General features: G+C 35.5%; 3 protein-coding genes, 3 long non-coding RNA genes, 1 other non-coding gene and 1 pseudogene across 20 annotated transcripts; 4 read left to right on the top strand and 4 right to left on the bottom strand.

The window, feature by feature from the left end:
- Positions 1-12,101: 12,101 nt before the first annotated feature.
- Positions 12,102-14,241, bottom strand: LOC105421014 (cytochrome P450 86B1 pseudogene; annotated as a pseudogene).
- Positions 14,242-40,474: 26,233 nt separating this feature from the next.
- On the top strand, positions 40,475-56,971 carry LOC18438715 (E3 ubiquitin-protein ligase RGLG2). Of its 4 annotated transcripts, none has more exons than XM_011626809.3 (12): positions 40,475-40,528; positions 42,055-42,351; positions 51,260-51,344; positions 51,452-51,592; positions 51,690-51,803; positions 51,928-52,025; positions 53,687-53,766; positions 53,841-53,946; positions 55,200-55,327; positions 55,492-55,693; positions 56,131-56,187; positions 56,273-56,971. In XM_011626809.3, the coding sequence occupies exons 2-12, from the start codon at positions 42,151-42,153 to the stop codon at positions 56,351-56,353; spliced, it is 1,293 nt and encodes a 430-aa protein (XP_011625111.1). In that variant the 5' UTR covers positions 40,475-40,528; positions 42,055-42,150; the 3' UTR covers positions 56,354-56,971. The 4 variants fall into 4 exon arrangements, with proteins under 4 accessions (XP_011625111.1, XP_011625112.1, XP_088727107.1 ...); XM_011626810.3 differs by lacking the exon at positions 40,475-40,528 and adding an exon at positions 41,008-41,122; XM_088870981.1 differs by lacking the exon at positions 40,475-40,528 and adding an exon at positions 41,008-41,198.
- On the top strand, positions 49,653-49,738 carry LOC148781792 (small nucleolar RNA snoR118). Its single transcript, XR_016058680.1, has one exon. It is a non-coding gene; the product is annotated as a small nucleolar RNA snoR118 (small nucleolar RNA).
- A 5,202-nt stretch (positions 56,972-62,173) lies between the features above and the next one.
- On the top strand, positions 62,174-64,118 carry LOC18438714 (aldehyde oxidase GLOX). Its single transcript, XM_006848899.4, has one exon. The coding sequence runs from the start codon at positions 62,315-62,317 to the stop codon at positions 63,941-63,943; it is 1,629 nt and encodes a 542-aa protein (XP_006848962.1). The 5' UTR covers positions 62,174-62,314; the 3' UTR covers positions 63,944-64,118.
- Positions 64,119-75,060: 10,942 nt separating this feature from the next.
- LOC148781791 (uncharacterized) lies at positions 75,061-80,045 on the bottom strand. The gene is made up of 2 exons (XR_016058624.1): positions 79,779-80,045; positions 75,061-75,583 (listed from the first exon to the last, which is right to left on the bottom strand). It is a non-coding gene; the product is annotated as an uncharacterized LOC148781791 (long non-coding RNA).
- Positions 80,046-89,282: 9,237 nt separating this feature from the next.
- LOC148781790 (uncharacterized) lies at positions 89,283-93,451 on the bottom strand. The gene is made up of 2 exons (XR_016058623.1): positions 91,678-93,451; positions 89,283-91,035 (listed from the first exon to the last, which is right to left on the bottom strand). It is a non-coding gene; the product is annotated as an uncharacterized LOC148781790 (long non-coding RNA).
- Positions 93,452-94,382: 931 nt separating this feature from the next.
- Positions 94,383-100,637, bottom strand: LOC18438712 (uncharacterized). Of its 2 annotated transcripts, none has more exons than XR_016058620.1 (4): positions 100,305-100,637; positions 94,875-95,003; positions 94,728-94,761; positions 94,383-94,629 (listed from the first exon to the last, which is right to left on the bottom strand). It is a non-coding gene; the product is annotated as an uncharacterized LOC18438712 (long non-coding RNA). The 2 variants fall into 2 exon arrangements; XR_016058621.1 differs by having other exon boundaries at positions 94,875-94,998.
- Positions 100,638-105,829: 5,192 nt separating this feature from the next.
- On the top strand, positions 105,830-140,311 carry LOC18438711 (uncharacterized). 10 transcript variants are annotated; one of them, XM_088870980.1, is made up of 8 exons: positions 106,097-106,233; positions 109,888-110,074; positions 110,160-110,256; positions 110,683-110,871; positions 119,631-119,720; positions 119,931-119,989; positions 139,443-139,587; positions 139,748-140,311. In XM_088870980.1, the coding sequence occupies exons 4-8, from the start codon at positions 110,683-110,685 to the stop codon at positions 139,814-139,816; spliced, it is 552 nt and encodes a 183-aa protein (XP_088727106.1). In that variant the 5' UTR covers positions 106,097-106,233; positions 109,888-110,074; positions 110,160-110,256; the 3' UTR covers positions 139,817-140,311. The 10 variants fall into 10 exon arrangements, with proteins under 10 accessions (XP_006848959.2, XP_088727099.1, XP_088727103.1 ...); XM_088870979.1 differs by having other exon boundaries at positions 139,728-140,311; XM_006848896.4 differs by having other exon boundaries at positions 105,830-106,233; positions 109,888-110,256.
- Positions 140,312-144,179: the final 3,868 nt, after the last annotated feature.

The raw sequence follows: 144,179 nt of genomic DNA, 5'->3' as shown, positions 1-144,179 counted from the left end.
ATATGTAAGAATGCGGTCCAACCCGCATGAAACAATTTTCCTTTTATATATATATATATATATATATATATATATATATATATATATATATATATATATATATATATATATATATGGACACACACACATTAATATTTTAAAAATCGAGTCGAATCTGGATTGGATCCACTTATACCTAGATCTGATCCGATCCGAATTTCGGATCCACACCTGCTCTGAATAGGAATCGAAATTCGGGTTTCAGATCCATATCAAGTAAATTCTTAGCCCTATTATTTTATCATCGCCAGATAAATTGTAAGGTTTTTGGCAACCCCTTGTTTGTGGAATTAAGAATCCCAAATACCAAGATCCCACTCGAAATCGTCTATATGATTGGCTAAATGCAAATATATAAAATGTGACTATAAATCAAGTGCAAGAAATACAACAATAACCAAAACCAAACTATATGGCACAAGATTACATGGTTCATCCCTAAAGTTTATGTCCACAGCCTTGGTAAGTAGAAAGCCATTGTCATAATGAAGATTATAGTTTTGGGTTACAATAGATATCTCTCTCTCTAAACATCGGCAAAAACCTCATTGATCTTCCTTCTAAACCCACTTTACCGTCTGAGCAACATTATCAATTACCCCATCTTTCCCACCATTATACCGCTACTGGAAAGAGAACCTTGCGAACAACTGAGAGACTTTCTCCTACCTAGAAATGCAAACTAAACCAACCCAAAATCTCATAAGAAAGCCACCTCTCTCTAGGAGGCTATGTCTCTCTCTTGGAGACATGTCTCCTTCTCGGAGATCCCTTCTCATGACCCAAAGGAGTGATCCTTCAAAGAATGTGTATTATGTTTTTTTCACCGCTTTTAATAAAGATCGCCAGGGTTTCTTTCTTTTCCAAGAAAGCTATATTTATTTTTTACTATTGGACCATCAATCTATTGTAAAAATATAGGTGCGATGATTTTGTCTATCACCAAAGATAACATAAATAATTTTTAAAAGGCAAGATCCAACCATGAAATAGATGACCGGCGTTGAGTACATTGAAACTATATTTTTGGGGATGCCTTATATTCTTTTTATGGAAGCCTAGAGAAACTTCTACACCAAGTTTGAGAGGACATGCTCTTAAATCAACCCAATATGGGAGATGGCAGACCAATGAAACGATGGTCGGTGGGTCGACCCGACCCAATTGGGACCCCTATACTTTATTAAAATACGAAAAAATAAATTGAAAAAACAGAGCAGTCCTATCGACAAAAAAAAAAAGGGTCTTATTGCCACAAAAATGTAACTAATAATTTTCTAAGGGTAGACTAGAACCAAAGACAGAATGTCTATTTATGTATTTTGCATATGTAAATTAAAAAAAATAAAATAAAATGTTAGGACAACAAACTTTGAACCCTTAACCTCCTTTACCCATACCGATATATATATCTACCACTGAAACAAAGCCAAAGGTACAAACCAACTCTCTAAGAAAGTATATCCAAATTCGACCCGACGTTTGGGATGCCCCTGAATTGTGGGTGGGAATGGGTTAGCTTGGACCCTGGTGGACCTAGACACGGATCGGACCCGGTTAGGTTTAGGGTAGACCCAAACCTGACTCGTGTCCAAGTTACCTGATGCATAGGGTTGGGCTGGGTCTAAAAAACTAAAGATATAAAAAATGTATTATATATATTTTGCACTATATAGTTATTATATGTAAAGAATACATATAAATATTGTTGGGTTTATGTGGCCTTTAAAGGCCTTATCAGAGCTTGTATGAGTATTTTATATAGTAAAACATAAACTCAGTGGGAGTGTGGTCCTCTTGTAGACCATACTAAGCAAATGCAATTTGCCAATACTCAGATTAGGCTCGACGTGCTAGGCCAGCCAAGTTTGGAAAAACCCAAGGTACCTGAGCATAGGGATCTACCGAGAAGGGTTTAGTGGGTTAGCCATTGATGAGGTCGGAGTATGCCCAGATAAGAACCAAGGGACTGTGTGGCCCTTCCGTATGATGAATAGCCTTTAGAGACAAGACTAAAACCTCATCGTTATATCATCACATAACATGTATATAGATAGCCATTTTAAGATTCGTCAATGAGAGTGAAGCGTGTATATGTGCGAGAGATTACCCCTATGCACTATAGAGTCATGGTTGCATCATACTCTAGACTGCCATGTTTTTTTTGTCTCTAGGGGAGAACTTGAAGTCCATAAATTGGGATTGCGTCCCTTAGTCTATTGACTTACTTTAGTGGTCCAATCATGAGCTCCTGCAGTGGACTGTGGATCATGGGAATTGTTGAGTCAGTTTGAGAAAGCTACGTGGATCGTGGTCCTCGGTTAAGGTGGAGTGCTCTTGTATATTGATAAATTCCTAGATCTAACGGATCCGATTCCCATAAAAAATTAATTAGTTTCAATTAATTTTATGATATATGATTTTTTAAAATGTTTATTAGAATTTTATATCTTCTGATATTTTAATTTTGTCATTTGGATTTATAAATTAACAAAAATTAATTTTTCAATGTTTTAAATAAAATATAAGATTTAAAAATTCTAAATATGAAATAAAATATTTTCTAAAAATATATGGCCTCCATAAAATATTGGGCCCAAAATTTAAAAACATTTGGATTAGGTGGGGCCCACACTTGGCCACCAAAAGGGTGGCACGCCCCACCCATCCACATATTCCTCTTGGGAAGAGTCTTTATCCCTTGTTTGTTGACTTATCTTTTGGGGATAGCCAACTTACATGATAAGGTTGAATATTTGAAATATTTAATAAATTTTTAAATCAAGATTGTTTAATCCAATAAATAAAGATTGGATATACTAAAATAGAAAACAAATATATATTTTCTTTATTTAAAGATTTGATGGGAATAGATTTAGGAAAGGGAGGATAAGGCTCTAGTTCATCTCTTTGAATCTAGATGGTGGGTCAAACAGATGGATGGCTCAAATCTCTCACCCCACAAGTCTCCTTAGATCGACAGTCAATATTTAACCCTACGAATTGAAGCAAACCCCAAAAGCATAGAAAATCTATAAAATGAGATATCTCCTTTCATAAAATGATGTACATATTATCTCCTCTCTTTAAGAATTCTCTCTCTACCAAAATTTAATTCTCTCTCTAGATTATCAAAGGGGAGACACGCCCCAAGTTTTATCTTCTATCTCTCTCAAGTTTTTTTTCTAAGAGGATACGCCCAAATCATCTTTCTCTCGTTGTTTCTAGATGGCACGCCCAAGCTAAGATTAGCTTGTGGTGGTTTGATTTTTCAATAGTAAAGAGGAGGATTCCCTTGCTAGTAGATCTCTCCCTCTCTCTTTGATCTATCTCTCATCTATCAAAAGATCAAGCTAATGGGGCTTAAACAAGACTAAGGCATTGAGGCGGCCTTAGGCAGTTGGTTCTAAATCGAGATCTATATGTCGTTGAGAGGGTTTTGCCATATGTAGGATAATCAAATAACCGATCATAGATCCCGAGCACCATCGGAAGGAGGAAACTCGGTGTGGGATATACTAAGCCTGGTTGAGGTAATCTCTCGCACTCTCTTTTTGTTTCTTACCATATTTAATTATATTGTGTTTATATTCTCGGATATTTTCTTTATTTAAAGAAAATTGGTTTAATGGCATGAAGGTTTTTAAGATCCTAGATTTGTTAGTTTTATTTTCTTTGAAGTAAGAGTTACTATAATAAGACTACTTGTAAGTGACCTTTGCCAAAAGAAAAAAAAATAAAAAGGGGTGAAAAGATGAAAAATAAAAATAAAAAATATTCACCAGCAATATTACATTAGACTTTCTTTCATTGGTATCAGAGCTATTGATACTTGATGCCATTAGTTATCTTTCCTCTTTATTGAGTCTAGATCAAGCTTAAGAATAAAATATAAGAAAGTTAATGTCCTTTGTGGTCACCTAATACAACCATGGTTAAAAATTATTGGAATTTTCAAACACACAAAAAGGCACTCTGTATAATGGGTATTCTTGGCTATTTTGGAGCAGTGATATGAAGAAGATAATGGTATACTTTTTCCATTGCATACTTAGTGATATTGTGTATCTTTGAGAGTTGAATCTACCTGCAAAATTTTAGTGGGAGATCCTAAGGGAATGAAGAGTTATGATTTAATTAATGAAGGGTATTAGTTCTAACTCTACAAATTTTAGGAACTGTCTATTGAGTTCCGTGATTTTTTCTACCAATCATATAATTTTATTTCTAGCTGAAATTTGATTGCAACTCATCAAATTGAGTCTAGTTTCAAACAAAAATAATTTTATCAAGAGATTCGTTGTAGTTTGAAAGACATGGTCTATTTATTGAAGGGTGCGCAAGTGATGTTTTATATAATAAAAACTATTTCAATGACTTGGAAGTCATGCTTTTATTTTCATTCTTAACAGAATGTTTTATGGCCTACACTTAGCTTGTAGACCTTTATTTTGAGTCTATTTTCTAATCAAATTTATTTGAAAGAGAAATATTTATGGGAAAAGATGAATAAAAATTTTGGATTGAAAAGAGATCATCCTGAATTTTCTGCAATTTGGTATGGTCTTCATTGATAAATGAATAACTGTATTTATCAAGCCTATTTAACATAATGATATGAGGCTTGTGGAAATATATGTATTACCATTATGTATATACTTTCACACAAAATTAGTTTGAAAGAGAAACTCTATGAGGGTAGAGTGAAAAGATAATTTTACTAGATAGTGTTTATCTTAGAATTCTGCAGTGTGATTTATTTTGTGAGGTGAATGTCACTTATTTATTTTTTCTGAAAAAAAGTATTATTTGGGATTCACACTATGATGTTATGATTTAGTTTTGAGACTAGTTTTCAACACAAAAGATTTCAAGAAAAAATTCTTTGAAGATTGAGATAAACAATTTTTATTGAGCGGTGCTCAACTTGATTTTCTGCTGAGAAAATTGAATTGTGACGTAAATGTTACTAAAATAAAGACTTACTAAATGGTATGATTTAAGGATGAAACTGTGCACCATTTTATATTTTTGAGTCTATTTCAATACTCAAAAGAATTCGGGGATAAACTCTTTATGAGTTGAGAGATATCATATTTTATCATGGGATGCTCTTGTTCGATTCTGCAGTAAATTAAAAGTTGTGGCATGTTAAGCCACATATTTGGATTCCTCATAATAAATACCTTGTTAAGGCTCATTTAAAAAGTTTTATAATATGCTATGAGTATGGTTTATTATAATAAAAACTTCAGAGAGAGGTAATACATAATTGGCAAGATATTACATTCTTTGTGAAGAGTATTCGATTTTGGAATAGCAGAAAAAAGAAGAAACACAATACCTATAAAAGCATCTTGGTTTCTTCGAAATGAAGAGATACATAGAGAGACTTGGTGGTAGCATAGAAACGCTAAAGATCATTGGGAGAATCAAAATTGTGATATTTGAAATAATTATATGAATAAGATTATTTATTCACGATGTGAAATAAAGAAAATCTAAGTACCAAAGGGATTGACACTTCATGACATGAGAAACCAATGACCAATATATTCTTTATCAGTTGAGTGCTCTTCCAAGATCACAAAAGTTTGTTAAACAAGTAAAGCAATGAATCAAGAAAGCATAGGTACCACACTACATAGTTTTGGGGTATGAAATCTATCTCACATTACATGATGAGGTCATATTAGGAAAGAGGATTCAGCAACCCTTTTTTCTAAGTTTCATATACTTCTTTGATTTGTTTGGCTATTTGTTTTATGAATATGTATGGAGTGTATGGACATTAAGTGATAGATGCTAACAACTTTGAAAGAGCCAATTTTGAATACCTTGTGTTTTTATGCCTCCTTATGATTGAGTATAAACTACTTGAGGGAGTGATACACATGGAAATGTGGCTTGATCGAGGGCTTTGAGCTTAAGTATGAAACATGAGAGATCGTGTGGCTTATTCAAATATGTAGGCATGAAAGGAGTGTTCTGATGGAAGCATGAAAGGAGTGTTCTGATGAAACTCGGTCTTAGTGACCATCCTCCTAATAAATATATATAATATGATGTATTACATGTGATGACGAACTCTTGATAAATTCTTCATATTTGTCAAAAATGAAGTATTTTGTCAAGGCTTTAATAATCATTCTTTAGTCGTGTTTTATTTTGGATAAAATTATAAAATAGTATTTATGATTTGTTTTTTTTTAGCCATGAACTTGACTTGGTAGGAAATTAAAGATGAATGCGATATAATGATTTATGAAGGCTAAACATGTATTTTAAAATTAAATTGAATTATTTGAGAAAAGCCTAAAGTCTATAATATGGTTTTTTTTTAGAAAACCACATAGTCTTGCAAGGTCAACTAAGTCTTTATGAAAAAAAAATCATTTTAAAGCGTCATACTATTATCTAACTGTTACCAGTGAATGTATATGTATACCAAGTCAATGTTTTTTTTAAAAAGATAAAAACATGGTGTCTTGAAGGTATTTATAAAAGTGAGAGGAAAATTGTCATGCACTGGTTTTTAAATACCCATATGTTTTAACCCATGTTTCTAATTATTTGGAATCCTCGATTACATAAGACCTTTAACCATAGGAAATATTATAGGAAGGACATCTTGCAATGTCTCCTTGACACGTACTGTGTGGATTAGACAACTTGGTTTGTATGGGTTTACAAGTAAGAGACTAGTGTGGTTGAAACCTTTGTGGTTCGAAAAATGGTTTTACGAAACCAAACGGGCATTGAGTTATTGTTTAGCATGAGACTTGCTATACTATCTTATGACATAGGCATGATAATGCTGAAATAATATTTCTTATGTGTTATGTTCAAGTGGGAGCTATTAACAATCCCACGATTATTTTTAGCTGCTTGGATATTCAGTTATACAAGTATCCGGTTATGAAAAGATCCAGAGAAACTCAATATTCCAGTTGGAGCACCAGCTTGTGTTTGATAGGCCAACTAGAACGACATACCGTTGTTCACCCATGGAACCTGGATGCATGGCACTAGTTGTATGGCTACAGAAGGGAGCAACTTGATTGAATAAATGTTTTAAGCTAATAAAGATACGACCTCATGTGATGAGGGTACATAATGATCTTCTGCGACAACAAGTCTATGATTGATGCGATATAAAAGATGGATTATGATCACTTTCATAATGAGATCCAAGCATCAAAAAGAAAGACACACTACCTCTATAAATCTTGTGTGAAACGGTTGATGGCAAAAGCCATGATTACTATAATAAGAAAGAATAAGTGAAAAATGATTGAGAGAAAGATTGTAATTGGGGGGATGAGAATGTGAAAAAGAGAGATTGTAAAGCCTCCAAAGGCCAAGTGGGAGATATTGGGTTTATGTGGCCTTTAAAGTCATTATGAAAGCTTGTATGAGCATTTTATATAGTGAAACATAAACTCAGAGGGAGTATGGTCCTCTTGTAGACCATACTAGGCAAATGTGATCTGCCAATACTCAGACTAAGCTCGACGTGCTAGGCCAGCCGAGTTTGAAAAAATCCAAGGTTGGGTATAGGGATCTACCAAGAAGGGTTAGTGTGTTAAGCCTTGATGAGGTCAGAGTATGCCCAGATGAGAGCCAAGGGACTGTGTGGCCCTTCCGTATGATGAATAGCTTTTAGAGACAAGGCTAAAATATCATCGTTATATCATCACATGATATGTACATAGATAGTCATTTTAAAATTCGCCAATGAGAGAGAAGCGTGTACATGTGCGAGAGATTACTCCTATGCACCATAGAGTCATAATTGCATCATGGTCTGGAGGACCATACTTTTTTTTCTCTAGGGGATAACCTGAAATCCATAAACTGGGATTGCGTCCCCTAGTCTATTGACTGACTTTGGTGGTCCAATCATGTACCCATGCAGTAGACTGTGGGTCAATTGTTGGGTTAGTTTGAGAAAGCTAGGTGGATCGTGTTGAAGGTGAAGTGCTCCCGTATATTGATAAATTCTTATATATAACGGATCTGATCCCCATAAAAAATTAATTAGTTTTAACTAATTTTAGGATATATGATTTTTTTTAATGTTTATTAGAATTTTTGTGAATCTTTGATATCTTATTTTTGTCATTTGGTTTTATAAACTAAGAGAAATTAATTTTTCAATGTTTTAAATAAAATATAAGATTTAAAAATTCTAAATATGAATGAAATATTTTCTACAAATATATGGCCTCCATAAAATATGGGGCCCAAAATTTAAAAACATGTGGATTAGGTGGGGCCCATACTTGGCCACCAAAAGGGTGGCACGCCCCACCTATTCAGGTATTCTTCTTTGGAAGAATGCTTATCCCTTGTTTGTTGGCCTATCTTTCGGGGATAGCCAACTTACATGATAAGGTTGAATATTTGAAATATTTAATAAATCTTTAAATCAAGATTGCTTGATCCATTAAATAAAGATTGGATATACTAAATTAGAAAATAAGATATATACTTTCTTTATTTAAAGATTTGATGATAATAGATTTAGGAAAGGGAGGATAAGGCTCTAGCTTATCTCTTTGAATCTTGATGGTAGATCAAACAGATAGATGACTCAAATCTCTCACCCCACAAGTCTCTTTAGATCGACGGTCAAGATTTAACCCTATGAATTGAAGAAAACCCCAAAAGCGTAGAAAATCTATAAAAAGAGGTATCTCCCTTCATAAAATGACGTACATATTATCTCCTCTCTCTTTAAGAATTCCCTCTCTAACAAAATTTAGTTCTCTCTCTAGATTACCAAAGGGAAGGCACGCCCCAAGTTTTATCTTCTGTCTCTCTCAAGTTTTTTTTTAAGAGGGTGCGCGCAAATCATCTTTCTCTTGTTGTTTTTAAATGGCATGCCCAAGCTAAGGTTAGCTTCTGGTGGTTTGATTTTTGAGCAGCAAAAGGGAGGATCCCCTTGTTAGTAGATCTCTCCTTCTTTCTTTGATCTATCTCTCAACTCTCAAAAGATCAAGATAATACGGCTTCAACAAGACTAAGACATTGAGGCCTTACGTAGTTGTTTCTAAATCGATATCCATATGTCATTGAGAGGGTTTTACCATATGTAGGAGAATCAAGTGGCCGATCATAGATCTCGAGCACCATCGGAAGGAGGAGACTCTGTGTGGGGTGTACTAAGCCCGGTTGAGGTAATCTTCGGCACTTTCTTTTTGTTTCTTACCATATTTAATTATATTGGGTTTATATTCTCAAGCATAAGAATTGTGGATATTTTCTTTGTTTAAAGAAAATTGGTTTAATGGCATCAAGGTTTTTAAGATCTTAGATTTGTTAGTTTTATTTTTTTTGAAGCAAGAGTCATTGTAATAAGACTACTTGTAAGTGATCTTTGCCAAAAGAAAAAAAAAATGAAAAGGGGGAAAAGAAAAAAAATATATTCACCGGCAAGATCACATTAGTCTTTCTTTCAAATATCAGGTCGGGTTGACCCTAAACCAGGCCCGACCTGACCCATTAAGGGTTAAAGTAGGTCTAGGCATGCACACAACATGGTCAAGTGGACCTAGACCCGACTTATCCATACATACCTACATGTCAGCCATCACGCCCGCAAGTCGACCAACCAATTTTCCACCCCTACATTGAATTTAGCCTTGTTGTTATCTTTTTCCCACTTTCCAATAAAGTTTTTTATCAATTTTCCCAAAAAAAAAAGCAAAGTGACCTTATCAAATCCATACAAATGGCTCAATATGATGTGACGATCCTGATTGGAAATTGTTAATCCAAATTGAAATCAACTGGGACTGAACCCTTATCGGTGCCAGCATGGTCACTCTAAAACCTCCTAAATCCCTAAATCCCCTCTACATAAACCCCTGTTTTCTTTTTTTATTTTTAAAAGACCATAAATGAGATCGATATAAAATATTAAAATGAGTAATGATCCTATAAGACCCTCCTTCACCCATATGTGTAGGACCTCAAAAGATTATCATTAAAGTTGACACGGATCTCTAAAAAAATTATTACATGGATGTGAGATTTGATTTTTCTAGAGATTTGTAGCAACTTTAATGGTGACCCTTTGGAGGTCCTACACACATAGGTGAGAGAGGGTCTTATAGGATCATTTCTCTATTAAAATAGCATCAAACTTAATAGCTTTCTACTTATGTATCCAATTGTTTTTATTTGCATTATTTAAATTTTAAAGCATTCTAACAAAGTTATACATTTTCATTTCCTTTCAAAATGCGCCCATGTTTCACTCATGTTACTTATACCGTGGCATTCATAAAAGGGGTGGTATAACATCTACATAATGTGGACGCACGAAGGGTGCACAATTCTTATTAAACCATGCCACGTCAACGGTTGAAGTATTTTTGTATTTTTTATTTTTATTATTAATTTAAGAATTAATTTTACCAGATATTTAAGAGATATACACATCAAAAAATAATAAAAAATATTTTGAATAAAATAAATTGGTCAAAATACTCTTCAAATTCCTAAAGATATTTCAGTCAATTATTTTATTAAAAGCAAATTTTTTATTATTTTTATATATGGTGACTAAAAAGAATCTATGCCTTAAATTTTGGGTTAAAAAATATATTTTAAACTAAAATATCATAAAATAATAAAATTATAGGGAGGAATTGTTTCGATTCGGATCTAAACCCGGATTTCATACTTTATTTGCATCTGGGTATGGATCCAAAATTTGGATCAGATCTGAATTGAAATCCATATTGGATATAAGGGCAGTTATATCTGATCTGGATCTGACCCGATCCGACTTGTCCTCACCGCCATAAAATTGTATTTTAATCATTAGATGTGGCGTGGTTCAATCTAAAATGTAGGCCGTTCCACATCATGTGGACGGGAGAGTTTTCCTTCATAAAAGGCTTTAATACGTTGTAAGAAATTGATTTTACCATCATCAAATTATCATTAAATCCATTTTTTTCACTTTTCAGGTGGTAAATGCTTCTCAAAAACTGTAATAATAATCAAACTGTTAGAAATGAAACTGAGGTACTAAAGTTTTTACCTTCTTAATAAGATCGATGGATAGATTGAGATGCCCATGCAAGTTTTTCTTCCCTTATGAGTAAAATGTATTAGGAAAAGAGCCAGAGCTTAATTCATTAGCGCTTGACGATTTACAACGTTGTCTTAAGCTCATTTCCAAAAAAGGTTGGGCCCTCTAATTCATTAGTGCTTGACGATTTACAACGTTGTCTTAGGCTCATTTCCTCAGAAGGGTAGGGCCCTCTTTTCTAAAAACGGTAGGGCCCTCTCCTCATTGACTTACCAAAACAAATAGATGCATTCATATTTGAGAACGCCAGAAAAGGATAACTACAAGTTTGATTTATGAGGTGGAAAGCCGCAATTGGAGGATTCGGGTAGCATAAAATAAAGATAAATTTGTGGGAAATAATTTTCAACAAGGTAGTTAGCATATATAACTCATCCATAAGTGCCATTTTGCACTTATCACGGGAGCTTTCAAAGGTAGATATAGCGAAATGTGGAGAAATTACCTTCTCTTTTCTTCTTCTCTTTTTCGTTTTTTTTTTGTTTTTTTTGAAAAAATAAAAAATAAAAAAGAGTGATTTACATACGGTTCTTAAAATTTTAGATAAAATGCAAAATGCTCCACTTACATGCAGGAATTACAAAGAAAGTCAGGGTAACTCACTTTCTTTCTATTTTTTTCAAAAATTGCCCCTCGGTCGACTTGAATTTTGTTTTTCTTTTTAGTTTTTTCGTTAATAGGGCAGTGCCCCAAGCTTTAAGGCACTATCCTACTAACGAAAAAACAAAAAATAAATAAAAGGAAAACTCAAAATTTGAGTTGACCAATAGGTAATTTTGGAATAAATTAAAATAAAAAAAATTTGGGTTGATCGATCTTCTTTGTAATTTATGTATATAAGCATAGTATTTTGTATTTTATCTAAAATTTTAGGATCCATACGTAAATCACTCTGAAAAAAAAAAAAAGCAATTAATATGTCCCCTCCTTTCAACTTGAAACTACATACTTCACATTTGATGCTTTAAGTTACTATACTTCATCTCATTTTTAAAATTTAGGAAATTACAGTCTCACATTTGATAACTGTGAGTTACTAAAATACATGGAATATCACTCGACTTTACATTTGCACACACACATCACGTTAAAGATTGCCATAAGGAGCACCAACTCTGCAATGACTACTTGTATTGCAGCCCTAAGAGACTACTGTCTCTCTATTGAAGGTCTGGACCCTATTCTGAGACCTAAAAACAGGACTATTTTTTTATGGAAAAGTTGAAACTCTTGGGTGGAAAGTAACTAAGAGGCCATGCTTCATGTACTGTGTGGTAGTGAGCTTAGGAACCACAGGATGGCCCTTCACGACATGCACAGAGTACCTCAAAAGGATGGAGTCTGCCACCAGCTTCATCTGTGTATAAGCAAACTTCTTCCCAACACAGAGCCTTGGCCCTGCATTGAAGACAGCATACTTGAATTGGTTTTCACTCTAATGCACCGTCTTTCATTCACCTCTCAGGCTTAAACTCACAGCAATCCTTTCCCCAAATCGATTCTATCCTCGCCATGGAAAAGACTGAGTAGATGATCTTAGCGCATTTCTTGACGGGCCTCCCGTTTGGTAATATATTGTCCTCAAGAACTTCCCTGAAATCGATGGGCACAGACGGATACAACCTCAAGGACTCGGATAATGCAGCTTGGAGAAATTCCATCTTCTTTAGTTCATCCGGAGTAAAGATGACATTGTTGAGATGTTCGGGACCCAAGTTATTTCTTTTTTTGGTAATGGCTTGGATCTCGTCGAGAATTCGGGCTTCAATATGAAGATTCTCATGGAGTAGCCAGAAGAACCAGGCTAAAGCTACAGAAGCTTATGCAGAAGTCCTTCAAGAACTTATCCGAATAACATGGAGAATTATCATCGTTTCGCACCTGAATCAACCGTGTCAAAAGGTCGGATCGATCGAGAACACCGCCACTCTTCTGACGCTCGAACCTCCTATCTGACACCGTCTTCTCGGCAAACTTGTGAACCACCTTAATAACTTCTCTGAGCCGCCTCTCGGTGCCGATGTCAAAGTATTTCATGGGTTTCCACACAAAAGGAGGCACCAAGAACCTGAACAATGTGAGTTCAGTCACCTGCTCAAACGCCCTCGTGAAGGGCACATCCGGCAGGTCCAACCCCAAGCACCCGAGATCGACCCCAAATGCGGCCATGCATATGTTATCGAATGTAAACGGCAGGAAAACATCCTGTAAATCCACCATTTCAAGGGACACTGCAAGCTTCTCAGTCAATCTAATAAGCTTGTTACGCACCAAATGCTCAATAGTCTTGAAAGAGAACTCCACAAATCTACTACAATTCATTTCAGCATTAGCCGCCCTGCGCTGTTTCTTCCAAACATCATCATCTGCATTAAAATGCCATCACCCAAGAAGTCAGAGAACCTCTCTCTGTAATACTTACCTTTTGGGAATTTCTTGAACTTGGATTTGAGAATGTATTCGAGGTTCGCGGGATCGGCGGTCACGACTCCATAGAGGCGGCCAGGACTAACGCCTCGGAAGGAGAAGGTGCCTCCACTCTGTCGCAAGGCATTAGGGGCCTATGCATAGACGTTGTCTATGTGAAGGATAAGGGAGGGTACAACGCCGAGGAAGCGCCATATAATCGGGCCCTTGTGGCGGAGCCTTTGGGCGAGTGACGCCGCTGAAGATGAAAAGGCCGAGCAAGGCCACTGCCAAGTCCCATAGCCGAACCTGTACTAACAGGTCCATCACTGTACCTTCTAGCCTCCACATTCTCTCTCTCTCTAGGAACAACTCTCTATCTCTCTCTAAGAACAAATCAGCTGCCGAAGATACAGAGTGACTGGTACAGGGCTCAGTTGTAATGAATTGTTCTGGTTTTCAAATAAACCTGAGCTACGTTTAAAATATACTTCTCAGAATGTATGGTAAATGCCTCTCTCTCTGTGGATGTGGAGGACTCTCACCAAATCAATTGACCTTTTATTCCTCGCGTTTAGTTGCGGGGTCCCTACAGGTGCACTTGCTCTTGTTAACACTTACCCCAGATTAATAGTTTTTTTTTTTGAGCAATTGCCCCGGAATAATAGTTTCTCTCATCATTTGTTGCTTCCAACTAATTCATGGTGCTCTCAGAGTGCATGGCTAGTAAGGAACAGGCGGAAAGATTTCCTGCACTTGCTCTATGTTGTTGCCCGATTTCCTAAAGAGTAATTGGACTGGCTTCGTAAACCGGCGAAGGGTTGGGTCCAAGTAATCGACAAACCTGGTTCAACCGGTCTAATCGGGTAGGTCCCGGCATGTCCTAAAAATATTAAAAAAATTTTAAAAAAATATAAAAAAAAGTCAAAGTAGTATATTTACAAGGTTATTAAGAAAAGCACAACCAAATGAAGCTGAAAAGTAATAAAAAATAGATTTTAAATATCGTCCAGAGGTATTTGTTAAATTTTTCAAATAAAATGGAGAAATATAAACTCATTCATGTCAAAACACTTTAAAATTGTTCCATGCGGACTTTAAAATTGTTCCATGCGGGCGGGATCGCATTGCTACACATACCGTCCAGAAAGTGTAAAGCAGGTGTTCCATCTTAAAAAAATGGAAACTAACTGTCCAAATGTTTTCTTACCAGAACTATTATTTTAATTTTTATATTTTATTTATTTATTTATATTCATGATCTCCATGTTAGAGACTATGTCCTAAAAAATTAAGGCTTAAAATTCATTTCAAAATTAGATTTATTAAGAGACCCGCATTTATACATATGCGACCTTGGCCGCATAGGAACCAGGTCCTTGTTAAAATGATAAAAAACTTCAAAAACACATTACAAACAGTTGCTTATTTTTTTTTAGATTTTGTTTTTTTTTTTGAAAATTTTGTTAAAATGATAAAAAAAAATTCAAAAACACATTACAAACAAATCCATTTTCTTTTTTTTTGAGATTTTGATTTTTTTTTGGATAAAATCACAAGAAGAAAAAACAAATGTACGGATACGAGGATTCCAGCATGAGCCCATAAACACAAAAGAATAAACAACACCTACAAAAGGGTCTCTCTCTACAATCTCAAATATCAACCTTTTTCATTAACAAAATTCAATTCCCCTCTCCTCAATATATTGTACGGCTTCCCTTTTATACATTTTTACACCTTTCATTTGAAAACTCCTACTAAAAGGACGCCATTATCCAATATAAGAAAACATGGAAAGCCTTTATCCCATAAAAAAGGAAATAATTTATTCAAGCATATATTCTCACGTGACTCAAAAGATAACTTCTAATATATCTCCCCACAAAAAATAAAAAGGGAAAAAATTTATTTAAGGATGCTACTTTATAATGTAGAACTACGGATGCCCATCAAAAATCCATCGGAAAAGGTAGTTTTAATGTTGAAAAACCCTTTGATTGATCATCTCGATATCGAGATGTATGACTATGAAAAATAAAAAGATTTTAAGTCTCAGAAATAGTGCATTTTACAACATATCATCTACACCGTTCATTTTCAAGATTTTCATATGTTTGTAAATATACTTTATTTTAACCATTTTTTAAATTCAAAATTTTATATTTAGATATAAAAATAGATTTTGAGATAATCCTAAGAACATTTTACATCAAAATTATACACCATGATAGAATTTGAAGGTGCACCTTACCTCTACGCCTACGGATGCATCTATATGGAAACTGCACCTAATAAAAAACGATAACTAATTAAACTAAATTTACATTTAGATTATTTCCATATTTTTCTAAAACAAAGCTTTAGGTTCCTAAAAATTTGCTTACTAAAAGAAAAGCTCTTTATCCTACCCACGTTAATCTTGATGCTAACTATAGATCTGATCCAAAGATTTGCTCCAAGATTTACTACAATCGACTTTAAGGAAATATAACCACTTAAATTGACTTTATGAAAATAAAAATTCTGTTGCCAAAAAAATGTACAAACTTTATCAATTAAACCAAAAAAAAACATACTAATCCTATTTTTCGAAATTGATCCTAATAAAAATATATATATATATATATATATATATAACTTCTAAAAATAAAAATAACAAAAATAAAAATAAATTTTTAATCAACCAGATTTTAATTTGAGGCAGCAATGATCTAATGGTCAACCTTCAATTGTTTCAACCGAGAAAGCAAGTTTGGACAAGCCACATCAATGGAACATGAACCACTTATTGCAAAACTCAAAACCCCTAGGTGAATCCCCTTAGCAACCTAGTTTGAGAGAAAGATGATCATCTTACGACCATAACCCTATATCTTAGAACCCCAAAGGGACACGAGAGACAATGAGAGAAAACACCATGAGAGTGAGAGTGAGAGTGGGGCGTGCCCTCCCTTTGAGCTATCAAGAGAGAGGGAGAGAAAGATTTCTAAGTGGGGTGTGCCCCATGAGAGAGAGCTGGAAAGTTCTAAGTATGTAGAAATTTGAGTAGAGACAATCTTTTTTTATAAAATAAGATTAGGGTTTTTTAAGGTTTTCCTTGGCTTACCACTCACATGAGATTAAATATGAACTATTAATCTTAGGTGACATGTAGGACAAGAGATATGAGCTCTCAATTTCATAAAAAGGCCATCAACATCCTATGAAAGGTACTAGACCATTATTCCCCACTGTCTAAAACATTTTCCAATCAAGTAATTTAAATAAGAAATTAATATATCATAATATTATTGTTTCTTATTTTTATCCATAAGCCTTCTCACACATTTCATCAAGGCTTCAAACTTTCCAAAACAACACAAACCCTTCTCTCAAGCTTCAAAGCTTGAACACCGAATAGGAAAGATGCCATAAGTGTGGTGTGCCGCCCATGGAGGCACATAATGGGCCTCCACCTATCGTACAATGGTGGGCCCAAAAGTTTTGGGCCTCCCATGCATATTAAATTAATTTTATATTTTTAGAAATATATAAAATCATTATTTGAATATTTAAATCATTATAAAATCAATATCTCTATTTTATAAATCCAAATATGATAAATAAAATATCCAGAAACTTTGAAAAAATCAAATAACAATTCTAAAATTAAATTTAATTAAAATAAAAAAAATAAAACCTTGATGGGAAAGGGATCCATATGGTCTAAAAAAATATCCACTGGGACACTCCATGTCTAACTGTGAATTATAAACCACACGTGTTTTCTCAAACCTACCCAGTGTTGCCCATGACCCACAGTCCATGCAGGGGATCATTAGTGTGTCATCAAAGTCTAGCCAATGGACAAGGGGTCACAGTCCCAGTATATGGATTTCAGGTCCTCCCTCTCGGAGATGAAACACAAGGTCATCCTGACCTGATGCAATCTATAGCTCGTTGGTGCACACGGGTACCTCTCCACATGCACACGTTTCACCCTGAAAGGTGGTATGCTTTCTAAAAAACAACTATCGATGTGAAGTCCATGTGATGGTACAAATGATGACGTTTTGGCCCCATCCCTGAAGGCCTCCATAATACGCAAAGGTCATGCAGTCCCTCGGCTCATTCATCTGGGCATACTTTGACCTCATCAAGGGATAACCTATATAACCATTATCGATACGATTCTTAGAGCCCAAACAATATGAGTTTTTCTCAACAAAACTGACTTAGTACATCAAGCACAGTCTAGTATCAGCAAATATTGTTTGCTTAATATGATCCACAAGAGACCACACTCCAGCCAAACGCACCTAGCACATCAAGCACAATCTAGTATCAGCAAATATTGTTTGCTTAATATGATCTACAAGGGACCACACTCCCGTTGAATGCATGTTTCATTATATATATTCATTTTACAAGTATTTATAAGGCTTTTAAGGACCACATTCACCCAACATAATATTATCAAATACTTCCTCGTTCCATCATTTGATACTACCTCTTAGATGTTTTAGCTTTTGTAATAAATCTGAACATGGGTAATCCATGAGACCTTCCATTCCAAGAGTCCTTAATAATCATGATTAATGACGAATTTTTATTTCAAATAGAGAGAAAACGGAACGGTTGCATTTGAGGACCATGCAACGACAGGGCCAAGGTTTGGGGTTCCTTTGGGCAAAAGCTTAGCCACTATTCCTGGGACGTCATGCAATCATTCATATTTTGCAATTGCTCTATCCAGCCTTTCTCCAATTCTTCTAACCTCCTTGCTAATTGTTGGACAACCAGAACCATCCCCATGAGCTGCCCAAGTCTAATAATTTAAAATCCAGTAAAGTTTTCTCTATGTCGAGAGCATAAGGATTTGCATCACCAATCTTCTCAGAACCATCCAATAAAGAAATTTGTCTTTTTATTTTTTTTAAGATACGGACATCTTTTATGTCCTTTTATTATCATTTGATATTATTTTTATCGAAAAATTACGAGGCACACCTCTCGCCCCACAATGCTTTTTTTTTTATTCTCTTAAGTTGCCCTTCTATTCGGCAACACCAATGTCAGACAGGTGATAAACCCCACACCTTAAATGCATTGTGGTTAAATTAAAGAAGAGGACGTACTGCTAGGGGAGTATAGTATAAGTTTACTCTCTCGTAAAAAAACCTACTGAGAATTTTTTTGAATTTAAAATTTTGGGAACCACTTAATAATCACTAGATGATTATTTCCAAAAGTTAAAATTTGAAATTTGAGTTTTCTAATACTTAGATCTTACCCTCTAAAAATTGGACGGTCTTTATTCAATCTTGAGACAATTTTTTTTTCAAGTATGTAGAGGGCACAATCAGAAATGTTTTTTTATGGAGATTAATCTATGGGTTGAAGAGGTTATATCTTCAAATTTTTTAGTTCCTTAAATTAATCTTAGGCGCGGTTTTACTTGAGGGAGTAAATAAGCAGTATACTCCCAAAGGAGTATAATATCTGTTAATAAGGTTGAGCATGGGGTTTAAAACAAAAGAACTCACGTGGAAATAACATAAAACAAAATGAAATACATAGTACAAGAACACAAATATTTACGTAGTTCACCCCAGAAAGTCTACATCCATGATCACGCAAACAAAAATTTACTATACCAATTAAAGTTACATCAAAGATTTTGGAACAAACCTCTGAATAAATCCTTTTAAACAACTCTCCCTTCCTTCTCTTTACTTCTGGCAACTATTATCGAAAAAAATACTAGAGATACGAGAGCAATGAGAAATTGACTTTTTTTTTACTAAAAGGGGAACAACCCAAAATCTCTATGAGAACTGTTTCTCTACAAGAAACAAGTCTTTCAATCTTCGGGAATCTAAAAGAGACACCATCAATTTCTCTTCATAGGAAGCTCTCTTCTCTCTAAGAGGAAATTGCATCGTATGCACCGGAGGCTCTAGCTCCCTCTCTCTCTCTAAAAGAATCATTATTCCCATATAACGACCCAAATAGGGCATAAAAATTCTCTACATTTTATCACATATATATAAAGATAGGAAGTCATACTAAATAAAAAACTTCATATAGATCTTGCATGTATCTCAAAAGACCAAAAGATATATCCAAATGTCCTAATCCTTCTTGGATTTCTATTTCCCTTAGGATATTTATTAATATCAATCTCAATCCCATGGGAATATCTCAATCCCACATGATATGGACCAATTTTAATGAATCCCATAAAATATGGGATTTACTTATGTGAGTGATTTTGGATAGTACCAAATCCAATACCTTGATATTAAAACTGCCTGCTCACCATGTGAACATCGAGTGGATAGTTTTATGGATTGTTCATCTTTTGCCAAATAAATTTATTCATAATTCTTGCTGAAAAATAATGTTTGCCATCAAATTTCTCCACCTCGAACCCAAACAGTGCTCCTTATTGTGTGCGAAAGCTCTAAACCTGATGAGTTGATTTTTGGCAAATAAATTACATCAAATATTTTAAAACAAACCTCGATAAAAAATCCAATCAACCAAACCATTTTAAACCTGCTATCCCAAACAACAGCATTCCCATCTCTCATATCTATTCCATAACTAGACCACTGTCTAGGAAGATAACAACTTTGAGATAGGGGAAACAACCTAAGTCAAGCATATTGATGTCAGATACAATTTTATCTCTCATATCTATTCCATAACAAGACCACTGTCTAGGAAGATAACAACTTTGAGAGATGAGAAACAACCCAAGTCGAGCATATTGATGTCAGATACAATTTTATTCTTGAGATCATAGCTGAAGGTGATATCTTGTTATTGAAGATGGACACTAAGAAGAATGTTGATGATATGTTGACAAAGCTTGACTAATGTATTGCTCAAGTGAGCGCGTGTAGAGGCGCATGTGGATGGGAATATCCTTTGGAATTCAAGTTAAGGTGGAGATTTGTTGATATTTATCTTGAATTCTTGAATCTAATTTTAAGGGATTGGTTTCCTTTAATTTAGGTTTCCTAATTATTTGGGTAAAGCTGGTATCTAAGTTTATGGATAAGTTCTATTTAGATTATGATGGAGCCTTAGGTCCACAAGTAGATAGAGATAAAGTTATGTTTCTTAATTTTATGGGAAAGATAGAACCCCACCTACCACCGCTTTGGAGTTTACTCTATATTTGCTTTTTCTATTCTTTGGGGTTTGCTTTTTCTATATAATGGGTTATTTAGAGAGAAAAAAATATCCAAAAAAATAGAGGGAAACTTTTGGAGGTTTTCGCATAGAGAAAAAATTGTAGAGGAGAAAGCTTTGTGGGTGATTGAATCATTTGCTGAGATGTCAAATTCATCCGGATGGAACCCACCATATGTGAGGCACTTAATCATTGATTGCTCCTTAATCTTTATTTTAATTACATCTTTTCTTGTCTAAGACTGCCCCTAATATTCATCAAATTACTATGAACAAAAAGCATGAAATCTTTTTTCTTTTTTTTTTTGACAGATAAAAAGCATGGAATCTTGAACCAGCATTATGTGTCAAACAACAAAACATGTGACCTATGCCTTGTACAAGGAATCAGTATATCTTGGCAGTTTGTAATACTTTCTATTTGTTTCATGAACTAAAAAAGTTTTGAGTTCACATTGCAAATATCGCCTGAGATAATTGAGATTAAAAGTAAACTTTTTCATCATGCAATGGACGTGATCGATGAGGTTTTGTCTTTTTGTTGAAGATAGTAGCGTGGCTGAGGTGTGCAAATAATCCCCCCACCAACAAAGTCGCCATCATGGAGGACAGAAACCCTAAAAAAAGACCATGTGAAAATAAAACCTAAAGAGTCGAGACCAAATGAGACCTACGAAACCTATTATCCCCAGATAACACCTACTATTATCCCTTGGAGCTTAAGTTTTTATTAAAAATGATTTATGTACGGATTTTAAAATTTTACTTAAAATACAATATGCTCCACTTATATCTGAAGATTACAAAGAAGATCGGCCCACCTGCTTTGTTTTATTTTGTAAAAAATTTCCCGTTGGTCAATCCGAATTTTGATTTTTTTTTTTTTTTGTTAGTAGGGCAATGTCTTAAAGTTTGGGGCAATATCCTATTAATAAAAAAGTTTTAAAAAATTAAAATTCAGGTTGACCGAGCGTAACTTTGAAACAAAAAAAAAAAGCCGTTGACCAATTTTTTTTTGTAATTTCTTCCTGAAGCATTTTATATTTTACTTAAAATTTTTGAGTAATTTTTGAGTTCATACGTAAATCACTCTTAAAATATTTTTATTAAGATACCCATTCCACTTAAAAGAACATTAAGGTGACCAAAGCAATTAATTTATTGGTGAAGTGGTTAGCGTAAATCCCTTATTTCATCTAAGTACCTCTTCCATCTGTTTTGTTAAGGATTTGGAGTCCTGAACAAGCAAGAGTGTTTTAACAATCTAGTCCCCCTCGTCGTTAAAAGAACCTATGGTTTAGATCAGATTCGTAGGCTCATTGGGTTGATGACCTCCCAAAATTTGGAATCGGCATTGTTCTATCTAATTTTAATTATTCCCAATGAATATTATGCTTGTTCGATGAACATAGTAAAGACAGGGAAGATGGATGTGTCCAACACTTTTTTCTTCGTTATTTTCTATTTTTAATCTGGATTGGATGAACGTACTTATCTGGATCGATTCAATGGACACGGCTGATCTACTTGACATATCCATGTTTTAAAACACTAATCACACTTGAGTAACCTGAGCTAAAATGATGTAAATACCTAGCTTATTCCAGATTTAACACGTGCTCCATATTCTTTTCCTTTAAAATCTCTCATTTAAAGTTAGGAACTTAAAACAAATAGTTCTACTTATGTCATTTGACTTAAATGGCCCGAGGGTGTGGAGATCGTTGGCGAACGTTTGACTCCAAATCCGAAAATTGCACGTTTTCAATTCATGTCGGGTTCAATACCTCTATTCATTCCCCCATAATTCTTTTTGGTCTAATAAGGATGAGGACTTTAACATATCCCAAGCCCAAGTATAGGAGGTGAGTTGTGTTAAGTAGGAAATCAACGTAAAACTTTTCCACATCTTATCATAAATCATGAATCTATATTATTGATAGAGAAGAGTGGATGATAGGATTCATGTAGCCGATCCCAATTAATTTGGATAACGCTTAGATGATGTTGATGATGAATTAACTGGCTCGAGCCAAATGAGGAAATTAAGCATGTTTGATTCATATTCCAAATCAAGAATGCATGCTTTTCATTGAAATCTATGTTCAAAGGTGAACAAGTGAAGGTATTAATTTGACTACTTGTGTCAATGACCAAATTATCAAAACACTCCTATTTTCAAATTTTCAAACCTAAAATAGGGCTATTTTGATAATTTCTAACAAAATAAATGAATGGGTACTCCAGTGATATGATCTCTTAACATAACCACTTCGTTGACAAATTCAATGATTTGACCACTTGTTGTTTGAAGTGCTTTTGCCATTCATTTTAATGATATTGCCTCTCTTATCTTATGCTTCTAGTTTTTAATATGTAAATGAGCATTGAGCTCACACACCCTCAAAGTTGCACCATGTGCCTTCCCATTGAGATATGTATTCAAATCCATCGCTTAAAAAAAGTCAAGTAAACTCCTAAGTTCCGAATTGGTCTTCCACTCAAGAAAAAAGGAACTAGTTTGGAGCTCGGAAAAAATAACAAAAAAGTGAAACATGAGTGTGAAATAGAAATACAGGGACTGTTTTTTAAGTTGACAGATATAGGCGACTTTTTCATGAATATCTTAAAATTATCACTTTTTCAAAAAAAAAAAAAAAAAAAAAAAAAAAGAAGAAAGAAAGAAAGAAGAACTTTAGGGAAATTTAACATATGAATATGAGAGATCAACTATTTACCATTTCACCCTATCCAACAATGTCCAACAGGCCCATCGTTTTGTCTCATTTGATGGGTTTCTTGAAAAATGGTAAAAAAGAATGATGAGATATTTGAAATTAGAGTAAAGAGCGTCTACTATGCTTCTGCTGGGAGTAAACTATTCATTTGCTCTCTCAAGTAAAAATGTCATTACTTGGGACATAAAGTTTTGGTATCCCTTTAAATATTATTATATACCAAAAAAGAAATTGGATGTAATTGGACAATGTTAGTTCAATTTTGGGACATTATATTTTCAGTCTCATAGAGTGTATGTTTGATTTTTATTTATTTATTGAATTAGTTTCTAAGATATTTCAACAAAATTTCCTAAACTACACCTAGTTTGGTTTTTGCCTAAGGGAGAAAATGGGCAATGTGCTCCTAGAGAAGCATAAAATCATTTGGTTAGATTAGAAGGTATTGAGAGATGTTAAATAACTCAAGCGATTAGTCTTAACATTTTTAAATGGGATTGTCTACAATGAAATCATTTACCTTTGATACAAAGAGGTCACAATTACTTATAACCATCCAATGTAAAATGTGATAGCCATTCAAGATTCATTGTGACTATCTTGTACCAAAGGGTAAATGGTCTCATTGTATACTTTTCCTTTTTAAATATTCTCATTTGCTTTTCTTTCTTTTTCTCTTTTTTTTTTTTCTTTTCCCCGTTCTTTTTACCTTCTTTTTTTCTTTTCTTGGTGTTCCCTTTATAATGGTGGTCACTGCTATAAAACAAAAATGGACCAGCCTCGTGCTGCTCCTTGTTGGCGTTGCTGAAACTTATGTCTTTCAATGTAATGAACGTAGTTTTCCCGGCTCAAAATCCTGGTAAGGAGTTAAGTCGAGCATGCATAATAAACATCGAGAAATTACACAAACAGCTTAAGTTTCCTTGCACAGTGCATGTTCCGGATTGCAAATAAATATCCTTTTGCTTGATATTCAGTTGTTGAGTTTTGATCACGTGAGATTGGCCTGAGGGTCAATGTTTTGACAGCTGTAGTTTGGGTGGCAATGGGTTGGGTCTGGAAGATCCGGACCCCAAGTTATAGGACCTGCACCTCGACCTGAAAATGCAATGTCTGACCCAAGCTCAGACCCAGACCTGACCCAAAAATTATAATATATATTTTTTAATATTTTCAAATATATTTTATAAATTGGAACTCAAAAATATAATGTAGGACTCAATCCTAGACCCATACCGGACCCGACCCAATCAGACTTGGACCCAAACCTTAATAGTGTACAGATCTAAGATTTGGACCTGGACCCCACCCGAAGGATGCAATATTTGGACCCATACCGGTACCTAGATTGGATCTACTTGTAGAGACCCGGGTCAAGTCTGGGTCCATTGCCTCCCCCTAACTGTAGTACAAGTTACCAGCTATCCATTTAAAAAAAAAAAAAAAGAGTTTGGATCACTATAAATACTTACATTTATTTTTCAACATGTTAAGAAATACGTGGTTTGCGACATTTGCTTAGAAGCCATACTCGACGGGTGGGTAACTTTCAAACTTTGAAAGGAAGAAACATAATTGAGAAGAGAGGCAAAGAAGATATAGAGAAACAAGAAACAAGTCATCTAATGAGTAATATTAAGACGGAAAAGAATAAGACTATTTACTATTAAGTTTATGTGGCCTTAAAAGTCATTATGAGTGCTTGTAAAATGAAATGATATAGTGGAACATGGACTCAATGAGAATGTGGTCCCTCGTAGATCATGCTAAGCAAACGATGTTTGCTGATACCGAACTGTGCATGACTATCTAGGCCAGTCGGTTAGAAAAAACCCATGTTACTTGAGCATAGAGAACAAATCGAGAAGGGTTCTAATGGGTCATCCCTTAATGAGGTCAGAGCATATGCTCGGATGAGTGAACCGAGGGACTGTGTGACCCTCATGTGTGATGGTGGCCTACAGAGACAAGGGCTAAAGCCTCAACCATGTGTCATCACACAGCATACATATCGATAGATCGTTTGAAAAAGCAAGTACGTGACCTTCAGGGTGAAGCGTATGTATGTGGAGCAGGGGTCACATCAAGTCTAGGTGACCTTGACTTACCTCTAGAGGAGGACTTGAAATCCACATACTAGGATTGCGACCCCTTGGCTTATCGGCCAGACTTTGGTGACCCGTTAATGAGCCCTTGCTTGGATTGTAGGTCATTGAAAACATTGGGTTGATCTGATAAAGCAAGTGTGGTCTGTAGTCCACAGTTGAAGGTGGAGTGCCCATGATTGTTGATTCCTAAGCCATATGGATCATTTTCTCATCATATTAATTTAATTATGTTTGTTTTATGATAGAAATTATTTTAGAATTATTATTTGAATTTTTATGAACGTCTGGATATTTTATTTATGAAATTTAGATTTATAAAATTAAAGGTATTGATTTTACAATAGTTTAAATATTTAATTAATATTCTAAAATCCTTTGATTAATTTTAAATATATAACAATATCATAAGGGCCCATTGTGTGTATGGGCTCACCATAATTCTAGAAGGTGGGGCCCATGAGTGCCTTCCTTAGGTGGCACGCCTCACCCTGTATACTCTTTCCTATTTTTTAGTGATATGGCATGTGGCCATATGGTTGGAAGAAATTGATTTGATATATCTTTGAAAGATTTTGTGGAAAGATAGAGTAGACTTGTGTTATTTTATAGTATGCACAATATTTTGATTAAATTAAATTTTTTTAATTTCTATTGATGCGAAAATGGTTTAGGAAAGGGGGATAATGATTCATGCACTTCCATAATGTTAATGGTTCATCTATAGAATGGATGACTCAAATCTCTCGCCCCACAAGTCACCCAAGATTAATAGTTCATATTCAATCTCACAAAAAGATGCAAGCCAATGAAAACCCTAAGAAACCCTAATCTTGTTCAAAGCCTATAAAAAAAAGATTATCTCTACCCAAAATTTCTACATACCTTATCTTTCTATCTCTCTCCTAAAAAAGCTTTTCTGTCTCTCATGAAAGCCTAAAGGAGGCATGTCCCACTCTCTCATCTTTGATTTTTCTCTCCCACAGTGTAAAAAGGGGCTAATGGTTTAGGCAATGGGGTTATTCTCTCTCCCATCTTTTAAACATAGATTTGTAGTTAAGGGTTTTAAGGTGTAGCAAAAAAAGGGAATTCATCTCTCTCAAACTAGGTTGCTAAAGGAATTCACCTAGCGTTTGAGTTTATAATCAAAGGGGTTCATGTTCTATTGGTGTGGCTTGGCCTAAACTTGCTTTCCGGTTGAGATTAAAGGTTGATTATTCATATCACGCCATCAGATGGTGGTGACTTGGTGTGGGTTGTAATAAGCCGGTTAAGGTAATCTTCAACACTCTTCTCTTTTATTTCTTGTAATCTTATCTTTTATTTTCAAGCATAATGCATAGTTATTTTAATGGCATCAAGTTTTAAGATATTGGTTTTATTGTTATGCTGATTTTATTTTGAAGTATAAGTTGTTGTAATAAGACCACCTGTAAGTGATCTTTTGCCAAAACAAAAGAGGTGAAATTAAAAAAAAATTATTATTTCCCGATAAACGATCACATAGGTCTTTCTTCCATTTATGTTTAGTACAAAGAAGTCACAATCATTGTTTGTCAAATTTTAAATCGGGTGGTTGTAACTTCTAAGTTTATCACTGACTAATTCAAAGTTAAAAAAAAAAAGCTCTCGAACTTTGTAATACGCCCAAACCATCCTATTTGACATCTCTGAGGCTAGGAGTGAATGTGACTTTATAATAATAGCAAATAGTCTCATAGTATATAATTTCTATTAAAATAATAAAAATATGAACCTACAAATGTTATTGGGATATAATGCAAAAAGGACATGACAAACTAACCTGATATGTGTTGTAGACACGGTTGTTGTGCACCTTAAGTGGTCATATAGTTCGGGATTGTGCATTTTTAGGTCACAGCCACCCCTAGCTATCACACATAAAATTCGATAACTTGAAGTGTATCAAAGTGTTTGGAAATACATTTTTGTACTTTGATCACATTGATTAATGCATTCTCAGCTGCTTGATTTCACATTTAACTGTTGAAATTGAATGTGACCTCCTTTTTGTTTTGACAAATGTTTCTACTTTTATTGATCACTATAAAAAGGAAATTACATCATTAGAGATAACAAGATAAGGTAAAGAAGCACCACCTTTCGCCGAAGCATCAGCCACAGTATTCGCTTCACGATAAACATGAGAAAAAGCGACAGACATGGAAGCTACCAAATCCATAATCTGCAACCATAAAGACCGAAGTTTCTAAGGGACTCGCTGCTCCTTATTACACCACCTTATTGCATTCAAAGAATCACCTTCAATCCAGCGCCTATTAGCAAAATTTCTATCAATGAAAATCTCCAAACCACTTAGAAGAGCGCTAAGCTCGACATAGTTAGCGGTTGCAATACCTATCGGGCCGGCATATGAAAAAATGATGTTACCACAACAGTCACGCAACACTCCACCAATTCTCGCTAAACCAGAGTTACCAAGAGAGCTCCCATCTAAATTGAGCTTTAAACTTTCAGCATAAGGCAGCAATCCAAATACATCTCGGTCTACTACTAGCACAACCAAGACGGAAAAGATTGTTTAGAGATACCCCATCTCTCTTTTGTCACTGATAGCCACGACCAAATAGAAAGTTTAATAATATGAATTAATCTTTCAAAAGATATAGAATTCCCATCAAAAGTCCTTCTATTTCTTTCTTTCCATGCCTCCCAAATGATGACACCTTTAGCTATCTTCCAAATAACCTTACCCGTTGTAGGCAGATGAGATAGAGTAAATTGTGAAACTATCCCTTCCACAAATTGGGGAAGCACCAAATTTATACCTAGAACGCCAAACAACCAATACCAAATTCTCATAGTGAATGAGCAATGAATAAAGATGCATACCAGATTCACCGTCAGATTTGCATAATAAACACACATTTGGCGGAACTTTTCCCCTTTTAATCAGATAATCAATGGTCAAAACCTTAATCATAACAACCAACCAAATAAAGACTTGAACTTTGTGGGGAATCGACCATTTCTAAACTTGAGCAATATGAGGACACGACCATCTCCAGCGGTGATGAAAAAGAAGATTGTAACACGATTTGACGGAGAAGACACCATTCTCATCCTCCGCATTATGCAAAATATAAATCTTATCCAGCAATTTCATTAGTGCACACCATTGGGATAGTAATACATTGTTCAACCGACTATAGACCAAGAACATGTTCCATGAAATAGTTTGACCCCTTCTTTCTATCGCTTCACTGACTTTCAAATTAGGCCTAGTAACAATCCCAAATAACTCTGGCAAAACATACTTCAACGGATACTCCCCCATCCACTTGTGATGCCCAAAAGAAATTTGACTACCACAACCTAAGTTCCATCTAAAGCAACTTGAAATCATTGACCTACATTAAAGATAGCCCTCCACATCTAAGAGGTATCCTTACCCTTCCACCCCCAAGCCATACATCAAGATTGTGACCTCCTCATACAAAAAAATGTATACTCTTATTGTAGACTTTCCCTTACAGTTTGGCTGTCACTTTTTTTTTGTCAAAATACAAGTAATATTGAGAAAATAATTATAATTAGAATGATAACATGTTCTAATAAAACTCTTTTCCAAAAAAAAGAGGGATATATACATCAAATCTTTCAAGGGCTTCAAGCATGGTCGAGAAATAAACATCAAATCATTTAGTTAGACCACTAGGCAAGATAACCCTAAGCAAGGATTAAGGAGAACAAATAATTGAACAAGAATGGATTATCAATGCCATATTAGGGGAAACAAGAACCGTTCTCCTTGCAATTCTTTTGGAAGGCCTATAATTAAGGCGGCAAGGGGCATTGCATTTGTTATTTGAAATAGGCATGGTTACTTTGGTAGGATATTAAAACGGTTTTCGCTTTTAAGTTTAAGAGTTAAATAAAGAAGACCAATTATTCATTGTTTTAGAGAAATTTGAGCCAAGATCTCAAATTTTTATCTTTAATATTTTGTTCAAAATTAAATCTATCCTCAGTATGTTGTAATTTATCCATGTCCCCCCCTTTTTCTTTTTGTCCAAAATGCCATTAGTTTGGACTTTCAAAATCCAAATTGTAAGTATTAACAAATTAGTTTGAAAAGTGTAACTCCAAACCGATATTTTATCCACGTTCTGGTTCCGATTTTCAAAATACAAATTGGTTCCTACTTTGGATTTGTAAAATCCGAACCCAAATCCTCACCCTACATGATCTGTCTCTTACCACTCTCTTGTTTTTTTTTGGGAAAATATCATACAGAACCCTAATTCTCCATTTTATTTCACAGTAGACCCTCCTTCCATTTTTCTTTCAAGAGGCATAAATAAACTCTCAAATATTTCACCTAACCCCCTCATGCCTTATTTCCTCATTTATTCACTTTTGGCCACAAGAACTGACCCCAACATACCATTTTATTTCATCTCAATCCAAAATCTTTCTTAACCCTCCTTTCCCCGGTTTTCATTTTCACTACGATAATATCTCTCTACTACGGAAAGGGCTCTCTCTGTCCATTTGGCAAAGTCTGCTCACCTCTCACAGTAAGTCTCTCTCTCTCTCCTCTCTCTCTGTCTCTCTCTCTCCTCTCTCTCTGTCTCTCTTTCCCCTGCCTTCAAAACCTCCATTGCTCTCACCGTCTGATACTCTCACTCTTTGTCTCTCTCTCTGCCTTTGAAACGTCTATTCCTCCCTTTTTTGGTGCTTTGTAGTATCAATCTTTTGTTTCCGGTCTCTCTCTACCCCTTTGGTCATTGATTTATTTTTCAATGTCTTTGTCATTGTTATATGTGTTTTTATTTTTCACTTTCTCTCTCTCTGATCTCTATTAATTTTGATATTTCCTCTTTTTCTCTGCATTTCTTGTATGTTCTTCGTATAGAAATCAGGGTTTATTGGTGCCTTGATGTATAGAGAGAGATTCCCATAGTGAAAATGAAAGTAGGGGAAATGATGGTTAAAAAAAATTTTGGATTGATATGGAATAAAATAATTTGTTGGAGTCAATTTTTATTGTCAAAAGTGAATAAACGGGGAAATAAGGGATGAAATGATTAGGTGAAATATTTGAGGGTTTATTTATACCGCTTAAAAAAAAAATGGAAAGAGGGTCTACGATGAAATAAAATGGAGAATTAGGGTTATGTACGATATTTTCCCTTTTTTTTTTTTCTTAAAAACTGGTTCGCCTAGAATCTAGACAGAAAATGGTTCAAAATTACAATTTTCAAATCGATTTGTTAATACTTTTGAGTTAGGATTTTGAAATTCTGAACAAATGGTACTAAAAAAAAAAAAAAGGCAAAAAAGCAAAAAAAGGGCATGGTGGAAATTACAACATATTGAAGATGGCTTCTTTATTTTTCCCAAAAAAAAAAAAAAAAAGAAGAAGAAGATATTACCATAAATTTCCCTTAATTTTACTTAGTTTCTCTAATTTTCTGGTTGCCGCATTCTCGGCACATTTCATGCCTTGTAAATGGTTGACTTCAGCGAAGCTCCCAGGTATTTTCGTATTATTGAAAAGATTCTCATACTCTATCAATCATAGAGGGGAAGGGAAAAGGGATCACTTTTTCTTTTTGATAAAATAGAAAGATGACCCACTTTTTGAAAAGGAGTAGGACTTTTTAACTATTGCTTTTTCAACTCAATTCGCATGTTTATATTTCTAAAGTAGCAAAAATATGTAAATGTAACAATAAAAAAGCATACAAAAAATCAGAAAAAAGGAAAATCTTTTAAAGGTAAAATTAAACAAAGCACATCTAAATGTGGTAAAAAAAGAATTGGAAAAATGGATTTACAAAAAGCAGTTTGTGATTGGGGTATTTTTGAAATTTTTAAAAAATATAGTAAAAATGTAGAAATAAGTATTCATGGCAAAATGCTTTTCAACCTTTGCCAAAATAATAAAAAACATAAAAATATATTAAAAATAAAATTTTTATTTTTTGAGATTTTTTATAAATTTTTTTAACTTTTTAATATTCCCAAGTTGGACCCCAACTCGAGACAACTCGGGCTCAGTCACTTCCTGAGCCCGAGTAACTCAATCGAGTCCGAGCTGACTTGGCCGATTTAGCGAACACTGATTGTGCCTAAGTTAACCAATTTTTCAACAAATCTTCCCCTTTTTTTTTTTTTTTTTGAATAATTCAGTAGGGATGATGTGCCCTTAGCCATTTTTTAAATTGTTAGTGGTTTTTAAAAGCGTAGGTGAGAATAAAAACCTAAACCTTAACTGGGGCACTGGTGATGATACCACCACGACCCCAACCCCATTCTCACAAATTTTACCTACTCGCTAGAAAAGAGAAGTATTGCACTTGACTACATTGTTAACTACTTTGTTAAAAAAATATCCTAAGATATCTTTTAGAATTCTAAACCGGTACAAGAATTTTAATAATTTGGCAAAAGCCTTGGGTAGTTCAAATTATCAAAGGAAAAAGTTTATATAGCGCTAAGGCTCTAAACAGTCGAATTAGAGCCTACATCAAAAATTTCATTAGAAAAGGTTGTTTTGGTGCCCAAATATCCTCAAATTGATCATCTCGACATTAAGATACATGGAAATGAGAAAAAAATGGATTTCTTGAAAATAGTGCATCTTGTAAAGCATTTTTGGACCATCAATTTTCAAGATTTTCAAGTTTTCATAGATATGCTTGATCTATACTATTTTTTAAGCTTTAAATTGTATAATTAAAGATAAAAATATATTTTAAGGCTATCACAAAGATTTCTATTATTGAAGCCACATTTAATGACACTATTTGAAGGTGCAGTTTACTTTGATTGTTTAGAGCCTCGGCTCTATACAAACCATACCCATTAACAAAATACACAAGTTTGTTCCAGATTCTAAGCACGGAAAGTGGGGTTAGGTCAAATAATTTGGTACAAGGTGGTCACATTAATCTTGACCATTGGATGTGAAATTGGGTGGTTGCATTTATTCCATTGACCAAGCTTATACTTCAAAAAAAAAAATTTCAAACTTTGTGACACATCCAAGCTATCAAATTTCACATCGAATGGTTGCAAGTAACTGTGACAATCTTGTTTAAACGGTAAATGGTCTCATTGTATACAATCCCTTTGCTATTTAGCTCGGCAGCTTAAGTTGAGCCAAAGAACGAAAATGCCCTCTCTTGCTCTAAATTCCAAACCCGAACCATTTAAATCGATTCTTGTATATCGATTGGTTGTATATTTAGATCAATCTTGTATATTCTTTTATTATCGATATACAGAGAGTTCTCTGCACATATTAGGAGATTCTATCAATTAAAAGCACATGTGAAAGAAAATTTTAAACTTTCTTTACACCCGTACATCTAATTGATAGAATCTCATAATATCTGCATAGAGTTATAAATAATAAATTAAGTCATTTAGCTCCATCGTTTTAAGTGGATTGAAATAGTAAAATTAAACCGACTTATTCATATTCCATCCATAATTTGGATACTTTTTTACATTTCAAATTAGCTTAGGGGGAATTTGAGTGAAATGATCTTTATGGATAACCATTTTGCTAAAATATTAGTTGATATGGCAAACCTTCAATGATTTTTTTAACGTGGTACGCTCGTTTTAATGACATTTCCCCTTACTTTTTATGTTGTTTTGATTTAGAGTAGGACCTGCACATGTAGAAATGTGGGCTTGGCAATAAATATATCTTTTAAATATAATTTGATTCTAATTTTTAGAGAATATATAATTCTTAACATGGAGATCATGAATATGAAAAAAAAAAAAGTTTGAAAATTAAAAATAATAATTATATGAAGAAAACATTTGGATTGCCAGTTACAATTATTTGTAATGGACCAAGTATTTGCATCTATCTTTAATATGTATGCTTTATACCTAGGGACCACATATTGTACAAATGCGGTCCAGCCCGCATGAAACAATTGTTTTTTACAGTATACTATGCACCGAGAGTATATTATTACGAAACGGAAAACCAAGAATAAAATTTAAGAAAATGGTTTGATAGGGCAGCAATAAATAAAGTCTCACCTCATAACTCACGGAAAATTTCAATTCAAGCATTGAAAAACCTTTACACCGATCATCTCTCCTTGAACATTATGATTGTGAAAAAAAAGTTAGGATTTCAAGCTATAAAAATATGTATATTGTAACAAATTATCTAGACTGTTTATTGCGTTATAAAAATAAGTGTTCACCGATCCTTAATATCTATAGCATTTTTTGAGTTTCACATTTTATTGTTGTTTTAGAGGCATCATGGAGATCTCTATTGTTGAAAGCGATTTCCAGACAAGGATTTGAGGTGAGACTTTATTTTGTTTTCATAAAGTCTAGACCTTACAGAAACTTATCCTAAAATTTTATACACAAGGTAATCAAAATTATACATGTGGTTTATTTTATTTTATTTTTGGTAATTCAGTGGGGAACGCATCCCCCTACCTATTTTTTCATATAGATTAGAGAGTTATCTTTTTTTTTTTTGAAGTGTCAGTAGATTGTGTAAGCCAGAATGAAAACCACAACGTCATGACTAGGTATTGGGTGTTGACATCCTAAGGTATCATTTGTTCAAAAAATCGACTAGTACCCCGCTTGTTTGAAAACCCTCAGCACTTGCCAAAAGCGAATCAATGGTCCACATCAAACAAAAAATTTGACGAGCCATCAGAATCAAATCTTTTCCCACACCATTCAAAAGATTCAAGAAAATATATTTCTAAACTGAAAATTTTGAAAGAAGATAAACATTTCTCAAATTTAATATCAAAACTTAATATAAACATAGACACATTTCTTCACGAAACTAACCATATTTTCAGAGGCTTTACAGGTTAACATGTAATGTCATATATGTGCATATACTATTATGAAATATGGTCAACGCATGTGTGTCCCATGATAATGCCACCTCGTGTGATTTTAAGTAATGCACAATAAATATATATTAGGTATCTTCTATTCACTTTGTCTCTCCCTGCATCAAACATGTGCAATAAAACATAGTTTTTATGAAGGCTGACTTTCAGATCTCCAGGTTTACAAAATCTGACCGTCATTTAAACACATGTTTTCATAAATCTCAGTGATCCGCATAATTTAATCAAATAGAACCTCTTTTATTACTTGATACTTTAAAGCTCAGCTTCCAGAATTCATAAATAAAAACTCCCACATTTCTATGGTGGCTTCTAGTTGCCAAACTACCTCTTTGATTTTATCATATTGGACTTTATGTCTAGTCTATTTTTCTTAAGGGTGTGGTTTGCACAAGGTTGCAACCTAAAAAGTAAGGTATACTTTCAAATTTTATCATTAAGATGTAATTTTGGTGAAATTTTTTTTTAAGATGGTATGAGAATCCAATTTTCATTTCTAACTATAAAATTTTGATCTCAAAAAATAGTTCAAATCAAGTAGATGTATAAGCATATGTGAATCTTGAAAATGGACAGTCCAGATAATGTGTTGCAATATATATTATTTGAAAGACGAATTATTATTATTATTATTATTATTTCACATTCATCCATGGCAATGTCGTGATGAGCAATTAGATTGCTTTTTAACATCGAAATAGCTTTTTCCGATGGGTTTTTGCTGTGGACTTAGCCTCTAGGTTTTAAGGTTACAAACTTACATAAACTTTTTCTTTTTTTAATAGTGTTAAAATATGATGTGTATCTACCCTATTTTTATTCCTTGGGATCTGTTATTTACCCTTCACCCTCTTTACCTGTTTATCTATACACTATACACTACATTATTAAGCCAGAGTAAAGGAGTGGACATGTTTCATAGAAATAAAAAGAGGCCCTAATTCTAGAAGGAAAAAGTTTATATAAGGATGTAACCTTATAATGTAGAACTACGGATGCACCTTAAAAATCTATAAGAAAAGGTAGTTTTAATGTTGAAAAACCCTTTGATTGATCATCTCGACATCGAGATATATGACCATGAAAATAAAAAAGATTTTAAGTCTCAAAAATAATGTATTTTACAACATACTATCTGCACCGTCCATTTTCAAGATTTTCATATGTTTATATATATATATATTTGATTTTAACCATTTTTTAAATTTAAATATTTATAATTAGATATAAAAATAGATTTTGAGATAAGAGAAATAATCCTATGGAACCCTCCCCATACATGTATATAGGACCCCAAAGGATCACCATTAAATTTGGCACGGATCTATAAAAAAGTCAAGTCTCACACCTATGTGATAACTTTTTTAGAGATCTGTACCAACTTTAATGGTGATCCTTTAGGGTTCTACACACATGGGTGAGGGAGGGTCTTATAGGATTATTACTCTTGAGATAATCCTAAAAATATTTTACATCAAAATTGTATACCATGATAAAATTTGAAGGTGCACCCTACCTCTACAGCTATGAATACATCCGTATACTAACTGCACCCATTCTATAAAGATTGTAGGATACTTCCATCTTTAAGAGAAGATAGAGAAGGAGAGAGTACGGACTTTTATATCCTAATTAGAGAGAGAAAGAGAGAATCAATAATCATCTTTTTAGAAAGTAGCTAAGGAGATGAGATAGATGGAAAGAGATTTAAGGAGAGATGGTATGGTAGTTTTTTTGTAGAGAGAAGAGGGTAGAAACCAAAGCGAGTGCGTGGATAGGGAAAGACCAAAAGAGGAGGTATGAAGAGAGAGAGATGGGGCATGTTTTAAAAAGTGACAAGAGTTTGTATTCCTCACTGATCTCCCCAAAAAAAGAGAGAAATATTTTCTATTTCTGTTTTAAACATTATGAAATCTTGAGAAAGTATCTTCTAAAATTGAGAAAGATGATATGGGGATTTCAAAGTTGATAGACATATAAACCCGGTTTCTCTCTCTTATATTTCTCTCTCGCTTTCTCTTCTCCACTACCTCTCTCTCTCTTCCCCTGAAAAATATTTATTTTTTATTTCTCTCCCTTGATAGGCCCTTAATATTTCTTTAAACTACTATATATCTCTATTAATCCTAACCTTAATTCATTATATAGAAGGTTCTACGAAACAAGGAAATGCCATATTCAACCCTCCCTCATCTCTCTTCTCAACTTTCTCCCCAACTACACCCCACTACCTTCTTCAAACCCTTTTATCTCTCATTGCTTTTCTCAGTACCTCCTCTCAATTCCTCAATTCCTTTACCAAACACCATATCACATACGTTGACCATGACCACATACCCATGGATGCACCATAAAAGTAAACTTCTGCTTAGTTAGATCGATCAAGGTATAGTATAGTTTTTTCTTTAGTTTAAAATTTTAACTATATCAACTTCTTTCCGCATGTCTCTCATTCTCCATGTATCGCCCTCAATTGGTGTTCTTTGTTAAAGGTGCTTAAAATATGAGCACCAATCTCCAAGCTTCTATAGTACACTATCGACTTATTTGATTTTTTTGGTATTTATTTTTTTATTTTTGTATTTTCTAGGCTATTTAATACACTAAATTTATTGTAAGTTCTTTGGTGCTAATTGTGTTCTTCATTTTTAGGATTTCTTATGATTTTGTATTGCTTTTTAATGCATGTTTTTATCTTTGCCTTATATATTTGTATATTTTTGGTGTTCTGATCAAATATATGAGTTTTTCTCCATCTTAATTACAATATAGATTATCAGAAAACCGCATGGTCTATATTGTTAATATTATGGTAGTTGGTCTAAGATATATATAATCAAACTCTTGAATATGCCATTGAAGCTCTCACTGATAGAGTTTAAGTAATTATTTATGCAAATATGTGTTGCACATGGATGTACTGTCTATTACATATTAAAGTCTTATTTATAAATCTCTTCTCTCTCCCACACTCATTCTTTATCTCACGATTTCACGATGCTCAAAATAAAACTTTTTTATATTGAAACTTATCCTTGAAACACTAGGGGTGCATTTAGTAATATTGACCAATATTTATATAGAAAAATTTTATATAAGGTTGCAACCTTAAAATGTAGAATTAAAAAGCACCTCAAAAATCCATCGTTAATGTTTGTTTTAATGTTGAAAAACCCTCTAATTGATCATCTTGACATTGAGATGTATGAATATGAAAAAAAGATTTCAATTTTCAATATTTTTATATGTTTATAAATCTACTTGATTTTAATTTTGGAGTTTAAAATTTTATAATTAAATATCAAAATAGATTTTCAAATATTCCTAATAATGTTTTACATCAAAATTACATGTTATAATAAAATTTGGAGGTGCACTTTGATTGGATTATTTAAGGTTGCAACCTTACAAAAATTGGATCCTATTTATAGGGAAAATTGTTTTAAAGCATCCATTTTAAAGATGGCTACAAGTAGGTGTTCCATCTAAAAACTTTGAAAACTAACGGTTCAAAATGATTTTTTATTAGAATTATTAATTTTAATTTTTAAAATTTATTTATTTATTATTAAAAAGCCCGCATTTCTACATATGCGGGTTTGGCCGTATAGAAACCGGGTCCTATTCATATTGATGGATCGATGGGAATGTAATTGCACATATTGATATTGTGCGACGGCTTCACGTGAAACACTGTCCGAAACAAAGGGATAGGATTTCGGTGGGTCAAGTGCGCACACCCTATTTTTGTGGGTCCGCCTTCCAAGATCCCTCTTAGAAAATGGACCCAAACGTTAGCATGTCAATAATGCTGACCACTCCAATCATTAATTTGGTTAAAAAAAAAGGAATTATAAGGCTCAAAAGTGGTGCAATTGGAATTCTGTGTTTCCATCATCATTTTTTTCTTTCACAATATACATGTTCTTTTGAGAAACAAATTTATGAATATAATTTAAAAATATATAACTGCAATGATTTAAAATAGGTTTAGATCCTAAGATACAAAATCACTAATCCAAATCAGGAATGGGTGAATTCCCTACACCCAAATTACCTAACTCCTCACCTATTTTATTTATTATTATTATTATTATTATTATTATTATTATTATTATTATTATTATTATTATTATTATTATTATTATTATTATTTGATATTTTATTTTTAAAATTAAAATTCTTATTGAATTTTAATGTGCTCAAGAAACAATATTTCAATAAGATGAGTATAGTTGATATGAAGACGTTGAGATGGAAGAGTGACAAGATAAGAAATGATAGAATTTAGAATGAATATATGAAAGAACTTAAGTATAACTTCTCTGTATTAAGTAATAAGATGAGGGAAAGTAGACTTAGCTGAGTTGGCTATGTACACTGTTAACTTAATATATAGGTGAAGGAACTTAAGTGCATCTTAATATAGGTCAAGAAACTTAAGTGCATCTTCAATAGTGATGTAGATGAAGATAGAGTTGCTACAAGATTTTAATTTTTATTTTATTTTTATTTTTGAAGGGTAAGTCCATAGTTTTTTTTAAAGGTCCGTCTTATTCTTTGCAAGAGTTGGTTTTCTGTTTAGGACGTTAATTTCCTATGGATAGTTACTATCTTACTTGATCTTTGTTTTAGAAACAGTTAGGAGATCTGGCCGAACCTGGGTCGTATCAGGGACCCCACCCGACTCGTTTAGACCTCACAATAGAATCATGTGGGTTTATGAGTGTTTGACACAAGTGGATAATTAATAACGTCATTTGATGGATATCTAATAGAAAAAGTGCATATAGGGTAGCAACTTTAAAATGCAAGAATTAACCTAAAAAATCCATCAAAAAATGTTGTTTTAATGTTGAAAAACCTTTTAATTAATCATCACAACATCGAGATATATGAATGTGAAAAAAAAAAAGATTTTGAACTCTAAAAAAACATGCATCCTGCAACACATTATCTAAACCGTCCATTTTCAAGATTTTCATATGCTTATAGATCTATTTAATTTTAATCATTTTAAAATTTAAAATTTTATAATTAGATATAAAAATATATTTCTAGATACTCTTAAGAATATTTTATGTAAAAAATATGGTAAAATTTGAAAGTGGGCCTTAATAGGTTTATTTAAGGTTGCAACTTTATAGAAACCACACCCATATCTAATAAAGTAAAGGAATGTGCATCCCCATGTTTATTTAAGCGCTACATCATGTACATCTTACCATCCATCGACCATCATCGACGGGTTGACTGACGGTCTACTTTACCTAAACCATAATAGAATGTTCAAAATGCATGGACTTGTATGTCTTTAATTAGGGTTTTGGAGATAATTAGGCTATAAATTATTTCTGGCTAATCGAGAAACAAAGGTAATCAACACCGAAACTTCGACGAGGTTCTTCAGTTGCCCATGACCGTTAAACGTTTGAGAGAGAGAGAGGAGAGAGAAAGTAGGGACTTATAGAACTTTAATTTTTTGTATTATTTTATGGTAGGTACTCTGTTTGTTTTTTTTTTTTTTCAAGCCGTATAAATTTTTTTTTAAGATCTTACCATATCTCTTATCTTTTATTTTTATTTTTTTTATTTTTTATAATAAAAATTAATTTCAACAAATTTTTTATGAAAAAAATTTAGAATGATATAAAAAAATTTGTTGAAATTAATTTTTATGATGAACCCATAAAAAATAAAAATAAAGAGGTACGATAAAATCTATAAAAGTGTTTTTAGAAAATAACTGAAAAGAGTATATACGATGACGAAATAATTAGAATTAGGGTTGTATACGAAATTTTCCCGGTAAAAATAAAAGAAAGCAGTGTGAGAGGAGAGAGAAAGTAGAGAGAGGAGGTTTAACGCGTATTTGTCCGCCATTAATGGCAGCCATTCCACGCAGTTTCCCATCCCTTTCCTGCAACTTTCTCTCTTATCCGTCTCTTCTTTTCACTAGATTCAGTGAAGCATGATGTGAAAGACGACTCATCGCCGTAAAAACGTGGGGTTCCTTCTCTTCTCTCTCATCATCGAAAGGTAAGCGCAGGAAGAAGACTCACGCCACCTATCCATGCCTCCCCCTCTCTATCTACACAGCTTCCATGTGCTACCAGTCAATAAATACATAGATTCCAAGATTTAGACACAAATACCCTTTTTTTAATTAATTTTCTTTACCTCTCTCTTTCTTAATTTTTGTAATGTGGTGTTTTAACTGTAATTCTCTCTCCTTGCCGCCGCTATTCTCTGACTAACAAAAGGTTTTAAACTCGAAGTTGGTATGTTCTCGAGTTTGATTTGCTCGTATTTTGTTAAAAAATATAGACTTCGACGAAGTCTTTTGATGAAAGCTTTGGGGTTTGACCTTTAGGTTAGCCGTTACCTGAAATAACACTTTCTCTCATTTGGGGTTTGGATTTTACTGGTTTGCGTGATAAGGTGGCAACAATTGCGTGTTTTCCCATTTTCATAGCCATCTGGAAACAGTTTTGTTTATGCTTTAAAAAGGGAACAGGCGCCATGGTTTTAGGGTTTGATAAAAAAGTGCTTCTCTTTCTCGTGAAGGAGCAGTGACAGGTCGGTGTTTTAACAACCGCCCTCTGAGTCTGAAACCTCTCAGATCTACTCTAGGTCAGAATGTGAATTTTCTTTGCGCGTTACCTTTGGTTTGTTTATTTTTGAGATGGCAATTGGGTTTTCTTATGTGGTAGGATATTTGCTTAGTCAATTGCATAAACTTCGTTCTTTTTTTTTTTCGGTGTAGTTTCTGCCACATGATTTCTTGTTTCCTAGGTTATGAGCTTAGAAGCCTTTTATAAATTCTGTACCTTGTGTTTCATCCAAAATTTTGAAGTTGATTTTTCTCTAAGCTATTCCCCGGATTTGTTGGGTAAGCCAATTCAATTGGAACTTGAAGATTTGTTCCCCTTTTCTTCAGCTTATTATAACTTCCTGTGCATTCAATTGATTAAGTTCTCTCTCTCGCTGTCTCTCTCTCTTTTCATTATTTGTGATGTTATTGTCATGCATGTTGGAGAAGGTCTGCTTTGATGTCCCTGTCTCTATGATGTGATGTTCTTAGTGCCTTGAGCATCTTGATGTTACCTGCCTTCCTATTTTTTCTATCATAAAAAAAAAAAGAAAGAAAAACTGAAGAAAACATCTGCATCAAATGAATATTCAGCGGCCTTATGGTTTTCCCTTGAAGCTTTCCCTAATCTTTGTGGACTAATCTTTTTATTATTGTCTCCCTTGTTTAATTAGTGACAAAATTTTTGTGTCTATACGACTATGAAAGAAAAGAGGAAACTATGTTTTTCATTATTTTATGGGTTTGGTTTTTGCTCGTTGTTGAAGCCTTTGTTGACAAATATTCTTTGAGATTGATTCCCACATGTATCGAGTTCTAACTTTTCAAAAATTGGTTGGTAAATATGCATAGGGTTTGGATGACTGGAGACTTCATTTCATATAATCAACTTTGATAGAATAGCTTCTCATCATTCTGTATGTTCACCACCTTTATAATTGACCAACTGAGAGTGTTTCGCTTTTGATTTTAGGTTGTTTCTTTAGTTATTAGTTGAAGTTTGCACAAGTCATTTGGTGCTTAGAGTGACTACCAAGCCTACTAAGTATCTAAGTATTTGGATTGAAGTATGGGTGGTAAAAGTTCTAAAGAGACAAGGTGGAAGCAGACCCCATCATATGGTTGTAGTACTTCTTCATTGAACTACCCTGCACCCTCCTACACATCTCAACAAGCACCCCCTTCTGTAAACTACGGCCAGCCAGATCCAAGACGTAAATTGGAAAGGAGGTATTCTCGGATAGCTGACAACTACAGCTCCCTTGAACAAGTAAGATGCATATTTTCTTTTTGGTTTTCAGAGATCTTATTGTCTTTCATATTGCAGCATTTAGGTTGTTAAATATGTCAATCGCTTTTTCTATTATGCATTTTATCATATGCTCCTGGTGTTCTCTTGACGTGCTCAAAGGCCAAAGCATCTAACTTATAAGCATGATGCAATTTCCTGTTTGAATGATATATGATTAATTTATTGTTTAGTTTGAGGATTGAAAATTTAATTTTATGTTCAGAATTGGAGAGAACAGTTTGATCTGAAAATTTCATCATTATAGTGACATAATCATGGCTAAAAGGTTTTCATAGGGTACCATATTTTTTATAAGGTAACTATGAGAGGCAGCTGCATCTTGTCTTGCGGTGTAAAAAGAAAATAAATTTGCCTTACTGATTTAGGATTTCCGTTAGTTGGCTGGCTCATGAAGCTCACATGCATGGATTATTCCAGTTGAATGGATTGATTCGTTGCATCTGAGAAGGAATAAATCTTATCTTAAGGAGTTGACCTTAAATTTTGGAGTACCCCTTCCATACAAAAGTTTAATTTCTGTTTCTTGATATTTTTTTTAAGTGCCTAACATGGTATATTCCATTTGTGTGACATCAGGGTTTTCTTTTTTGGTTGAACTTCTTTTTTTTTCAGCTAGCAGCCCAGCAGGGTTTTTTTTTTTGGTTGGACTTCTAAAAGGCGGATAGCCCAGCACCTAGGCAGTCTAGAGGGCCTGGGCGAGGCGACCTGCCCTTGGGCGGCCGCTTAGGCGCTAGGGAACCCGTCTAAGCATGTGCCCAGCGTCCAGCATTGGGCGGCCGCCCAGGGCCTGTGCCCTTCTCGTTGAGGGCCATTTTTAATAAAAAAAAAGGGATAAGGGTGGGTTTTAGGTTCATTTGGAACCTAAACATCACCTATTTTAGAGAGGAAAACCTCAAAAAACTAGTTTTCGGGCATCCAAAGACTGGGCCTATTTTGCAGGTTCCCCCCAATAGAACCTATTTTAGGCAGTTTAAATTTTCGTTCTACTGGGCCGTGCCTAGACGTTGGGTGGCTTGGCCCTCCCAGCCGCCTAATCGCCGCCCAACACTTTTTGAAACACTGTTGTGGATATGTTATAGTACACTTCCACTTATGCTTTAATGAGTAGCTGACCATGAGAAAAAGAGAACTTCTGGTGACCATGTGGAAACTAGAATGAACTATCTCTCTATGATGATCCTTTGGTGTATAGATTTTCAAGTTAATTTTGTAAGGGAGATAACCCTTGTTATGCTCTATGTGAACACAACAATTTTTTTTTTGAGAATAGAGAGGGACGCAACAATTGATATGCGCTTCTCTTAAAAATCTTGTGAATTCCCATTTATGTGTTCTATTTTCTCATGAAACATACGGTTTGAAGCTGTTGGCTTGACACTGGTGTTCCAAGCATACATGGGAGGATCGTGAAACAACATCTTTTTCTTTCACTTGCTGTCTTCCATGACTAAAGAGGCAACAAGCTTTAGGTTTTTTGATATTGCTTTTTTGTTATTCACATGCCCTGCCTATTTTTCATGCTCAAGTTGAGATAATGGTGACATTGGCTACAAAAGTCCTTTAATGGTGATTATCAAATATTTTGAATAAAATTGTCAATGGTGCTTAGATTTGACATGAATTGACCATACTTGGGCAATATCAGGTCTGATAGTAAAATATATGAACTTGGGCAATATCAGGTCTGATAGTAAAATATATGAAACTCCCAACTAGCTTTATGTCGATCAAACAACAACATAATTATCGTTGTATAATGAGTACTTCTCGTTTGTTTGGAGTAGGGTGGTCGGTTTCTCTATCTTGCAATTTCTGAACTGTGCATGCATACCAAGTGACATGTATGCTCTTGTATTGTGATGATAATATCTTCCCTACCAGAACATGCCACCTCCAATATTTTCTCTACAGAACAAGCCACCTCCAAGGTAGGAACTCTTACCTCCTTTTAATTGCAAATGCAACAAGACTTCATTAGAAGTATCATACTGGAGTGATTGACTAGGATGAAAATATGGTCAAAGTACGCAAGAACTATTGTTGTGTTGGTTGATGACATGCACGACCATGAAAATAATTCCAAACTTATTAAACATCCTGAAGCTACTTGTAAAGTTTTGGGGAATAAGTTCTTTTTGAAATCCCTATGGACAAATTCTCAGTGCTTGTTTGAGACTGTGACTCCGCAAAAAATAATTTGGGGCATGGGCATGACAATGTCTTAGAGCTTGTCATACATAGAGCCCCATTTGTAACTCATCATCAAGTGTGCTTTCTCACATTTATTTGTAAAGGAGATCACTTTTAATTTGGTTCAACGATAATAGCTACTTGCACTACAGTAATGTTTGCCCTTGGTGTAACAGTCTTCTTATGATCTCTTGCTCTTTTTCATACTCGTGTCATCATCATCATGGCCTTTTCTCAATTAATGAGGGTCGGCTACACGAATCATGGTCCGCCATTCTACTTTATTAAAGGCCATACCCTCAATGAGGCCATAAGTCCTCATATCGTTTCGGACTACTTCCAACCACGTCCTTTTGGGCCTACTCCTTGTCCTTGTTAGTCCTTCCACTAGAACTAACTCGCACCTTCTAATAGGTGCTATACTTGGTTGGTGCCACACATGGCCAGCCCGCTTAAGTCCACTCTCTCTCATCTTTTCATCTATTGGTGCCACACCTAAATTCTCTCGAATGGATTCATTTGGAATTCTATCCCTTCGTGTCTTGCCACTCATCCATCTCAACATCTTCATCTTCGCTACACTCATTTTATAGGTATATTGTTTTTTGTCCACCCAACATTCAGCCCCATGGAGCAAAGTTGGTCTCACCGTTGTCCTATAGAACTTGCCCTTCAACTTCATTGGTATACGACGATCACATAAAATTCCAGTTGCACATCTCCACTTCATCCACCCAACTCTAATTATGTGTACAACTTCTTCGTCAATCTCTCCATTTTCCTGGATTATCGACACAAGATATTGAAGGTGCAGTCTTTTTTGTACTTCCTGGTTGTCATTCTTAACTACATCCTCGTCTCTACTTCTATTATTACTAAACTTGCATTCCATATACTTTGTCTTCGTCCGGCTAATGTACTACTCTCTCTCATCTTATCATCTATTGGTGCCACACTTAAATTCTCCCGAATGGATTCGTTGCGAATTCCATCCCTCATTGTCTTACCACTCATCCATCTCAACATCCTCATCTCTACTACACTCATGTTATATGTATATTATTTTTTGTCCGCCCAACATTCCGTCCCATAGAGCAAAGCTGGTCTTACCGCTGTCTTATAGAACTTGCCTTTCAGCTTCATTGGTATACGACGATCACATAAATTCCAGCTGCACATCTTCACTTCGTCCACCCAACTCTAATTTTGTATGCAACATCTTCGTCAATCTCTCAATTTCTTGGATTATCGACCCAAGATATCGAAGGTGCGGTCTTTTTTGTACTTCCTCGTCTCTACTTCTATTAGTGCTAAACTTGCATTCCATTTATTCTGTCTTAGTCCGGCTAATTTTAAAACCTTTGGATTCTAGGGCATCCATTTAAAGTTCTAACTTTGTGTTGATGCCGTTTCAGGTCTCATCGATTAAAACTATGTCATCTGCGAATAACATTCACCACGGTACCTCATCCTGTAGGTGCCTAGTTAAGTCGTCCATAGTTAAGACAAAGAGGTACGGGCTCAATGCTGATCCTTGATGTAGATCTATTGTCACTGAAGACTCACTCGTCTCTCCACTAGTTAGTGCTCCATCGTACATATCTCTCCCAAGTTGATGTAGTGTCTGGAGACTCCTTTCTTTTCCAATATCCGCCAAATCAAATCTCGAAGTACTCTATCATAAGCTTTCTCTAGATCAATAAAGGCCAGGTGGAGGTCTTTACTGCTCGCCTTAAACTTCTCAATCAGTTGTCTAAGTTGAAAAATAGCCTTAGTTGTTTACCTTGGCATAAAACCAAATTGGTGTGTATATGGTGCAAAATTTTGGTGTAGATATATAGAGCGCAAAAAATTTTGGTTTGGACCTGCCCACAGTTCCAGATTTATGCTTATCTGAAATTCCATTAGACTTACTACTCTCTTGAAATCATCCCCTTGTTTCTCTACCGAGAGGAAGAGTAACTGAAATACTGAATCCCTATCATGTTTTGTTCTATAGATTGAATTTTCTTTCTTAATTTCTTTTAGAATAGAAAAGTCAGAGGTTCTTTGTTTCCTTGGAGTTTAAAAAATTGAATAAAGAAGCAAGAATTTTGGCTCTATATGTAAGAGAAAATGTCTCATTTGGAGAACAAATCAGAAGGAACACATATACATGATTTACAAATCTGAGGAGTGAGAATTAGTTACCAAGAACAAAAATACTGAGATGTATAAATGAGCAGGGAGAAAGGAGGACACCCAAAAGGGCAGAAAAATTAGTTGATTGCAGATCCTCACTACAAAAGCTTTCTTCTAATAATTTGGCAATGCTGTACTCCTTGTTACTTCTTTTTTGGCCAATAAATCCAGTTTTGTTTCTGGCATCCCTGAGAATATGTAGATAGGGAGATGTTTTGTGTCCTTTGCTGGAAGCAATATCTAATCACAATGCTAACCCTCCATGGGAATCGGTTTCCAACCCTGCCCATCTTTATCACATTTTGGTAATTCTTTTCCCTCTATAAATGGTCTTGAGATTTGAAGGGAGATTGCCTTGAGATCTGTAAGTAGACCCAAGGTTTGTGCCACTGCAGAATCACAAATATCTACTGGTCCAGTGTATGACCTCGATAATATGTTGCATAAAAAGAAAGTGCATGCACATATCAAGTGAAATGTCTGGAAATCACTTGGGGAGCTACCAGGAAACATGGTGACTATGGATGGAGATACAAAAGGAAAAAGACGAGAGGATTTATATGGAAAATGAGCATCCTACCATATCTCTGAAATAGATTTTGAAGGAGGCACGTTTCCCAAATGCAAGTTGCCTGCCAGAATGCTTGCATATTCCCCTCAAAAAAAAAGAAGAGGAAGGAATAAAGAAAGAAAGAGTGGATAAATCATATGAAAGAAAATTTGTTGCGAAGCCATAGCTGATGGTTCTATAACAATGATATCTCTTCCAAAGTGGTGAATAGTAATCAGTATGTGTCCATAATGCTACACTTTTGCATGGATTTTGTCTCAGAGTGAAATCTCCATCTGTTTATGAGATTGGTGACACGTATCATTGTATAAATAGTCGAGGTCTAAGAAATATTGAGAAGGGTAGAAAAGCTTTAAAATACAAATGATACATGTCCATGTGTGGTGGGTGACATGATGCCATTGATAGGCGCATGTGCAGCAAAAGAACAGATAATGCCATGAATTAGAAAGAGATTGTGAAGTATTTTTTTTCTGTACATAAATGTTTGTTAAATTCTGTGCTATACCCAGTACCCACCTAACATATTCGATATTGGGAGAAACTACGATGTTTCTATATAGAAGATTAATATAGAAAGTGTCATTAGTACCTGACTTCAAAACATTTTTGGACTTTCAGTTCAATGAGTACAAAAGTAAGGGAGCTATTATCTACAACCACAAAAGTGGTGAGGTTAGATTATTGCTGCAATCTGATGTTCGTGTCAAAACAATGTTTCAAAAAAAGCTAGGTGGCCCCTAGGCGGCCGGCCTGGTGTCTAGCGCCCAGGTGCTAGGCAGGCACCTAGAACCTCAGGCCCCTTGAGGTGAAAAATGCATAATGTGCTGTTCAAAAGCACATATATGCAAACATTTTTGTTAATTTTGTATTTTGGTTGAAACACGTTCAAAACTTCAAATCTTTGAAAATTTAGTGAAAAAAGTCAAAAAACATAGACAAGTTCATTTTGTATTGACCCCCAACTATTCAATCTAAATTGAGTATGGCATACTCCATACAAACGCATGAACACAATCACAACTAGCCCAAATGTTCTGAAGTCCTTCAAATGCCTTCCTTAGCACCCTTAAAAAAATCCAACAATGAAGGTTAAGATTTTAGATGCTTCCTCAAACCTCAAATTCTTTTTTCGATTCAACAAAATATCAAAATCAATCAATTTCGGGGTTTAGATTCGAGTTTTTCTCACTTGGGGGGTTAGAATACCCCTAATGTTCTTTTATAAAAATTTCATGGGTCAAAAACTACCCAAAATGCCCTTAGGGGCCACTTCATCATCATCATTTTAGCTTTTTCCCATTGGGGTTGGCTGCATGAATCTTGGTTCTCCATTCTGCTCTATTAAAGGCCATAGGGGCTATGCAAATTACAAAAAAAGGGGCCGACCAGAGAGGGCCCCCTAGACTTGGGCATGCGCCTAAAGGCACTTCCGGTGTTGGTTGACCTTTATGCATCGGAATTTAACTTAATGTTTACCGCATGAGCAGTCGATATGCTTGCTTTTGGGCATTCTTGTATTTATAGCTTGTAAGCACTGTTATAGGGATCACAGTCAAGGGCTGATCCCGCTCCAAAATTTCCCTTCTGTGCTCCAAGGAGTGGGGATCTCCTTTTGCAATTTTTAAACTTCGGGGTTTGATCCTTCCACAGAGATTGAGATCCTAAGTTACATGGGATCCATAGGGACCGATCCAGCTCCAGAAGTTCCCTCCTGTGCTCCAGGGAGGGGGGATCTCCTTGTGCAATTTTTAAACTTCAGGATTTGATCCTTCCGCTTAGAGATTGGGATCCTGAGTTACATGGGATCCATATTCCTTAGCATTATATTTGAGGGTTCATAGCGAATTGAATTGAGGTTCCACCAATGTGGGATCAAGACTCCCTTGGTGGCAGACTCCATATACCAAATTTCTCTCTCAATATACCAAATACCAAATTTCTCCATCTATACATCACTGTGGAAACCCTAGCTCGAAATGACATACGCTGCTGTTCTTCTTGGGCCCTCATCTCTCTGCCTTCCCTTCAGCGTGCTACCCAAGTCTCCCACCCATTTCAACACATCTCTCTCTCCCTCTCTCCATGCAATTTGTTAGTAGCTTCTTGGGCTCTTCAATTCCTATCAGCCTGCAACCCAACGCTGCCTGCTCTTATAAACAAATACCCCATCTCCCTTCTATCCCTCTCTCTCTCTCTCTCTCTCTCTCTCTCTCTCTCTCTCTCTCTCTTATTAATATTTCTTAATAATCATCTATTTCCTTTGGTTTAGGCTTTTGTTCCCTTATTTTTGGCCCTAGGAATTTTGATTTTTTTAATGAATGATGAGATGCATTGGACTCTGAGCCATTTTCGCTTGCAAATTGTTATAAATGCGTTTGCCTAGAAAGCATTATTTGACCATAGCAGGCAATCAACAACCACCAAGAGCTGCTATAAAACAGCAACACCAAAACTGAAATTAACTCAAATAGGAGGGGTTTGAATTTTCACCAAAACTGGAATTGATTTGGATTTTGATCCTATACATAGTTTTGGACTTGGATTTGGATCTGGATCCTCATGTTTAGGATCCATCGGATCCGGATCCAGAACTGGGTGGATCCAGACCCGATCTGAAACATTCTGAGTCCTACTAGATTAGTATGAAATGTGGAGTAATTTTGTTAGTGGAATCAAAAGGCTTAGCTGATCAAATAAATTGGCATGCACATTGGTGTCTTTGAAATTCGGCTTGTGATTTGGCTGTAGTGCCAGTTTAGAATATCTTGCAATGTTTTTTGCCTTAAATGGTGGCATACTTTGAAAGGAGAAATCTTTAAAATGAATTATTGGATTTTACATATGAATACAGTCTTGTAGCAGTTAGTCATATGAGATTTGTAGGCAGGATATTTTGTCAGGACAACGCATATTAGATAATCCTTGTAACTATTAATGAATTGGATTTAATTAGTAGGGGTTTTCCTTTGGGTCATGTCGTGCATGTTAGTAAAAATCTGACCAAATATATTTATGTATGTTACTTAAATGGTGAATGCAAAGGAGACATACCCCCCTACCTAATTGATGCCAAATGTGTAAAGAGGAAGAAAACATCGACCACCTATTCCTCCAACGTTGTTTCACTTCTGAAATCTGGGCATGGGCCCTAAGCCTCTTCGAGCAGAGTTGGGTCACCATGCTCAAACACCCATGTTTGCCAGAAACACTCTGCCCACCCTGCCGAGTCTTGACTGAGACTGGAAAGACATCATTTAGTCAAGCCGCCTCTATTGACAAGGCCTTCTCACTGGATCCTGCTGGAGGCAAATATGATCAAGTTGGAATTTCCATGGAAGCTCCCTTGGCAAGATTGGTTTGGAAGGGGTGACATTTTCAGGAAACATAACTGGCCTAAAGCTGTGCGATTGAAATTAGGGTTAGTTATACTGGTAAGGGGAGACAGCTGAAACATCATCAATTGGGTCAAACTTCTAGCCTGACTAAGAACCTATTTTTGATGAAATATCCCAACTCTGCATAGTCCTGAATGTTTTCTCTAGGATGCTTGGAGGGAGGCTGACACTGTTGCGCACTCCCTTGCCAAGATGGTCCCACAAGATTTGCACCTCATTATCTGGAGACCCTCTTCCTAAGTAGTTCTCCAGCAGCTCCGAAGTTTTGTAGAAACCTCTCTAACATTATTGTGACCACTAACAATTTTGTAATATCCTGTGTCTATGACAGGGTTTTACCCATACTAGTACAAAGCTACTTCATCAAAATAATTAGCATGTGAAATCTTGCACTATTTTGTGAGCAGCTTAGCTTATCAATTATCATACATTCTTAATCTCCAATTCTTTTAGATTTCTGGTAGTATTTGTAATTAGACCAGTGAAATCATATGTTAATTTTCATTTGCTTTTTTTTTTGGGGCAGGTTACTGAGGCTCTTGCACAAGCTGGGCTTGAGTCTTCGAATCTTATTGTCGGTATCGATTTTACAAAAAGCAATGAGTGGACAGGTTTGGTGACATCTTTTTTGTGTAATGGTATTGTCCATGTATGAGGTATGAAAGTCATAACTCCATGTATGATGAGAAAAACAATGGCTTTATGTGATTGGAATCAGGTAGAAGATCATTTAATGGCCGGTGCTTACATCATATTGGGGATACTTCCAACCCTTACGAGCAAGCAATTTCTATTATTGGACGAACTTTGTCTGCCTTTGACGAGGATAACTTGATTCCCTGTTTTGGGTTTGGAGATGGTTAGGCTCCCTTTGAAGAGATCATGTTGTTAGTAGGTAAATGTGGTTGTGAGATGAAGTTATGGTACTGATGTATGATTGTTTCGTCTTATGATAGCGTCAACACATGATCAAGAAGTCTTCAGTTTCTATCCTGATGAGAAGCTTTGTTGTGGTTTTGAGGAAGCACTTAGTCGGTACAGGGAGATAGTTCCATACCTCAAGCTTGCTGGTTGTTTCACTGCCTATGCTGCTGCTTTCATCTGTCTTGAAGCAGTTCACTGCTTGTGCTGCTGCTTTCATCTGTCTTTGACTTTATGTGAACTTATCTTTTTTTTGTTCACTTTGTGTTGCAGGGCCAACTTCTTTTGCCCCAATTATTGAAGCAGCGATAAGCATTGTAGAGAGCAGTGGTGGTCAGTACCATGTTCTGTTGATAATTGCTGATGGACAGGCAAGAACAATTTTAAAAATTACATTTCTTGACTGAATAACTCCGATTTATGAAGCTCATAAAAATGAAACAAAAATCAATTGTATGAATGGGTTATATATTGATACGTGTAGTGGAAGTCCTTTTATTCATCATGTTAATTATTACACACTTAATATTTCACATATTCTGATGAACGTGTTCTGTTGTTTCTTTAATTGGGATTCATTACGCTGTCGGCGACAAACTCTAATCCCTTTTTTCATCATGTTTAATTTTTGCATATTTAATATTTCATGTATTGTGATGATAGTGTTCTGTTGTTAGTTTAGCTAGCATTCATTAATCTCTAGCCCTATACCCTAATCACTACAGAGGCCCAACCCAATGAAGGACTCATTTCATTTGTATTTAGTGACGATGATTCCTTGAGAATCATGGAGCCTTACCTGAATGGGAATATTCCATACTTGGCTTATATCATAGCTACCTGAATCGTTCACTCCCAGTGGCAATTCTAGTTCAGAATCTTGCTCCAGCACTCGGAACAAAGGATCTTCATGGAATCTCTCTCCCTCTGTCTCTCTCTCTCTAATTTAGGTTCCTCGCTTCCATTACTTAGGAATCTTGATTCTGAGTTATTTGTGATTCAGATTTCACAATATCAAATCCCAGGCTTCCTAGGTGCACTGGACGATGATCCAAATGCAAGCATCTAGAGTTAAACCTCATTCCTATTTCTATTTATAGGCTAATCCAAAATCAATTTCTTACTTTTATAAATTTATTATTTATTAATCAAATAATTTTACTTTATTTATTCAACGGAAAAGGATGGCATGTCTAGGCACTGTAGTTAACCTCGATTCTAGTACCTAGGGACCTGGTGATGACCTTGATTACAGTGCTAGTAAGCACGTTTATTGGACAGTCGAGGGCATCAATGCCATTACTAGGGTAACCTTGGCTAAGGCCGCTCAGTTACATTGATTCAAATACAAAGGGATTCTTAGTTAATTTTTTACATGGTCTCAAATTGTTGGGAGTGTGATTCACAAAAGGTTGCCATCTCTATTCTCAAAGGGTTTGGATCTAGATCCCTAACATATGAATTCTAGAAACGAAGTTTCATACTATAGGGATCCTCTATCCTATCGCGATCTCTAGGTTTTGATTCCCAAATCACTCTAGCACTGCTCCCCTTTGCAACAACTATGGTTCAGATTTATGCTTCCTGCCTAATATGCAACTTTACTTTGGCAGGGTTAGTGCTTCAGTGATTTTCAATTAAAACCATTTTATCTGGTCTTACCTGAATTCATGCCAAATGGGGCAAACTATCATGCATATGGCCTCAAAACGTTAAGGAACTACAAACAAGTCTGAAAAGATAATTTGTTTTTATATGAATAGGTTATAAATATGTAATTATCTGTAGTGACAACAGCACCAGGGTGTTTTATATCATTTTTTTATTTCTATTTTACTGATATGACATGGTGAATTATACTTAGTTTGCTGCTTGGTATACCAAAATTTATCATTGTTTGTATACCTAGCCCAGCTTCCTTACTTGCTTAAGTAAGAGTGTTCCATTAAAATTAAAGGCCTAGGGCTGTAAGAAGGATGATTATCCAATAGTTTTCTGTCACTGCCTTATGTCCAACATTTAACTATCCCAGGTTACAAGAAGTGTTAACACAGATCATGGCCAATTAAGCCCACAGGAGCAGCAAACAGTTGATGCAATTGTGAAAGCGAGGTGTGCTTAACACTATGTTTTGTCTGGTAAGTTTATCGGTTTTCATACTTATTGCTGAATGTTATTTCTTGCAGTGACTATCCATTGTCAATAGTGTTGGTTGGAGTTGGTGATGGACCTTGGGACATGATGCGACAATTTGATGATAACATCCCCTCTCGGGCTTTTGATAATTTCCAGGTTAGAAATGAGAATCATTGTTCTTACACTTTATATGCTGGCTGTCATATATATATATATATATATATATATATATATATATGAGTAATGATGCTATAGGACCCTTCCCCCCACATGTATATAGGACCTCAAAGGATTATCATTAAAGTTGGCACGAATCTCTAGAAAAAGTTATCACATGGGTGTGGGACTTGACTTTTTTATAGATTCTTGCCAAATTTAATGTTGATCCTTTGCGGTCCTGCACCCATGGGTGGGGGGGGGGGGGGTCCTATAGGATCATTCCTCTCTCTCTCTCTCTCTTTCTCTCTCTCTCTCTCTCTCTCTCTCTCTCTATATATATATATATATATATATATATATATATAAGGGAAAAGATGCAGTACGCAAACGCCTACGGCTCATATTGAATCTGGGCCGATCTGATGCTCACGGATGTCCAATAGTGTTTGAATTTTAAATTTTTTTCTATAAATTCAAATCATTTGAAAATTTAGGCCTGTGTTTTTCTCATCAAGGCGTACCTAATAAAAATATATAAAAAATAATTCATGAAATTTTTTTTGACCAAAATACCTCCCGAAACTTTTCGAGGGCATTTGGTCAATTTATTTTATGTAAATTTTTTTTTTGATATTTTTTGTAGATTCGCCTATTTTTTAATAACACACTTCTTAAATTTCAAGTGATTTGGATTTGTAGAAAAAAAATTTAAAATTAAAAAACTATCAATCTTGGCCATTCGCGTATGGTCGTCTCCCTATATATATATATATATATATATATATATAGGGAAAAGTTTAAATAGAGCCGAGGCTCTAAACAATCAAATTTGAGCCTTCCTCAAAACTTTCACTAGAAGCGGTTGTTTTGATGCCAAAATATCTTCAAATTGATCATCTCAACTTCAAGATGCATGGACATGAGAAAAAAATGGATTTCAAGTTTTGGAAATAGTGTATTTTCTAAAGCATTTTTGGACCATCAATTTTCAAGTTTTCATAGATCTGTCGATTACACTATTTTTTAAGCTTTAAACTTTATAAATAAAGATAAAAATATATTTTAAGGCTATCGCAAATATTTTCAGTATTGAAGCCATATTTCTCGATACTATTTGAAGGTAGGCTCTAATTTGATTGTTTAGAGCCTAGGCTCTATACAAACCGCACCCATATATATAAAATCATTGGGTGGGTGATCTTCCTTGTAAAAATTAGTTCTAGTATGAATTTTCTGCTCTCTATGTGCAGTTTGTGAATTTCACAGAAATTATGTCAAAAAATGTGCCGTCATTGAGAAAGGAGACAGAATTCGCGCTTGCAGCATTGATGGAAATTCCTTCACAATACAAAGCAACATTAGAGCTCAATATCTTGGGGTATGATTGCACAGTTCTATTATGCAGTAACTTAAAAGAAAAGGTCCACGTATTTGATTGAGTTTTTTATATGGAACAATTCATTGTTTTGTTGTTCTTTTGAACTGTTTTGAATAAATCGAAGCTTGGGGTTAATTGTCAAATATGTCTTTATTCTCAAGCAGTCGCCGAAGAGGGAGGGCTCCTGAAAGGGTTTGTCTCCCCCCCCCTATTGACAATTATGGTGGAGCTTCTTTACCCTCGAAGAACTCGCGGGCTGCTAGTTTTCAACAGAGTACTAGTTTCCATCAAAGCACATCATCCAATCATGGATACGACACTAGTATGAGCTCGGCTCCACCTGCTAGTGCTGCTTGGGATAACCAGGTATGTATTATCATGATAGATGGGCGAGGAGGGATGTGAGAGAGAGAGAGAGAGAGACTGTTCAAATTATCTATTTGTAAAAGTCCCTAATTATTGCAGTGCTGGAAGTATATATATCGGAAAAGATTCTATAGGCCAAGCAAGCGAACTATAGCTACAATATGAGCAAAGCGGCCAAAGCACCTACATTATTGACATGCACACACACACAGCAAATGCTTAGACTGAGCAGTTCCTACTTTTGTTTCCTCTCTTGTTTTTTTTTTTAAATATCTTGACTTACTTTCTTAATCTAAAATAGTTGATTGGCTGGAAATTGATATGGGCTAATATTGGTGTCTGTGAGGCTTCTCCTTATCAATCTATGACTTGGTCAGGATACCATTGTCATTACCCTTGATACCTCATAACCTTCATTTTTGTCTTATTTGAAACAGTCTTGCCCCATTTGCCTCACCAATAACAAAAACATGGCTTTTGGGTGTGGTCATCAGGTGAGTTAAAGCCTCTTTACTTGAAAGTTTAGTTTCTTTTCCTGCTTCATTAATGCCAGGTAAAAGTGACAAGCATACGTTGCAGACTTGCTGTGATTGTGGACAAGACCTTCAATTGTGTCCCATTTGCCGCAGTCACATAGATACCAGAATAAAGCTCTACTAGAGGTCCGGCCACTCATTTCCTCTATGAGCACATTGTGCAAGATGCAGACTCGGAAAGATATCAATGTGGCTTTTCCATTCATCTTCTTGACCTGTGGTTTAAACATATCATGTAAATCGCAGACGAATTCAATGCAAGTGGGTTGCGAGTGGGTTGCTGATGAACCATCAACCTGAAATTCTTGCTTCTCTGGTAGGGAATGTGTCAATCAGCTGGAGCAGGATGAAATAATAACCTCAGGGTTGTTTATATCGAGAATGGTACCCGTGTGTTCTTTTCTTTACCCCTTTTGCTTTCATTTCATCTATTGGTTCTTTCGTGTCCCTTTGCCTTCGGGTAAATTATTTTTCCCTTAATTTTCCTGGGGATGAATCGGTAAAACAATTTTTGGGAAACTTGGGGATGCTTTTGGTTTTTTTGCATTTGCTTTTACTCTGATTTATGTATACATATTTTTTTCATTGGAAGTTCTTTTTTGGGTGATTATGGGACTTTTGGCTTTCGACTTTGTTCTTTCTAGGATCAGCATTTGCTAAACCATGGAAACTTGTGCGTGTTTGTTGTTGATATGTTCATACAATTGGATATATTTTTTAATCTAATTGATAACAGATAAAATGTAGTCAGGTGGGTTATCTCTGCTCCACTCGGTGTTTGGACCCGACTGGCCATTTAATCCATGATGGGGTTGGCCCTGTTGAAATTGGTTAGGCCAGCTGTTGAACCGGTCAAGCAGTTTCTGAAATATCCATATATCTAAGACAATTGTTTGACAATCATGAAAAGAGTATTAGGATTTGGGTTTCACAATTATGATGATCAAACTTTTTTGGCTTAGGGTTGTGTACGACAACCTCCAATCTGATATGACGCTTTTTGTGCTGGAAAATAGTAGATTTAGATTTTATTCTGAAGGTGACAAAATAAACAACATGGGGATAAAATTTCAATCTATATGAGATAATTGAATAAAATGGGGTGAAGGAAATAGAGTGAAAATACAATTTAAGTTTCTGGGGGGTCACTATTTGGGTTATAAAAATGGTGGAATGGGTTAAAAATTGGAGTTTGGCCAAAATTCAAGAAAATCTAAAACTAGTTGGTCGCAAGATAAAGAGCGAAACCAAGTAAAGAAATCAAGTTCTTTGGTTTGAAGTTAATGATCATGTTGAAAGTGGTGTAGGAGGATAGGCTGAAAAGTTATAAGCAGGATGAATCAAAGAACTCTTGAAAGATCAGAAGAAACTATGTTTGAAAATTTAAAATGCATGTAATGAGATTATTTACTTTTGATATAAAGTGGTTACAATCATTAACAATCTTTTTTTGGAAAAAACATCGAGTGGTTGAGGATGATGTGTGGGCATATAGTTTAAAAGAAAATTTTTTGAATGTTGTGATGTGTTTCAATTTATTGGATTTCATATAAAAATGTTGGTAACCTTGTACAAAGCATAAAAGGTGCGGTTTGTATAGAGACGAGGCTTTAAATGATCAAAGTAAGTGCACTTTCAAATAGTGTTTAGAATGTGGTTTTTGTAATGAAATATTTGTAATAGCTTTAAAATATATTTTCACTTTTAATTCTTAAATTTAAAGCTTAAAAAATGGTGTAGATTGAGTAAAATTATGAAAAATTGAAAATCTTGAAAATTGACAGTCCAAAAAATGTGTTACATGATGCACTATTTTCAAAACTTGAAATTTATTTATTTTATTATTATTATGTATCATGTCCATGCTTTTTGATGCTAAGATGATCAATTTGAGGATATTTGGGCATCAAAACAACCTCTTCTAGTGCACTTTTTGAGGTGGGCTCTAATTTTACTGTTCAGAGCTTCAGCTCTATATAAATTTGTTCCAAACATATATGGTCTCGTAATATACAATCCCATAATAAAATAGATTGGGGTTAGTTTAACTAGGGTAATTACGCACTAATTTTTTTAATTGGGGTTAATAACTAGTTTTAACCAGGTCAGATCGGGCATCAAAACAACCTCTACTGGTGCAATTTTTAAGGTGGTCTCTAATTTGATTGTTTAGAGCCTTAGCTCTGTATAAACATTTTCCAAACATAAACGGTCTCATAGTTTACCGAAAAAAAAAACAAACTTTAATTGGGGTTAATAACTAGTTTTAACCAGGACCATGGTATTTTTATGTTTGATGACGGTCTATCGAGTCCCATCTTGTTACACTGAGACTGAGGTAGAATGGACCCACCAACGGAGGGAGACTGAGGTAGAATGGAACCCCACCGTAGTGCAACTTGACACTAACGATGAGGTTTTAGTTTTCATCCTTGTGTAGTTATGAGGACTCTGATATCCTTTGTCTTTTCTATCTAGGAAATTGATCAAAAATACCAATGAGGGTTGAATTATTTAACATTTTATTCATTTGCAACTTTTTCAAGTCATGATCACGTATTTTTTTTATGTGTATTTTAAAATTAAATTCAAAAGATATAAATAGAGTTGTAAACATTTCACGGGCATTTAGATAAATTTCCCGTGTAAAATGGAAGAGAAGGATTGGTTGCCTTTGACCGTTGCAAGAAAATAATTGCACGAGGCTAAGAAGCACACTCTTTTGCAAAAGTGTTTCGTTTCTTTTTTTTCTTTTTTTCTATAAATGTCATTTAAAGAGAACTAGTTGAATTAAGGAAAGGTGGCGACGCTATTTCAACTCAATTTTTTTATTTTTTATTTGTTGCTATTAACCTCGTGTAACCTAATCAATTTATGAATGATTTTTTGTTATTAACCTCCTCTAACCTAATCAATTTATGAATGATAAACAATTGACAACATTATTGTACCATAACTGAGGATGATACTTCTTTGGTATTAAATAAAAATAAGCAATATCATAATCAACAACTTGGTAATAGTCAGCCCTATATGATTAAGACGTTGTGTGCTTTCTTTTGAAGAGAAATGTAAATATCCTCTCTCTCTCTTACTTTATGCGTGCTCTCTCTCTTTCTCTATGTACTCTCTATTCAGTGGAAATATCTCTTACAACCTCTATTCTCTCTCTCTTCCCTTATGATTTATTTACTTTTTAAGTTGGACTTAATACTCATGTTAATAATCTCCTAAATATGGGAGCAATGAGATCTTTATCTATTTTGTTGATATGGTAAATATGGAAGCAATATTTGATAAGTGCCTCCCTCGTCATTAAATTTATTGAAAATAATGCATACTTTCTCTCTCTCTCTTTTATGTGTACTCTCTCTCTTTCTTATAATCTCATAAATATGGGAGCAATGAGATCTTTATCTATTTTATTGATATGGTAAATATAGGAGCAATGAGATCCTTCTCTATTTTGTTGATATGGTAAGTATCTCTCTAACTCTATCTTCCTTTATGCGTACTCTCTCTCTGTCTTTCTCTCTCTCTCTTTCTTTAATTATGGGAATGTCTCCTACAATCTCTATAGAATTAAGGTATCTTTTTATTTTTGTAGGCATTCTACCTTCCAATACTTTTAGCATCACACGTATAATCCAATTACTATTTTTTCTTGCTTCTACTCTATCAGTAAAAAGGTAAATATTTTAAAAACTAAACTACCTTTCCTCTCCCATACCCTACCCATTAAACCTGTCTCTCTCTACATGTTGTATCTCTCTCTACCCAATATCAATAGCTCTCTACCCACCCTCTCTCTTTCTTTACCCCCCCTCTCTCTCTTTCCGCCCAATATTAGTCTCTCTCTCTCTCATTGAAAAAATATTGCCTGGCACAAAAGTGTGTTGGACTGGCTTCTGAAAATCTAAGAGCCTTGTGAGTGTGTCGGACGGAAGCAAAAACAAAAAAGTGGTTTGACACAAAAGTGTGCCAGACCGGCTTCTGGAATTCCAGAAGCCTCATGGCTGGTCCAGTACACAAAAGATTTTGGTTTGGCACAAAAGTGTGCCGGACCGTCTATGAGGCTTCTGGAATTCCAAAAGCAGAAGCCAGTCTAGCACACTTTTGTGCCGGAACGTTTTTTTTTTTTGTTTCAGTGTGACACAAAAGTGTATCAAACCGGTCATGAGGCTTTTGGATTTCCAAAAACCAAAGGCCATTCCGGCATATGTTTGTGCCGGACTGCATTTTTTCAAAGCGAGAGAGAGACTACATGTTTTCAAAGAGAGAGAGAGAGAGAGAGAATTAACAAGTAGGGTAAAGGAGGGGAATGGTAAGTCAGTTTTTAAAACAATGACATTTTTTTACTAGGGGGTAAAAACAAGAGAAAACAATAACTGAGTTATGGGCGTGATACGAAAAGCATTGGGTAGAATAACTACAAAGTTTATTTGGTTGGGGGGGATATATCTATAATATTTCCTAATTGTTTTGTCAGACGGTGTATGTTGCTTGTTTTTTCTCATATTTCATATCTCAATCTTATCTCTCGCTCTCTTTCTTTTGGAAAAGTATATAAAGAGACAATTTATTTTTAATACAAAGAGGTTACAATCACTATTATTCATTATATTTTAAATTAGGTGGTTCTGAGTTTGTTATTCACTAGACTCAAAGTTTAAAAAAAAAAATTCTCAAACTTTGTGACAGACCCCGTATCAACATCAAATTTGAGTTCTAATGGCTCGAATCATTTGTAACAAACATAAATTGTTCTTGGTATAGAACCCCTCTCTCTTAAGCCTTAAACTTCATTGGTTATGCGCTTGGCAAGCAAACCGTCATAGAAAATAGTAATTGCCAGTGGGATGGAGAAATGGTTTTAGTTTTGAGACTTGTTTCATTGCAACAAAAGAAAGATAATGTGGACACTATCAATGTGGTTGTGTTCATGCATCAATTTATTAATGCGTGGAGAGAATGAAGAATGAGAACAGAATTTTGCTTTCTTTGTGACTTCTCAGTAGAAGCCCTTCACTTGGACGCAACCCAATTCATTTGCTTTCAAGTTTTATCCCAAAATAGGTTCATAACAGTTGAAACCTCTTTAATGAAGATGTCACACATACTTATTGAAGATGACCCAAATACTTATTCAAGATAAAGTATGTACAATGAAGACGCCCAGTATGGGGAAAGAGAGAAGAAAAGAAGAGAGAGAGAGCTCTTTAGTGCGAAAACTGAAAGCATTTGCAAGAAGCAAGCAAAGCAAAAAGAAACGTATGTAGTGGGAGTAGTTGGGCAATTCTCTCTCACCACTCAGTAATAAATGGTAGAGTGATATATGTACGGACCTTAAAATTTAAAAAAATATATAAGTTGTTTATTTATATACAAAAATTATATACAAAATCCATTAACCCATTTTTTACTTTTTTCAATATTATCCTTTGGTCAACCTGATTTTTAATTTTAAATTTTTTTTTGTTCGTAGTGCAGTACCCCAAGCTTCAAAACACGGCCCTACTGATGAAAAATTTAAATAAAAAAAAATTAAAATTCAAGTTGATAGAGGGGCAGGTTCGAAAAATAAAAAAAAATAGATTGACCGATTTCCTTTTTGTAATTTTTGAATGTAAGTGAAACATTTTCGTATTTTACCTAAAATTTTAAAGGAAATCAGGCTCATCTAAAGGGTAACGAGGAAAGCAATACTTGCTTTCTAGAAGGATGAAAAAAAAAACAGAAAAAGGGGGAGAAAATGCATGGAGAGTTTGGTGCCCATTTTGTCTCTCATCGAGGACGCGTTTGCATGAATCACCGGGAGTGGCACTGCGCATAATAAGACCACCATCAATAAATCCCATTTAATTTACTTGTACCCCTAACTTGCATGAACCCTTCACCCTTCTTCATCTATATAATCTCCCTCCTCTCACCATCCATCTCTATCCAGATAGAGAGAGAGAGAAAGAGATTGATTCACCTTAAAAACTAGAGAGAGAGATTGTTTCACCTTAAGAAGTAGAGAGAGATCCTTATAAACTCAGTTTTCGCTCTCTATTTCTATTCTCTCCCTTGAGAATTAATCAGAATGAGGTGCATCGCTGGTTTGATAGTTTTCACGGCAATGGTGATTGCTTCAAGCCTTGAATGGGTGGTCGCTATAGGAGGAGGAAAGGCAGGGACATGGGAGCTCCTCTTAAACAACGCGGGGGTGGTGGCCATGCACATGACCCTCACACACCACAACACAGTGATCATCTTCGACCAGACCGAAGCCGGCCCCTCCGGCCTGCCATGCACCGCTGCCTCTTCGGACAAAGCCGACTGCTGGGTCCACTCTATCGAATATGACATTGCCACCAACACCTTCCGCCCCCTCACCCTCCACACCGACACCTGGTGCTCGTCGGGCTCCTTTCTGAGCGATGGAACCCTACTCCAGACTGGAGGCAATGGTAGTGGGAGCCGCAGGATTCGTAAATTCCAGCCTTGCTCCGATAAGCAGTGCAATTGGGTCGAACTCGAAGACCAGTACCTGTCGGCTGAGCGGTGGTACGCTTCGAACCAGGCCCTCCCTGAGAAAGACCGAGCTATTGTCATCGGAGGTCAATATAACCAATCGTATGAGTTCGTACCCAAGTCGAATCCGGATGAGGGGGTGTTCGACCTCCCATTCTTGAAGGACACCAAGGGCGACAATCTTTACCCCTTCATCCAGCTCTCCTCGGATGGGAACCTGTTCATCTTCGCTAACAGGGATTCTATCCTCTTCGATTACAAGCGTAACAAGGTGATCAGGAAGTTCCCGAAGCTCCCGGGGACTGGTGCGAGGAACTACCCGAGCACAGGCTCATCGGTGATGCTCCCACTAGACCATGCCGATGGCTTCCGACGAGTCGAGGTCATGGTGTGTGGTGGAGGCGTTAATGGGTCATACAGAGAAGCCAGGAAAAATAAGGTTTTCAGGGTCGGGCAGAGCACCTGTGGTCGGATGGTGATCACAGACGAAGAACCCAAGTGGGCAATGGAGAAGATGCCTCAACCCCGGCTCATGAATGACATGATACTGCTCCCCACGGGCCATGTTCTCGTTATCAATGGTGCGAGTCGAGGCTCTGCGGGGTGGGAGTTAGCCACGAGCCCTTTGACGAAACCTTTCCTTTATAAGCCTGATGCGATCGCGGGGCGCCGGTTCTCATCCGCAAAGGGCACTGCCATTGCTCGAATGTACCACTCATCTGCTATTCTGTTGCCTGATGGGCGAATATTGGTAGCAGGGAGCAACCCTCATGCTCATTACAGGTTTACAGGGGTTAGCTTCCCCACAGAGCTCAGGGTGCAAGCATACACACCTTACTACATGGATCCCTTTTTCGACGATCGAAGGGCCATGAACTTGACCATTGATGGTGGCGCAGGCGTTGTCTATCGCGAGAGGTTCGGGATCGAGTTTTGGATGGGAAGAAGACCAGGCGTAATGGAGTTTCATGCGTATGCACCACCTTTCGCAACACACTCGACCTCGATGAACCAGAGGATGCTGAAGCTGGAATGTGCGAGTCTGGTTAGAGAGATGAGTGGGTTTGTAAGGGCTATGCTGGTTGCTCCTCCATCTCCCATTGTTGCTCCTTCTGGTTATTACTTGCTCTCAGTTGTTAATGGGGGGTTTCCCAGTAAAGCACAGTGGGTTAGGTTTATCCATGGCTCTAATGCATGAGCAAAACCACAGTCATAATGGTTTGTGTTTTAAGGGAATGCAGTAGAATTATAATTTTTGCACTTAGTGTATTGAAAGGGTGGTCACTTCTGTAATGGAATCCTAAACCGACCCATGTCTTTGCTTATATTTTATCAATCAAATGAAAAAGGAGAAAATGTTTCTGTTGTTGTCCCCCATAAGACCAAACCTGAATCCTTTCCATTATTTGTATCTTTTCTAACCAAGGTTCGCCATCCCGGTTCGCCGGTGCCTAAGATTAATTCACAATTTTAATCAATAAATTATTTTAAAATTAATTAAAGAACATTAAAATTATTGTTTATAATGTATAATTATTTTACTATACATATAAGAACAAATCTAAAATGTCTTATAATATCATCAAATTTAAAAATTATTATTTACAACTAAAAGAAAAATAATATATTGCATAATTTATAGTATAAATAAATAAATAAATAAAATACAAGATTTGGTTATCAATATATAACTATTAATTATAATATTATAGTAAACATGATTACAAAATTATGAGAAAATGTTTCCATATCATATGATTAAAATTTAAAATAAAACCACCAATAAATTCTAATGTTACGATATTATATAAATTCAAAAAAAATTACCCAAAAAAAATGAAAAATAAATATTTCAAAATAAAAAAAATCCTATCGGCAATATGTACGATAGCTACAAAAAAATAAAAAATAAAATAAAATATTGTAATAAAACCTATCGAAAAAACCATTTTACAAATAAATAACAAAAAAAATTATATGGTCTTTTTTTAATTTGACACGTTAATTAATTTACTTAATAAAAAAAATATGTTGATGTGGTTCGACACGTTAATTTAGAACATGACGTGCTCATTAATATGCCACACTAGAATTTAAATTAGAGGACATGCACATTTAATATGGCATGCTTCAAAAACATGCTCGTTTAATTGACAAGCATACAATTTTAATATGGCAGGCATGCTTCAAAAACATACTTTAAATGGCACCAAATCGTAGACACTGGATGCTAAGGTGGTTAACTGGACCGCTCTAAAGAGACACAAAAATTAGTCCCACATCAACAATTTTTGGAAAGCTTAGTTGGTATAAAATGTAGGTTACTACCCTAATATATGTGAGTTTGATGCGTGGAGGAACCTTGACTCATGAGCTCACGAGCGTAAGCGTACGTTTATACGCAACTTGTATTTTAATGAGCTCCAGTAACTGACGTCATTAATTCATAACCGATGTCATCATTTCGATTTTTGAACAAAACCGGTGACCCGTGACGTCAACTCGACGATTCACTGTAGCGACTCGGCGGTCCAAGAATCCAGTGACCCATGACGTCAACTTGGCGATTCATTGGAGCGACTCGGCTGTTGTTCTCTAGAACCGGGCGATTCGGCTATTGTTCTCTAGGACCGGGCGACCATGCGTATTTCAGTAAAATCGACATTGGATGATCGATTTAATAAAATCGACTCTGGATGACCGATTCCTATGTCGATGGTGACCCATGACGTCAACTCGGCAATGAGCTCTAGTAACTGATGTTATCAATTCAATTGTTGGACAAAACCGGTGACCCGTGGTGTAAACTCAATGATTCACTGTAGCGACTCGGCGATCCAAGAATCCAGTGACCCATGACGTCAACTTGGCAATTCACTGTAGCAACTCGGCTGTTGTTTTCTAAAACGGGGCGACTCGGGTGTTGTTCTCTAGAACCAGGCAACTATGTGTATTTCAGTAAAATCGACACTGGATGACCGATTCAGTAAAATCGACACTGGATGACCGATTCTCGTGTCGACGGTGACCCGTGACGTCAACTCGACAATGAGCTCCAGTAACCGACGTCGTTAATTCATAACCGATGTCATCAATTCGATTCTTGGACAAAACCGGAGATGTCAACTCAGCGATTCACTGTAGCGACTCGGCGGTCCAAGAATCCGATGACCCATGGCGTCAACTCAGTGATTCATTGTAGCGATGCAGTTGTTGTTCCCTAGAACCTGGGGACTATGCATAAATTCCCGTGTTGACGGTGACCAATGAGTCAACTCTGCAATTCACTATAGCGACTCAGTTAAATCGATACGGGATGACCGATTCCAGTGTCGACGGTGACCCATGACGTCAACTCGGCAATTCACTGTAGCGACTCGGCTGTTGTTCTCTAGAACCGGGCGACTATGCGTATTTCAGTAAAATCGACACGGGATGACCGATTCCCGTGTCGATTCTGATGAGTCCGTTGTGACTCGCCCTTTTTTAAAACACTGGTGGATAGGATCGACGATCCGATTGAGAGAACCGGGCAAAAAAATTTAAAAAAGATAGGATCGGAGATCCAGTTGAGAAAACCGGGCAAAAAAATTTTAAAAAGTTGATACAAATAAAAAAATTGAAAAAATAATAAAATATAAGGATGTACCGGATTAGTCGGTTCCCTGACTAAACTAGCCGGTTCATAGAGGAATTGGTTGGTTTCCAAATATATGTTGCAATGCTTAAAAAAATTGGATTGATGATGTGGATCGACCACCTTGAATGGATCTGGCGGAGAGATGTCTCCCTTGGAGAGGCCTTTCGATAGATTACGCAATTCTTTGGGGCCTTGTTTGGATGGCCTAGGGATAGGTTTCTTATGGAATTGGCTTCTCTAGGAATTTATCTATCCTTGGGATAAGAGTGTACGCTATTTGGATGACACTTGCAACAAAAATGAATATCCAATGTTCATGTCCACTGTTTGCATGGCCTAAAAGACGTGTATGTTATAAATTCATTACTACCATTTTTTGTTTTTTGTCCCTTCATTAAGTTTGAGTTTTAGCAATTGACTTCTGAACTTTCATTCCAATCTTCCGTATTGTTTCTTAACTATGATGAAATGCTTATTCTGCATTTTCCTTTCCAATATTACCTTTAGGAATTTTACATCCTAAAGTTTCATTGACCTCAATCAATTGGAAATGTCTTAAATCTTTATTTTTATTTTTAATCTTATTAAAAGTGTCCCAAATGGTAAGAATCAAAGGATTGTGACATTCTCCATATTTAGCAATTGTGTTTAGGGCAAAGATTTTTGAGTTTTATTATGAATGAAGCATTAGAAATTACCTATTTTTAAACAAAATAATTTCTAATAAATTTTTTCGTGCGGACTAACGAGCAGCAAAAGCTGAAGCAGCCACTTCTCGGAGGGAGAGTAAGATTTCATCCCTTCTTTCTCTCAATATGGGATACTTGCGCTTCTTAATCAAGATAAAATTTTCAATGCTAGAGAAGACAACCTCAAGATTCTAATTTTTTGCCATTATTGAAAAATAATCCCTACGATTGCCTGAAATTATTGTTACGCAATCCACTTTTCCTCAAAATTAAGTGACAAAATGCTAAAATACTTTAGATTCCAATATTCATTTTACACAATGAATCATCAAATTAATAGCCACTAACAACGAAAGAGAAGAAGAGAAACAATCATTTTCGTCCCTTGAATTCCAAAATAGATAGTTGTAAGAGTGTCATTGAATAGACACAATTTCAAAAAAAATATTTTCGGACTCCTTGACTCACTCAAAGTCATCCAATTTGACATCTAATAAGTGGGAATAATTGTGATCTTCATGTATAAAGGATAAATGATTTTTTTATAGACAATGCCTTTTGTAAAAATAAAGACCTATGTGATCTTTTACCGAAAAATACATTTTTATTTTATTTATTTTTTTTCACCCCTTTCTATTGGCAAAAGATAACTTACAGGTGATCTTTATTACAATAAGATAAATTTCAAAATAAAATCAACATAACAATAAAACCAAGATCTTAACAACTTGATGCCATTGAAACAACTATGCACTATGCTTGAGAATAAAAGATAAAATTGCAAGAAAGAAAAAGAAGAGTACCGGAGATTACCTCAACCGGGCTTATTACACCCGATACCGAGTCACCACCATCCGATGGTGCGGGATCAATAATCAACCTTCAATCTTAACCGGGAAAGCAAGTTTAGGCCAAACTACACTAATAGAACATTGACCCTTTATCACAAACTCAAATCCTAGGGAATTCTCTTAGCAACCTAGTTTGAGATAGATGGATTATCTTTTTGCCAAATCCTAAAACCTCTAGCTATAAATCCATAGAGAGAATAACTCCATAACCTAAACCCTTAGGTTCTTTCACAATGTAGGAGAGAGAGAGAGAGATCAAAGTTGAAAGAGTGGTGCGTGCCCCTTTTGGCTTTCATGAGAGAAAAGTTTTTCTCAAGAGAAAGAGAAATTCTAAGTGGGGTGTGCCCTTTTATGAGATATGAGAGAGAAATATAAGAATTAGGTACAAAAAATAAGGTGTAGAGATATTTGGGTAGAGACAATCTTTTTTTATAGGTTTTGACTAAGATTAGGGTTTTTTAGGGTTTTCCTTGGCTTGCCTCTTCTTGTGAGATTGAATATGAATCATTGATCTTAGGTGACTTGTGGGGTAAGAGATTTAAGATATCTATTCTATAGATGGGCCAACAACGTTATGAAAGGTGCATGAACTTTTATCCCCATTTCCTAAACTATGTTCATATCAATAAAAATTAAATAAATTAAATCTAATCAAAATATTGTGCATATCATAAAACAATACAAGTCTATTCAATCTTTCCACAAAATCCTTCAAAGATATATCAATTCAATATTTAGCAATATCTTCTAACTATATGGCCACATGTCATATCACAAAAAAGTAGGAAAGAGAATAAGGGTGGGCGTGCCACCCAAGGGAAGCACTCATGTGCCCCATCTTCTAGAAATATGGTGGGCCCATGTGCACAATAGGCCCCCATAATATTTTTATATACTTAAAATTAATAAAAAAAAATTGAAATATTATTTGAATATTTAAACTATTGTAAAATAAATATCTTTAATTTTATAAATCCAGAAATTATAAATAAAATATCCAGGGGTTCATAAAAATTCAAATAATAATCTTAAAATAATTTTCATCATAAAACAAATACAATTAAATTAATTTGATGGGAAAATAATCTATATGGTTTAGGAATCAATAATCATGGGGCACTCCAAGTTCAACTGTGGACTACAGACCACACTTGTTTTATCAGACCGACCAAGTGTTTCCCATGGCCCACAGTCCAAGTAGAGGCTCATTACCAGGTCACCAAAGTCCGACCGATGAGCCAAGGAGTCGCAATCCTAGTTTGTGGATTTCAGGTCATCCCTTAGAGATGAGTCAATGTCACCTAGACCTGATGCGACCACAGCTCCTATGGTGTATAGGGGTATCTCTCGCACATACATACGTTTCACCCTAAAAGGTGAATTTCTAACTTTTCTGAACGATCTATCGATATGCATGCCGTGTGATGACACATGGATGAGGCTTTGGCCCCCATCTCTGTAGGCTACCATCACGCACAAGGGTCACATAGTTCCTCGGTTCACTCATTCAAGCTTATTCTCCGACCTCATGAAGGGCTAACCCAATAGAACCCTTCTCAGTTTGTTCTTTATGCCCAGGTAACATGGGTTTTTCCCAACTAACTCGCCTAGATCGTCAAGCACAGTCCGGTATCGGCAAATACTATTTGCTTAATATGGTCCACGAGGGACCACACTCCCACTGAGTTCATATTCCAATATATCAATTCATTTTACAAGCACTCATAAGGCGTTTAAAGGCCACAAAAACCCAACATCTTCCACTTGGTTATTGAAGGCCTTACATTCTCTCTTTTTCACGTTATCTCATTACCATCTCTCTCTCCCAATTACAATCTCTATCAAGCATTTTTACTTATTCTCTCAATACATTAATCTTGACTTTCATCATCAATCCTTTCACAAAGGATTTATAGAGGCAACACATTTTTCTCTTTGCTGCTCAAATCTCATCTCAAAAGTAATCGTAGCTCATCTTTCAGATCGCATCGTGAATCATGGACCTGTTGTCGCAGAAGACCATCACATACCCTCATCGCATGGGGTCGTATGTGCATGGGCTAAAAAAGTGTTTTTCAAATAAACTGCTTCTTTTTGTAGCCATACAACCAGCACCACACATTTAGGTTCCATGGGGTGAATAACATTATAGTATGTTGTTCTATCTAGCATGTCAAATACTAGCAGGTGCTCCCACTGAAATATTTAGTTTATCGGTATCTCGATCTTTCTCAATATCATCTCATTTCTCAAGTGATAAAAATATGGTTTTATATACTTGGAGTTTTTATGGAATCATGGCTCCTTTGACACGCATATCGCAGCCGTGCTGTTGCGAAAAATTTTTACTGCCTCATAACGCAAGAGGTGAAAGTCAAGTCGATTAAGAAATTTTTTAATTCATACAACCTTCTTGATCACCAAACAGCATGCCACGTACTCTGCCTCCATGGTAGACAATTTCCTCACATCTTGTTTCTTTGATTTCCAAGAAACTGCATCCACTCCAAGCAAGAACACATATCCAGATATAGACTTTGCATCATCTGGATCCGTGAGATAGCTTGCACCTGTATATCTGAATATCCAAGCAGTTAAAAAAAAAAAAGTGGGACTGTAGCAGCTCCCACTCAATTATTGCACATACAACATATACATTTTTTTAAAATACCTTTATGCTTTGATCCATGTTTCTAGTTATTTAGAAACATCGATTACCTAGGACTTTGAACCGAATGGAATGTTGTAGGAATGCCATCATGCTAGGCTTCCTTGACACATGTTGTATTGATTAGATAACTTGGTTTGTATGAATATACTACTAAGTTGTCTAGTATGGTTGAACCTTTGTAGTTCATGAAGGTTTTTGCATATTGTGAAACTAAAGGGTATTGAATTACATATTGCATGAGACTTGATATACTACCTCATGATATATGCATAAGAATGAAATCCTTCATTTTGATATTGGCATCACTCCCAAATCGCAAGCCTACTCACTATAACTCTTAAAAGACCTGTAGAGCATTGAGGTGGGATTTAGTATATCGAATTTTAGCTTCAAAGGCCGTAGGTGTTGGAGAGCTTATTGTAGTCTACTGCATAGAGTACATACTAATGGCTCCCCAATTCTCGCCGACAATTGTTCTCCACTTTGATCCTTCAAAAATGGGGTCAAATGATAATCACATGGATTGAAATTTGGAAGGTTTTCACAAAATTTTGAGTAAAATCCTATCAAGTTTCACTGCAATGGAGATCTCCCAGTTGGTCCCTCTTTTTGAAGTGACTTCCTGTGGGCACTGTCAACACCTTACCGATGCTTTTTGCTTTTGTATGGGGTGGTAGAATGGTTGCCCAAATTCCTGTTTTATTCTCAAGAGAGCTTTATTTGCATTTGTTTCAGGATAATTTCAAATCCTGCCTCATTTTGAGGATGTTTGATGTGCATATAATAGTTTTCTCTGGTTTCCAGAGGTTTGACTCACCATAGTAGATGTGCTGCCCTAGATGTCCATCTTTGTTTAAAGAGTGTGGTTTCTATAGGGTTGCACCCTTAAACGGTCTAATTAAGGCGCCTCTAAATTCTATCATAAATGTAGTTTTAATATAAAAAAATTTTAGGATGGCTTGAGAATCTATTTTCACCTCTAATTATAAAATGTCAAACTCTAAAAATGGTTCAAACCAAGTAGGTCTATAAATATATGAAAATCTAAAAAATGGATGGTCCAGATAATATATTGCAAAATACACAATTTCGCGGTCTTGAAATCTTTTTTTCATTTCATATTTATGCTTCTCAATGTCTAGATGATCAATTAGAGGGTTTTCCAACATCTAAATAATCCTTTATGATGGATTTTTGAGTTTCAACCTTATATAAATTTTTTCCTTGTTTAAATTTTTTCCTTGTTTAAATGATCAATTAAATGTTTACATGTGTATAAATCTTTATGATGGCTTGATCCTTTTTTGGGTCATCTTGGCTTTGGACAGAACGATGCTTCAACTTTTAAACCTAAGTCTTGAATAGATTTCGAGCCTGCCTTCAGATCTTTTATGGCAATATACTGAAAGGAGAGAGAGAGAGAGAGAGAGGATGGTTTTTTTTGTTGGGGTGGGGTGGAGTGGGAGGGGGAGGGGGAGGGGGAGGGGGAGGGGGATGGTTGGGAGAGACTCCAAAATGAAAGTTTAAATTTTTCGCTCGAAATTGAAATATTGGAAAAAGAGGTACATACACTTATTCAATACATAGATAGAGGAAAATAGAGGGGCAATTAGTTAAGGGAAAGCTTTCTATGTTTCGCCTACAACATAGAAGTTCTATCCTCCCTCTTATCTAACTCTCCATTTTTGAATGGAGGGTTAAGATTGCCCCAATCACAATGTCACGTCTCTACACTGTTTTATTTTTAATTTTTTTTTCTATAAACTATTTTCATACCAAATTTTGGATGTCTATTCCTCTATTAAACTCGTACTAACGAAAAATATAAAAAAAAATATTTTCAATAAAATAAATAACCAAAATACCTCTGACAGATTCAAGGGGTAGTTTGGTTATTAATTTTTATTGAAAAAGTATTGTTAATATTTTTTATAGGTGCACCCAAATGAGAAGATGGCATGTACCAAATTTCATATTCATAAAAATTATATTAAAAAAACGAAAAATAAAATACTTTGAAATGTCAAATATAAGATTACACTATGAGTGGCTCTCTTGATAAAAAATGAATGGCTGGATGGTAGGTGCAGGATATAACTTCTATGTTGTAGGGCAAACATAGAAAGCTTTCCTATTAGTTAAATTAGTTAAATAAAAAGACGTTAACGATAGAAAATTTCATACGGAGAAAATAAGAACGTGACCTTTAAATTTCTCTTCACAGTTACTTTTTCGTTCAAATTTCCTAAAATCTCTTTTCTAGCTCCCACTCTAAACTCTCATCCCCCATTATCTCTTTACTTAATAATTTCTTTGATTTTTTCTATATCAAGTGATAGAGTTTCTATAAAAGACTTTTTATGCTCATCCAAATTTTGATTCAAAAAATATGTAACCTATAATGGAGAAGAAATACGAGGGAGCCAAAAAATGAATGTTAATAATAAATTTTAAAAGGGCAGTAGATGCTTATTTTTAATGTTAAAATTATAGATTTTTTATGGTGCTTTAATATAAAAAGAAAAAATAAAATCGGCAAAAATCAACAAAAAAAGTAAATTATTATAAAAAAAATTTAATGACTTCAAAATGGAAATATAAATTTTTTTTATTTAAATGAAATTTTTATATTTGATTTTTCACATAAAATCTCAAAAAGAGCATCGCATGTGCCATTGGCCAGGAAGAATTCAACACTTATCATTGTGCTTGAAAAAGGCATCATGCCTATAGGGCCAAGAATTTTTTGGATTGGGTTTGGATTCACCCAAATCCTGGTTTGGATTCAAAAAGTATATACGATCCAAATCCGATCGGATCCAGATCCGAGTCCAAAAACTATTCATGGGATCTAGATCCGATGAGTTCCACAATCTGATCCAAAATGGGGACTAGGTTTTTAAAAGTTAAAAATATTATATACATTATATGTATGAATTAATAATTATATAGCACACACAGACACACAATATTATATACTACTTTAGTTGTCAGTCCTAATAATGAAAATCAATAAATAAATAAATAAAAGCGATAAACAACTTACTTGGATCTGTCCTTAAATCATACGAGAGACTAAAGGTTCCATACCAAAACCTATAGATCAAGTCATCCGGTGACAAGCTACCTTGAGAGTCCTTTTAGTGAATCACATTCACCAATTTTTCATCATTATCGCTCTTTTAATTGAGGGTTAACCTCTTTTTATACAGAACAATCTTTTATAACTCTCATATTCATAATATATAAGAGTTGAGATCCAAGTATAATTCCTGCCTTAATTCCCTTAAGTGCAGCCAATTATGATTAACAAGTTGTCACCAAACTGTTAATCCTATATAATGAGTTAACCTGTAATTAGTGTACTAATGAATTACATAATAGGATGTCATCCAAGCATTTTTACAATTTGATAAAAGATATTTAAAAATTAAATAATTTTGTACAACTATAATATAGAAAAAAACAAGGAAAAATATCTCCATACCCATTTTTAAGTTTTATATCTCAATAGACTTAAGATTTCAAAACATATCTTGGGTCATAAAAATTCTAAGGTTTATATCTTTTAACCATTTAAGCTAACTTTATCCCCTTTAAACCTATTTTTTTGCCCAAACAAATATAAAAAAGACATTTCCTTGCTAAACACTATCATTTCTCTCTCTTCAAGTGATTTTCCCCTAAATCTCTCACTACCTTTTTTCCCACTGTCTCTCCCCCTATGTCTCTCACTCTCTCTCTCTCTCTCTCCCCCTCCCCCCCCCCCCCCCCCGTTATAAAAACAAAGAGGGTGAATGTTGGAGACATAAATTTGGGGGGAATATGTCACGTAAAGAGAGGACGAGTTTAGAATGAGCATGTCTGTTTTATATTTGTTTAAGCTAAACAAATAGTTAAAAGTGGGTAAAGTTAGTCAGGGAGTTATGAGAAATATTTTGAATATTTAGGTCTATCGAGATATGAAAACAAAAAATAGAGGATACAAGGATATTTATCAAAAAAAACAATTCTTACAAAGAATCCAAACACATCATAGGGTTTTTCCTCCAGTGCAACATCATATAAAAAAACTCCAAAATGGATCTTAGTATATGGCATTGCCTCATGTCAACCGCATGAGAATTCACATATACTATACAATATGGCTTTTGTACCATTATTGAAAAATAAATTCCCGGATAAAAGGGCCTGATACGCCATATTTCTCACATCTTCCACTCGGCCTAAAGGCTTTTTAACTTCTTGTACATGGCATTACCTCACGCTTTTTACATGGGATTTTCATATACCCAGCCTGAAAGCTCTTTGACATCTTGTAAATGGCATTGCCTCATGTTTTTCACATGGGATTTTCATATACCCACGAATATGATTTTATGAACTATTATTAGATTTTCATTTAGACTTATCTCAGTCCCATAGCTGCTATATGTTTCTAAAAATTTTCCCGACTCAGAGTCATAGTCAATGGATCTGCAATCATCTCATTTGAAGGTATATAATCAACTGTTATATCTCTATATTCCACTACATCTCAAATATGGTAGTACTTCCTATGAATGTGATTGGATTTTGAGTTTATTTTTTAATCCTTGAGAACGACAATGGCTGCTTGATTAACACATAACATGTTTATAGACCCATTTTCAATGCATTCCAACTTTAAATCCATATGAGGAAATTTCTCAACAAAATAGCCTGTTGTGATCCTAAACTGCAAACCACATATTCTGCTTCCATGGTTGATAAAGCAACACAATCTTAGTTTTTACTGCACCATGATATAGTACATCCACCAAGTATGAAAATGAAACCCGAAGTGGATTTACTATCATCATAGTCACCACTCCAATCTGCATCATAGTAACCCTGAGGCCTAAGGGAAGAACCTTGATAGTGCAACTTGTATTTCTTTGTTCCTTGGATATATCTTAATATCCTTTTTACTGCTTGCCAATGTATCATTCTGCGGTTTCTTTGATATCTGCTAACAAGTCCAACATCAAAACATAGATCTGGCCTAGTACATGACACAGCATAATTAATACACCCAATTGCTTAAGCATATGGAATATTTCTCATATCATCATTATCATTAGTAGGACATAAATCAATGGATAATTTAACTGCTTTATCAACAGGGGTGGAGACCGGCTTGCATAAATCGATTCTAAACTTCTTAAGAACATATTCTAAATAATGCTCTTGAGATAATTTGAGCATCCTTTCTTATCTATCTCTTGTAATTTCAATTCCTAAAACATATGCAACCCCCAGATTTTTCATTTCAAAATTATCTTTCAATCATGATTTTGTTTCATTAATCATATTTATGTCATTTCCAGCAATCAAAATATCATCCACATAAAGACAATATCACTATCTTACTCCAACTAATCTTAATATAAATACAATAATCACTTTCATTAGAAACAAAATCAAGTTTCATAATTGTATCATGAAATTTTAAATACCATTGTTTAGAAGATTGCTTCAATCCATATAGTGATTTAATTAGTTTGCACACTTTATTTTATTTGCCTTTAACAATATATCTTTCAGGTTGTAACATGTATATCTCTTTATTTAAATTTTGATTGAGAAATACAGTTTTTACATCCATTTAAAATAATTCTAAATCAAGGTTAACCACAATAAACATCAAAATTCTAACATAAGGAAATCTTACTATTGGAGAAAAAGTATCAACAAAATCTATACCTTCCTTTTGGTTATACCTTTTAGCAACAAATCGTGCTTTATATTTATCTATACTACCAACAACCTTGAGTTTTCTTTTTAATATCCATATGCAATCAATGGGTTTTATACAATCAATGAGTTTTCTCCCACTAAGAAAATCTACCAACTCCCGTACATGTTTTTAGTTATAGAATCCATTTCTTCATTCATAGCATTATTCCAAAAATTCAATTCATCAGAATTAATGGCTTCTTTATAATTTGAAGGTTCAAGAATATCTTGACAAGCAAAGTTAGAGTATTGGTCTAAAGTGTCCATGCAAATAAAACTCTGATATGGTTCTAAATGATATGGAGCTCTTCTGTTCCTAAAACTTCTCTTAGGTTCATTGCCATCTACATTAGTAAGTTCAAATATATCATTCCCACTATCTATGTAGTTATAGTTATCAAGGCTTTCTAAATTAAGTTCAAAAAATTTTATGTTTTCATTTACTCCTTTGTTATTGTCTAATTCATGTATATCTATAAGAGAAAGTTTGCATTTTTTTATATGTTCTTCTAAGAAATGTGCATCTTTAGATTTAACTAAAGATTTGGTCTCATGGTTATAAAACCTATAACCCTTAGAAGCATCAGAGTAACTTATGAATGAGCATTTTCTAGTAAGCATTACAACCCCAAATTTTTAAATGTTCCAATCGAGGTTTACATCCAGTCCATAACTCATAAGGTGTTTTCTCTACGGATTTTGGGGGAACTCGGCATAAAATATACATAGCAATATGTAATGCTTCACCCCAAAAAATTAAGAACAAGTTAGCATGACTCATCATTGATCGCACCATTCCATAAGAGTTCAGTTACGCCTTTCAGCAACATCATTTTGTTGGGGTGTGTGGGGCATGGTCTTATGGTGTATTATCTCTTTTTTTTACAAAAAAATATAAAACAAATTAGATCAATATTCCCCTCTTTGGTCCGTTCTAAGGATTTTAATTGTTTTATCTAATTGGTTTTCAACTTTTAAATTAAATTCTTTGAACATTTCAAGTGCATCAGATTTTCTACTAATCAGATAAATATAACCGAATCTCGAATAATCATCAATGAATCAAATAAAATACTCCATACCCCTATGTGTTTTTACATTAAGTGGACCGCAAATATCATAATATATAATAGACAATAAATCATAAGATCTAGCTGCTTTACCAAAGGGTTTTCTACTCATTTTACCAGATAAACATGGTTCACAATTTTTAAAATCTATATTCGTCATTTTAGGAATTAAATCATCATTAACAAGTCTAGAAATTCTATTTCTACTAATATGACCCAAACACATATGTCACAACCAAGAAGTTTCATCATCACACACATTCAAGTACGCAGTAGAAGATGAAATTTCATTTATTTTATCAAGTAAATACATATCTCATCAAGCTTTCCCCCATACAATGATTTGCCAATTAATCTCAATTAAAACTTTCCCATCCTTGAAACGAATTTCATATCCCTTAGCATCAAGCCTCTTGACTGACAGTAGTTACATCACATAGAAGGAGCATAAAGAGTATAAAAAAGGAGTCAGAAGTTCTCATTTGGGACGTCTAATTTATAAGTGTCAACACCCAATACATAAGACTTAAAATCATTGCCCATAGAGATGACATATTCTCCAACATTAAGCTTTTTAAGTTCCACAAAGCCCTATCTAGACATGGATACCCAATACATTATCTATTAAACAATCAACTACTACGTACAAGTAGTCACGACCTTGGTTAGGTCTCTTGGGTGCCCCTTTGTTCGGGCATTGAGATTTAAAGTGTCTCTTCTTCCCACAAATGAAACATATGCCCTTGGGTCCATTGTGCATAGGCTTTTTATTTTTATTTTCAACATTCTGCCTTTTAATATTTTTCCAATGTTTGTAAGGTGTTTTTTTGTTAGAGGATTCTCCATATCGGGGGTTTTGAGATTGAGCAATGTGAAGTGCATCAGCCCTCCTTGAAGATTCTACGATCCCCTTCAGATTTCAATTCAACATCAAGATTTTGAAGCCTAAGATTCTTGTGATTTAGAGATAAAGTAGTCACAACAGATTCCCAAGAATTAGGCAAACTATTATTATAGTTAAAACTTGTTGTTGATCATTCAAAGTATAACCCGCACTTATAAGTTGTTTGCTTAGCAAAATCATTTCCGAACATGTTCAACGACATAGTCATTTTCTTTCATCTTAAAAGAATAGAACTCTTCAGTTAATACTCTTAAATTACTCGTAGAAATCACCCCAAATTGTATTTCCAATTCATCATAAATATCTTTGATATTTTTAAATTCATCAAAACTTAATAATAATTCATCATCTATATTTCTGAAAATTATGTTCCTACACCTCTTATTTTCTTTTTCCCGATTAGCATAAGCTGATCTTCCTGCCCTATTGCTAACATCAATGGGCCCATTAGGAACTGTAGTTGAAATAATATGATCTAAGTTTTGATGCTCTAACATCAAGGCTAATATTCTTTTCCACGTATTATAATCCAGCCCATTGAGTCTTGCTATCTTCAATGCTAGTTTGAGATCCATCATGATAAAAAATATAGACCAAGAAAAAAAATTTAAACCTAGTTTATAGTTGCGATCTCGCTGGGCGATAGTATTGACTATCAAGAATAGAGCTCAAGAAAAATATGCAACAACCAGTGAATTGAAAAAGCCTCGATGTGAATCCAGCTCAATCAATAATTCTTCCAAACTCGGATCTCATCAGAACAAAAAAAATACCCACAATGCAAACAAACAGTAACATATAGGGTTCAAGTAGATAATTTTCTTTCTCTAGATTTGGGGAAAAATTACAAAAGAATGATAATAACAAGAAGGATGATCCCAAAATGGATTAAACAGTAGTGACAAGGAAAAAAATTATAGATTATGATGTCACCTGAGAAAGATGACTCTCTATTATATCAAAAAAGGGGAAAATACATTGAGCAAATAATAGGGTTTACAAGCTCTGTTTTGTAGTACTTCATAGCAACCAAAAATAAAAAGGGAAAGAGGCACATAGCCTTTAGGATGTGCAACCCATGATCCAAGAAGTAATTTGGGCAAGAAAACAGTCATGCCCGTTGAAGAAGAGAATGAAATAATTTTGGCAAGATACAGTCATGTTTGTTGAAGAAATAAAACAAGCAAATTTAGCAAGTGACAGCATGTCTGTTTTAGAAGACTATTTTTTGGCAAAAAATAGCCATATCCATTGAAATAGAAGACCATTTTTGGCAAAAAATAGCCACATCTGTTGAAAGACAAAAACGTCACAATTTATTTTATTTTATTTTATGATCAATTGCAATGAATGTTTGCAAAGAAAAGAAACAGACATTAGTTGAAAGAACAAAAAAAATATGTCGATGAAGTGCCAAAAAAAAAGAAAGAAAAGAAACCTATGGAACTTACCTTTCTGATTCCTCATCCTGCTCACAAGTCTTTGGATCTTCGGATTCAGATATATTACAAATTACAGAGGTGCGTCTTTGTAGGTGATCGGAGAGAAAATGGGGGCAGGAGGCTTTGCCTCAAGTTTTGGCAGAGATTTGTGGTCGAATCTTTGCTCAAAAACAACTTCCTCGTCGACGAAATTTTTTTTAGAGAGAGAGGAAAGAAGGATTCTTTCATGGGAGTTAAAGGATCGGAAGACTTATCCTTTTAAGTATAAAGGGCAGGTGAAAAATAAATAGACAAAAGTGCCCTTGAAAAGGATATGATTTTGAGCTATAATAACTTGTTGTGGGCAGTAAAGAGAAATTACTGGACAAGTGATTAAAAAAGAACAAAAAAATAGCCCCGATTTTATTATTATGATTATTATTATTATTATTGGCACAAAAAATTCCATGTGCATCGATCTTTATGATATATACCAAAAACAAATTAAAAAAACTATCCAATGTATTTGAAAGCCGATTTACAGCCTCGCTCTGATACCATTGTTAGTTCCAATAATGAAAATCAATAAATAAATAAATAAAAACGATAAACAACTTACTCGGATCTGTCATTAAATCACAAGAGAGACTTAAAGTTCCATACCAAAACCTATAAACCAAACCATCCGGTGACAGGCTACCTTGAGAATCCTCTAAGTGAATCACCTTCACCAATTTTCCATTATTATCACTCTCTTACTTGAGGGGCTAACCTCTTTTTATAGAAAATCATCTTTTGTAACTCTCATATTCATAGTCTATAGGAGTTGAGATCCATGTTTAACTCATGCCTTAATTCCCTTAAGTGCAGCCAATTAGAATTAATAAGTTGTCACCAAACTGTTAATCCTATATAATGAGCTAAACCTGTCATTAGTGCACTACTGACTCACATAATAAGATGTCATCTAAGCATTCTTACAATTTGATAAAAGATATTTAAAAATTAATTAATTTTATACATCTATAATATAGGAAAAACCAATTCTTACAAAGAATCCAAACACATCACTGGGTTTTCCCTTTAGTGACACTGAATTTTCCCTCAAGTGCAACATTCTATAAAAGCTCCTAAATGGATCTTAGTATATGGCATTGCCTCATGCCAACCACATGAGAGTTCACATATACTATACAATATAGCTTTTATACCATTATTGAAAAATAAATTTTCAAGATAAAAAAGACCGATAGGCCATATTTCCAATATTAATCCCAATTACATCTAAATATGTTCCACCTGTATCTGACTTTGATCCAAATAGTAATTTGGATCAAAATTTTAAATCTAGATTTAAATCTTGGATCCATACCCAAATCTAAATAGGATTCAAAATTGACGTTTCGAATTCAAACTTAGTAAATTCTTAGCCCCACGTGCCTTCTTAGGCCCACGTGCCTACACAGCAGCAATGCCATGCATGCTTTCACAATCGACTCAATGGCCCTTAGAATATGGAACAAATAGCATGTGTTGTGGACCCACTCCTTTGTGCTGATGGACTAGCAATGGACTCCATGATTGACCATGCTCCTTCTATGCATTACCATATAGATCATTCTATCATCTCCCTAATCACTAATGTAATTAGGATAAAAAAAAAAAGAATACAAACTTCAAAAGTAAATAAAAAGAGTAACATGAGAAATCAAGACAAAAAATAAACTTTTTCTCCCCGATCTAAACCATAAAATAGGAACTTTGGTAAAATAGGCTTCATTGGATTAAGAAATTTTGTAAAATGCATTCGTGGCCCTCTCTCTTAATTTTCAGTGTTTTTCTCTGGTGTATACAGCTATCCTCAATTAATGCAATTCTCGGAAAAAGATTAATGACGATGCTGATATGAAGGATGGGCAAGCGCTATTGGAAGAGACAAGCCGGTTTTAGAGCTTCAATTTAGTTAAACAAAATTGCGTTTTTTTTTTAGTAAATTTTAGAGAAAATTACATAAATATTTGTTATTATGGATTTATCAAATGGTTTTTGTTATTACATTCATGTCTGTTTTATACATTTTATAACGTAATTTTTTAAAAAAGACGATTTTACCTTTTTTCGGATGTTGAACAACCAAATTGAAGGTTTATGTCGATGTTCGACATAACCTTTGTATTCCTTGTGAAAATGGTTTCAGATGTTGGACGTCCAAAAATATCATATTTTCGGATGTTCAACATCCAACATCTAACATCCGAAAATATGACATTTTCGAATGTTGAACATCCGAAAATGATTTCGGATGTTGGACATCCGAAAATGTCATATTTTCGGATGTTCATCATCCGAAAATGACTACGAAATTTCAAAGACTTTCTGGAAATTCAAAGTTATATGACATTTTCAATGGTTTCGGATGTTGGACATCCAAAAATTTTATATTTTTAGATGTTCATCATCTGAAAATGACTGCGAAATTCCAGAGACTTTTTGGAAATTCAAAGTCATATTTTCGTATGTTGAATATCCGAAGTGGGAATGTGAACATTAAACTTTCGGCCTATTTTCGGATGTTAAACATCCGAAAAACCCTCCAATTCGGTTATTTAACATCCGAAAAAGGGTAAACTCGTCTTTTTAAAAAAATTCCCTATAAAAGGTAAAAAATGGACATACATGTAATAACAAAAACTATTTGGTACATCCAGTATAACGGATATATATATTAATTTTTTTAAATTTTATTTTAAAATTATTATTATTATTATTTTTTTTTTTAAAAAAAAAAAAAATCAAGTTTAATATATTTGATTAGCTATTTAATTAATTTTGATTGAACCAGACCCTTCATGATTTGATGAACGGTGTTATGAACTTCATATCATTGCTCTATGGAAAAGTGGCCAAACTAATTCTATTTGCATGATGGGATTCGTACTCAACTAGTTAAGATAAGTAAGGCTCAGGTGGTAATCCATGAGACGAAAATTATCTCAATGACAATAAGAAGAGAATGCAGGATCATGGCAAAATTTGGGATGCGATTGCATGCATCGTTCTGGCCCCTTTGATCATATTTTTATTTATTTATTTATTATAATCTATTGAATTATTAATGCATATTAAGATTTGGTTGTTACGAAATTTTAATTTTATTATTATTAACTTTATTTTTGAAGTTATGGGTAGGCATTTTATTTTTTTATTTAAGGTTAATGGTTAGAAATAGTCTAGGTTTTTGGTTTAGTTAATGAAGTTTGTTCTTTTCCAAGAGTCCATTTGTTTATCTTACAAAAAAGCTCTCTTTTAATTCGATACTAGTATTCGCACGTGCGTTGCACGTGTTTAAAGCACTATAAAATGAAATTAAATGATATTGATTCATATTATATTAAATAAAAACATATACATAAGGTTTATATTTTCATAAAAAGCTTGCAAAGAAAAGATTTTTTTATTTAATAAAGCACATTCCATGGAGTGAAAAAATAAATATTGGTATGTATAACTAAGTTAAGAGTCTCATTAAATACAAGAAGAAGAAAGATTGATATGCACTTAAGATACATGAAGTATAAATTTATTTTATAAATGTGCACCTAAGCTTGAACAATTGCGTGATTTTTTGAAATTTTTAGCACAATTTTGTAACTTTAGATAATATTTCTTATTTCAAGTTGTTTTCTTGATTTCTTTTAATGTTCTCTCTACCTATATTATCTCCGTCTCTCTGTCTACAAAAGATCACATCTTCTTCTCTCTTTGTCCCTCTTTCTTTCTTTTATCCTAAATTTTGCAACTACGGATAATATTTCTGATTTTGAGTTGTTCTCTTGATTTCTCCCTTCATCTCTCACATCTGTCACATATTTCACATTTAAATTTTTTCAATTTTTGCATGATTATTCTCTCTTTCTCTCTCCAATGGTGACCCCAAAGATTAGAACCCATGAGTTCTTTTTTATTTATCTTTTTTTTTCTGCATGATTACTCTCTCTCTCTCTCTTCAACGGTGACCCCAAAGATTAGAATCCATGAGTTCTCTTTTATTTATCTCTTTTTTGTTGTTTCTTATTTAATTTTTCCTCTCCCGTTTCCTTCAATGTTTCCAAGGTTACTTGAGAAACCTATGAGTTTCATAAATAAGATTTTATCATATTTCAACTAATTTATATAAAAATTACTAATCCAAGGAAATCAAATGCGAAAAGTATCATTTTTGTGGTAGCAAGTTAAGAAAGCGTAATAGTCATTTTCTTTACAAAAAATTAAAATATATCATGAGTACGAGAGAAAGTACTTAAAGGTAAAATTCATGTTTTTATTTGTATTTACATATGTATAAAAACAACACGAAATCAACGACCAAATATTAAATGGAGATCATACAATTCTTCAATTATCAAGGATAAAGAAAGGGCAAAATTACATACAGATCGTATTTCCCTAATACTATGGTCTGATCCATATTTTGCCTAAAGTTACATATAGATCACCCCCAAGGTGGCCGACTTTTTTTTTTTTTTTTTCCCCAATTTTGCATCCCTATCTGACATCATTGAACATGTCGAAAATTCACTATTTTTCTATTTGGTTTTCACGTTATATTTTCCGTAATTATCTATTTTCATATTAAATTTTTTTATTTTTAAAAATAAAAAATTATTCATTTTTTAATATATTGGCATCATGATTTTAAAAAGAATATATATATATATATATATATATATATATATATATATTAATTTTAAAATTTTCAATAGAGTGCTCTTTTTATTAGTTTATACAATGTATTAAAAATTTTATTAAAATTTTAGATAGATAATTGATGAGAATAAATGGGTGATTGCATGCCACCCCTTTTAATATTCTACTGTCTCTCATCTTATGTGCTATCCATGGCACACCTAAATTTTTCCGAATGGATAATTTTGTTAAATTTCCAGATTTGAGATTTAATATTTAACGTTATTGTTGTTAATACTGTTATTATGAATATTCATTATTTTTATATTTTAAATATTTATTATGAAATATCATCAACATCATTAATATTATTGATATATATTTATCATTATTGTTGTCGTTAATATTATTATTGTGGATATTCATTATTTTTATATTTTAAATATTTGTTATGAAAAAATCATCAACATCATTAATATTATTGATATTTCATTATAGTATGGGATTATAACATAAGAATATTATATTGTAGTAATACCGTGTTACATTATTATATTGTTGTTGCGATGTTATTAATATCATCAACATCATAGTATTCTTCTTTTATAATAACATTTATTGTAATATAATACTATCATACTATAAAAGTATCGTCATATAATATTATGTTACCATCTTATGTTATCTTAATATATTAATATCATACTAAGTTAATATTAGATATTGTGCATTTCTTATAATTCTTGTTAATATTATGATTCCATAGCAATATTAATAAAAGGACAGTATATTATTATGGGCAAGCTTTCTATGCTTCCTCTGCAGCATAAAACTTATATACTTCCTCTTATCCAACCATCCATTCTGAATGGAGGGCTAAGATTGCCCCAATCACAATGTCACCTCTCTACACTATTTTTATTTTTTATTTTTTTTCATAAACCATTTTTACACCAAATTTTGGACATCCAATCCTTTATTAAACTCGCCCTAATGAAAAATATAAAAAATATATTTCCAATAAAATAAAATGACCAAAATACCTTTGAAAATTTCAAGGGGTATTTTGGTTATTATATTTTATCAAAAAATTATTTTTACTATTTTTTATAGGTACACCCAAATGAGAAGATGGCCCATACCAAATTGCATATTCATAAAGTTTGTATAAAAAATACTAAAAATAAAATATTTTGAGACATCAGATCTAAGATCAAACGTTGAGTGGCTCTCTTGATCAAAATTGGACAGCTGGATGGTAGGGAAAGCATAGATCTTCTATGTTGTACGGTTATATGTTGTAGAAGAAATATAGATAAATTCCCCAATTATTATATAAATATTATAAGTATTATTAGTAGTCCTGTATAATAAATAAAAGGTTGATTATTTTTTGAAGGAACAAAAAGTAACTCACAATAATGTACCTTTGGCATTTAATAATCCTTTAATACCATGGAATCTTCACGACCAAAATTTGGGGTTGAAAAATATTGTCTAATATGATCCCTAGGAACATATTATGTTCTTAACCCAATATAAAATTGAAAAACTTTATAGTATTTAGTAAAGGAATCTAAAATTTAGATATATGTGATTACATGAATATTTAAAACAAAAAAATTAACTTTTTGATTTAAAAATTCAAAATAGAGTTTTTAGTTGATGGAACATACACATGAGGGTACGCAATCAAATGATATTTTATATATTTTAACACGTGACATGGAGATTAATCTGTGCCTCAAATGAAATTGTTTGATGGACACGTAATCACAAATCCATTTTAGTAGATTTATTGATGGGCAAGTGGGCGTGATGCTGATTATTCTTCTCATCCTGACCTAATATAGTTCTCTACATTTTCCATCCTAACGAAACTCCAAACTTGAAATGAATTTTATGCTTGCCACCCCTCTCGAACCTGCTCATGTTTTATATATATATAATATTTTATATTTTTTAAAAATTCATTTATTATATATAATTAATTTTATGCTTTTTAGAAGTCCATTTATTTTTATAATTAGAAGTGAGTCCATAGGAGTTTTATGGTGGAGGATTGAATTTTTGTTAATATGATAAGTGCGGATGCTGTTTGGTGGTCTTTAGTTGGTGGGTTCTTTTTTATAAGGAGGTGACGTCGTAGGAATAAATTAGGTTGTTAAAAAAGAAAGAAGTTTAGTTTGGAAAGGTAAGTCTAGAGAAATAAAGCCTTTATTTCTTCTTTTTGTGGAGGTGATTTTTGATGGGGGTAAAAAAAAAACGCTCGTGTACTAGACGTTTGGTTTCTCTTGGATGTGAACAAAGAACCTTTTTACATAACGTCTCGAGAAAGAGAAAGAGCGTGGTCATTTGTGTTTTTGTTTTTCTTTTTCTCTTGTGTTTGGGGGTGTGTGTCGAAAGATTCGAATCCGCATGTTTGATCTATCTTCTTGTTGGTTTTTTTTGTAAATTTTTGTTTCACTCTAAAACGTGCAATAAGGTGGTTGCACTCCTAAATGTCATGCAAAATTAATATGTATAAAAAAGTAAATTTACAGTGTTTAGGCATAGCATTGTGATTTAAACTACAAATTTTCTATAATATTTATCCTCATCTCATTGGTGGCTCAATGAAAAATATTACGTGGATTACACGACCATCTATCCGATTTATCTTTTAACAATAAATTAAAATATATCTGATAGTCCAACTGTTTAAGAGTTCGCTTGTTTATCAAAAAACATATAGAATATCAACTATTCTAAACTATATGTCCCACGAGATTTTTATATTGAAAATTTTACCAAAATGTACTTAAGATATTTTCAAAATTTCACCCATGTCTTTTATATTTACTATTAAAAGGAAAAAAAAAGTTCATATAAGATATCAAAGAATATAGAAGTAAGGTGCATCTCAAAAACCTAGCAGAAAAATTGTTTTTATTTTGGTAGAACCTCCAATTGACCACTTCAACCCTGAGATGTACGCATATGAAAAAGAAAAAAGAATTTTAATTTTTAATAATAGTGCATCTTGTAACATATAATCTCCGTATTTAAGATTTTTAAAGTGAATGTAGATATGCTTACTCTATAATTTTTTTTTGGAGGAACTAGATTTACAAGTCATCATAAAGGTTTTTTTTTTTTTTTTGGGCACTGATTCGTCATCTTCCAATCGAGTTCGAAAGTACACCTTGCCTTGGATGTTTAAGGTGGAGCTTTACAGAAACAGCACCTATATAGAAAAAAATAACCAAGATGCACCTGATCATGAGTTAGAATAGTTGAAAATAAGTAAGAAAAATTTAAAAGTGAGGTTTGTATAAAGTGTCCACGTTAGAAAAATAAGGCACATCTCTAAATTTCGCCTAGTGTGGAAAACTTTAAATGGCTTGAAAGCCCATGTTCAACCTTAATTCTAAAATTTAAAATTCTAAAAATGATGTAGATCGAGCAGATTTATAAACACTTGAAAATCTTTGAAAATAGAAAGTCTAGATAACTTCTTACCAAATACACCCTCTTTAGGACTTGAAATTTTTTTTCCTTATATCGATTCATCTCGAGATCGAGATGATCAATTGGAAGGTTTTCCAACTTTGAAACACTATCTTCTATTGGATTTTTGAAGTGCATCATACGTATGCAACCTTATATAAATCTTTTCGAAAATTTAATACTTAACCTAGTGTATCTTGATAAAGTCCACTTTCATAATTAACCGCCAATTCTTTCTTTAAGTTTAACTCGCACTATTTTTCCAAAGACAAAGAAAGAAGTCGAATCAAAAGTTGCAAAAGTTTATATAATGTTGACACGAGTGTAGGAAAAATCAGGCTGTCCAAATTCTAACCACATGGTTAGACCTGATCAGATTGGAATTGGCCACTAGCCAGTTTCGGTTTCGATCGGCTTTGGTGAATCGGCTGGGTCTTTCAAAAATAAATCACAAAAAAATATATGAAATTTCAAAAAATAAAGGATTTTGTTTATAATGCATTTTTAAATGCTTTTCATCATTTTGGCAGAGATTCAATATTGTTTTAGCCATTAATACTTATTTTTACATTTTTCCATCTCATTTAGAAAACTTAAAAAATACCCCTAGACACAAATGGATTCTTTAAAATCCATTGTTTCATTAATTTTCAACTTATATCCTTTGTTTAATCATGCTTTAAATATAATTTTCATATTTATTATTATTATTATTTTTTTTAACACTTTTTTTATCACTCGAGACTTGCCCGGTTAGACCGGGTGAACCACATCTGGCCCCATGTCCAATTAACCGTTTTAGTTCGATTTTTTCTACACTGGTTGACACTTGAAATGTAGAATTAATGTGCACCTCTAACATCCTTCAAAAAAAAAAAAAAGGTTTGTTTTGATGTTGGAAAAAAATCTAAGATCATCTTAACATCGAGCTGTATAGGATGTATAGATAAGAAAGAGAAAAAAAAAAGATTTCAAGTTCTAAAAATACATCTTACAACATAAATCTTAATCATTTATTTTTAGGATTTTCATATAGATCTGCTTCATTTGAACCATTTTTTAATATTATAATACTATAATTAAAGATAAAAATAAATAGAATTGTACACAAGGAATATCACAATTATTTATAGTCATTCAATGTAAAATCTGAAAGCTTGGGTGTATCACAAAATTCGAAAAATTTTATTTTGAAGTTTATATATGGTCAAAAGACTAAATGCGACCATCCAATTTTACATACAATGATTAAGATTAATTATGACCATTTTATACCACAGGTCTCATTGTATTTTTTTTCAAAATAAATATTCACATTTTAAAAATTTTTGATAACCAAAATTACATATCATGACAAAGTTTGAAAGTACTCCATAATTTATTTATTTAAAATTACATGTCGTGACAAAGTTTGAGAGTACTCATTAATTTAATTGTTTAAAATTGCAAGCTTATGCACACCACACCCTTAAAAGCCCAGAGGCTCGCTATCCGGATTTGTCGGTGCATGTATTTATGACGGGCTCCACTGTCGGATGTAACTCACAACGGACCTCACACCAAGCTGTCGTGAACGAAAGGAAAGACCAACACCAATTAATGCCCTCACCTGCGTCTGCTGCTTTAAAATCCACCACCTGCTCCCTCTACCACCCCCTGGCTCGCATTTATTCTCGATTCCAACCTCCATGTCCTTCAAAAACACACACAAGCTCCTGAAAAGAGGAGACAACCCTAACCCACCGTGTGGTGTTAGCAGTAAGAGAGAGAAGGACTGGGTTGGAGAGAGAGGCAATCCATTTTTCTTAGAGAGAGAAACAGGAGAAGAGAGAAAGAACAGATGGGAGAGCCATCTATTTTCTTTGAGAGAGGTTAGAGACATATAATAGTTGAGAGAGAGAGAGCATTCACAGTTCTTTGTGAGAGAGAGAGAGAGCTGAATAGCCTGCCCATCATTTTTCATGGAGAAAGAGAGGCATGGTGAAGAACAACTACATCTACTTGTCATTGAGTGCACCTGAAGATCCCCCACGTCCCCTTCTCCGACGGAGAGAGAGAGAGAGGGAAGCTGAGAGCCCGGCCGCGCTTGTCGGACAGAGAGAGAGAGAGAGAGAGATGTTAAAGATTCAAACCCACTTCTCCTACCAGAGGCTTCGCAACGTTGGGGCTGAACACGAAGACAAAGATCGACTTGGCCTGATCGATTATGGCTTCCTGAGGAGCCGGAGCTTCGTTAGAGTGAGAAAGTTGGGATCGAAGAGGAGGCTAAGGCTCAAAATCCCTAGCCTGAAGAGATTTCTAAGGAGAAGGGTTCGTGCCGTCTCTGGTTTTAGGGTTTCTGTGGCCAAAGCTGTGAAGAGGTTAATAGAGGGGAGAGCCCACATAGGAGATTTATTTGCCGGTAATTACATGTTTATGCAGGTTAGCCCTACACCTCTAAGCTTATATGACAAGTCTCTTGTCCCTAATCGCCATGCTCTTCAATATCCTCCTCTTCAAAAAGTGGCCTGAGAATATCTTCTTGTGCCTTTGGATCTATTCAAGTATGGTGATGATTTGTAAACTCCTGTTTCATCTCTTTTTAGATTGAGAGTTGGTAGATTGGACATTGGAGACAGATGAATAATAAATATATGTAATTGGGTTGTTTCTTTTGTTCTTTGGGGATGCCATGAAAGGGATATTACATGGAGGTTCATATATACACTAATTTAACATAAATTCGCCCCAAGCGTTGTTAAATTGTTTTAAAAAAATTGGGATTGTCAATTACTCTCATTTTTCCGAAATTACGAATATCATTTCTTATTTTTTTAAGTATTTGTTTTTTCAAAGTACCCATTCGATAATAAAAACGAGATTGTTTTTCAAAACTGCCCATACCATCCGGTGATTCAAATACCGGATGGCTTGAGTCCACAAGAACCTCTCTCCCGATGCATCTCGCGCCCCCTCCAGGAAAGAATCTCTCTCTAATTGAATATGTGGACGAACAAATTGGTGTGAGGCACAAATACTAATGAGAAGACAACCAATTTGAGGCCTTTGTCAATGAAAACGTCTCTGCATCCATCTTTGCAACAGGCATTGAGATCATCGCAAGGCTTCTCTCCTGTACAATCAGTCCATTAAACTCGACAAAATTTCCCATATCTTATCCCAATAGCTACCCAATTTTTTTAAAAAAGAAAAAAATAGAAACTCAAATTAAATTCTTCACAAAAAAAAAAAAAAAAGGAATATATACAAATATTTCCTGTATATGAACTAATAAATCCCCAAAATATTAACCATGAGAATAAGATGGGGCGCAGTTGGCATATGGACGCCTGTGTAGGTGTAAAGGTATGGTGCCCTTCAAATTTTATCATGGTATATAATTTTGATGTAAAATGTTATTAGGATTATCTCAAAATCTATTTTTATATCTAATTATAAAATTTTAAATTTTAAAAATGGTTAAAATCAAGTAATCTATGAACATATGAAAATCTTGAAAATGAATGGTGTAGATAATATGTTGTAAAATACATTATTTTTTAAACTTAAAATCTTTTTATTTTTCATAGTCATATATCTCGAAGTTGAGATAATCGATCAAAAGGCTTTTCAACATTAAAACAACCTTTTCCGATAGATTTTTGAGGGGCATTCATAATTCTACATTATAAAGTAGCATCCTCATATGAACTTTTTCCAAATAAGATTTACCCAAAAGATTAACCGTGGAAATAACGTGAGAGAGATGTCTTACTATTGCAGTTCTCTGCGACACAGGCTTGCTGCAAGCTGGCTGCTACGGACAAAATCAGGTATTAGCGACGCAGAGAGCAGTAAAAAAAAAAACCAAACATAAAAACAGGGACGGCGGAATTGGTTAGAGGGAGGAATGAGAGAAACGGAGTAAGAGGGGGAGGCGGTGGAGAGCGTAGAGGGCACATAGCAGGGGCTAAGGGGAGTTGCAGAGGAAGAGAGAGAGCTGCATATATATATATAACATCGGCAATTGTTAGGAGCTGTCCGGCATATAAAACACGATACATCATTGATAGCTTTTGGGGGAAAAAACCATAAGACACCTAATCGTAATTGACTTCCGAATGGTGTCCATACGTCTTTTTTTTTTTTTAATTTTAATTTGATTGAAAAATCTAATATTTCAAACATCAAATCATTTTACTATTATTATTATTCTTTTAATATTTTTGAGAAATAAGGATGGTAGTATTGGAAGTGGGGGACAATTTTGGCTATGTCCACTGTTTCCAACATTATGCTGCCCTAGAATTGGAGAGCTCGATATCGTACAAATGAACTAAAAACCAGACAGTTAAAAGACAGTATGATGTTGCAGACATGGTACAATTTTTGGACTAACGGGCAAATAAGGTAAAAGAGCGACCATACGGGCGTAATTCCAAGAACTCAAAGTCGCCTTCTATGTAAATATTGCATAAATAGACCTGCGCGTAATTCCCCTTTTACTTATGGCGCAAACGTGATTGTTTCCTTTTTTTTATTTTTTCCATTTTATTTATTTAATTTTTTGATAATTCAATAGTGATGACGATCTCCTACCCGTTTTTTAAATTATTAGTAGTTTTTTAATGGGTTAGGTGAAAATAAAAGCCTAAAAAACTTAACGCGACCCCAACTCCATTCTACAAAAATATATATATATATAAAAGTCAGTGGAGATTTGAGCTTTGTAAAGGGTAAGTAAATGGGAATTTGAGCCGCTACCCTTTGATGACAATGGAGTTCGGAAATTCTCTCTATCTTGAACCTAATAGCAAGTATTAGGTGGTTTCACGGGACCAATTTGTGCATTTGGTCTTGCTGGCAAAACTTGGAAATAATTTCTTTTCCAGCTCTTAAAGTTGGTCTTGGACAAGGAGGAACTGAGATGGAGCACATCTTGAGCTCTGATATGCTTTTTTTATCATACTGCTCATAGAGATCAACTAAGCAGATCAGATAGTTTGGTAATCAAATAAGTTGCCTAACATGGTGAGAGTTGGTGAGGGTGCATCATAAGTTTACATAAAAATATGGTATTTTTCCATCGGACTAAAATTTCATAGCCGAATCCCAATTAATTGAAAAACAAAATTATAATGATGATAAGTTTCTTCATAAGACCAAATGTCATGTCCTTACGAGATCATCACAATTTCTATTAGGACCAAATGCTGGGATGTCCTTACAAGATCATCATAAAAAAACAAGTTATGTATATATCTACCCAAAAAAAAAATTTGATGTACGAGCATGTGGAGGGCCGTAAATTCGACCCCCTGGTACTGATGGTTGTTTTTTTGTGTGGTAGTGTTTAGAAGGTCAAGACCAGTGTGTTGAGCCAGTCACTGACCGGATCTGGGTCGATCTGCCCAATTCATTGTCTCGGCTTGGTCCACTCAAGCAAATTAAAAAGCAAAAATAGAAAAGCTTAAAATGCTTAAGCCACGTTGCAGAACTTTAAATCATTCTAGAAACGAAAACATAATAATAATAAAAAAAATAAAAATAATTTAAAATGACTTGTGGGCGTATTAGGCCAAATCCGAAATGGGGAGAAAATCAGAACGGATACCTGGCAGTTCTGGTTCAACTCTGATGGTTATGAGTCGGACCACCATTTTTTTGGCACTTCTTTTAGCGTTTGTTATATAATAGCTTGCATTACAAAATTTAAGGACAAACTACTATTGAAAAAATAAAGATATTTACATGATCAAACCACACAAAATCATGGTCAAATCATCATTTAAATATAGAATACCACTTTTCAAATTTTATTTTCATGTGCCCCTTTAAGGAATACGTGAAAAAATGACCAAATTGAACACCATGAACAAGTAGAGGCATTTAGGTAATTTGGCAACACTTAAGTGGCCTGGACTAAATTAAATGAACCTTAGTTTAGGGTTACTACTCGAATAAGGGTTTGCAGAAGAAAAAAAGTGAGTTTCACGCTGGTATATGTGAAATTATAGGTCGTTTGGGAACCCTATATACCCCAAATCGAGTTTTTTCTAATACTTAGTTGCTGCTATAGGTGAAATTATGAGTCGTTTGAGAACCCTATATACCCCAAATCGAGTTTTTTCTATTACTTCTTTTTGTTGATTCTAGTATGTATATAAAAGCACTTGTTTGGCTGGCTGCATGAAGAACCCAAAATATACATAAGCTGGTACGTTACCCTGTTTGGCACCATGAAAACTAGTTTTTGGTTGTTTTATGCTAATGCAGTTTAGCCATTGATTATTAAAGTTGATGATTCTGTAGTAATACATGGCCAATTAAAACTATATTTTGGGAATAAGTTATCCATCATGAAATAAATAAATTAGACGGTTCAGATGATATTTTTTGAGATCTTAATAGGTCGAAATATGATTCTTTCTCTTGCTCTCACTCTCCCTCTTCTATGTACATGACCTGTATTACATCATATCCGGAGTACTGTATCTCATTAGATTGAAAAGAAGATTACGAAGTTACAAAATAAAAAGTTAAATACAATATCCCTTAGAAGAACTCGAAAAGTACACTTTGCATGGGTTTTGATCACAAGAACACAATCATATTATTCAAAATAAAATATTCCATGGCCGGCATTATACCAATCCCCGAAAACTCGATCCATGTGCTCCATAGAAGGTAGATCAACGTCGATCCACTTCCCTTCATCTTCATTAGCCTGAGCACATGCAATTTTAAAAAGATCAATTGTTGTCCTAGCACGTGGGGTTTTTAAAGTAACAATTGCTCATGTATTTGAAATTTCCCTGTACATACTTATCCCGACCAGACCCTCCAATTCTCCTAGAAACTGCATCAAAATGGAAACCAGGCTTTAGAAGGAGGTCTCTAACCCTCCTATACTTAAACTTCAAACATTTGACTTTGTTTTTTAGCTTATCTTTGTGAAATACGTGTCCATACTCCTCATTCATCATGCTGCATATTTCTATCCAATCCTTTTTTCGCAAGTCTGTAGCACCCATATTTACCATGCTCTCCAACAAATATTTGTCATGTTCGGGATTCCATTTGAAAATGCCTTTTTCTTCGCTATTTGAAAGATTAACGGAAACGTTAGCCATCGTGGTTTTAAAAATGATATACATGAAACTTGTTGAGACTACGAACATTTATTAGCATTCAGTATAATAAAAGCATTAATCTAGGCAACACAAAACTATTCGAATAGAAGTTTTCCTAATAAAAGCATTACAATATATTAAAGTGCATACACATAGATACAAATGTTCATATACCAACATAGTTTACATTATCCCCAAAAGAATCATTAACCTTATGCAAACATAGTCAAATGTTCTAAACACAATCACATATCATTTTCAATTGTTTCAATGCAAAGCTTTTGTTTGAAATCAAAGAAAATGCTGCTGATTTTTACATACAGCCAAAAATTGACAACATATCACATATAGCCAAAAATTGACAATGGAATTTTAGTTTTTCGGTCGTTACTGCTGATCAGCAGCTATTTGACAAGTTTTAACACTTTTATTGCTCAAATGCACCATCCAAAAGGATCATCAACATTCTGCAAAGCCTAATCAAATGTTCTAAAAACAATCATAGATCAGATTCTATTGTTTTCATGAAAAACTTTTATCAAAATCATAAAAAGAGAAGTTCACATACCACTACTTGAGCAAATGAATAAAGTGATTAGGTTATATTCAACCCTCACATACTTATAAGAAGTTCACATACCAATAAGAAGTTCACATACCATAGGGAACTCATAATTTACCTCATGAGCTGACTGAATGCTCCAAAAGAATCATAAAAAGAGAAGGCAAAAAAAAGATCAGGGTGGTTTACAATGGGTTCACTAGTACGAGGCTATCAATAGCCAGAGAGGGCAGAAAGACGAGATCAAAAGAATTTCTATCATGGTTATAAAAAGATAAGAAAGTCAGTCACAACATTGTATTCTTCGATGAGGGAGAGAACACTATCTTCTTCGATGTCAAAAAAAAATACATAAAAGCAAACAAGAAATTCCCCAAAAAAATAGCCATTGAACCCCAAAATTACGGAGCTCACTGATCAGCAGACACAACACTGTGTTTTTCGATGTGGAAGACAACATTGTCAAAACATAAAAAGAAAAAGAAAACAAGAAATCCCCAAAAAAAAAAGCCATTGACACCAAAATTACAGAGCTCACAGATCCTCGGACACAATAACGTGTTCTTCGATGAAGAAGACATTACCGATATCATCGATGTAAAAAAAAAAAAAAAACTCATACAAAATAAACAGAAAAAGCCCACAAAAAAATAGCCATTGACCGGCAAAATTACAGAGCTCACACATCATCAGACACAACATTGTGTTCTTCAAAGAGGAAGACATTATAGATTATCATAGTTCGTCAGATAATAAATTCCAAAAAAAACTATTAACTAAAATGCGACAACTCTCATGGTTACTCCAAAAACAGCCACAGATTACATAAATTGGCCAAAAAGCATCCATTAATAAACATATCTAAAAAATGATGGGAAAAGACTCTGAGATTGAAGAACCAACAAAACCCTAGCAAGAGAAATGGGTTTACAGGAAAAAAAAAAACGTCACAAGCTACCGTTTTTTTTTTCCATTTTATGGAAAGAAATTCAATACACTCCTAAAAAACCATAACTGGATCTCTGATGCTCCAAAACGTGGATATAAATATCTTAAATTTGTTTATTCAAGGGTCCCAAACGACCCATTAGGGTACAACAAATATTTTGCTCGAACTACTTAATTCATCATCAATGATGATAATACCACTTTGTGTTCCAACTTAGGAACACAAAAGAAAGATTTTCAATAAAAAAAGAAAGTTCAACATTCCTAAAACCTGAGCAAGCAGATGTATTACCTTTATAGTTTATACACTTTGGCTACTTATTTCGAGCATAATGACATAAATTTAAATAGATGTTCAATTTTAGAACCCCTAAACAAGAGATTTTAGTATGAAATATAGGTTCCTCGTTCTGAAGCTTGAACAATAAGAGGTATTTTTATTATTTGTCTTGGGCCATTTAAATGGGGTAAAATTACCGAAATGAACCTTCTTCTGTAGGGTTGCTAATCATGAACATGGGCAAGTTAAATGAGAAGATTTTACCTCATTAATGATTTTTAAAGTGATTTAACCATTTAAGTGATTTTACAATATAAATGGGTAGGTTTTAGGTACGTCTAATAACACACTCATTTTAGCGGGTCCTCTCTTCTAAAATCTATAAAAGTCTATAGGTCTATCATTTTAACTACCACAACCATGAATATGGAGGAGAGAGATCTTTGAGCTATACCCTTTCTTTTGCACTACCTGTTTCAATTCTTCCAGGCCTGTTTGACAACTGAAAATAAGTATATGAGCTGTAAATTGAAAGTTTCTGAAGAATTGTAAATTGGAAGTTTCTGAAAAAGTTCATCGTTTCTGTGTTGGGTGTACTTGGCATACGGATGCATCCATAGCTGTAGAGGTAAGGTGCACCTTCAAATTTTATGATGGTACATACTTTTGATGTAAAGTGTTCTTAGGATTATCTCAAAATCTATTTTTATATCTAATTATAAAATTTTAAATTTCAAAATTGGTTAAAATCAAGTAGATCTATAAACAGATGAAAAGCTTGAAAATGGACGGTGAAGATAATATGTTGTTAAATGCACTATTTATGAGACTTAAAATCTTTTCATTTTTCATGGTTATACATCTCGATGTTGAGATAATCTATCAAAGGGTTTTTAATATTAAAACTACCTTTTTCGATGGATTTTTGAGGTGCATCCGTAGTTCTACATTAAAAGGTTGCATCCTTATATAAACTTTTTCCTTCTGTGTTTGATAACCTCACTATGAAATTTTTTGTGTTTGTTAACCTCCTGGGAAGTTAAGAAGTTTTTGGTTTGTGTGTTTGATAACCTCCTGGGAAGTTAAATAAGTTATTGGCATCTGTATTGGATTAGCTTTAAATATAAAATGTTAAAATTGAGACTTAGATATTATTTATTTATTATTAATATGTAGAATATTATTTTTTGGGATATAATATCAATTGAAAGTAAAGTATGTTGGGTTGAGAGAGAGAGTGTGTAGAGAGTGTTATAAAATAAAGTTCTATTGATGAGTGAGAGGAGCATCCTAAAAAGAGAGATATTTATACATCAATTGAAGCAGATGTTGCATGATAGACTTCATTGCACCTCAAAATTGAAGCAATCTGCAGACAATGTCAAGCACAACCTCAATTCAATATTATGTACCAAATCACTACTTTCCTAATTGACTGTTCAAAATAGAAATCAATATATTTTCTAAACTATTGTGAGTATACAATTTATTGAGTGTTTTTACAAATATGCAGTGGAATAAGAGTTTAAATTTCGTAAGTACCTTAGTTTTCTTGAGGGATAACTTGTAGGTTTCAATCGTAGGCATACCTCGTATGCCACAAAATACAAATTCCTACTCATGTCAAATTGGTTCTACTAAGCTATACTCGAATATAAAAGTAACAATGTAAACTCTACAAAGTTAACAAAAAAGCTGACAAGAGCCCATATGATCGAAGCTCGTTGTCTCTCCTTCAATGAAACTTCACAATCTCATTAAAGAAAAAGAAAAAGAAACACAAAAGCCCACATGGTAAACCATTATGTATTTATTAATTTTCTCTGTTGCATTTGCTGATATTCATACTAGCATCAAGGAAAATAGTTGATACTTCATACACTCATCAAGGAAAATAGAGCAAACTCAGAGAGCTTTATTGGTAAACTTCAGTTTTGAAATCCAAGCAAATATTCATGTGGTATAGAACATATATCCCAAATCAAAAGGACGGGAAATCTGGCTTTCCCTTCTTTGCTCTAGTTATTTTGACACACCATTTTATATTTTTTAAAATATCCATCTCAAAGATGGACTTTTGGAATAAAGGAAATGAAATTATGTGAAAATTGCATTAAAAAGAAGCCGAGATGGACCTTTAGAATGAAGGTAACGAAATTCTATGAAAATTAGAGTAAAAAGAAGCCAATAGAAATTCTCATGACTTTGCTTAATGGCACCCCAAGGCCTCGCTCAAAAGTCAAGTGAAGTACCCCAAATTTTGGGGGTAAATAGCTTCTAATTAGGATATGAATATCCAAATGACTTCTATTTGATCTTATCTCATATGTAAGTAAATATTCATCTACCTCTATCTCACTCTATCTAAGATCCAAGTAAATATTTATCTGAATCTTTCTAAAGACCAATAAATGGAATCTTTAACAATCAACTGCTACTTGTGAATAAATGAGATCTTTAATATCAACTACTAAAGTGGGATCTTTAACAATCAACTGCTACTTGTAACAATGACATCTTTCTAAATAATATTCTAAATAATGAGAGAGGGGCAAAACGCATTTATAAAATATGCAACTCACACTAATCCAACCATACTTAAACACCCACCCTGATACCAATTACCAAAATAATAAGGTTCTAAAACAAAAAATTTGGAATTCATGGGGGACTCATTCAAAAGCGCACTCATTGTCCTTCCTCACTGCATCCTCTTCTTTATGAGAAAAATAATTTTCAATTCCAAATATCTTTTGAACGTCTTCCACGCTCCATTCTTCTGCCTATATCTCACTCTATCTGCCACAAGTACCATTCTTCCATTCAACGACAAGTACCATTCTTCCAACATGGACAAGTACAAACCATCTCAAGAAAATGGATAAAGAATCAAAGATCATACTGTTACATATACATATACATGGGCTCCAAATTTCATCTCTCCACCGTTAATCATGACGCATCACAAGAATTATTCATCAAATACACAAAGAGCTTATCAAATAAACCAATTGGCCATGGAAATCAGCCCATTCAAACACACATGCACAGAGAAGAATAAAATACTGATTACAGTAAATAGACAAATCAAAATCTATAGAAAAAATAAAAAATAGAAATAAAAGAGATCAAATTAGGATTTTTGCAGAGGATTCGAAAATCTTCAATAACAATAACAAATAAATAAGTAAATAAAACTAAGAAATGAAAGACATATTTCAAATATGGTAGATTTTACAAGTTCTTAACATATCCCTCTGTTAAGCAATGGAAATGCAAGGATTTGAGCATGAAAATAAAAAATAAATTTAGGGCTTCTTTAGGAGATTTGAAGAGCTTCAACAACAATTAAAAATCATAAAAAAAAACAAATAAATGAGAGAGAAATCTAAGCTATGGCAGATTTTTTTTTCTGCTCGCAATAACCCTAAAAACCTGATAATACTGAATAAAAATAAAGAATGGATAGGTATATACACCTTTTTTGAGCTTTTTTGAGTGATTGTGCTTCAATGGTGAGACAAAAGAGCAATGGCCGACATTGGTTTCAGGCTTCGTACATTAGCAGCTGCTTGTTGCAGGCAAGGAAGGAAGAAGAGAGTGGCAGGTACACAGTAGCAGCAGCTTGTTGCAGGTGAGGAAGGAAGAAAAGAGTGACAGGCGAGGAAGGAAGAAGATAATGGCAGACACACAGTAGCAGCAGCTTATTACAGGCGAGGAAGGAAGAAGAGAGTGGCAGGCGAGAAAGAATAAGAGTGTAGCAGGCAAGCGGTGCGAAGAGATGCTTGAAAAAAACTTAGGGCAAAGGGCCCAATTTTTGTCGGGGGTAAGACGAATAAAAAGTTCACTTTTCTAGTTCCATGGTTTACCATGGAACTTTATTCAAGCCTTAAAAGTGGGACCTTTAAATTCTTGAATTTTAAGTGGAAATATATTGTTTTTGTGATTTGGGACGTGTTTTAGGATCCTAAAGCCAATGTTTGAAAATTTTGCTAGGCAGCCAAAACACCTAGGAGGGGCTTAAGTATGCATCCTTGCTCCTAGGTGGGCATGTAGGTGGCACGTTGAAACAACTTGGTCGAGGGAGATAAAAGGCCCTTGGCCAAAGGGAAAAAGTACTCCCCCCCCCCCCCCCCCCCCCCCCCCACAAAAAAAAAAAAGAAAAAAAAGAAAAAAAAAAGTTTGCTCGTCTGGTGACTCATTTATGCAAGATATTTTGAGATGATTTTGGAGACTCATCTGGTAACTCGTCTTCAATAAGTTATCGGGTAGATGCACTGATGTCGGTGGTATTATGCTGGATGCTTCATTATAAAGAATTTTAGCTTTGTATCTTCAAATAAATCCCTACTCAGTAAAATTGATCATTTGAAAATATTTGCATAAATCATTTTCCCAATGTGTATATCCTAACAATTTTGTCATAAAATCTTTGACAATATGATTAAGATATAACTGCCTCCTATACATTAGCAAGTCATCCAATACTTATTTTTTAAGAATTCGTGCTCTAAGGAAGCCTATCTGAAATTGTTTAACAAATATTGATTCTTTCGACAGAGGTGAAAAAGCAGTTAATATTAGAGTAATTTCCTATAGTCGAATTAGTATTTTTTGGTTCAAGAGCAAAATAATTCCTTATCTTTTGACTTCTGTCACTGTATATTGCCATTGTTTGACCCCCTCCCCCCGACCTTTTTTTTTTTAGAAATAGGGTTACATGGTGGGGCAAGCCACATGAAGATAGAAATCAACTAGATGAGAAGCTAGATGAAGGGGGTGAGTATTGTGCTCAAATGCCAACAGTCTGCCAAGATATCCTTTTAAGGGCTACAATTGGCTTGCCCACTCAGTCAGATTAGCTATCAGAACAGCTAACAACACCTTACAGTGTTCCTAACTTGTATTATGCTCACAGTAAAAGAGTGCTTCACCATCCCGAGTTTCGTCCAGAAACAGAGTTAAATGAGTCCACCAAAGGACTATGAGAGCGTGATGATTCTACCAGCCTTGGTTACCAAATTTTTTGCACGAAACAAATTTAACTTTGCTTCTGATTTATTTCACACAAATGAGTTACATATTTATAATTAAACATAGCCCTAGATTTCATAGTAGCTTACAAAACAGTGGGTTAAAACCAGGCATGAAAAGTAATACTGGCTTAGAAAAACAAAACCATATAGTACCATGTTGCATTAAGTACATCCATATGTCATTCTTTTGCACATCCACCTAAAAGAAAAAATAAAAGTAACAATTATAAAGCTATTATTACATATACCTGTCACTCACTCTTCCACTCACTAAAAAGGTAAATAGTAAAACTACCTATAAAAAGCAACCACTATTCATAAAGTAAATCAGCTTGTAAAAATCATAGGCTTGGGTTACAGCTTAACAATTTCTTCCATGATGAAGATGTTTTCTTCATTAAGTGCTTCTTCAAGTTACTCAATTGTCTCTATCAGGGACCAGTCCTCTTGAATTTGAGATTTTATGAATAGTGTTTTGATCTACTTTGAGGCTTTTTGTAGACATTGTGCAGCAAGGTGTCATTCTTGTTGACAGGCATAATAGGGTCTTCTGTCTTTGGACTTTATCCCTTTATTTATTGAGTAAAAAACTTATACGGTTTGGAATTTCTTTTTTTTATAGATTTTTCTGAATTTAGGGATGTTGTACTCTTCTACTCCTTCAATGGTGTTGCACATCTTAGATCCTACTTTTAAGTATATTTTGGTATTATCATTGCAACACAAATTTTTAATTTCTCCTTTGGCAAATCCCACTACAACAACTGTTATTAGATTTTGCACTGATATGTTTTTCGTTAAAAGTGTTTCAAATACAAGTTCTGGGATATTACCTGGAAAAAATGCAAGATAATATGCATTACATGTTGCATTATTGTGTAATCCCAATATGTAGCATTCATTGATGTAGTTTTTTAATATTATTCAAAATCATCAATACTTTGGAGCTTTCTCTTTCCTAATAAAACAATGTCTGTAGCATATTGTATTGGTGATTCAAAACTAATTTCTGAAATTAATCTGGACCCTAATTCAGTGAATCCTGCCATAGCAATGATATTTTGCCTGGCATCATCAAGATTAGTTCACCATTTACCAGCTCTTCGCTGTAAAAATCTTGTAGCATATCTAATGGAATCTATGTTTGACCATATTCTTATATTGCCTGACATACATTCCTCTGTGCACCCAAGTAATGATCTTTTGTTTAATTTTAGAAGGATAATGAGTTAATTTATCAATATTTAAAATTTGAATGTCTTCTCCTATATTTTTCTAATACCATATTGCTCAACAATAGCAATTCTCATCATTTTCACTTGGGAAACTGAAGATAATTCTTCTATATATTCATAATTTTAAAGAAGAAAAGAATGAAAGCTAGGAAAACTAGGAAGCTTGAATTTAAAAGCTTTTGCAGCTTCATCTTTTTTTTCTTGTAGCTTTCTTTGTTTTCAAATATTTGTTAATGATTCTCATGTATTTGCAAAAAAATTTCTTCTTCCATTTTATTTTCTTTCTCTTTTTTTGCTTTCTTGTCAGCCAATATTTCTAAATTTTTCATTATTTCTTGAATATGAGATTCTATGTCTGATACATGTTTTTCAGCATATGATGTCCAATGAATTAAGTAATTTAACTGGCGTACCTCATCCTTTTGAACTTTGTTATAATCAATATTATGAACCAGGAGGGCTCGCATTTGCCCTTGATTTAGGGCCTTCCGGATTTTCTAGTTGTTCTGAAATAGCAATAGAATAAGCCATTTTGGGAGGTCAATCTCATCTAATGACTTATGACTGACATCTTTTTTCACTGCGGTTACCATGCAACTTTGAGCAATTTGAGCGGCTTTCTTGTTTGGTGAATCTGTAATTTCTCTCACAACAGGATCAATATTGATAACTAGGAGAATGGGCGTAAAATATTTCTTTAGCTACTATGAATGGATTTGTTTATAGGTTTTAAGGTGATGGTGGTAACTGGTGTTTTGTATGGGGTTTTGAACAACATTTTGAAGTCTAGTTTTTTCTTTTGAAATTGACGAGACTCCATATTTAGAAATAGTAGGAAAACCAGTTATGAAGCTTTCAAAATATACAGAGGGACCAACTTCAAATACAAAATTTGAAATTTGAGGGAATTTGACATCATAATCTAATTTTGAACAGGTGACTATTGAACCTATTAAATTAAAAATATACTTAGATGCTATAGTAGCATACACAGACCTTGGTAAAAGATTTACTCCCTTTATTTCTATATGGACCATGAACGCTTTGATAATAAACTCGTCATTAAGGCTTAAAAAAAAGTTTTGAAAAACTATGCAAATATTCTCTTTATCCAAACATCTCTTAAATTGACCAATCAATGCTTTTGCCCATTCTAAATGTTTACTATCTAAAAGAGAAACTAAATATTCTGATCCTAAATCATAATTAAAGTGCATGTGGATAAGATTATTTATTTGCCCGATATGAATATATTGATATTTCTTATTTTTCCACATTTCAATATATTTTTTTCAAAGAAAGATAAAAATATAGAATAAATTCTCTTGCCTTTAACATGAAGATTTACCTATGTTTGTTGAACTGACATGGACAATCTGGACTCAAACAGAGAAAGATTATACAACTCTTGCTTGCTGACCTCTGTCTAAAACACTTTTTTTATCTAAATTTAATTTGTGAAACTGGATGATTTGAGTATTTAGAAAGCTCATTTTGCTCAGGATCTTCTTCTAAAAAGGAATTTAGCCATTGAGGATTTGAGTTTCCTCACTAGTTTGAGATAAAAGCATATGAGGATCAAATTCTTTTTCAAGCAACTCAAAATTTCCTTTCGCCGTTTGTGCATATTCTTTAAATCCTAGAGGGTATACGGGTTATGACTTTGAGCATGAGGTCTTCTTAGAAGAAGGGGAAGAATACGCTTTTTCATCGAACTTTCTTTTTACCGATCATGAATTTACTGAAGATAAACTTTCAACATGACTTTCAACACTCTTTATAACTTTAGGGGGTAATTTTTTGTAAATGGTTTTAAAAATTGGACAGTACCAATTTGCAAAGAGTCCTTATGGTATATACTAATTTACAATATACATCTTTTCTTTTTGAAGTCTGGAAATATTCTTCCCCATTGAACAATTTCACCTATGGGAAAGGTAGCACCTTCCCGTTTGAGATTTTTCAAAGTAGTATTATCAAAATCTTATTCCTTAAGAAAGCTACCTAGTTGTAGGTCTTTGAAGGAATAATGATTTCTTCCCTTATACACTACTATGGAAATAGTGAACTTGTTTGGTTCAATTTGAGTGATTACCTCATTGCTAAACATGTAAACTGTCATTTTTTTTGCAAAACTTTATTTTTCACCTCATTTTACTGCGGCAGAAAGGGAGCACACATGGACGAACCTATGGGTTTTGATACCAGAAAGAGAGAGAGAGGTGAAGAGAGTAGAGAGATGGGTTTTAGAGGTGAAGAGAGAAATCCCAGTGAGAGAAAGGGGGTCTAAAGAGGGTTCTAAAAGGGACTACAAAGGATAAATACGTAAATAAAGAAAAGAGAGAAATTGAGCTTTTAATGAAGTGAAAAAGGGACTACAAACTTTAATGAGAAAGAAAGAAGGAAGTATAAAGAATTAAAAGGGAAGTATAAAGACAATTATAATAAGACTCAATAATTGATGAAAATCTTTTACGAGAGAGGGAGAGAGGTAAACAATAATAAGAAAAGTAAGGAAAGAAGTGAGAAACACAGAGAAACTCAAAAATTAGAAACACAGAACTAGAAACACAGAAGTGACTCTATTTTTTTGAAAATTTTGGATAATAGAGAAAATAAGAAGATAAATTTTCAAAGCGACACGTAGATAGAGAAAGGAGGGCCGTTGGTGCTTCCAGGCATAATGAGGGATGGGAATGGCTATACCTTTGTTAGGGTTAAAGATATAGAGAAGAGGGTCACGGGTGGTTGTTGGGGCTATAGGCCTAACTAAATTGAATAACTTGGGCAGCTTTAATGTGAAAATTTGCGGATAGGAAATGTTTCGTTACTTAAGAAGCGATGTTTTGTTTTACCATGAATTAGACAATTTCATGGTAAAATAGTATGCCAAAATTTTACTATGATATGTACAAATTTTTTTTACTACGAGACATTTACGCATCAACCAAATGTGTCCTAAAAAAGTTGGAGGCGGGAATTGGCGTTTGCCAACATTATAGAAGCACGAGACAAACGTCCACATGTCTCTCTTTCTCCACGAATTATTTAATCTTACACCCATCATCCTTGGCCTTCCGTACTTCTTTTTCGCTACTTACCCATTTACCTCCTCCACCGTCATGATTAAAATTGAGGTTCGTTTTTTTTGTATTCTTGTCGATCTTGCAGCATGTAGCCATCTTTTTTTTTTTATAATTACAAATCTAAATGGCAAATTTATGGTTCTTGAAGAGGCTGGACTGTTCTTCACTATGATGTATGACGGACAATAATGTTTGTTTGTTAATGAAGAACCCTAAAATTTTCTCTTACTATGTTTGGTTTTCTGTTTCCTCTTATGTTTGTTGGTTGTCTCTGAACTCAGTTCTGTGATTAGGTATTTTTGTTATTCTCTTATCTCATTTTAGCCCCCTTCACAGCGTTAGTAATTACATTTGAGATTATGTTTTTGTTCTGTTGCTTAGGTGTTCCTCATTTATTTATTCCATGTTATCTCTTTCTCTTCTGATTTGTCGTCGCTTCGATGAATATTTCCCCTAATTACGGTTTTGCATCACCTCTGTAGTCTTGAATTTCAATTTTCTTGTAATCTCACTCTTCATCTTGAGAAACCTACCATTAGAAAGTGGAAGATTATTCATATTCTTTATGGATTTATGTTGTTATTGTGTTTTTTTTGAAACTATTGGGTCTCTTTGCCTGTTTATTTTATCTTTCTATGAATGAAAATTTGGCCGAATTGCTACCTCGGCGGCTTGGCCCACGAACTACCTAGGCCTAGGCTAGGTGGTGGGATCTGGGCGGGCATGCCTAAGGCGGACGCTTAGGCTCGCACAAGGCAGGTGCCTAGGCGGCCACCTAGTGCCATCCCTTAAAAAAAGAGAAAAAAGAAAACAAAAAAAAAAAGAAAAAAATTCAAATCCATCCAAACAAAAATAAGTCTTGGTATAGCCCTTCTCTCTCTATATATCTTTATCTATCTCGGGTCCATATGCTCTCTCTACATATGAGAAGAAGAAGAAGAAGATGGACTCCAAGTGTTTGATGCACAATATTTCTCTTTGACGCCCGCACGCATGCATACACAAAGATACGCATGGACCCATGTGCTCACTCTTTATATGTAAGAAAAAGAAAAAAAAGATGACCTCCAAGTGTTCGATGTGAGGTCTGTCTCTCGCTCGACATATCCTCCAAGTGTTCGAGACCTCTGTCTCACAAATACAGATCCAAAAGAAAATAAAAGGATGATTTTTAAGAATTTCATGCGAGACCTCATGCACACACATACATGCCCATGCACATATACACACATTCACAAAGCTGACACACACACAAAACACACACACTCACAAAACAACATATGGCTCCCACCTCAACCCCCTTCCCTTTGAGCCGTCCAGGTATCTTGACGCCTCCATGATGTCGTGGAATGTTATGTCGATGACCTGGTTGTCAAATCAAGGGATTGATCTACTTACCTTGCTAATTTGGAAGTCGTATTTGAGAGATTAACGAAACATCAGCTAACGATGAATCCTTTGAAAGGTGTGTTCAAGGTAAAATCTGGGAAATTTCTAGGTTTCATTGTGGGACATCGAGGAATTGAGATAGACCCTACAAAGATATGTGCCATACAAGAGATGGCCGTGCCAAAGAACCTGTGTGAGTTGAAGTCTCTCCAAGGCCCAACCTTTCATTTCTCAACCATGTCTTCTCCAGTTCTCCCTCGTCGTCTCTCTATCTCTCTCAATCCCAAGCTCACTGCCGCCATTCGTGGCGGTGAGGAGCATGCCATTGACATCCTTCCTGGCTCAACAGCCGAAAGTGCCTGCCTTGGAGTAGGGGTGGCAACGGGTTGGGTATGGGTTGGGTCCAGCTGGACCTGGGTCCAGCTGGACCTGGGTCCAGCTGGACATGGACTTGGGTCCATCTGGAACTGGACCCAGACTTGAATAAATTCGGGTCTAGGTTTTGGACCTGGACCCGACCCCGACCCCGACCCTGACCCATCGGGTTCAAAAATTGGACCCATACCCTTACCCATCGGGTATCGGGTCTATCCCATCGGGTCTCAGGTCCATTGTCATCCTCACTATGAGCTTTTTTTTTTTCGTTTTTTTGTCCCTTTTTTTACCATCATATACCCATATTATTGACAACGAGGTCACAATCACCCGCTATTAGATTTCCAGCCGTGTAATATGTCGTTTAATAGCTAAAGATGACTACTGATTCTAATTATATAAGATCTTTGATACACCCAAATGAATAGGGCTTAAAGTATTTTATCTCTAACAGTTTACGAGTACTGGTTGGGTATGGGTCGGGTCTAGCTGGACCCAGACCCAAACCCGTGTGGTGTTTAGGTCCAAGTTTTGGACCCAGGCCCAACCCGCTGGGTCCAAATGCTAGACCCATACCTGACCCGTGTCGGGTATACCCGGCGGGTCTCGGGTCGGGCCCGGGTCCATTGCCACCCCTACCTAGGGGGCCCAGACCCCTGGTTGCCTAGGCTTCAGCATCCGCTTTCTTGAACATTGATTACTCTGCATGGGATATGGGCGGTCGGTATTCAGTGATATTTTATTCATTGTGAAATTACTTTTTAGTATTCTTAAACCAAAGGAGTGTCAACTTATGATAACCCTAGTGTTCAACTGTAGTATTGAGATCACTTACAGAACCATCTTTCAATTATGCTAGAAATGGCATATATTTGAGAGGGGTTATGGGTAGCTAATAAAGAGCCCCGAATCATTTTACCCAGTGTTCAATTGTAATATTGAGATCAATTGTAGAACCTAATTTATGACTTTCAATTACACTTGAAATGGCATAATATTTGAGAGTGGTTGGTAGCTAACAGAGAGTCCTAGATCATTTTACCATTTTTTTTTTCTTTTAGTTACAGTGCTGCAATAATATTTATTAAAATGCCTTATTCCTAAAGAATGAAGCTGGTGTCAGTTGTTATACTTGATTGATGACAATGAGGTTAAATAGGAGTTCCAAATTGTTGTGTAAATATTCGAGTGACTTGCCACAAACATAGCTGTGAATTGCTAGTAAATTGGTAAGATACTGCTTGAGATTATGGTATGCACATATCCAATCATTTGGATAAAAATATTGGCAATATAACTACATATTTAGTTGAAGGAGCTTTAGTCTATGGCCCGTGTGTATGGTCAGCTAGGGCTATCCACTTTCACAATCACACTTTTTTGAATTACTGTTACATATAGGTGCAAGGGTTTCTATTATACTTCATAGTGTGCAAGTGGGAGTTGGTTTCTTCATTGGCAACCATATATAACTTGCTGGTGACCACTCATCTTTTACTTTCTCTGAATTGTAGCTTCATTATTTGCATTAATGTTGCGGCTCTTGCTTGGCGTCATGTTTGCTCAATCATCTTACTTTGGAGTGGCATATTATCTATGCTTGAGTTTGATACCTTTTTATTGTAACTTTTCTCGTTGAGTTGATTTCTGAGAGTTATGATGGTGGTTGGCATAATCATTCTCTTATGGTGCTACTAATACCTGCACATGCATGCGTGCATGTTATCTGAATGCTCCTATACATGCTTCTTAATAGTGAATCAGCCTATGAAATACCGGCTACTACTAGGACGTTTTATTCCAACTTCAATTAATCTGTAGAATTTTCTTGTCTTGATGGTTTCTTTAACTTTGTAGAAATTTCTAGTTTGGTAGTTTAAGAGGCACGCTGTTTGATTCATGGTTTATCTTAATTGCCCTTTATTGATCTCTTTTGGCCAGTTGTAACTCTCTGCTCTTATACTGTCCAAATTTTCAAGAAATTTGATGCCTCCAGTGAAGATGAATGAATTGGGGCCAAATTATGCTGGCTACTACAAGCACAAAATTTCAGAGCTCCTCTCTGGGAATGAGGATCCATTTGCACATTCGCGAAATCAGGATTCGAATTCATTTGCAAATATTCCAAGTATGAAGACCAGAACTGAGGATCTTGGTAATGCATTTAGGAATGTAGGTGATAGCTTATGTGATGGTTCCCTTCCCTTGTTTAGTGATGGAATTGGGGCTGGGCTTTCAAGCTTTCAAAAGGACAGGCTTCAGTCGCTTCTTGTGCAATGTGTGGATCAAATCAACCAAGAAGTTGATGAGGTATATCTTAACTTCTGTCATTCTATATTGACAAGCATTACATCTGCTCACTACCAACTCAGCCAACAAGAACACTGACACAAGCACATGCACACAATAAACAAACAATTTGCATGCATTCACGTAAATCTCCATAGGAATTATTCTGGATGTCTTTCTTATTTGTTTGGATATTCTATATGTGAGTGATCATATTTAGGAACATTTCATGAGGGACACTTATGTTAGTGTCTAGCGACACGAGCGATAAATGGCACCATTTCTTTATGTGTCTTATTTTATTGCTAAGGATATATGTTGAGAGAATCCTACTCTATTTCCAGCACAATATTTTAGCTTTAGGGTGATGTAGAGTATAAAACAAGTTCTTGGTGGATGTTGAGCTGTTCTAAATTCACGGAATTTATAATTGGTCATGTGTTGCAGATGTTACCCCATGTCTACCAAGTATCCGCGTTTCAAGAAAGTTTGAAGGGGGCCTCAGCATCATCTTCTTCTTCGACTGCAGAACAAGAAGGGAACAGTATTTCCAATATGCAGAAGATGCCTTCTTCCCCCAATTCCAAATCTGCCGGCAAGTGGGACATTATAGACCATCATCTATCCTATAGACCAGTATGAAGCTTAATTTCTTAATCTCTTTTGGTTTTTTATAACTTCTTTTCTCCCTGTTCTCTGTAAATATTATAATGCACAACCCCATTATCATACAGAAGTCTTTGGGATGTATTTGGCAATAAGCAATGGTTAGGCCAAAGAGCTATTCTTGCTACACTTTAGCATAACTGGTCTCCACATCATCCAGTCCCATCTCTTGCCTGGTCTCCCATCCATTTGGCTACGGGCTTCCCCTCAAGTCTAGGCATCTAGGTCCATACTGCTCCCAACTCATCATTTATAGAAAAATCCAACATCCATCCACCACCACCTGGTTAAGACCTGGTACTCCTTAATTTTGATGAAAACTATGTGACAGACCAAGTAACCCTTTATTAATGCTGCTTCAACTTCAATGGCCATCCTGCACATTGCAACTATTGCTCTGGAGGTAGCTTGCCATTGGTCAGCTTCCTCAAATAGAAAATCTAGTCTATTAGGATCATTGTTTTCTCCGTTGGTTCTCTTGTTCCACCAACCCAGAGCAAGTTGGGACTCTCCCATTTATCTGAACTGAAATCTTCATTTATGTGCAACTTATTGCTTATAGTGAAGCTAGGCATCTAGAAATTTTGCTTCCTTTTAAATTGTTTTTCTCTAGTTATGCATGATTTTGAATCAAAAGAGAGATATCAAGAAAAGGCAGATCTATTCACTCTATCAACTGCACTTGATCTGATTTATCATAAGGGAATTGTCTTTTCTATTGATTCCTACAAACTGGATCCAAAAAAAAAAAAAAAATCTTGAATGTGGTATTCAACTCTGGGGATGACTCGAAAAAGAAATCTTTATTGGTTCTACTTCGTATCTTTTTTAAAGAAATGAATCTTGAGATACGGCCCAAACTCCGGTATTTGGAATGGGCGAAAGCTTGACGAAGCAATACCGCCTGGAAGTAGAAGGCGCATGGGCCATGGACATCTTTTCTTCAGAGAAGAAGCGATGAAAGTATCCTAGGAATAGGCATCGACTTTGTGTCATCAGCTACATCAAGTTGAGGATGCAAGCATTATCCGACATGATTGGGCATAAAGGGGTTTCTAGGTGGCTTTTCAATTCCACTGTCAAATCCTAGGGCTCAACCCTAGGCAGGTGGTGAAAACTACCAAGCAGGAGTGCGGTAGGGGAATAAGGAATTTCTGGTGGAGTGATGAAGTGCATAGAGATCAGAAGATCTTTTTTTCTATAGAGAAACATATCGGTCAATTATGATTCTTTCTTTCTCTATCAATTGTTTACACTTAGAATAAGTCATGCATCCTAGTTGAGACATACATAGTATGTTCGCTATACTGGTCAAGATAGGTCGGGACCATAAGAGAAAACATATTATTACTAGAAGACAAATTCTATAATTAATGATTCATAAATAAAAATGTATGTATAAATTAAATCATTTATTTTTCAACTTATAGACTTTATATTTTATTATATTCATATCAAAACTAAAATATTATAAAAATAGAAGTTTTTGATTCTTTTAAATTATTATAAAATAAAATTTAAAGTTATCAATAGAATAAATTATTAGAAAGTAATAATTCTAATTATGATTATAGAGTATAGTATTAACACGAAGGTGTAAATGAGATTTGAAATTAATCAATTCAATATTAAGAAATACATATACGTATAATGTAAATGTAAAGGAATGGAAATTACATTTGAAGAATTATACCATGAGAGAACTAGGAGGTCAAACTAATTCAAATATATACCATGGACTTTGGGAATGCGGTATAGTTGGGCTCTCATGTGGATTCGAAAGAATCACTCTTTCCACAGACCTAGGAGCTAAATCTTTACCTGCTAGTCAAGAGTACGTCAAGTTACAAATTCCTTCTTGATAGGACATGTATTTCTATTATATTAAGTAGTTTTTTGGGTGGGTCAGGTCAGGGGAGAGGGCCCCTACCTTTTGGTAGGAATTGACCATGCAAAGTAGCGTTGCTAATTGTTGAAGGGCTAACCAATTAAGTAGTTAACGATGGGATTATCATCATCCTTTTTGTAGTGACAAATTTTGCTTGTGTTTATAAGAAAAGGTCTTATGTTAGGCCCAAGAATTACCAATCCTATAAGATGATATAACCAATCCCTTCTCAAAAAACGCATAAGCTGGAGGAAGAAAGAACTAATCTTTTTTGACTCTATTCGTTCTGCATCTTCTGATGTTTTTAATAATCAAGATTCATGACTTATTTTATGACAGGAATAAAAAATGTTCGCTTTTTTTTTTCTTTGAATTTGCAATTTTTCGACTCTATTCGTTCCGCATCTTCTGATATTTTTAATAATCAGGATTCATGACTTATTTTATAAAAAAACGTTCTCTTTTTTTTTCTTCTTTGAATTTGCAACTAGTGTTACTAATAATCCATGTCATCATCACTCTAGTATATGCATGTTCCATGGAAAGTAATAAATCCATGTAAATAAATATGGATATTTGTACATTGTTCATGTCTCTGTTACAACATTTATAAATGGTTCAAATGAAATAGAAATAAAAATAAAATTAAATAATAAGAATATGTGTCTTGTGTACATTGTTGGAAAAACCGGGCGATCTAACCGCTAACCACCTGGTTAGATTGGAACCAGCCAATGGCCGGTTTTGGTTTTGGGCGGTTTTGGTGATCGATCGATATTTAAAAAAAATTAAAAAAAATGTATATAAATTCTCAAAAATAAGGAATTTGATTTGTAATGCATTTTCTTAAATATTCCTTACATTATGGTAAAGATTAAAAATTGTTTTGGTCATTACTACTCACTTTTATATTTTCTCATCTTTTTTAGAAAATTTTAAAAATTTCCCTAGGCACAAATCGATTCGTTAAAATCCATTTTTTTCATTATTTTTCAACTTCATATGAATGTGTTTTGTTTTAATCATTCTTTATATGTTTTTCATATTTTAGTAGTTTTTTTTTTTGTATCGTTTTTATTTTTTTCAACATTTTTTTGACCGCCTGAGACTTGCCCTATTAGAATGGTTGAATGGGCTGGTTTACTGGTTAGGCCGGTTGAACTGCTTCTGGGCCCATGTCTGGTAAACCGTTCCAGTTCGAGCTTGCGAACGCTGCTTGTGCACCACATTTTCCTTGGATTATGGGTTCAATCTGTTCGAGAACTGCTTCGTATTCCTAATTATTTACTATCCTATTGTTCTATCTATTATTATAGATTTTATTATATTATTGGAATAGTAATTATTCATATTTATTTAATAGTAATTTTTTTTGTTTTATTAGTAAAATGGTAATTAATAATAAGTATAGGCATATCAAGCTCTTAGCTGTGAAGACAATTCTCTCATTTTGACACGGGCTCTCTTGCTAACCTTAACTCTCTCTGGGACACTTGGATAAAGACGCTCAATACAGGCTGGTTCTGACCTCTCTCCTGCAACCACCACATCGTTCCAGTTGCTTTATTCTCAATTAAGAGGATAGCAACTTCTGGTACCAATCTTTTCTCGATATGTACTCCATTATAATTCGAATGCAGCACCTTGTACAATACTCTGCTCACTGACTCTTAAAGCAATCTTAACTATCCACTATGCTCCTGCTTGCAGCCATCTTCCATCTCTGCTCATGGATGTCCTGCCAAACCCCTTGACTGCCATCCTCCTGTTCTCGTACAGGTGTGAAGAACCTTGTTACCAAAAATTCCTTGCTAATGCTTCTGGCAGTGGAAGTGTGATGCACAAAGCATATTATAGAAGAAAAAGAAACCTCAATAATGGGGTAACAAGAGCCAAGACCCAAGATAGCTAGGAAATACAAGGTCTGAACGTCCAAATCCTGAATCTTCTTCGTTTCCTTTGAAATTATGTGATTGATTCTTTAAACAAGAACACTAAAATATGTATGTACAATTATCACACATATCACTCAATGTATTCATCCCTATCCCAACTAAACAGAAAACATATATCCTTAACTAACAAAATTCTTAAAAGTAAGATTTCTATTCCTCTTGCTATCACTGCTTCTACAACCCTAAAACCAATAATCCTAATGATGCCCCACTCTATACAAATTCAAAGTGGAAGTGGACAAATAGATGTCTATAAGGAATAGAGTTCGGATTGCAATTGAACGTGAATTTCGGGAGGGACAGTGATCACGTCCATACTAATGCTGATGAGGTCCGATGCTATAGCCTGATGTCCTACTATATAACAATTTCCTGCGCTTCTTGCAAAAAACTATCATCAACTATAGATAAATTCTTCAATATTAAGTGGAAAGCCTGTGTTGATGATATGGAGGACTCGAATATTGGACCATGACAGAGTATCATTTTAGATAAAAACTTTGAACATTTCTTTTTACCATAACGGATGCTGCTGTAGCTGATTCAATATTGGCTGTGGCAATGATATCTTTTGATAATTGTCGTCAATGTAGTCACTTATATCATATAGGACATATATATATATATATATATAAAAGCTGGGATTAGCCCACTAGCTCATATGAACATATGAGCCCAACGGCTCAGATTGAATCTGGGCCGATCTGACGATCACGGATGTCCGGTAGTGTTTGAATTTTAATTTTTTTTCTACAAATCCAAATCACTTAAAATTTTAGGAGTGTGTTCACCAAAAATAGTTGAATCTTCGAAAAATATCAAAAAAATATTTTACATGAAATAAATTGATCAAAATACCCTCGAAAAGTTTCGAGGGTACTTTGGTCATTTTTTTTGCGTATAAACTTTTTTATATTTTTGTTAGGTGCGCCTTGATGAGAAGAGCACACGCCTAAAATTTCAAGTAATTTGGATTTGTAGCAAAAAAATTAAAATTCAAACACGAAATGAGGCCGTGACCTTCAGATCGGCCCAGATTCAATCTGGGTCGTTGCGGTCATATGTTCGTATGAGCTAGTGGGCTAATCCCAGCTTTTTCCATATATATATATATATATATAGGAAGATACTACAAAAGGCCTATAGGCAAAAATGAACAGTGATTTCGACTACTCTCATCACCATCCAAACTTCATCACACGGTCATAGTTGTCCTGTAGTGTTTCAATTTTAAATTTTTTTTAACTAATCGGAATGATCTAAAATTTGAAGCTAGTGTACCTCTTAGTGTACACACGCTCCAAATTTCAAGTAGTTTGGATTTGTAGAAAAAAAAAGAAAATTGAAACACTACTGGACAATCTTGACCGTGCGATGAACTTTGAACGGTGATGAGGGTAGGTGCAATCACTGTTCATTTTCGCTTATAGGGGTTTTGTAGTATCTTCCTATATATATATATATATAGGAAAAAGTTTATATAGAGCCGAGGCTCTAAACAATCAAATTCGAGCTTACCTTAAAATTTTCATTAGAAGAGGTTATTTTGATACTCAGATATCCTCAAATTGGTCATCTCGACTTCAAGATGCATGGATATGAGAAAAAAATGGATTTCACGTTTCGAAATAGTGGATTTTGTAATGCATTTTTGGACCGTCGATTTTCAAAATTTTCAAGTTTTCATAGATATGTTGATTTACACTATTTTTTAAGCTTTAAACTTTATAAATAAAGATGAAAATATATTTTAAGGCTTTCACAAAGATTTTCAATATTAAAACCATATTTTTCTACACTATTTGAAGGCAGGCTCTAATTTGATTGTTTAGAGCTTAGGCTTTATACAAACTGCACCCATATATATATATATATATATAGAAAAGCTGTTGAAGAAAGTATAGAAATGAGCTAATAAGCTTTAAAAATAGAGTCCAAATGATAGAAATGGCCTCTGATCCTTTACTTGACAACCCTATTAATGAACCTGATAATGATGAAATAGAATTCAGTAACCTTATACAAGAATATAAAAATCCTCTAACCCTTGAGGAAGAAACCGCTCTTTCTAAGAGCATCATTAAGCTAGAATCTTCTAACATGAATACAATCCAGGATTGTAATTATGTTAGTCTCCTTGATAAAGTAATTACCCAAACATTGTTTACCATAATAGAAATAATTGTCCATAAAGAATACAGTTTTAAAACCACTGCGCTAATTGACTCAAGGGCAGATTTAAATTGTATAAATGAAGGACTTGTCCCAACTAAATATTTTAGTAAAACAACCCAAGTCCTAAATACAGCTGATGGCAGCAAAATGAAAATTAATTATAAACTTTCTAATACTGCAGTTTGTAATAATGGTAAATGCTTCGAGTTTCCTTTTATCATGGTTAAAGGCTTAAGACAGTCTGTAATATCAGGAACTCCTTTTTTAAATATGCTTTATCTTATAACAATTGATAGTATAGGAATTAGAGCCAATATCGAAGGACATGAGGTAAAGTTTAGTTTTACTGAAAAACCAAAATTAAGGGAAATAAATAATATAAAGGAAAAAATCTCTAATAAGGAAATTTTTTTATATTACCTTAAAGAAGAAATAAAGTATAAAACAATAGAAACAAAACTTTTGCTTCTTGAAAAAAAAAAAAATAATAGAAAAAATTAAAAATAATATAGAAAAGGAAATTTGTGCTGATCTCCCAAATGCTTTCTGGAATAGGCATAGGCATATTGTTAGTTTGCCTTATGAAGCTAATTTCCATGAAGAAAAGATTCCTACTAAGGCTAGGCCCATTCAGATGAACCCTAGGCTTCTGAAAATTTGTAAAAAAGAGATTGTTGAGTTACTTAAAAAAAAGCTTATTCGAAAAAGCTCTTCTCCTTGGAGCTGTTTAGCATTTTATGTTGAAAATGCTTCTGAAATAGAAAGAGGTGCACCCAGACTAGTTATCAATTATAAGCCCCTCAATAAAGCTTTAAAATGGATAAGATATCCAATTCTTAATAAAAGGGATCTATTAGATAGACTTGTTAATACCTGTATCTTTTCAAAATTTGATTTAAAATCAGGATACTGGCTGATACAAAGAGCAGAGAAAGATCATTATAAAACCGCTTTTAATGTTCCCTTCGGACAATATGAGTGGAATGTAATGCCTTTCGGTTTAAAAAATGCCCCTTCAGAATTTCAAAATATTATGAATGATATATTTAATCCTTATACAAAATATCTGATTGTATATATTGATGATGTTCTAGTTTTCTCACAAAATCTAGAGCAACATATTAAACATTTAAATACTTTTATTAAAGCAATTAAAGTAGCTGGCTTAGTAGTTTCTGCTAAAAAGATTAGCCTCTGCCAAACAAAAATCAGGTCTTTGGGACACAATATTTTTCAAGGACGGATTATCCCTATATATAGAGCCATTGACTTTGCCAATAAATTCCCTGATATTATTACCAATAAAACTGAGCTTCAAAGGTTTCTTGGCCGTCTTAATTATATAGTTTTTATAAAGATTTGACAATTGACGTTAAGCCCTTGTTCCAAAGATTAAAGAAAAGCCCTCCGGAATGGACGGATTTACATACTTCAGCTGTCTAAAAAATAAAAATAAAAGCAAAATCTTTACCCTGTCTTACACTCTCTGATCCAACTGCTTTCAAAATTATTGAATGTGATGCTTCGGAAATAGGGCAAGGAGGAATATTAAAACAAAGAATAGAGAATAAAGAGCAATTAATACGCTTTACTCCAAAACTTGGAATTTAACTCAACAAAACTATTCTACTGTTAAAAAAGAGATCCTAGCTGTTGTTCATTGTGTGACAAAGTTTTAGAGTGATCTCCTCAATAATTTTTTTGAATACGTACTGATTGCAAGGCTGCTAAAGACATACTCCAAAAAGATGTAAAAAATCTCATCTCAAAACAAATCTTTGCACGATGGCAAGGTATACTCTCATCTTTCGAATTTGATATTGAACATATTAAAGGAACCACCAATTACCTTCTTGATGTTTTGACCCATGAATTTTTGCAAGGAGGCCAACAGGAGTCTCTCAAAGAAAGGGCCTATGGAAATTATTCCAGTCCCAAATAAAACCTTAGCATCCTCATCATCACCAATAAACCCAAAACAATCCAAACGAGCCCAAGAAATAACTTTTTCACCTGAACCTGTACCACTCGCTATAAATAAGCCTGGTGAAAAGAGTAGATTCTTAGAAACCTCCTTTATAACTATTTTGAGCGTTTATTCCTAAATACTTTGAAATTTTGAGCCTCTATTCCTAAGAATTAGGTAAATCTAATAAAAATATTAGAAAAATAATTCTTAAAAATTAAATTGACCAAAATACCTTTAAAACTTTCTAGGGTATTTTGGTGAATTTATTTTTTGCGAATTATTTTTTTAATATTTTTATTAGGTGCGTCTTGCTGAGAAGAGTGGATGCCATGCCCAATTTTTAGGGGTATTATGGTTAATTTATTTTTTACAAATTATTGTTTTAATATTTTTTATTAGGTGCACTTTGATGAGAAGAGTGGATGCCCCAAATTTCATATAATTTGGTTTTGTATAAAAACTAATAAAATTTAAATACGAGATGCAGTCGTGACCTTCAAATCAGCTCATATTCAATCTGGGCATTGGACTCATGGTTTACTGCATGTGCCTGTCTTTAAAAGTCTTTTGAACTTATTGGTAATGCTCGTCTCTTTTGATCGATAGCTAAATTTGGCATAGTTCTCCATTTCTGATCGACTGACCCTGATATGTTAGGACTGTAGAGCTGTCTACGTGTATAATTGAATCCCAAATGTTCTCACAAACTGACTATTGATTAATGGTTTCAAATACTATGCAGGAAAATCCAGAAAAGCAAGGGCCTGTTGAAATTTCTGGTGTAAAGTCTGATGAAAATGTTAAGAGTCACTCCAGTGCCTTGTTGTCAAAGGTCATTATTGCTTTTCTGTCAATTTTTCGACTCTCGAGTTTCTTGAGTTTATTCTTGTTTTGAAATTAGATATTTAACACGGCTGCTAAACTTTCCTTGTGTTAGTGTGAGGCCAGATGTATATGGCTAGCTTAGCTTAAAGAGCTAATTCTTGAGAAGTTTCTATATTATGCAGTTATTTGATCGTAATATGTTATAATTTTCCTTCAGCTAGGACAGATGGAGCAGCAGCTTGAAGAATTACTCAATGTTGTGATGTCCTGTTGCAGGTAACTGAACTGCATGCACTGTATTCTCTGATTTCTTTTTTTATGCAGAAGCCTAAAAGGGCATATACTGCATGCATGGTAACATAAAATTTTACTGCATACTAATAGTGGAAGTTAGAGAATTGAACTAAACCAAAGAAGTCGTGTTGAGTCAGAAAACATCAACTCGGGGCAGCCCCCAAGTCTCAAGTAAGGTGGAAGTAGAACACACAAATGCGGTAAAGAACCAAATCCAGAGTAAGGGTCCGACTAAGCCAGTCAGTCCCGAGCGACGAACGATTTTCTCTGAGGGGTTTGCTATGTGAGGGTAGCTCTCAAGTCTCAGAAAAGGCAAAAATTGAGCCTGAGAAAGGCATGGAGCATGCAGAAAAGAGTAATGTGGCCCCCTCTAAAGAGGCCATCATATGCTCGCTTAAGCAAAGTATCCGCCAGATGATGCAGGTTCTGAGCTATGAAGAGACCGGTTTCATTGCCATATGGCATGAGAGTGACCCACCATCTCAGTCCACAGTGAAACCGGTCATTGCCAAACCGACTTCATCGACATCCCAACTCCTTAGACCGAAACCAAAGAGTGAATCAGTACTACTAAACTGCTTCAAAGGGCTGAAAGCCTCATTGTCAAGATAAACCTCATGAACAAGGAAGGGACTCTGCCACCATTCATCCCCACTACTCTTTTACTTGGATTCATCTTAGAATCTCGGAGATCCGATGAACCGGAGTCTTCTTTGGTCAATTCAGATGATGCGACCTCCCTCACCTTCATCCGCCCAATCACTCCATCCTCTAATGAGAGCTTGTGACTCTCATTTGAGGGAAACCACTCCTTAATAGTGGCAGAAGTTGCCCCCTCTGTTAGCAACCTCACTAAATTGACGTCTCCATGCCCTAAAGAGGACATGATCCCCTATGAGGTCGATTGCATGCTCTCCCCTTGCCTCGAAAGCCCCATATGTTCTCTTAATGATGATGATGTGACCTCTTCATCTTATGAGAGTTGCATATCCTCATTTGATGGTGAGGAGCCCGATGCTGATGATGCGGCTTCCCTCACCATCACCCCATCCTCTGATGAGAGCTCATCAATTTCATTCGAGGAAAACCACCTCCTAACAGTGAATGGGATGATTGGCATTCCCTCTATGGGCGACCTCACTAAAGTGGTTTCGCAATGCCCCAAAGGTGTCATGATCATAGTTAGCAAATTGCAGTTTAATTGGCGATTTTTTTAAAAATTCAGCGTTTTTATGGAAATAGTTTTAAATGGTGACTTTTTTAAAAGGTCGGCAAAAAATCACATAGTTTTTATAAAAACGTTTAAACCGTGTTTTTTTCATAATACTAAATCAGGCAAAAAAATCGGGTCTTTTTTACCTATATTTTTTTTGGAAAGAATTTTTTTCTCTCTTGTTTTGTGTATTGCAGCCATTGCTACTTTGCTTTTGAAAAAAAATATGATTTAAAAAAAAAAACTAAAATAGAAACTTTTATCCCCACTGTGTTCTTCAAAGCCACAGTTGCATATTGAAGGTATGAGTTTTTTTTTCCCGTTTTTTAAAAGCTTAAACAAGTAGATGCAGATTTTAGTTGTTATTTTGGAAAATCATTGTGCAAATGAAATACTGTTTATAGCTAATCATTTTGTAAAGTAAATCATTGTGTAAAGAAAATCATATACATGCAGATTTCTGTGATTATTTGTGATACTCGTTTTTATGAAAATACTGTCTATGGCACAAATTAGAGCTCAAAACATATAAACGCAAATTAGAGCTCAAACAGTCTTTTACTGATGAATGAGAAGCAGAGAGTGTGACTACAGAACCAAGTAATCAATATTTTGTTTTTGATTATGTGATAACAAAGATAAACAATATAGTGCCAACTGTAAACTTACAGAAGCAAGGAATTGCACATATATAATTAGTTCCCCAAACTTAATCCTTCAGCTCTGCTTGCTGTTCCCCAAGAAAATGAAAAACCCTCTTCCTTTTCTCTCTCTAAAAATCAGTTAGGGCCTCTTCACAAATTGGTATGGTTAGTGCTTTCTGTCAAACAACATCCCAAATCAGAGAGAAAAACTATCTTCAAACTATCCCAAATCAGAATCCCATCTTCCTTTTCTCTTTCTAAAAATAGAAAAACTCTTCAAACTATCCCAAATCAGCATCCCATCTTCCATTTCTCTCTCTAAAAAACAGTTAGGGCCTCTTCCATTACAGTTTGTGAAGCCAATGACCTCTTCCTTCTTCTTTCTTCTCTCTCTATAAACCCTAATGGCTATGAGCCCAGCCCTATTTTCTTCTCTTCCTTCTTCCCTCTCTTTCTAAACCGTAAACACAGGGATGTGAACCCAAATTTCTACGAGCCTCTTTTCATTTAAAGAAATTTATAAAACTTTAACCTTAGTTATAGAGTGACCATCGTCACCATATCATAGGTAAATCATTGTAATGAGAAAACAAAAATCGTGGTTTTTTTGGTATGTGCGAACTAGGTGTGATGTTTAAGTATTTAATGAATAAATTTATATAATATATTTTTCACCATACGATAGTTAACATATTTAATGAGAGTTTCACATCCTCATGATTCCTTATGAAATCAATGGCTCGTTCTCTCTGTCGCGAAAGCTTTAGATGTTCTCTTGATGATGATGATGATGTGCCTTCGCCGTCCTATGAGAGTTTCACATTCTCATTCGATAACGAAGATATCCATGCCTTGAAAAATGAAGTGGGCCCGATGGAAAACCCGATAACTATCATCAATGATGCTGTTGAGATGACAACAGTTGAACCCATGATCGAAAACCTCATCGAACAAGAGGGATTTGGTGAGCAAACTCCGTTGGAGTGTATCACCTTGAATGAAGAAGTTTTCGTGGCAATCAGTCCCAAAGCCTCCATTATATTGCTCCCTAATGATGAGCAGCTTGATCTTTCAGGGGAAGAAGAGCCTCCAAGATTGGCCGTTGTTAATTCCATGGTGATCAATAAAACATCAGAATCCTATAGAGACGAGATTATGCCGCTTAAGGCCACATTAAGGCAATTGCAAGCCAAAATGAGGTCAAAAGATGAAATGATGGAAACCATGTGCCAAGAAGTGTTGGTGTCCTATGAGGTCGAGCATACACCCTCGGCACGCCAAACTTTCTTTACCCTACCAACCACCATGTCAGTCCATTGAAACGATGACATCAAAAGAAGAGCTGCTCCCACCCACACCTCTCTCATTCCCAGTTTATCCTCCCATGACTCAGGTTGAGGAGTTAGTGAAGAACATGGTGGCACAAGCACTGGTGAAATATAGTGTTTCAGGCATGGAACAGTCAAGTCACTACCAAAAACCATACCTGGCTTATGTTGATTAAACTCCATTCCCTCCAAGCTATCAAAGGGCCCGATTTCGCTAAATATGATGGTACCGCTCGTCACAACAGCATATAGCCGACTTTGTTTTTGCTTGTGGCGATGCAGCAATTTATGAACATATACTAGTCCAACAATTGTGGGAAACATTATAGGATCCGCTTTCAAATGGTACTCTCGGCTAGCACCCAGTTCAATTTCATCATGGGAACAAATGGAAGAAGAATTCGTCAAACACTTCTATGATATAGAAAGGAGCATGCAGCTTTATGTTCTTGATGTAAAGCAAGAGCCACATGAGCTAATGATCAAGTACATCAGAAGATGGGACAATTTGGCCATCAATTTGGCCACTCCGGTGGGCGAGCTTCAAGAAGTGGAATACTGTGTAAAAAAATGCACCAAGATTTGTCAATGCATGTCAACGCAACATCCCCCTCCACGTTTGCCAAAATGATTGACAAAGCAGTGCGAATGGAAGGCTTGCTTAAACACCATGAAAAAATATTTGAGCCCTTCACCATGCCAGACATAATGTACTCTTCATGTCAAAACTAGCACAAGAGTTATTCCTTTGATGAAGGCATGTTCCTCGAGTTACTTGAAGCTCTCATCTCCGAGGGAATGATCGAGCTACCCGTGCCAAAAAGGGCGGAGGAAGTTGGAAGAAACGATGAGCCCAATTATTGTCAATATCACAGAATGCTTGGTCATATGACCAAAGATTGGCTTGCTACTAAAGACATCATCCAAAGGTTCATAAACAACGGGCAGTTAAACTTGGGGCCTGATTCTATGCATGATGAGTCATGAGCCTAATGGTCCAAGCCGCAAGACCTTAAACTGGACAGCACTGGTTCAAGCTATACGACCCTATACTATAGCTTAGGTCCCGGTGGCATGACCTTAAACACGCTTCCCAAAAACAAATGCACATGGCGAAAACCCGTAAGGGCGTCGTGGGTAAAAATGTCGCAAAAAATGGAAAAGAAAGAGAAAAGAAATGATGGACATGATGTGCACCCCAAAGACCACCATGGGCAAAATATGTCAAAAAGAAAAGAAAAAGAAAAAGACAACCGTAGTGAAAACCTGCAAGGGCGCTATGGGCAAGTGTCAAAATAAATGGAGGTTGGTGAAAACCCTTTGGGGCACTCTCTCAAATGACGGACGTGGTGTGCACCCAAAAGCCACCATGGGCAAAATATGTCAAAAAGAAAAAAAAAAAAAAAAGACGGCCGTAGTGAAAACCTGCAAGGGCGCTACGGGCAAAAGTGTTGAAATAAAACGAGTGTGGTGAAAACCCTTCGGGGCACTCACGCTCAAAAGATGGACGTGTTGATCCTATCTTATGGGTCATCACAGGTAAAAATGTCATGATCCCACGTCTCTGAAGCATGACGTTGAACTACGCGACATATAGTTCGTTTGCACAACTATAAATTGCTTTCCGTTCGTATATATCCCCATGGGTTGCTGCATGACACCTCGCCCTTTTTGCCCTTATCATGCCACCCCTTCATATCATCCCCAGTGAAGGAGCACAATTGTGCCAACATCCCCTGTGGAAGAGCACCACCACTCCAAACTCTACACCACACGGTGGTCTCCCCAATTGAGGCGTACCACAATTCCAACTGGGTGACTTCAAAACATGCAATCGCCTCCCCATAAAGCCATATCCCCATTTGAGGCATACCACAGTTCCAACTGTGTGATTTCAAAGCATGCAATCACCTCCCCATAAAGCCATATCCCCAATTGAGGTGTACCACAGTTCTGACTGTTTGACTTCAAAGCATACAATCGCCTCTCCATAAAGCCATATCCCCAATGGAAGAGCATCGTCACTCCAAACTCAATACTGTAAAGTGCTCTTCCGTATTGAAGCATACCATAGTCCTGACTGTGTGACTCTAAACCATGCTATCACTTTTTCATAAATACCCCCAATCGAGGCGTACCACAGTCTCAACTGTGTGACTTTGAACCATGCCACCGCCTCTGCATGAGAAACAATGTAATATCCTCAATCGAGGCGTACCACAATCTCAACTGTGTAACTTTGAACCATGCCACCGTCTTTGCATGAGAAACAATGCAATATCCCCAATCGAGGCATACCACAGTCTCGACCATGTGAATCGAGGTGTTCCACAGTCTCAACTGTGTGACTTTGAACCATGCCACGTCTCTGCATGAGAAACAATGCAATATCCCCAACCGAGGCGTACCACAGTCTCAACTTTGTCACTTTATACCACCACACCCTATAAGGCGCTTCCACCACCTTATCCATTTCACGCATCACCTCATACATGAGCATTTGCACCTCACCAAACACATCATCTGCCAAGACTCGTTTGGTCTCCATTTCCCTAATTGAGTCACACCACTCATGGCTCTCTTAAGCCTCCATCATTCATGTTCCAAGGCAAATTACAGGGCCATTACCCTAGTCTCAAACCTTGTGGCAACTCAATGCCACACGTGGCCCATTTATCCATAAGTCATTCTACACTCGATTGTGAAACCTCAATCATACCATCCTTCTTTCATCTCCCCTCAACCGCACGTCTTAAGGCAAACCATGGGACTATCACCTTAGTCCCGAACCGTGTGACATCTCAAATGCCGCACGTGGCCTATTGCCCCAAGAGTCGAACCACCCCAAGGAATTCTTAAAACTCCACGACTCCCCCATGGAGTCTTATCATGGTTAATAAAGTCACAAACACCCTCTAAAGGGCCACATATTTCACAAAACTTGCAATTTTCCCTTGGGGCCTGCACCTTATGGTGCCCCATGATCTCACTTCGTGTCATGCGTGCCCCTACCTCTACAGTCCGACATGGGTGAGGACTTTAAAAGCATCCCTATTCGGTCTAAGTGGGTGAGGACCTTAAACTTTCCCTCAAAACGTCCAACAAGGGTTATGATGTTAAAAGATCCTCGATCACATCCAAAGAGAGTGAAGATGTTTAAAGCCGCTTTATGTCTGATAAAGGTGAAGGCTTAAAAAGCACCCCTCCGCTCATCCAACAGGGGTTATGATGGTTAAAGACCCCTTGCATATGTCCAACAAGGGTTATGACGTTAAAATATCATCGATTACGTCCAATAAGAGTGAAGACGTTAAAAGACTCTTTATGTCTGATAAAGGTGAAGACTTAAAAAGCACCTATCCGCTCGTCCAACATGAGTTATGACGATTAAAGACCCACTATATACGTCCAACAAGGGTTATGACGTTAAAAGATCCTCGATCACGTCCAGTGAGAGTGAAGATGTTAAAGCCTCTTTATGTCCAATAGGGGTGAAGACTTTAAAAGCAACCTTACTTTGGTTTAAAGTGGGTGAGGACCTTAAACTTTCCTTCAGCATGCCCTACATGGGTAAAGACTTTAAAGCACCCCTATTTGGTCTAAACAGGATGAGGACCTTAAACTTTCCCTCGATGAGGTGGTCACCCCTACTTGAGCGCTCTAATTCAACCACCCACGCCCCAATGAGTTGAACCATCCACAACCACCATGAGGCTACCACTCTCATGTGAGTCCACCACTTGCCGTAAGAGTAAACCCTTACTCCTCGTCAAAATTCCAACTCTTGAGCCTACCACTCCCTCAAAGAGTCGCGTCACTTACATCCCTAATGAGTGTCTACCTCACCCATTTCATGAGACCAACCATGATCCTCAGGGAGTCTCTATCTCATGAAGCAAACCATTACTCCATAGTCAAGTCATACCTTCGCCTCATTTCAAGCACCATTCATACCCTCGAATGGCCACTCTCATTCGACCATTCCACTTCAGTTGGCTCTACATCCGCTTGTCACTCCTTAGAGTATCATTCAAAACCACGAATGACCGCTCCCATCTAAACCAATCCCATCTCCAATGGCTTCATCACATGCACCATTCAAACCCTTAATTCAAAACCTTGAATGGTCACCCAGATGGAGTGCTTCACTACGGATGAGCTCATCGCCAACCCCCATCTCACATATGTGCCCATGAGTGATTGACCACATCAATCCCCATTGGAGTCATCAACCCCACGTGTGGCCACTTCTACTGGACCACTCCATACCCATGAGGCAGCTCGACATTCTTATATTCCACCAGGCATCATCCAGATTCATGAATGAATGCCCCCATTAACCATACCCGGTCCCGATCGAGCTCAAATTTCAGGGCAAGGTTCGTCTTGTTGACGCGCACGTTTTGATATAAAATTTTCCTTGAGATGATGAGCGGATGGGGAGAATTCGAAGAGAGAAGTTTGGTTAGAAAATGAATGATTTGAAAAGAGAAAAATGTGTTTGATCAAACGGGCATATTTTGAGATCCCGACATCGGATCGTCATGAAAATGGATGCATTGCGATCGTGGGATGATGACGAACAATATGAGGTAAAATTTGAACAAGATGAAGGGTCGGATAGTGCGCAATTTAAAGATGAAAACAACAAGTTTTCCAGTTACCTGAATCTCATTTTCTGACGACTTTCCAAATTGGGAACAAGTTCAAATGACCATCAAATTTGATAATTTTTATCACAAAATGGCCGTGATGCGATCCTATCCGAGTTGTGATGAAGAAATTTGTTGGAAACACAACGGATTGGTCTTCATGAAGAATTAATAGTTTCCATGTTCTTAATGATGGTCGAAATTTTTATTGCCATAAAAAAAAGTGATTTGGGTGTCGAAATGGATATCAAAATGACTGCAATAATTTGAATGTCATTTCTATGGCGACGGATCGTCCGAACAGTCACCGAAAAACCCCCGAATGATGTCCATGGCTTGGGCCTTTTTCGAAGGGAACCAATTAGTCATTTCCTACATTGTGTGGGGGGGTATTGTGGTCATTTTTCACTAATACGAAAATGTATTTTTAATTCAAGAAAATGGTATTTTTGGTAAATTTAGGCTACTTTTGAGTATCCACCCATGTTTTGGTGGATGCCTATAAATATATGTAAGCTCATTGTGTAATGACACTTGGAGAAATGGAAAAAATTTGAATGAAATTTCATTTTTTGGCTCCTTTCGTTTAAAGAGAGAATATTTTGTTTAAGAGAGAGAATGCCCTTAGAGCTTCAAATCTCTAACCTCACCTAGCCATCCAAGGTCTAACCCCTACCACACCAAAGGGTCAACTACGAGCCAAGCCAAGCCGAAGACTCGTGCCCACCTAGGTGGACGGTTCTCTCTCTTTTCTTCTTTCTCCTCTTTCTCTCTCTCCTGACCCTCATCATCTTTCTCTTTCTAACCCTCTTGGGCCTGTGGTCTAGACTGTTGGCCCAATCCTCTCTCATCTCTCTCTCTCTCCTCTCTTCTCTTTCCCTCGGTCGCTCTCCCTTGTTTCTCTCTCTTCTCTCTATTTTCTCTCTCGCCCTCTCTCTCCTCCCAAATTCTCTATTTTCTCTCTCCCTTTCGGTTCCCCTCTCCCTTTCTTCTTCTCAATCCCCTCTCTCCCCCTCGGTCCTCTATTTTCTCTCTCTTCCTCTGGGTTCTCTCTCTCCCTCTCCCTCGGTCCCCCTCTCGCTCTCTTTTCTCCCTTCGCCTCTCCCTTGTTCTTCTCTCATTCTCTCTCTCTTCCCCCCAGTCATCTCTGTCTCTCTCTCGCACTCTTGTATCTCTCTCGCACTCGCGTATCTCTCTCGCACTCGCCTATCTCTCTCTCTTCCCTATTTGTCCATCTTTCTCTCTCTTTCTCCCCCATTCATCGCTCTCTCTCCCCGACTCATCTTTATCTCTCCCCCACTCGTCTATCTCTTTCTCTCTCCCCCACTCGTCTGTCTCTCTCTCCCCCACTCTCCTCTATCTCTTCTATCTCTCTTAACCCTCATGGGCCTGCAGCCTAGGCTGCGGCCCCAACCCTCTTTCCCCCCTCTCTTCACCCTCTCTCTCAACCCTCACGGGGGCCCAAACCTCTTTCCCCCCTCTCTTCACGCACTCTCTCTCTTAACCCCACAGTTGCAGGCCCAGCTCTCTTTTCCACCTCTCTTCACATTCTCTCTCTCTTAACCCTCACGATCTCGTAGCCTAGGCTGGGGGCTCAGCCCTCTTTCCCCCCTCTTCACTCTCTCTCTCTCCCTCTCTTAACCCTCATGGCTGCAGGCCCAAGCCCTCTTTTCCCCCTCTTTTTCACATTTTTTCTCTCTTAACCCTCACGGGCCTGTGGCCTAGGTTGCGGGTCGAGCCCTCCTTCCCCCCTCGCTTCACACTCTCTCTCTCTCTTAACTCTTATGGGCCCAACCCTTTTTCCCCCTTCTTCACACACTCTCTCTTAACCCTCTCAGGCCCGCAGTCTAGGCTGCGGGCCCAGCATTCTCTCTCTCACTCGTAGCTCTCTCTCTCCCTCATCCAATTTTTCTCTCTTCCTCCCCCGAAAGTCCCTCTCTCTTCCTCCCCCGAAAGTCCCTCTCTCTCACACTTGAAATCTCTCTCCTCCCCATCTCTCTCTATCTCTCTCTCACCTGAGGGCGGCAGCCTGCCCCAACTTCTCTCTTTCTCACCCAATCTTTCTCTCTCTCTCTCTCTCTCACCCCCCGTAAAGCTCTCTCTCCCTCTCTCACTCAATTTCTCTCTCTCACAAATTTTCTCTCCCCTCCCCATCTATCCCTATCTCTCTCTTTCTCACAAGCGGGCAGCAGCACCCAATCTCTCTCTACCGTGAGGCACTCTCTCCCTCTCTTCTGTGAAGCTCTCTTCCTCTCTACCTCTCACCTGAAATTCTCTTTCCCTCACCAATCTCTATCTCCCTCTATCGTGAGACTCTCTCTCTCTCCCCCTCTTCACCAAATCTCTTTCTCTTGCCCGTCATTCTCTCTATGCCATGAATCTCTCTCCCCCACGAGCTCTCTCTCTCTTATCAATCTCTTTCTCTCTCTCCAACTCTCACGGGACAGTAGTCTGCTGTTCCCTCCTCTCATCTTTCCCCTCTCTTTGTCCTTCCTTCTCTCTCATCACTCTCTCTCTCACGCCACATTTCTCTCCCTCTTTCTCTCTCAAATTTCTCTCTTCCTCACGATCCTATTTCTTTCTCCCTCACGTCCTTTTTCTCTCTCCTCTCACATGCATTTTTCTTTCTCTCTCCACCACACACTTCTATCTGTCCCTTTCTCATGCACTCCTCGCACACTCACATTTCATCACACACTCACTCTCTCCATACACATTCTCTCACTCTCTTTCTCTTTATCTTCTCACCCTTCTTATCTTCCTCCTTATTCTCTCTTCACCCTCTTTCACTCCCTTTTCTCGTATTTCATTTCTTTCTCTCTTCTCCTATGGAACTACTTTTCTTTTACTCTATCTAAAACTCTCTCTCTTCTAAAAATCTCATCCTTTCTTTACTATCTCTCACTCTATCTTCTCACCCTTCTTATTTTCCTCCTTATTCTCTCTTCACCCTCTTTACCACACATTTGCATTTGATTTTAGCCTCCCTAAGATTCTTATTTACTTTCAAGGATTTCTTATCAATCATCATCATTCATACATACATAAGCTTCTCATTTCATTTCATTATCATCAGGAATTATGCATAAGGGGGCTCTTCGAAATGGGTTTAACCCACGAACTCCGTTCTCCGGAGTCCTCTAGGGTACCTCAATCACAAGTCGAGTACCTTTTTTTTGTCATCCAGTAATACCTCTTGGGAGAGGTGACATCGAAAGGTTGTCCATTTTTCATCAATCTCTTTTTAATCTTTTTCCATTTTTTTAGTTTTCCACCATATTTCTCTTCTATCTTTGTTTGAACCTTTTAACCCATAAACATAATCCCCACCTCTCAAACCTCTCATACCCAAATGGAGACAAGCCAAGGGATGCCTCTCAAAACTCATAGATAAGTGTGATTCTAGTGTTGTGTAGCGAAGCGAGGGTCGAATTCAAACCGCATTGCAAGAACAGTCGGAGGTTCTCTAGTGATCTAAGAGGATAACCTACTTGGACGCGTCCCACGAACCTGACGACGAGTTAGGTTCTTAACGTCCTAATCGTCGTACTAAAATTCTCTTATCGTTTGTATCTATCCGCGCGCTTCGCATGTGGTTGTTTGAGAGGGGGTTTCTGCCCCCGACGCGAGACCTCTTTGGGCCTGCAGAAAATCCAGGTCCACCACTAGGATGATGGGAGTGAGGGCAACCCCCCTTTCTTCAGGGTCTAGGGTATGCAATGTTCCGATAGGACTCAAATTTGACCAAGGAATCCTTTGTAACATGTGAATTGAAGAGAGAATTAAATTTGAGTTATTTGTCCTCTTAGATCAGGCATCATGATCGAAGAAGAATCGTAGAACCATGATCCTTCAGATCCTTGACCCATATGCACTTCTATTCAAACTAGATTAGACCTTTCGTAATCCATCACAATTAAGACTCTTTCTCACATAGAAAACACTTCTAATTTCATTAGAAATTCAAAGTCAAAGTAGAAGTTCCACTTCCCACACCCACATATAGCTCATGACATGTAGGGTTGGGGCCTTGGCCCTTTCTGTTGATCCTACTATGATGTTATAGTTTCAGAAATTATGAAATCACCCTTCAGGGGGCTTTGAAATGATTTTTAAAAATTCTAAAAAATATTTAAATATCACAAGAATATAAATAAAATTGGAAAGCAATATTTTTGATGTTCCAAAAATTTTGAAACACAATTAATACAAAAACTTTTCATGACAGCAAACTGGCCAAAGTGATTGGACCTCGATTAATATTTTGGTTTGTTACCTAAAAGTCATGGTATTGTTTTTCTTTTTAGGATATATGACTTTGTATTGATTGCAATGACAATATACAAAATTATGTGGCAAAATCTATGCTCAAACATGAGCCGCAAAACCAAAAATAGGGCTTTTTCAAGGTTTCAAAAATTGCTAGGCGGCCGGCGTGACGCCCAACGCCCACAACCTCAGGTGCCTGGTGGTACAAATTCTTTAGATATATACATATATGTCCTGTCCAAATGTACATATATGCATATATTTGTGTCAAGTTTGTAATTTATTACATTTGAAAATGTTATAACATATTCTTTTATATACAAACATGTGACTTATCGCATGTTGAGAATAAGCTTATTCAAAATTCAAACTATACAAAATTTTTAAAAAAGTAAAAGTCTAATAGGCTATGTATTAGTAATAGTCTCCAACTCTCCATATTCCATCTTTGATGTTTGCGACCTCAATCGAGCTACTAATCACCTCAAAAGTCTTCTAATATCTCCAATAGCACCTTAAAAAATAATTCCAATGAAAAAAAAAAGTTTAGGGAGCTTCTTCAAGCTACAAAACATACTTTTGATTCTCAAAAATAAGTATAGCTAAGAACTTGAGGGCTTATGGAAGTGTTCTTTTAACTTTGGGGGGTTTGAAAATAGCCCCCATAACCTATTTAAACCTTTTTAGGGGTCAAAACTTTATCCTTTTGGGCATATTTAAAAATCGAAAAAAGGCCCACGTCCCTGGACGCCTGCCCAGAACTGGGAGCCTGCCTGGCCCGCCCAGGTGCAGCCTTCCAGAATGGGGCGCCCAAGTCTAGGTGTGCGGTCAGAGGTTTCTTGGGCTTTTTACAGAGGTGAGCGGACCGTTTTTTGAAACCTTGAGCTTTTTACAGTAAGAAGAAAAATGGCAAGATTTTCATGTTTGGAGACAGGCCTAGTAATGACACAGGTGTTGCTGATTGTCCCTTTGCTAAGGTGATGGCATCTGAAGTCACCACTAGCCATGTATATGGTAGGGAAGTAGTATGCTGTCGGTTAGTTTCAATATTTGATCAAACATCCAGGTACTGGGGGGAGGGGCTTCTTTCAAAGCCCATTGAATCGCTCTTTTGGAGTCTCGTTCCATCTGAAGGAGGGACCACAGCCATGATCGAAAAGTTTCAGATTCTCTAGAAGGGCAGTTACCTCTACCTTGGTGGAGCGTCTGATCCCAATAGAACCTGAATGAAAGAGGAGACTGTCCCCCAAACTATATGTAAACAAACATCCCACCTCCGACCTGCCTGGGTTGCCCAAGAAGCAACTTTCAAAATTAAGTTTTTATGACTCTGGTGGGTGGACTGACCAACCAAACACCCAAGCTATTTATTGCCACTGGCTTGGCATACCAGAATATACCCCAATTTTTGACAAAAGAGTTACTATGGTATGCTACATCAGGAGCACACTTTCCATCTACTCCCTTGGGCAGAAGAACTACTTGAGATATCTTTTGAATCTAAAATTTACGAAACTACCCAAGAATCACTAGATAATTATTTTCATAAGAGAAAATTTGAAATAAAGTTTTTTTACACTTGGATCTTGCCCTAAAAAATGGATGGTGTATGTTGAATCTTGAGACTTCTTTTTTTCAATTACATAGAGAGTGTGATTGGGAATTTTTCTTTTTTGAGGTTAGTCTATGGGTTGAAGAGCTCACATCCCCAAAATTTGGGATCCTAAATTACTCTTAGATTGGGTTTTACCCTAGTGGGTAAATGGACTATTTGCTTCCATGGGAGCATAACATCTGAGCTAGATCACCTCGAAAACTCCTTGCAACTGTGAGCCAGCAACACCACCATGGCTCTTATCTTGTATTTGAAAGCTTTTAACCCTATTTCCTTCCAAAGCTTCCCCATTTGGGAGTTATGTGATCCACAGGGACCAAAATGATGCCAACATTGTAGATCACCAAAGGAACAGCCTCGCTGCTGTGCAAGGAGCAAGAGAGGCAATGAATAGTTGCTGGGCATTTTGAGGTCATGTTCGCTCAGTTCTATTGTCTCCAAATCATCTTTGCACATTACACAGTGGTTTGGTAGAGGATACCCTTTTCTTTGGATCTGATCGACGGTATGCTCTTTTTGAGAGAACCAGCCAGTTAAGCGTTTGGTTCTTCGGGGAGACGGATGTGATACGAGCCTTATTAGGATTGGCAGAAGCGCTATTGGAAGAAACAGTATGCACTGAGGAGACTGAGAAATTACCTGACAACTGGGGGACTTGAAGTGTTTTCCGCACCCATTAGGGGAATGAAATGGTTGTTAACGAATTCAAGCAGTGCTGTCAATAGAGATGCCTTTGGATCATGAAAGTTCATCCCAAACTTTGGTGGCCAAACAAGCTGTCCTCCAAGCACAATATAGGACCTTGAAATCAAAGCATTGGGGTCTAAGCAATGGAAAAGAGGCTTGGGAACAGCCTTTGAAGACTGCCATCCCCAGCCCAAAGGTCCCTCCACTGTCTTATATGATATTCTGTCTTAGCCATGATTTGACTGTGGTGAACCGCCAAATGAAATCTTCATTGATTGTAATGATTCCCTTCATGCGCCGGACACTCATGCACTTGCACGAACCTTGTTAGTGAACTTGACTGATCAGGACCATATTTTTCTTGAATGACTTGGTTCCAAAGGTGGCTATTTTGACTATAGTTACCGGGATTGAGGTCGAATCAGACCCGTATTAGGATTGGGATTACGGGATAGTGACAGGCGGGAGCTCTCTATAGTAGGGACTACGATCCGTTTACCTTGGAATCCAAGGATCTCGATCTCAATATGTGGGGAGCTTGATACAAGCTTAATCGTGTTTGAATGATAAATTATATAGGAGCTCATGAAGTTAAAAATCGAGGCCCCTTTGAGCACTTAACTAGTATTGTAGTATAATATGTACTTTTTTGAGGGCCCTACCAATTTTGGAAAGAGTCAATTGTTTTGAAAGTGTTAGTGAGAATGAAGGTGGTGAGTTTAACTGGGACTTGGGTGGTAATACAGTACGATAATATACTGCTATACCATGCTACGATTCTATGCTGTATATAGTCTACTGTATTGTACCATATGCTTATATGCTACTATATTTTACTTTACTATTTATAACTATACAAGATATTGTTATATGGTTATGTTAGGGTATTCATTCTTATGAGTATTTCCTTAAGGTACTCAACATTTTTGGATGTTTGATACCTTTACCCTACAATGTAGTAACTTTTTTGTCTAGGTGTATTTTAGATAATTAATCAGTGGTAAAATAGAAATTCTTAATAGAAAGAGAAGCATTTTTTAACTATAGTGGAGGATAATATCATCTATATGAGATGTGACATCACTCACATGAAGCAATGATTGCTTCTTAACCACTAGTAAAATGCCGCTAATTTCGTACAGAAATATCTATCCTACCCCTCTTAGTGACAAAAAATATCATTACTCAAAAAATTTGGATTACAAACCAAAAATCTTGAGTATTTTCGTAGTACTCGTATATTATCAATACCCTAACATAACCCATAGTTGTATACCTATATGGTAGGCACTGTTATACTATGCTAGAATGCTAGAATACACTGTTATATACATATATATAATATATCTTTGCTATACGATATAACAATGGTAGGGAATCTGGAACCCTTATAACTTAGGATCTCAATCCTTAATAGGACATGAGAGAGATTCCTTAGAAGATTGGAATCCTTGGTCGTAAGAAATCTCTCGTCATGCGCAGAGTCACTTCTGGATAGCTATGGGCATCCTGAAGAGGGACATATCGAACATCGGGATATTGGAGAGAGCAACTTTGATTAGCATTATCTGTCACTCTAGTGACATCTAGCTGGCCTTCCAATCAGTCTACCTTCTCTCAAATTTTTCCCCAACCTTATCTGATGATCTTTTCTTTGACTTGCCAAGGTAGAGTTGGAGCCCATTGTAGTTAGAGGGCCAGCTGTCAATCCCATAACCTTGGTGCTTCACCAGCATTCGCCTGTCGTTATGGTTCACACAAATACCCTCATCTCAGTCTTGGCTAGGTTAATTTTAAGCCTCCTCAATAACTCGAAACATCCTGCAGTTGATCATAGGTTGTCCATTTACTAAAGATCCGCATCACAAAACACAAATGTGCCATCAGCATGCTATAAATTGGTAAATTTAGGTGTACTAGGAAGAGGGTTAGAGACTTTTAAGGAGATTGTGATTTTATGGATTTGAGATAGATTTATTGACTGTATCCCAAACAATCACAAAAAGGAAAGGAGAAAGGGGATGTCCTTGACAGAGGCTCCTGGACAAGGGGAAGTATCCACGGGGGCTTCCATTGATGAGGACGGATAAGTGAGGTGATCGAATACGACCGGAGATTCAGTTTCTCCACCTACTCTTGAAACCTATGCGACCATGAACATGGTCCAAAAGGACCCAATCATTGTGATCATAAGCCTTCTCTGCGTCTAGCTCAAACACCAAGCTTGCCAGGAGTAGATCGCTTCATGGGCGATCAACACGCCCTCCAATCCATGTTCAAGAAGGCAAAGGTGGCTGCCTAGGCGATGGGGGGTCAAGGCCACCTAGGTGTTAAGGCGGCCGCCCAGACCCAAAGGCGACTACTGTTTTTTTTTTTTTTAAGTTGGATCCCCTATGCCTCCCCCCATTTATTGTATATACTATGTAATAATAATTACGCATCAATACTATTGTTTTGTTTTACCAATAAATTAATAATTAATGTTACATGCAAAAAGCATTTTTGTAGTTATTATTTTTGGCTTCTCAATAAATTAATTACTATTACATGCAAAAGCCAGTTTTGATAAATTAGTAATTATGAATTAATATTATTTCTTGGTTTCCCAATAAATGAATAATTAATGTTACATGCAAAAAACATTTTCGTAGTTATTATTTTTGGATTCCCAATAAATTAATTACTATCACATGCAAAAAGCATTTCGATAAATTAGTAATTACGAATTCATACTAGTTTTTTTTGTTTCCTACTAAATTAATAATTAATGTTACGTGCAAAAAGAATTTTCATAGTTATTATTTTTGGGTTCCTAATAAATTAATTACTATCACATGCAAAAGGTATTTTCGATAAATTAGTAATTACAAATTAATATTATTGTTTTGATTTCTCAATAAATTAATAATTAATGTTACATGCAAATTTTTTTTCGTAATTATTTTTGGGTTTCCAATAAATTAATTACTATCTCATGCAAAAGGAATTTTTGATAAATTAGTAAACGAATTAGTACTAGTTTTTTGATTTTCCGATAAATTAATAATTAATATTACAAGCAAAAAGTATTTTCGATAAATTAATAATTATGAATTTATACTTTATTTTGGTTTATCAATAATTAATAATTAATGTTACATGTAAAAAGCATTTTCAATAAATTAATAATTTCGAAATACTATCTTTTAGTTTACCAATAAATTAATAATTATTGTTATATGGAAATTATAAATTAATTACGATATTTTCAAGGCAGCACCTAGGCGCCTGCCTTTTACACTGCCTAGGCAGACGCCTAGCTTTTTCTGCCTAATATAGACCGCCTTGATCACGCCTAAGCGTTTTTTGAAAACGTCCGCCTAGGCGGCTGGGTGGCCGACTTTTGGTTCATTGCATCCAATGTTTGGCAATTCTTTACAAACGTACCGTGTGAAGTTGACACCAAATCCTAGGGCCTGCCCAAGGCAAATGACTAATACTTAAGCTAGAATTTTGTAATAAGCAGGCTAATTGGCATGAAGTCCTTGAGTTGCTTTGCCCCTTTGACCTTTGGGGTCAAAGCACTAAAGACTCCCAAGTGATATTTCCCTTGGTAGACTTCCACAAACCTGGCCAACAAATCTGAGCTATTGTGTCCCAGAACTGATGAAACAGCGAAACCGGGCACAGGGAATATGTCTAGGGCTGGCGCCTTGACATGACCATTTTCGGCCATTACCCTTCCGATTTCCATTTCAGAGCAAGGTCTCTAACCAGTCGACCATCAAGCTCGGAAAGCTGAATTAGACATGGAGGGCCTACATGGGACTCCTTGGACGTCAACCTTAGGAAGTAACTAACAACGACTGCATTGACTAACAGGTTCATCAAAACTTTGCTGCCCACTTTGATTAACGACTTAATAAGGCACCACTTAGAGACTGAATACTGGCCAAATTGGACCGACAGTAAGGCACTACTTAGAGACTGAATACTGGCCAAATTGGACCTACAGGCACTGAAGGAATTGTATTGTTGAAATCACAAAATGCATCAGTTGTGGTGAAGTACACAGATGCTTCTTTAGTGCTTGTGGATGTGTGACCACATATTTGTGGTTACATGTTATAGATAATGAGTCAACCACTGGCTAGAAAAGAAAAAAAAAAAAAAAGGCAAGTCAGTGGGGATTTGGGTCCCTACCCTTTGGTGAGAATGGTGTATGAGACTTCATCATAGGGCCTGGCAGTACTACCGCCAAGACCCCAGCCCATTCTCTACTACTAGGTAGAAGATTTGCATATATCCTTTTGTCATATGCACTCGACACCGTGTGCTGTAAATTCCATTAATCTATTGTATGCTGATTTTAGTTGGAAGGCATGAGAATAATGGTGGATGGGCCTGAGTCTAGAACAAAATTATTGCCATGCTAACATTTTGAATCTCACGGGGAAAACATATGATTGGGTAAGAATTTGTGGGGCTAACTGCTTCGCACTGAACTTTTCAATGTGCAAATCCTTAGAAGAGAGAAAATTACTATGGTAAACTTGCCTGACTTGGTAGGTCTGAGGATAATGCGAAAGTTGCCATGGGCTCATTCTATCAGTTCTGGACACACATGACATCATCAGTTGTATTTCTGAGACCCCCTACAAGATCGTATAATGGTATTTGAAGATGAAAGTCTTGCCATCAGCTGTATTTATAAGGGTATGGAGGGGGCACATGAGGCTACCAAACGAACCATCTACCACATGATAGCCATGATTTGATGTGGCCAATAAAATTTTGTAATTTAGTTTCCAACGAACTACTGTTCTCTCGAACCTTGTTCCCACAGATTCTCTCATGGAAACTATGTTGGCATTGCTACCGCTTCCTAGTGCCTTGGAATGCCTTTGCATCATTCAGGTTTTACCTATCAAGTAATATTGAAACATTTGAATTCTAATACTTTTCTTATTTTAAGCTTATTTTTTCTGTAGATTTTTTACATAAGAAACCTCTGAAATGCACGTTCTATTGGTGTTGCATATGTGCAGGCCCATGTTTTTTGATGAGAAGGTTGAACTCTGCCACCGCATTCGAAAGCTACCTTGTGATAACCTGTACCGACTTATCGAAATCCTCAGGCCGAAAAAAGCATCAACAGAAAGTGAGGACATACAAGTTGATCTCGAAATGGAGGTGAGAATTATGAAAAATGTTCGTTTTTGTTGTTTTGTGATGAAAGGACCCTCATTCCGTAGTGTTTGGATACATGATCTTGTAAAGGAGGTCATAATTAAAAGAAATGTTCGTTATTTGGTGATAGAAATTATTCGTAGTGTTGTGATTGGTGTTTCAGGATAATGCGACCCTTTGGAGACTTCATTTCTACACAGAGATGGTCACAAAGTCTAGGAAAATACATTGAAAGTGATGATCTGATATGGAGTCCACTGCATGATGGATGACTAATCTGTCATGTCCAATGCTTGAATCATAAGCCTCAAAATGGTGACAATTCGACAATGATTCTTGACCAAAGAGTGAAGCTTCCACTCATTGATGATTTTCTGGATGCTACATTTTCCGTATCATACTAGAGATATCGTTGAAATGGGAAGACGGAAAAGATGTCAAGAATTATGTTTTCTGAACGTGCACCAACATCGAAAGCGTTGATCTGATGGAAGCGTAAAAAGAATGGTCTTACATACTATTTTGGTGACAACTGCAACTAACATCATAACTGGACTTGTGCCTGGGCTGCTGAATTTGAGGCCGTCTTCAAAGCAAGCCTAAAGAGCTATGCCGCTGATTCATAAAAAGTGGTTTTGTGAAGTTGTATTTTGACAAATATTCAATCATATCTTGTTATGGTATCAATCCCCACTGACCGGCCTTCATAATTAATCACATTCTTTAATTCTGTGCGTGTCCCTGTGTTATATGCTTTCATAAAAATTCTCGTAAAATCGAGAATGAAATTTTCATTATGTACATACCAGATCATAAATTAGTAATTACACCCAATCTTTGAAAAACGTCCCCATTATTTTGAACTATATATTTTTTGGAATGGGATATCTATGGAATCTCCGATCAAACTTTATTCTATGGTATTTTCATGAGATTTCTGTTTTTTATTCTTAAGCAAGCCCTCGAGAGGGCTTATTTGATCCATAATTGAGGTTTTATCTTTATTTTCTGTTTTGTTTGTTTCAAGAAACATATTGATCAATTCTAATTTTTTTTTTTTCTATCGATTCTTTTCCGATTGAGATGTATGGGTTCATCATCTATGTGTCTATATAGATTTCTTTTCATGGATTAATGAAAATGTGTAAAAGCTTTGTTCTTTCTATTATACAGTAGAAAGAGTCGCATGTAATGACAGATTACGACCATATTATTAGAAGCTTGTGGTAATTGTTATTTTTATTTATCTATTTAATATAAATACTAGATGAATGTAGGTCTTTCATTTGGTAATTAGCTACAATCACCGCCACAAATTTTGAAAGGGTGAAATTAAACTTTGATGGCAATTCACCAAGAAACCCTGGCCAATAAGGATTAGAAACGTAATCAAAGATTATCATACTCAAGAGGGTGGTCACCTCTGAGCACTCCATGTACTACCAATAAGGTTGAAGCTAAGCCCCTAAGGCGAAGACCTAGAATTTTGGCGGTCTCCATTTTTTTTGAACATTAACACAACCTTTCTATTAAATAAATAAAAAGATACAAGATATACAGGAAATAAAGAAGTGGAAGCGTCAGAAAAAATTGACAAGTAGAGAGGTGGAGTTTGTTCCTCTTTTGGTTAAGGCATAGGCCTTTTCATTCACCTCACGATAGCAATGATGCAAGTTAGCATTGAAAGAAGAAAGGATGATCCTAATCGCATGAAACGATACTCTAACGCTCCATGGAACATTAAATTCTTCATGGTACCAAGCTATGACATTTGCCAAATTTCCTTCAATAATCATATGCCCTTCCTACCGTGAAAGAAGTTTCAAATCCTCCAGGAGACCTCTAGCCTCCGTTTCATTAGCGGTAGTAATATGACATGGACATGACTATGAGCACAAGACATGACTCAAATGATTTTTAATCAACCCACCATAGCTTGTTGCTCTTGGATTGCCAAAGTTGCTGTCATCAAAGTTCAATTTGATTGAGTATAAATGAGGAGGGGACCAAACAGTAGCTCTTCGGTAGATCTCATGTTGCCTAGTCGCGATTGCTAAGGGGCTGTTAATGATAAGTCTATTTGGTGTAGGGCCACCATCTTTGTGAGAAAAAAACTAATTTGTTGCTAAGGCTAAAATGTTAGATTTTAGCATAGCAAAATCAATGGAGATTCCTTTAAACATTCTTTAGTTTCCCTTCTTCCACACACTCCAAATGACGCTTATCCATAAAGAACGTCAAAATATATTACCCACATTTGGGATACAAAGGGATAACCATGAAGAGATAAAAAATCTGCAAAATTTTCGAATTGGAATAGATAAGTTGAAACATTGGAGAACCCAATTCCAAAGATCAGGAATTAAAGGGTAGAAGAGGAATAAATGTTAGGCTGTTGCATTGCTAGCTTTGCACAAAATGCAAACATTGGGTATAATGAACCCGTGCTTCATTAAGTTATCTACAGTGGCTAGCTTGTCTTGACAAAGTGTCCATAGAAACAACTAAACTTTAAGCGGAACATGGAGTTTCTTTATCTAAGAAAGTCTTGGATCCAGTTGTCTATATCGATCGCAGATGATAAGAGCATATGCTGACTTAACCGTAAAATCCCCCGAGGTAGTAAGGTCCCAGATCACATCATCCTGTAGATTAGGGAAAAGTTGGATATTGTTTAACATGTCCAATAAGGTTTGATACCCATAGATAAAAATATCAATTATTCTCATATACCTCTCATAAATAGACCAAACAATGTTAGTATGAGCATCCCCACTAGCGTCTTTTACTGTAGCTTGTGTGTTTGAGACTTTAGAGACCACATCAGGGAAAAGGTATTTGAAAAGGTAGTCACCAAATCATTTATCATATCAGAAAAGTGTAGATTCTCCATTACCCACAACTTTTCAAAAATAACACCTCCATTGTCAAGTGGAAAAAAATGACCCTATTAGCATCACATATGATGAAAAGAGGGAAATGCCATTCACATCATATGGCGAAACACTAGGACGCTCTATGCAGGATCCTGGTTCCTAATTTGGGATTCATTGATGATAAGAAATTTCAATTCAACCATGCATTATTATTATTATTTGAATATTATTTTAAATATTTTACATTTAGGCTAAAAGAGACATGTTCGGAAGTAGTCTGAAAAGATATGGGCACTTATGGTCTCTCTAAGGATATGACTTTTAATAGAGCAGAATGGAGAACCTTGAAGTATGTAGCCATCCCCAATTAATTGAAAAAAAGCTATGGTGATGCTGATAATGACTTTAAATATTTTACATTTGGAAAGTTGTTTCATGCATGCTGGACCGTATTTTGACATATGCGGACCAAAAAATGTAAAGCATCCATCTCAAAGATGAATGCAAGTAGGTGTTCCATCTAAAAACAATGGAAACTTACGGTTCAAATGTTTTCTTATTAAAATTATTATTTCTAGTTTTTAAAACTTATTTATTTATTTATTCATATCCATGGTCTCCATGTTAGAGATTACATGTCCTTAAAAATTAAAGTCTTAAAATCTATCTCAAAGATAGATTCATTACGAGGCTTGCATTTCTATATATGCGGGCTTGGCCGCATAGAAATCAGGTCCTTTACATTTATAGTCACCTTTTTTTGGTAAATCACCATAAGAAGTAGGTTTTTTTATGTGGTTGGATGTGAATTTAGATGATTGCATTAATTCTATTGACCAAGCTCAAATTTCAAAAGAAATTTTCTCAAACTAAATAATTATGACGTCCTTATTTCAAAGATAAATGGTCTAATTGTATACAATCCCATTTGTTATTGAATCATTCGAAATGGTGATCTAGAAATTTTTTAAAAAAATAACTGAATATAATTAAGGGTTCGGAGAGGATTGAGAACAACATTAGATAAGCTTAAAGCAAAGAGAAAAAAAAAATGGAAACAGGGTTTAGTTGGGAATTGGACTGGAAACCATACTATCTAAAAATTGATTTGGTTTCCACATCCAGATCGGCAATCCGAATAAAAAATCTCCGGGTTTTAAAACAAACCAATCCAAATCACCCTATTCAAGTAATCCAAATTGGCTCACCGGAGGTAGGTTTTAAAGCACTGCTCTCAATACTAGCAGTTTTCTCTCTCTCTCTCGTTTCTGTTAAACAACTTAGAAAAAATTATAAATACCGTCAAAATCAACTTTCTTGACATCCTATTAGACAGAAGGGTGGTAAGCTCATCTTACCTCAGGCCTACCTTTATTTTTATGCATTAGACAGAAGGGTGGTAAGCTTATCTTACCTCAGGCTTGCCTTTATTTTTATTTATTAGACAGAAGGGTGGTAACCTCAGGCTTACCTCTATTGTTAATTTTTGAGTGTTAAACTCACATAGGACAGAACCCTTTCCACCAGGCTAAGGAGGTCGAAAACTAGTCCAGTATCGATCATCATGAGACTGTCATTATCAATGCGTTGGGTTGGAGTGAAACAGAATCATTGATTAGGTTCACAATTAAACACAACATGGACCGTCCCTTAGCTCGCAAATGGGGCAAATTTCAATGAAATTCAGATATGTTTCTTTTTTCGTATCTTTGTTTCTCA

Source organism: Amborella trichopoda, chromosome 6 (genome assembly GCF_054954075.1).
Source record: "Amborella trichopoda isolate Santa Cruz 75 chromosome 6, AtrichopodaSantaCruz75HAP2 v2.0, whole genome shotgun sequence".
Classification (NCBI taxonomy): domain Eukaryota; kingdom Viridiplantae; phylum Streptophyta; class Magnoliopsida; order Amborellales; family Amborellaceae; genus Amborella; species Amborella trichopoda.
This window is presented reverse-complemented; position numbering and strand designations above follow the sequence as displayed.

Coding starts and splice junctions, on each gene's coding strand:
- LOC18438715 (XM_011626809.3), top strand. CDS start 42,151: ATGGGTGGTAAAAGTTCTAAAGAGACAAGGTGGAAGCAGACCCCATCA. Junction 52,026..53,686: donor TGATAATTGCTGATGGACAG/GCAAGAACAATT, acceptor TAACTATCCCAG/GTTACAAGAAGTGTTAACAC. Junction 55,328..55,491: donor TTAGAGCTCAATATCTTGGG/GTATGATTGCAC, acceptor ATTCTCAAGCAG/TCGCCGAAGAGGGAGGGCTC.
- LOC18438711 (XM_088870973.1), top strand. CDS start 109,933: ATGCCTCCAGTGAAGATGAATGAATTGGGGCCAAATTATGCTGGCTAC. Junction 110,257..110,682: donor TCAACCAAGAAGTTGATGAG/GTATATCTTAAC, acceptor CATGTGTTGCAG/ATGTTACCCCATGTCTACCA. Junction 110,872..119,630: donor ATCATCTATCCTATAGACCA/GTATGAAGCTTA, acceptor AATACTATGCAG/GAAAATCCAGAAAAGCAAGG.
- LOC18438714 (XM_006848899.4), top strand. CDS start 62,315: ATGAGGTGCATCGCTGGTTTGATAGTTTTCACGGCAATGGTGATTGCT.